The sequence below is a fragment of the Boleophthalmus pectinirostris genome, unplaced genomic scaffold, assembly GCF_026225935.1.
Source record: "Boleophthalmus pectinirostris isolate CB_2022bp ecotype Guang Dong unplaced genomic scaffold, ASM2622593v1 HiC_scaffold_23, whole genome shotgun sequence".
Taxonomy (NCBI): domain Eukaryota; kingdom Metazoa; phylum Chordata; class Actinopteri; order Gobiiformes; family Gobiidae; genus Boleophthalmus; species Boleophthalmus pectinirostris.
This window is the reverse complement of record NW_026571207.1, coordinates 22,213,533-22,354,795: the sequence shown is the minus strand read 5'-3', so window position 1 is coordinate 22,354,795 and position 141,263 is coordinate 22,213,533. Positions and strand designations below refer to the sequence as shown.

The window sequence follows — 141,263 nt, the reverse complement described above, 5'->3', positions numbered from 1 at the left end:
GTAACAGCAACCCCAGTATCGGCAGCTTCCCCTGCCTCCAGCTACCCATCCCCGATCACCTCATACCCTTCGCCAGTGTCCTCATACCCCTCCCCTGTTACCTCCTGCTACTCCTCTCCTGTGCACTCCTACCCCTCGCCCTCAGTGGCCACGACCTACCCCACAGTCTCCATGTCCAACACATTTCAGTCGCAGGTAGCCTCGTCTTTCCCCACATCAGTAGCCTCAAACATCTACAGCTCCCCTGTGCCCACCCCTCTGTCAGACATGCAGACCACACTTTCCCCTCGGACAATTGAAATATGCTAAAACTGTTCTTACAAACTCTTTTTCAAGTCTTTGAATCCAGCATTGATAAGACTTTGTTTAGCCTCCAAAAGCACTTGTGTGTATGCGCCCTGTACAGTGTTAGGTGAATCGCAGATTTACATGTAAGACGTGTCAAGGACTGGGCACAGACAATATGAAATGAAATGGGACTTTTTTCCACCTCCGAAAAGCAAATGCAGCACTTCACATGCAGAAGGGGCTGAACAAACAGGAGTTGAAGCCAGCACTGACGAATCTTTTCGGTACAAATCACAGACTCAGACAATGCCAGCAGTGGCCGTGCTCGATGCCTGCGCAGGCACAAGAGACACTGAATCATATACATAAGCTACAGTATATGTATATTGTACATGTGCCATGTTTTGTTTCATCATTCTTTGGTACCATTGATGTGAAATTATTGGCATATTTGCATTGTATTATTTGAAGTGACAGGGCCATATTTTCTACATTCTTTCTCTATTATATAGTGATGCTGTGATAACGTTTTGTTTGATAAAAGCACTTAGTATTTAAGCATGAGTAAGAGTGATGTTACTTTCTGTTGTAAATATCATCCACTGGTACTACCACATGTAACATATCGCCTGGGTAAATGGAAATAGAGAAAAGAAAAACCTTTTCAAAAACAAATGCTCCCGTTATTTGGTGCCTTTGTGAAGCCTTGCTGTTGTAACGCGGCTGTACACGAGAGAAGATGCTCGGCATCTGGCCTTAAGGGTTAAGGGAATATTTTTGTTACAGAATGTAGTCGTACTCAGAGGGAGAGAAGGGAAGAGCGCTGAGGGCACCGCTTCATTTCATTTGAATGTAAGCAAAAAAGGACAAAAGTTCTAAAATATATTTTTGTAAAACCTAAGTGTAAATATCCATATCTTCAAGAGCTGGAATGTTGAAGTTACCTACTGAGTAGGCATGGGATTTTTGTATGTTATTAACATGCAGTTCATTATTTTGTTGTTATCTTTATTTTGTATTTGTGTTTGTTAAAACAAGTGACTGTTTCTGGCTTCTAAACACATTGAATGCGCTTAACTGCCAATGGGATATTTGGTGTACAAGATATCCTCCCAGAAATGAAATATAAATAAAAATATGAATATATGTACATTTGTTTTCATACTTGTGTGTGTGTTTCTAGTTATCCATGCCATCTTATACACATGTAGATTTACACATCCCTACATCATGTGAGCACAGTTTCAGACATATTCCCATCATCTCATTCTCTGTTCATAACAGGAATAACGCATGACTCCCATGCCTATAACAGTGTGATGACAGAAGCTTATCTCCTCCAACAGGCTCTTGAAGATAGCACACTAATCAGATTCTTCATTTCATTTAAGATCCCAGATACCTATTGGCCCTTGATTCCTTTTTAATCAGTTTTAATGCAAGTTGATCTCTGAGTTAGACAGAAATATTGTGCCACTATTTCATGGGGTTTATGTCTTTTCTTGACAGCCATTTTAATCTGCTCATACATGCACCAGTTTATTCTAATAATGTGCAGGTAGGTGTATAGTGGTTGGACACAGTTGCCCAATATTCACAACAGCCTGGGCCCAGAGGTTTTACACTGTTTGTGGCATATAATAACAGCTTTGTTGCTCCATCATTATTCATCGGTGCTATTCCTCAGGCAATACTACAATGTTTGAATATAAAAATAAAACAGTTGTGGGTTCTTAGCAGTTGTGTACACTCCTGAATTTCGCTTTCAACACATTTAGCCATATGCAAACAGGGCTAAAATAGAATGCAGAAAAACAAGTGGAAATGTGTAATTGAAGGAAAGAGAGAATAATGAAGATAATTGGTCTCTTGATCCCAAATTGGCTTTCTAAACTGGGTCTGATGGTGTGTGTGTTGTTGCGTCTTGTATGTTACATAAACACTGCTTTCGTCTATAGATTGCTTCTTCCTGTCTCTCTGTTATGCTAAAGTATCCATAAGTGAGTAATATGTGTAAATCTTGCTAAGTTAGCAGACACTATCTTCTCTAAATGCTCCCTCGAAACACATCTATCTGGACCCTCCCATTCCATCTGCCGTCAGCATTGTGAACCTAAATCTTCCCAAGTGACAAAAACTGCATTATTAGCAGTTTGAACAGTCCACATATGCACTGATCAGACATAATATTATGACAGTCTATTTTTGGTGGTTATGTTATCAGCACTTCTCTGTTTTTGACCTAAACACAGCTCTGATGTGTTGTATTCAGTCTGAACCACATTAACACCATTGCACTCTTACTTTTGTTAAATCAGACATTAGACCCTTATTTGTATTAGTCACCAGTTATCACTTCTCTTAGTCTATTGCAGCCTGGTAGCAGCTTTCACAAATCCTTCAAATGAATCAACTTTCTACAAAAAGTGGACAAAATGTTTACCTGTAGGCCTATGCACCTTTTTGAGCATGATCTATACTTTAACAAACTCCTTTGCATAATCTCTATTGCAAATCAGAATTAGAATTTTTAGACCATATGACTGTTTCACTTTCTTCTGTAGACTGCAGCTGCACTGAGGAACTATAGGTCCAGTTCATGCAGATAAGGAAATAGGTTTTCATGGCCTCTTGTGTAAATGCTGTAGACAGTCAGACAGTGGCTTTAAAGTACAGGGGAAAGTGTCGCCGCTTATGTCCTCTGCTCTGATTCCAGGCCTGTGCTGGCACATCAAAGCTCTCAGACTCTGCTCTTTGTGGAGAAGGGCTCCTCACTGGTCTGACCCACAGCTGTGCCACCTCAGGCCCCTGATGTCTCCTTCATGAGCCTGGCTTTTGTTTAAAAATGTATTTGTTCTCTCATTCTTTTTGGGTGCAGCATAAACCAATAACGGCTCTGTGTCATGGCTGGATCGTTGCTGTGCTTGTGCATATTTTGCAGGGGATGCTAATGATCCCCCCCTCTGTATTCTGATGCAAGGTCTGTCTACACTTTTCCCTTTCATCCACATACAAATGTGCTCTTATTGCCTCTTCGCCCTCGGGCCTTTTAAGATGCCTTTTTGAAATATGCCGTTTGATAAGCACATCATTGGCCAAGTCCCCGCAGTGATTAGAACTTTCTTTAATGTAAGTTACAGAGTGAACAAGGGCCTCTGGAGCGGGCAGCGATCCCTTCCTCTCTGCCCTCCCCTAACACGTCCCGGGACACAGTAGCACCTCATGATGGGACCATGAGATCCTTTCACCAGTGTAGTGGTCCTCTCCCCTGGCTCTGGGACACAGGAGGCATGTAGAGTGAGCTGAGGCCTGATCCACTCTCTATCACAGGACTGTGACAGGAGCTCCTCTAATGTCTTTTGAATATGCTCCACTGATCTCATGTTCTGAGGGCTGTGGCTCGCTGGGACACTGCTTTATCTCACCACAGAGAACACTGCCTCTTGCTCCTGACACCTGTGGAGTCTTTGGGGAAAACAAGGATATATTTAAACTGCTCGTCTCACTCCTCAGGTTGGTACATTTCACTCAGATTGCACCATTCAGCTCCAAAATGAGGTTGAGGAAACGTGATTGGCATTTCTCTAGGTTAACGACTTCCAGCGCTTTGCGACATAAACCTAATGTAAGAGAGACTGTGTGAGGTTAGAGGAAAGATGACAGATGTTTCATGGAGCACATCAGTCACTTGAGCAAACAAAAGTTTGTAATAATCAGGTTGTGTCACAGCTTTGTAAAACCTCCCAGTGTGTAAGCTGTTCAGAGCACTAGAGATGCAACAGCAATATGATCTTTGAAATTATTTGTGGCTCAAAAGAGATTTTGACACTTCACATCTACCATAATCTACAGGTGGCAACTTTAGCTCAACTTAATAAGCCCTGCTTGTTTGAAGTATATTGCTTTGAACACACAACAAAACAATACAGCTCTAAGTGGCTCCAAATATGACATCTCTTAAACTCAGTATCCAGCACACTAGAGACTGCACACACCTGGTGGCTCTGAAATGCAAACAGGTCCTCATAAGTCTTTGTGCCAAGGCACAAGTGGGCTTCAGTTATTTATTCTTTTGTGTGACGGATGCCCTGTGAGCAGGATACAAGACTGAAATAAATGCAGTCATCTTTTTTATGACACTTATGTTTTACTACTGTACAGCATCGTGAGTAGTCCCTTATAGAAATGGTCACAATATTAAAACCAGAAACAGATAAGAAGGTATTGTTGCACCCTGTTGTGGTTCTGGTTCCTCTTCATGTTGGCATACAGCAGTGGGTTTCATTCATGGGTCGCTGGTCGTTCTGAAGTTCAGAAGTTCAGCCACGTTGTCACAATCATTAAAATCATCCCCTAGATACTCGCTGCATGTTTGTTTGTCCTGAAGCCTTGAACTAAAATCTCCAAATTCAGCATCATTTTAAAATGCTGTGGTGTTTGTGTGAAAGCATGTATGTGCCTGTGTGTGCCTTTCTTTTCCAGGTGCATCTAAAGCTCAGAGAGAGTGGAGCCTAATGAAAGGCCTGTCAGATGTGCCCTCTGTCAGAAGGCCCTGAGCAGGTGTCCAGCAGTACACACCTGCACAGGGTAAACTCTCTGTCCTAGACAAAAACACATATTGAGAAAATCTGCTAACTTATAGATTACATATAGAGATGATCTATTTTAATACCCCACTCCTGTAGCCACAGCCACTCTGGGGTGACAGAAGCAAGGCTGCCAATGTGTGTCATAAGCCCTTCTGACCACCACCAACACAGACACCCTCACCACACAGTTTTTTGCCACTATTTTATAGATATAATAATTTTTAATCATGCAATATTTTCTTATCTAAATAACACATTTTATGTGTAGTTTTTTTTTTTTTTTTAAGTTTCACCTGTTCTGTAAATATGCATGTACAGTACTTAGAACATTTAGGAATTTGGAAACATTAAAAAGTCTTGCTTAAATCTCTTGCTTAATTTTCTTGGCATATACAAACATATTTTTGGATATCTTATTTAGTATTTGAGCAAATTATCTTAATGAAAACTGGCGTACAAATGAAAATTTTGCATAATTTCTAAAAAAGTTTAAAAGTTTCAAAACTTAAATCAATCGGGCTTATAATTAGCATCAAATACTTCTGTACAATCTGTACAGCTCTTACTTGGCCTTGAGGAGAACCTCCTTTTGCTTGTTTCCATGGGAATATTGTACCATTACACTACAATCTTCCATGGAGAATATTCCAAAATATTTTTAAATTTCTATTTCCATGGAATCATGCAGGTGATGTTCCACCTCCGGAAAGTTACATACTGTATCTTTAATTGAGCTTATTCAAATGATGCTAAATCTAAATGACCTCTTGCAGAACAATGCAGATATGTTGTTAGCTTCCCTGGGGCCGCTGTGTTCCTAGTCCTGACAGCGTGATGCGAGGGAGTGGGAGACAGAGAATCTGGGAGGAGGCGCTCAGTGAATGCAGTGTATCATCATCTTCTTCTTCATGGCCAGGTTTCCTCTGCCGCCCCCTCACTACAGCTGTCCTCCGCGTCTGATCAAAGTCCCGTGCTGCTATATTTGTCCCACAGTGATGAGGTGGAACTAATGGCCACTTTCACACTAGTTGATGTCATCAGTGTGACTCGCCTGGGGAGCAGAGGGAGGGAGAGGCCGAGGTACCTGCTGAGAGCTTCTGCTATGCCCACCGCACACACATGTCGTAATGGGTTTTCTCAAATCATTAAGTTTTTCCTGATCCCAAGGGAAGCTCTCCGATTAACATCTGTTTTTGAGGAAACAGTCTCATTTCCTGCTGATTTACTGAATATTGTTAAAACTATCTAATCCATCCTCTTCTCTATCTTTACACGTGTGTCTGTGGCTTCCTAACAGGCTGCATTAAGTGTAAGCAGGGTGCTCGGTGGGTGTCATCTCCTCACGGTGCGCTCCTCATTTAGGGGAGTGCATGCCGCAGCGTGTCACCCTCTGTCGGCTCTGTCAACTGTCGGTGTGGGCTTTTTACAGCGCCTAATACCAACCAGGTGACAGGTTATTACTGCCACAGTCAAGTCAGGAGTCTTGACCACAGCTAACCCAACTTAAACCCAGGCAGACACATTTTAGACTCTGCTTTTTCAATTAATTTTTACTTAAAGGGACACTATGTAACTTTTCTAATGGAGGATTTGCCATGGAGATGGTATTGCATTGCCTGAATTGTTCCACAATGTGGTAGATGTTCTTGTTTGAAAATACATTGAAAAATATGCACCCTTACTGTAAGCTGATGCACCTCACTATAGATATGGTATGTAATTGGCTCGGTGCGTGGCCATGGTTTATTACATTCCTTGCAGAACAATAACATCTCCATGAAACCAAGCAGGTGGTGGACACTCCATAAGTATTACATAATGGACCTTTAAAGCTACATTGGTATATATAAATAAAGTTTACCTATACGTAGTTTACCTACCTATACTATAACCCAGCTGTAATGTTAGTGTTCCCTATAAAGGACCATTAAACATCATCATCATTTATTTTATTGATTAATACATAGTTTTTGGACGAGTCACTCTTTTGTCTAATCATCTTTGTGTTATTTTAACTGAATTGTGCCTTAACAACTATGGGCCTAAGATAAAACATCAGGGGCAGTTTGTCACTGTGTAAACTCAAGATTATGTTCACTTATGGTCAGACAAAGTGTTTGCGTCAGCTATATATGAAAGTGAAAGGAAGCAACTTTTTTATCGTATTAAAATGCACACATATGAAAAGGTTCATACAGTCACAGCTGCCCAGGGAAAGACAGACTGAAACTGTCAGTCAGCGGCTAACACATCTGCAACCTGCACCACCTAACTTACAGACCACATTCTTACAAAGGCAAGGTGGGCGAAGTATCTTGCCTAAGGGCGCAACGACAAGATATATGTACTAGTCTAAAAGACAACTTTTGGGGTTGTCTGGTGTTCTGATGTAGTGACACATTTCCTTTTATATTGTCATGAATATGAACTAAAATATTGTTCTGAACTAAAGTACAATAACAGATTTGGAATTGGCAGGATAAGAATATTTCTTACAGCATGTCCTTCACCAGTTCTTCTCTATGGCCTTAGGCTTCTCCATGTGTGCATAAACTATTCTAGAGAAGTCATAGTGCAAAAGCGCCTATGTGTTTTAACAGCAGAGATGTTTTTTTCAGTGAATGCACTGGGCTATGCTTCTAACTTGTGTTTCCTGTCTCCTCTCAACTTCTCTAGCACTGTCACTGTGTGTTTAGCTTATGTACACTGCAGATACATAGACTTTTTCCCATTTGGGTGACAGCGCTTTGTTCTGTCCAGATGACTGGGCCAAATGGAACAAGTAACAAAATGTTATGGATTTCACTATGACAATAAAACACTGTTAATTACAAGTTAATTATTTCCCTATGTGACCTGTGAAAAGTAGGATTTTTATATGACGTCTTTTGTAGTCTCTTCTAAATATAAGCACTTTGCTAAATAAATTAGAGCAAAGTGATAGAAAATAGAGACCAAGTCTTCAAGGCTGGCCTTGAGAGGAAGCACAGACGGAGCAGAAAAAACACAAGCAGAAACAGAGGAGTTAAAAGAGAAGCATAAAGAATGGTTGAGAGGCCCACCCCAGACCCGGCCCTCCAGCCCAGACCCGGCCCTCCACCCCTGCAAGTCTCCCTGAAGCCTGCATCTGATCCCTTCTGCACAAGCCAGCCAGTGGAGGAAATGTCAGTCTTCCCGTGAGCCAGGAAACCTCCATGCCCAAACATGGAGCTTCCTGGCCTGACACAGCTCTTCCTGTAGGCTATGTAAGGACTTTCCTGCCCTGTCTTCCCCAGTCCTCTCTCTCTGCCTGTGTGTGCCTGTACTGTTCGCTCCCACTCTTTTGGCAGGCTGCCCTTCGGCGAGCTGCCTCAGAGCATGGCTTCTTTCCCTCTCTCATGCACTGTGTTATTCTTCACAAAAAAGCATGTAGCAACAGTCAAAGGTCTACATTACGACCAATGCTTTCACTTCTTATATCTGTGTGAACCTGTGAATTGAGGACTGTCAGAAAAGTCCAACTGTGAGTCCAATATGTTTGGACTCAAAACCAAGAGAGGAGAGACCAAATCTAACGCAACAACAAGACAGCAGGATGTAAACTCAGGTGCACTGATCCTGATTTACAGGTAACTGGATAATTTCACAACCGGAAAGTAAGGTAGATAATTGAATAGTTAACTATAAGTACAAATGTGCTTATACAATTTTTATTTTTTTAAAGCCAGTACCTTGAAGATTTGCTTACAGTGCATAAAACTGAACTACCAGGGGATATCCAGCCACAAACTACCTTTGTGCTGACAGGTGTGCAAACTACTAGGCCACTGTGCCTGTAGTGAAATTACAACAGGAAACACAAAACGCCTGATAATTCAGTTAAAGGCAACAACTTGTACAAAGGGACTTTTTGTCATCTTTGAAGTGACTTCTGCTCTCAAAGCATCAGCAAGCCCCACTGACCTCCAAACTTTTATGAGCACAAGTCAGAGAGTAAACAGGCCATAGTCGTCTCCTCTTCAAACCACAGCGATGGCGCTTTGTGAAAATAAACACATTAATTGAATTCCAAAGGGAGAGGTTTTCTTTTGATCTGTGCAAATTGATTTTAACAACGTGGTAAGAAGTCATTTTACAACTGTGGTGTTTGCATTTTCAGACCTGTTGCGTCTCTGGTTTTAAAGTGTGATAGTTTGACAGAACATAACTTGATGCTGTTAACACACCTTAGAAACATCCCCATCATGTGTAGCTCCACAGTGACAGTCTCGCACACCTCGCTGAGCATACAGCTTATAGCATACAGTAGCAGCTCCTCTCTCAGGCCTGCCTGTCTTGCAGCAATTACATGATGTGCAGTAATTGCCAGTCTCTGAAGCAGCCTCTTCAGACACACTTCAAAGCGAGTGGAGCGCATCCACGGACGCAATTAACAAGATCAACGGAGCCCAGATGAGCTGGCGGCCCCGCACTCTCTCCCCATTGTTCTCATTTTCACTCTCATTAGTGCGGGGCAGGGAGCGGCGAGGGGACACCTGCAGAGGGCGCCGCTCTGTACTGGGACACAGGGACACAGGAGCAGTGTAGTGCGGGACAGCAGTGTTAATGATGGCTGTCTGCAGCAGAGTGTGTTGTGGCACGTGGAAATGCAGTGACAGAGGCAGAGGTGAGAGAGAGAGAGAGCAAGGCACCTGAGAGAGAGATCACCACGGCAACTGGCCCCAACTCAGCACAACTGAGCCTTAAATACAGCGGTCCTCAGACTGTGGACAAAGCAGGGACACTTAGAGGACACTGTCCCCTGATTCCTGTTCCACACTAATGTCATTAACAAAGTGAAACCAGAAGAATCTTATCATTGTATTTCCCTGATGAACAGATGTCGGCCTGTTAGTGAGCTGATGCTGAGTGTTGCAGACAGGTTAAACTTGTGCCAATACATCTTCCATCATCAAAGCCTCTCTCATCCGTCTTTGTGGCCAAGGAGCCACTGAGCTGCAGCCCCATAAGATCTGGATATTGCATTTGTGTGCCACCAACTCAATTTAAACCCGCAGTAAAACAAATGAGTGCATACACTGTGTATGGTACACTACAATGCATTCACCACTGAGAAGAGTTAGGCATTTAACTGGATTTTTTTTTTTTTAAATACTGAGATTTCCTACTGTCTAGACCACTTTAGTCCTGGTTTTTACTCGATTGCAGCCTGGTACGCTTGTAAAATTACATTGGTTAGAGCTTTTAAAAGCGCCTTTCATTTGTTTCTTCTGAATGTTTAATGCTGTGAGGTCCAAAGGCGCATAGGAACACTTGGAAAAGCATGTAACAGCAGCTGGTCAACTTTTATCATGTCCAAGTGCATTAAAATACATTACTGCTGTTCTCGTGGAGAGTACATCTGAGATAAATGGACTAGGGAGATGAAGGACCAAAAATCGGACTAACCTGATGCTTTTGAGCTATTTTCCTCTATTATCACAGCAGCATAAATCATCAAACACTTTCCTCCAATATGAAGTAAAACAGCGATTGTATTCAAATACTGACGAGTGAAAATCATATTCCACTGGTGCCCTCTGTCCTGACTACATTCCCCTTCCAACCAAACCAGGCGACAGGAGCCTGAGGAGGGTGGAGGAACACAATCGCGACAAGTTTACACCAAAAACAACACTGAGCATTTAATTGTTAATGTTGTTTGGCGCTGGTGAAAACTGCTCAAGTGAAAACAAGGTATTAAAGCGGTTGGATGTGTTTCTTGCCTTGGCAGTCAGCCTGTTGGTGGGAAAAGATGGAGCTAGCTATAGTCGCTGGCTGTGATTTGTGCAGCAAGAGAAAGAGATTTAGTACAAATTGTTCCATGCAGAGAGTGTATGTAAAAAACTGCAGCGATATCCCAAACGCTTTAAGCAATGTGTAAGAAAGGAAGTCTTGGCAGATGTAGATGCTAGGACACATTTTGCATAGACACAGGTGCAGAGCTACACGCAGGCACACACTGGTGGAGTCTTGGCTGGTACAGATCTGCGACATACAGCACAGTTTGGTAAATGTCTGTCTCGGCAGCTTAGCGAGAAAGAGAACACTGTGTGAATGTGTGTTTACATCTCAACTGCAATGCTGTGAACCGGGTTTTCACAGCAGCCAGATGGAGATTTAGCATGCACCAGTGAGATGAAAATACACATAAGAAAACGGGACTAAAAACAGAGTGCTACCTGACAGTGGAAATAGTGCACGATCTGGGAGACTCAAATGTCATGTGAGGCTGTGGCAGGACAAAATGCTCAGAGATGGAACAAGCTATTGCTAATGTTGCTAATTTGTGTAAACTACTTGTACTGCTAAATGATTTTACTCCGCACAATTATCACTTGTGTGATAAAAGAAAAGAGAGAATAATCATGATTACTTTCATACATTATATAACTATTATTAGTGCTCTGTGATAGGCTATAACAAAACCTGATGCAGATTCTAGTAACCTACCTGCATTCCTTCTAATGTTAGTACAAACAATAATAAGGATGATGTCTTACCTCACCAGCTTACTTAGCACTTATCTCACCAGGCTAGCAGTTATAGGAGCGAATTTGGAGTCAAGTTCCATAACAGGAATTTATTTACAGACAAAATAGAAAAATAAAAGCATCAGGATCATATAACATAAACATTTTAAGACCAAATTGACCACAGTAGTTACAGAAAGAGATGGAGCTACTTCTACTTGATATTTGGAACATGTTTGCTAGTGGGATAGCTATGTCCATTTATATGTACAGTCTTACACTTGTAATGCCATTTACAGACTCTTAAAGGGGTACACTGTCATTATTCATTATTACTACTATTGTAGCCACAGCGGCCCTGGGGTAGAGTGGTGAAAAGCAAGGCTGCTAATCTACCAACACCAGTCCCTCCTGCAGGGGCACCTACAACCAAGAGGGTGCACTTTTTTTTTTCTTCTAAGCACTCATGCCACCCCTCACAAAATGGTGCTCCACGCAGCTGCCCTGTTGGCCTGTGCCTAGGACCGCCCCTGACCAACACCAATTTCATACTAGGCAATGTAGGTGAAGGTTCTTGTCTATAAGGACACAACAGAAATTGAAATCAGTCCTCTGACCTTTGAGTTAGTGGACAAGTGCTGAGCCACTGTTGCGTCAACTAGATCAATAAATTTAAATGTGTTTTTAACCAAAATCTCAATTGGGGTGAAAATGCAACTTGTATTAAAATATGTAGTTAAAAGATAGGATAATTGATTACAAAAAATATGCAAAACTGTAAAAGGGCAGCAATACTTGAGACAGTTAACCAATATGTTAATATTCAATATAGAGGATTAAATAATGTAATTCGCCTGATTTGGCTTCTCTGTCTGTTATGCAGTGCAGAATCAATTCCTATTATGTTCTCAAGCCAGACAACAAAACTTTTGACCCACATCCATCTGAAAGTGTTCCTGAGTAAAAACATGTGTGTGGAGGGTTGGGAGTGGCAATGACTGGCACATACAGTGAGACAGACAGACAGAGAGCGCGCCTTGACTTTAACCAAGTCTGTATAATTATGGTCAACCACACTCCACACCACCTTTATTTATAGGGTTACAAACACACTGGGCTCCACAGCTTTTACCCAGCATTCCACTGCACCGGGACTTTTTGTAGGGGGTGTAAACAAATGATATTTTAAGCACAGTGTGATTGGCTTGAATTCATCAGAGGCCATGTTACTGAACTGCATCCACAAGAGGTCAGTAGTTTTTATTATCGTGAAAACTGTCACAGCTTCTCCATACACAATGCCCTGATTACACAACATGTGTTGACTGATTTTCATATTGACAGTAATGATAAAAAATCAGCAGTTGTATTCTGTCATTTATCACCATGTAGTAGTAGAAGTAGTAGTAGTTGTAGTAGTAGCAGTAGTAGTAGTAGTAATATACAAGACATTGGATGTGGGGGTTCTTCCTCAGATTTTTATTTTATGCTTAAATGCTGAATTGGCTTAGAAGAACATTTTTCATCATTTGCCTTGTAATTTATTCATTCTTGGGACTAAGCGCCTGCTTAACCCACTTATTTGGTACGGCTGGCCCTAAGAGAACATGATGGTTTTGCGGAGCTATTTTGTGGCACTCACAAAAGTGATTTTTTTGTGGATGTCTTTGATCAGTGCAGATTGGCATACACTAACTGATGTAGACAGAAGTCATTAAAGAGTCATATTCCTGCCACCAGGGGGCCAGGGTCAAGTCTGGGGTGGGTACAGCTGCCTCTGGCCACAGACCTCTCAGGACACTGGGCCAAAATGTGCTCAGCCTTTGGGCATGTGCCACTGTAGTCAGTGCATCCATCATGTCCCATACGCACCCAAGCAGAAACAAACAGCATCTGCGCTAACATGAAGAGAAGGCAGGAGACGGAAATACATGCAGTCCACTGTCGAGTGATTTTTGTATTTATTGGTTAACTGGGAACAATTCCAACATCACCTTTTTAATTTTCAGTTTGCCAGTCAAATACATCTGCAGCACAAGTGAGGGAAATGTAAAATGTAGCGGACATCCTGTGGTATAATGATGTCCAGGGTGAATGAAAGGCAGCCGGGTGGAGGAGGAGGTGGCATGGGAGGGGGAGGTCATGTGTAATGCCTTTTGGTAGAAGTATGACAAAGAGCTGTGACAGCAGCAGGTTGTGCGTACAGTGTGTGTGTGGTGTGTGTGTTTGTTGGGGGTACTCATATTGACTGCAGGTGCGCTGTCAGAGTTCACAGGGGGGAGGGGTGGAGCTGAGAAAATGAGGGCTTTGATGCAAACTCGGGACATGTGTGATTACAGGGGAGTGTGTGGTCAAATGGAGCTATAAGGAGAACTCAGGTGTGCTGGTATGTTTTGATCTAGCAGAACTAAAGGAAGGGAAGAAAAATGCATATGGAAAATGACCTTCCTTATGAATTCATAATAAATAAGAACATTAAAATAAGTTATCTGGCATGTGCCTACAATTTTGAATCATCTGTTTGTTATTTCATAAAGGGGGAATTCTTAGTTTTAAAAAAAATGTAAACATTTATTTCTGTAATATATAAACATATGAGCAAAGATCCAGGCATACATAATACATACTAAATTACACAGATAGATAAGAAAGGGATTAGGGATTGCTTTTTTCTATCTGCAGTTGCATGTGGCTTAGAGCTTCAGTTACGGTTAACATGGTAGACAATATTCACACTTTCTTTCCCTAAGAAATATTCAAAGCTTCAGATTCTCTAAAAGCATGTGATTGGATGATGGTGGTAAACCAAAGAATGTGGACTGGACCCAGTACATTGCATTTTTCTCACTTTGTCATCAGCTCCTTCAAACTCTGGCCAAGAGAGGACTCTATCCAGACCACAGCCCCTGTTCAGAGGGCAGTGGCAGAGATGGAGATGTGGTGTCATAAATAAATCATCTTGTATATTGGACATATCTACATGGGAAGGATCACGCCATCACATCTGAGCCAATGGATTTTTACCTGATTTGAGTTTGAAAATATTTTTGCTGTTCTGACATTCCCACACTTTTTCACATGCACCTGGTCTTTGCCTCCTGTAGTTATTTCTTCTGTGATGCACAAATGGCAAAGCTTTTAGGGATTACATTTTGTAAGATTCACATGTAGCGTGGCTTTATGCTTAGAGGACTTTGTACAGCAAATGCATGAGTCTGCACTGACTACAGGAGCCAGATGGTTGACAAATATGGGATAACACAAGCCACAGATGAAAAGAACACTGAAGTGAATGAAGATTTTTACAATAACAAGTGTTACATTGAGGCTCTGTTATATTTACCCATACCAGTCCTCTGGGATAATTCGGAGAGAGGAGAGAGTCAGCGAGACCAAACTAGCAAATAACTGTCACGAGGCAGGCTGTCTACTTCATTGCTAGGTGCTTGTGCTTACAAACATACAAAGGCATATCAACTCAATGGTAAATCAGTGCACGCAACCTCCTTTTCTAAACTCCTCTGTCTTTCTCATACCAAACCTCAGAAGATATGCCAAGCCTTTAAACCATAGACAGAGCTGGCGACTGTCTTGTCAGCACGGCATTGTAGAAAGAAGTGCTGAACAATGTCCCTTCAAACTTACGTGAAAATATCTCACAAGCCTCCATGAAACACAGGTGAATGGTGAAATGAGAGAGGAGATGTGTGTCCTAAACCAACAGGAGAATGAGAAAATACTGGGTCAGATCTCAGGTCAGACCGGAGTCACTCTGCCAGCTCAGTCTTGTCTGTGATAGAGCGAAGGTGACAGAGAGACAACTCGAGGTGATACAGTGGTTCTGATTTCCACACTCACAGGGAAACAGGGTCCGGGCCAGGGGCAATATTGACTGTCAACCGTCTGAGAGCTTGGCTTGTTGGCAGAACACTGCTTGACTTTTGGGACTCCGGTTCTTTCTAGTAACACTTCAGAAGACTCTGGCACTACAGGGGTTTTCACGCTGTGGGTATCTTTTTCAGTTCGTAGTGCTTCTTTTAGTACCAGTCCTAATATGACGCACATTAACAATGAGTAGAAACTAGGGACTACAGGGGTACTTTCCAATCACACCAGGAACCTTTTAGTAACACAAGTATGTACTTACTTGCCTTTTTTGTGAAACACATTTCAGTCATTAGCACACTCAAACAGACTTTACACATTTATAAGAGAAATTATTTCAACACAGAAACTCCTAATATAAAATTCTGACTCATGAGCCTACAGTTTGGTTCAAATCAAATGAACATGCAGAATAATGCCCTTGAGTCACAGCAGCAGAAAAAAAAGGAGTTTTTTACATCTCTGTCTTATGCTTGATTTAGAAGACATGCTGAGTCTATGTTATCTGTAAGTGTATCTGGAGTTGTTCAACTTTGACCAGAGTCCCCTTCACTTGAACCTTTCCCAAGCCCACCCTACTATGAGATATGAACCCTCAAATACAACATGAAAACAAACGAGGCTCCACCGCAGACCAGCGCCACTCAAGAGGAACTATGCTGGCTGCAGTGGGACATAGTTGTCTAGATTGGGGCTTTTCTTTAAACATGAACAGTGTCTGGGCAGGCCAAAAATAAAAATGGACGTGCTGACTGGACATTCCCATCTCCGATTGGCAGAAAGTGGGCAAGTCTCTCTCAACAAGAGGAGCTCAAAGTAAACAAATGCCCTGTCTGCGACCTCATGAGAACAGGGGCACTCCGGAACAAAGACTGGCAGCAGATGAAAGATTCAGGACATGTCTGGATGGCCACAACCCTAGCCTCCTGAAATGTCTTTTACAACTATATGCGTTTGGAGCTAGTTGGCAAGGATGGTGGCAGATGAGGCTTGGGGGACACCTCTTTGCATGGTTTCACATCAAGTTTTATAAATTACTACAGAGTGCGAACTGTATTTTAAATTTGTTTTGAAAAGAGAACCATACATGGAAGGGGGCACTCTAGTCTACCCCCATTAAAAATACCCCTGCCCTGGATATCCTTGATTAATGACAAACTTACACTTGTAATGACAAAAAAAGATTGAGAATTGACTGTTGCTCTGTAAATTGAAACCTGTTGAAATATTATTATTGGCATCCATTATATGAGAGTTGCATGTGGCAAGATTCAAGCAGATGCGGTCTGGAAAAACGGGTTTGGGGTTTTAGCTGCTGAATAGAATGTGTCACTATAACAACATTTTCACATTAACTTAGTGATATCTCTGAAGCCTTTCTATGTAGACCTCATCTGCATACTTCGGCTGTTTGTTTGGGAGTTTATAATGTAGAATTGGAAAAACAAAGTGTATATTTTCCAGTAAAGCAAAACATTTACACAACTTCAAAATTCAGAGTGTGCTGGTGATGGAAGTGTAGGGTGGCGAACTTGAAGTGCAGTGCTTATACTGAAGTGACTGCGCCTTTGTTCTGTGGCATTAATCTGCATCGTTCCCCGTCCCCCCTCTCCTCTTTTGATCCGCTCTTGGATCATCCTCCTGATGATTCACTAACAGCAAAAGAAATTAAATACAAGGGATTGACGACCCGTCCCCTCCTCTCCTCTCCTCTCTCCTTCTCCACTGCTCACTGCCTGTTTCTCCCCGAGGCCTCCATTTTTTGTACAGATAAGAAGCCGATCTATTTTATCGCCTCATTCTCCATCTCTATCCTCTTCTTTTCCTTCCTCTTTTTTCTCTCTTGGAAGTGTTTAATCCCAGCCTTGCGGTGGATGCATGTCAGAGATGTAATTCCATTGTTTAACATGCTCTTTGGAGTCCCCACCCCAAACTCAGTTACTCCTGGGGCCAAATGCATATTCAGTAGCGCTCAAAAACAAAAAAAAATCACATCATTGTTTGTCATGTTCTGCTACTAGAGCCATTCTACTCTGCTTTAGTCTTGGCCACTTCGAGCGGATTACTCCATGTTAAACATATCTCAGACACACAAATCCTAAATACATACATATTCAGGCATTCAATCAGTGAAAGGAGTCTGCAGTTTGCACACAGCCACAAGCTACTTAAAGCTATGCTGGGATGATGTTTGATTGTTTGAGGGCACAAGTGACAAAAGCAGCAGAATCACAAAAACAAGTGGTTTGTCTTTGCTTCTTTTCCACCAAGTCACTTCATGGCTTGGTTTAGAGAATGAATTTTCATGTAGGTTTATTTTGGGCATAGAAAAAGCACCTACCCGCATACAAACTACTGAATGATTTAAGGCCAAATCTTGAGCTGGTATGGCTCTATTGGCTCCACCCATGTGAAATATTGACCACTTAGTGAATCTATTTAACTGAAAACCCACACCAAAAGGTCATGATCATTTTGACAGAGGCACTGTCTTTACACAAGAAGGAACGTAAAGGACTACAAACACTTTTTAGTCCAAAAAAGCCCAATACTTGACTTCTGTTCCTGTGCAGTCATTAGTAGTGTTACTACACAATGTAATTCAAGGTTAGCTTCTTAAACTGATGTGCTGAAGGCTGTATTTTAACAAACAGCAGCACTGATGTGCCTGCTCCGAGCCCAGATAAAGGTGAAGACCACTAGAAAAAGACATGACAGTTAGACATCTGATGTAAACCTATACTTCAAAAATTGTATGCTGATACTGAATGGAGAGGGTTAAGATAAATATTCCTCTGCAAATCAAACAAAGAATCACTTCTAAGGCCCACATAGTAATAATCAGTCTGATAGTAAAACCCTGCATATTCTTGACAATGAGTTTCTTAGGTTGAGCTCTGGTCTTCTGGGTGCTGTCCAGGGTGCAGTGGCGCGCAGCTCAGACACATGTAAACAGACCTGACCGCATGATGGGACGCCCTGCCAGTCTGCCCCCTGCCACCCTTCACCTCTTCTCAAATAAACAACCAGGAGGCCACACCAGGGGACAGAAGATGGACAGTGCTCAACAAGTCAAAGAGGAAAGAAAGCACCATGGATTTTTGCTTGTTACAGCTATAGCAACAAAGCTGTTCTGTATTGTTATTTGGCGTTCCTAATTGCGGTTCATGCCACCAGCAGCGCTTCAGATATTTTCCACAATGCCCTGTCTTGATAGATCTGCCAGCCCCTCAGCGTCTGTTTGATTTATGCGTCAGGACAAATATGGGTCAAAATGAAACATCCAACACGGTGGCTTCTTGGTGCTTGTTCTTCTTTCTTCTTTTCCATTCCCTTTACACTTTCTTCTTTTCAAAGCGCAGCTCAGTGGGACTCTGTGTGTAGCTACATCAGGTTGTGCGAGCGTGTGCGTGCGCGTGTGTAACGTTTGCGCGATGAGACGTGACAAGCGCCTTCATCCTCCCCTCAGACGCCGCATTTCCCGAACGCTCCGCCACTTCGCTCTGTGTGCAGCACGTTTCATCTTCCTCTAAACTCGCTCCCTCCTTCCTCACTTCCGTACTTTTTTCCTCTTCTCCTCTGTGCGCTCTCGTCTTCCCCGCGCGCTCTCACAGGTGAAAGAACAACACGCGGAGGAATGAAAGGGACAAGATTTTAATTAGAGGGGGAGGCTGAGACCAAAGCAAAGGGGATAACGAAGGCGAGCTACGATAACACATGTAAAACACAAAGCCTTAATCTTAGAGAGCATTTGGAGGGATCGCTCAGTTGTGCGGTTGTGCGGAGAAGCGCGGTAGGGATAGAAGTGATTATGAGCGCAGCACTGACAGACATGTGGCATGTGTGTTTTCCCCAAAGACACCAGATCCCTCTGTTCATAAGGACTAACATTAGAAGAAAACAATGCTGACTTTTTGTTTATTTACTTAATTTGAGTCAAAGTCAAATACTTTCTTTGAATATTGGCTTTAGATTGGAATCATTTAAAATTGCGCCTAATGCTTTAATTGTGCACTATTGTTCTTGTATTTCGATCTTCTACCAAAACTTTGACCAGTTTCAAGTTTTCAACCCTTTGGCTCAAATCCTGACTGTGGCATTTTGAAACTGCCACTAAGCTCAGTCACTTGCAGCATTGCACTGTATCTAATAATTGTTGAGGCTAAAATGCCCGATCTCGTCTGATTTCAGAAGCGAAGAAGGATTGTGCCTGGTTAATGGGTATGCAGACTGTTGCTACTGTGGGGCATCATGCATACTTTTGTTGTGTCCTTGAGCAAGACACTATTCACCTTGCCTCTAGTGTCAAAATACATTCGTGTATGTTGGCGAATGTGTTTGTGAGAGCCATAATATATGTTTAGGCTATAACATGTAGACTTGTTAACATGATATTAACATGCACAGTCTCAACCAAATAAACCAATAATAGCAATTATCACATTTTTGTTTCAAAATGTATTTTCTCCATGCGTCTTACCAGTGGTTGCAGTTACATTCATACTAAAATCTGATAATAATCTGATTTCCTGACCTTCAAAATTATCTAAATTAAATGCAAACTGCAAAATCTGATGTGAGTAATGAGAGAAATCATGATCAGAAAGAAGAGTTTGCTGTTTATATTTGTCATAGATTATAACTCCATAATTCAGATAATATTCTGATTTTGAGTGTGCATGTAACTGCAGCCATCGTCACTCAGGTAACCTCAAAGACATAGAGCCCTCTTTAGGAAGGTGTGTCTGGAGCACTTGCAGGCAACTCTGAGCATGAAACTCAATTATTTGATCATAGTTAAATGTATGCGCGTAGTTCATTCAATGCCTAACAGCACTCTTCTTCTTCGTCAATACTCCAAAAGTGTATGTTTGTTTAATGTGGCACCTTTGACATACTGCGGCACCTCCACAGTTTGGGGGCAGAGCCACAGAGTTTGTCACTGCAGTGAAACTCTGATGATGAAACTGTGCACTGGTGAATCTGCTGCTCTCACTGATGAAAGTGTGTGTAAAAGTGGAGATTTAGCCTCATACAGCCATCCTGCCACTATCAAGACATTGTGTCACACTGTGCAAGCACTTTTCACTTTAGCCCACATTAATAATTATTTTATTGAAAATCACAAATGCAAATGATCTTTGGTTTGGTAGCAGTGTAGTTCAGAAAGTTATTTTGACGGTCCACATGTAACAGTACCTCTTCTTGAGTTGAAAATTTAGTTTTTTGGGCAAAAAATCCACCATAGACTTTGGAATGTGACTCACCAGTGGAGTGAAAATAACAACAGAAGATAACCTGGCAAAGCACATTTTCACTGAGTCTTCCCTCAGGTGATGCAAGACTTTAGACAAATGTCTTGTTTGTTCACCTCTGAGTGGCCATCTTTCAAAAGGTGGCATGCAGCACAAACACACAGATATATGCGCTCAGAAGCCCGTCATTTGTCTCTCTCATGAAGTAGGTAGTGAGAATATTACAAACCAAAATCATAACACATCGCCTTAGGGCTCAGGTTGGACGAGGAGAGAAGAGGCAGCTGTGTAATTGAATTACAGTCTGACAGGGTGGGAATAGAAGGAGGAATGGCACATGTGAGGGAGATAGAAGACAGAGGTGCGCTTTAAAGTTGGGGTCATTTGGTGATCTGGGCCGAGGTGGGAGATGAGTGGATAATGTCTCTGGATGGATGAGACAGTTTGTGCTGTGTATGAGAGCGTGCAGTAAACAGCCTTATCCTCCATTAATAACACCACTAATCCCCCTGATGTGATTACCTCTCTATGCCTGCATCCCTCAACTCTCTGCTCCCATTCAGCAGTGCCAGCCTTCTTCACGGTGCGCCTCAGCTGGTCCCAAACCCTCAGCTCCGCCAGACTTGACTGTGTTCCGCTGCCAAAACAACGATCTTCGAATGAGGCATCTTCGACGAGAACTCGCCTCTGGGCAGGTGTATGAAACAAGCAAGTGAGTGGTGCTATAGCGGCAAGAGGAAATCAAATTTAACCAGATTAAAACCTCAACCTCTCTGCACAGCTCTGACTCTTAATGCTGCCTGAATGAAAGATGACACGTGATACAAATCGTACAAGATAGGGTTTTGGATGTTCAAACATTTATGGAAATATCCGCAAGCAATAAAGATTATGGGTGTGCAAAAGGAAGGCAACAGGCATGTCAGTATGGCTATTTCTGTCCTCAATGACTGGCTGCCAAATGCATTTTTTCCAGCATTTGATAAACTCAGTACATCAATATATGGTCTTGTGTTTCTATGGAAACTTGGACCTGGGAGAGTGTTAAATTTTACCACTTAGCTCAAGATCTGCTCAATAATAACATGCCATGATAAATCTTCAAAATGTGTTCAGTTTATGAGAGAGATATGTTTCACAGTGATAAAAATATCTCCACACTCAAGCATCACACCACAGTAATAATGCTGCACTCAAGTCAATTCGATCTCTCCATCAATTACAGTGAAACTATTTTGTGTGATCTTGCATTAGAAGTAAAGCATATTAAAACATTCACTTTTGAAATTTGAAGATTGTGGTCAGTGGCTATTCTCTTGTTCATCCATGTACTTTTGCTCTGCGTATTTTAGGAGTGCATAAAGTCTGTGTGTAAAGTGACAGTAAAGCACCATACATGTCTCGTGGTGGACTTGGGCATGTCTCCATGGTAACTGTTATGTCTGACCTTCAGATCGGCTCTGTCTTCGTCGGGCTCAGGTTGGCTCATCAAATCACATCAGTGCACACAAACGCACCTTCAGCTCCCATCACAGACACAGAAGAAGAAGTCTGCAACTTAAGGTTTGTCACAAAGTCTTTATTAAATAGGAACACACAGTTCACACCATGTATTCAAGTTATCTTTTAAAGCTGCACTGCAGAACGTTTCTGATGGTTCGTTCACCATGCATGTTTTCAAAGATGCTATTGCTTTGCCTGAAATGTTCCACGGTATGGCATTAAACTGATCAATCTTGAATTTTCTTAATTAGGTGTTTTTATTGTACAAAAATGCCACATGTATTCTTATTGTGAGCACGGTTGCCTCTCCACAGATCTGGCTTGCACCTCTTTGTCTTCATGGAAATAAATTAATTTACTACCATACTATTGTGACCAGTAGAGGGCATAGATACAATTAATTAGGCTTGTCTACAGAAATTCCATTATAACTCAACAACACGATCCCAAGCAGGGAAATCGAACCAAATTTACTCTGCACTATACCCACAGGCACAAGTCTGTATGACTGAAATGGAGGAAACATGAGATTTTAAGTTTGAATTTATTAATAAGTTATTGTTAAGTACACTTGGTTCTGAGGTATAATCCAGAGTTTGTGTACATTTCACTGACAGCTCTCATTCATTTGCTCTAACAACTAAAATATACAATGCAGAGCTACAGTTAACAGTTAATTGCACAACTTAAGGAGCTTTGACAACAACTTGGCTCTCTGCAGCTTTAGTGTACCTAATCACTTCATGTCTCCAGTTCCCGCGTACCATCCACTGTGCCCGGCTCCTGTACAGCGTCTGACGTAGGGGTGGGAGGGCAGGTAGGGGGGCTGACATGGCCATCATCTAACCCACACTTCCACACTAAGAAACATTTCATCAAAGCAATAATATTTCCCAGGAAACATGCATGGTCTTTCATTTTGAGAAGTTACATAGTGCATCTTTACCTGAGAATGTCTCATTTTCTTCTAACAAGTACAAGAACCAATATAGGCCAAGCAGCTAAGTAATGCTAGTCAAATTACACAAACTTATTCAGATTTTGAGTCATTTTAAGTCCTTTGGTCCTTTTTGCAATACAATAGCCTATAGTTCTACTTCAAACCCAGTATGTTCTGTTTGTGAATTGAATGCTCTCCTTTTTGTGGTGTTCACAAGTTCATCCTGCTCCAGAAGGGCCCACATCTGGCGGCTGGTGGCCTAGGGCTGTGCATCCGCTGTGGAGCGGCGAGGCCTGGAGACCAGTCCCTCCTGCAGAGCTCCGTCTTTGGTGCATGTGTGGCACCATCACATCTCCACTTCCTGAGGCCGACTGCCTTGATGTGGCTACAGTAGTGTTTGATTTATTACTCTGCTAAGTGTGTCCACGCGGCTAATACTGCCATTATTGTGACTCCCTCCTTTGTGCACTTTTCCTCTTGCATCTGACTTTATTGCCTTTACTGCACACAGCTGACACATATCTGAATGCCTATGAACACAAAGCCTTAGATGTTTAAACAAAGAGGAAGTTATGAGGAAGTAGCAAAATATGTGGTGGATTGATGTTATAAATACTTTGATAGTTTCCGTTCTGTGTCTATCTGTCACAGCCTTGTATGGACTACGGTCTGTGTAGTGGTTGACTGGTGGCGCTCACTTCCACAAGGAACAAACACACAAGCCTGGTGGTACCAGAAAGGTAAATAATATTCCACACTGTGAAACCAATCAAAGCAGCCTCATCAAAGGTCTCAAACCACTGCTTCCTTCAGCCACTGTTCATATATTTACATAAGGTAATCAGCGGGGCCCAACTGTTGACAAGAGACACGGAGATGCAGTTAGAAGCAGGGGTACAGCCGGGGAGAGGACAGCACCAGTGAAACAAACAAGAGCAATCTCCACACAAAGTGAAATATCCTACCTACCTACAGGCCAAATCAGTGGTCTGTTGTCAGCTGCCAGACAAGACTGCAGACAGTAAGACGATCTGTGCCTGTGAGAGCTGGTCTTAAAAGTCAGATTTTTGGCAGTCCTAAGATGTCTGTCCAAACATTTATTGTATTCATATGCACTATAACTGGGACTACCTGATCCTATAGGCTATCCCCTGGAGACCCCGCTCCTAACTGGAGATCGAACGAAGGCAGCTGCCACAAAGCTCATTTTGGGCGATCACATCTCCCTCCTCTGTGCTTCTCATTAGGACAATTAAGACGTTTACGGGACAGATGGATGGGAATCCAGCTGGCTGAAGAGCGAAACCCAGAGGAGAGCGCTCAGGAGAGTACAGGAGTTAAAAAGTGGAGCTCTGGCGCACTCTGGTGGTGAAAAAAGGGGGCCACCATCGCCGCGCGCGGCTTAAATTCTTAGTTTAGTCCTGGTTTAGACCTGGTTTTGGTCAAAAATAGGGACACCTAAGAAATTTCTTCTATAAAATTGTGACAAATTACTGCTTTTGTGTAAATCTGCTGCAACAGGGGACAGAGGACTTAAAACTGAGGAACATCTGGTCACACAAGGTTGACCTATCCTAGGTTTAGTTTATGGGTAGCCTATGCCACATACATTTAAAATCTAGGAACATTTCTTTCTTTTGTTATGGCATTAAATGCTTTTGTATGTTGGATAAATGTGTGTCTGCTACCAAAAGGGATCAATTGGTCAAGTACAATGTGTAGGTAACACTATGATCTATCAATTTCTTGACAGACATATGGACAACAGGAAAACATGTAATCTTTATTGAGCATACACAGGCTACATGGTGTATAACCTGCCACAGTTGACAACAGAATTATTGCTGAACACTGGGTGGTGTAGCACTTACACTCCACACAAAACATAATAATCTCTCTGTAGCATAGCATTTGAGTTTACTTTCAGGTTAGACACACTGTACAAAAATGTTAATAGTTTTTTTTTAAATTATATATTTCATTCTAACTTGCTCTTTGGTGTTTTATAAAGACTCCTGGAGTGACCCAGCTCCTCTGTAACGCAGTGCACCACTGTCAAGCCACCTTCAAAGACATGGTCAGTTAACAGTGTTAATGTTACAGACAATATCCATGTGTAACCTGTGTAGTAGGCCTACACTGGTGAACTGCAAATATACTCACATGCTCAGAGTGCCTTTTTTCTGTCTAATCCCTGTAAGCAATAAACATAACAGGTGTTATTGTAAATGTTATTATTTTGACCTAAGCAGATAACTTTTTTTTTATAATGATATGCTCACGTCTAATTTGCCATGTTCCTAATACAGCCACAATTATCAGCACCATCAGCAATGGAATCAAAATGGCGGCAAGGTGACCACTGCGATTGTCCTCAGCGCTCTGCAACACCAAAAGTTTACAGGTTTGTTAATGTTTTGTTTGTTTTGTTTTTTTCCAAATTTGATGTGCTTTGAAATCACTTACAATTGCACGTGTGTCTGGGGACAAAGTAGAGGCTGACAAATCCTTTTGTCGACCTTAACAAATTTAAAGAGGAAGTTTTAGTTTTAGTGAGACAATGTGTGCTTTTTAAAATAGAAAAAGACAACTGAAACTAAAGAAATGGGTAGAGTAGTGGTCTCGTGCAGTGTATGTTTTGTGTATGTGTTAGAATAAAAGTGTGACATGACTTTATTTAGGTTTGTCCTGCTGAGTGTGACTTGGATTCACACCTGCCATATTGCAAAAAGTGAGAATGAGACATTATTTTTGACTTGTGTCCACCTAAAACTTCTGATAACACATAACATGAAAACTCAAAAGGCAGAAACACATTTTAAATCCAAAATATATCACCTTTTTCCTCCACCGTGAGTGTGAGGACATTGCTGGCTTTGCTTTTGCCAACAATATTTCTAGCAAACATTCGGATGTTGTACGTGGAGGGTTTTATCTCTATGATGGTAGCCTCTGTTTGATTGGGACTGAAACCCACTGTCTTCCTATAATCCCATGAGGCTACAAACAGGATTAAGTATAATTATACATGTATTACAATTTGTTAGTTAAATGTGTTAAATGATTTGTGAACTCATACCATTGAGAGTTTTATACTCCAAGTAAAAGCCAATAATGGGGCTAGAACCTTGTGACCCAGGTCTCCATAAGAGAGAAATTACACCTTCTTTCACACTTTTTAGTTGAATTACAGGAGGTTCAGGTGAGTCTAGGATAACAAACAGCATTTAGTTCAGATGTATATAAAAACACAGCAGATCAAAAAAAAATCTTTGATATAAATACTATTGTAATATTTTTTCTTACATATTGTGCAGGATTAAACTCTAGAAACATCAGTAAGTGTAGTGAGATGCTTTATAATATTGGTCATACCTAAGTTGAAAGTTGTAGAAACTGAGGCCCACACTGTGGCACTTTCACTGGTGGTCCTAGGAATCTCCATTGTTGTCGCTGTTGTTTTTATTGTTGTTGTTGTTGTTATTGTTGTTGTTTTATCTGCTAGATACACAGTTTTACTTCCTTATTTCATTTTATTCAACGGCTACATGCATTCAGAGAATAAATATGACTACCTGAAGTGTCACTAGTCAACTTGGTCATACTCGGAGAAATTGTCCCAACAGTTGGTGCTGTTGTAGTCTGGACTGTAATAGAACAAGGACACATGCTAAACTCCTTTGTAAGAAATAATAAACCTTTTGATAATGTTAATTTATATATGTACCTTCCTCTAGTGTGGCACATAAGGATGTCGTGTAGGCCGGTCCTATCCCTGCGCTGGTCCTGGCCTGAACCAAAAACCCATATCTGGTGGCTGATTTGAGGTTGGTCAGGATGTAGGACTGGGACTCCCCTGTAGCAATGACACTTGCGTACTGCCACTGTCTGTACTGTCTGTCCACTGGATCATACTCTCTGTAGCTGATCCTGTAGCTTCTAATGATGCCATTTCGTACATCCGGACTTGGCGCCTGAACCAAAATGCTAGTATTTACCCTTGAGCAAATTCCCCAAACACTTGTGATTGTTTTATATTTTGGCTCATACCTTCCATGTGACTTTGATACTGCTAGAGGAGAGGGCCTCAAGCTTCACCTCTAGTGGAGAACCTTGAGGGGCTGTGGGGAGATGCAAGTGTTTTTAGTTCAGAAAAACATGTATTGGAAGATGCAAAAAGTAGTTTTAAAAAACAAACAAACAAATAAATAAACATGGAGAACCTGGTCACAGCTAGAATGCATGTTTTCAAGGCATGTTTGAGAGATCAAAAGAAATAGTAATATTAATGGAATAGTAAATGATAGATCCTGTGGAACATTCAAGGCAAAGTAAGCTCCATAAAATGTACATAGAGCACCTTTAAATTGAACTGTTGCCAGTATACTTAACAACCGATACATTTTTTTCATCATTCATTAAAACATTTTAAAGTCAAGAATATCACATATCAGGCAACAACTGCATTTAAATGTGAGTACCAGCTTCTTTGGTTGTCACGGAGAGCACATTGCTGGATTCACTGATGCCCACACTGTTGATGGCAAACATCCGCAGGTTGTAGGTTTTGGCTGGACGCAGATCCACCAGAGTGACCTGGGTCAAGCTATGGTCATCCAGCTCTGTTTTGATGGCAGTGTCCCAAGGAGCTTTGCAAAAATAAAGTAGACAAAATGTTAGAATTTGTATCTTTAACACTTTGCAGAATAACTAAAATCAGGGGTGTAGTTTGTTCATGCCTTGCTTGTTTTTCAGATCAATCCTGTAAAATAATACTGGCCGACCGCCATCAAACACAGGGGTCCAGCGAACAGTGATGGCCTCCTCCTTCACCTCCCGAGGCTCCAGTTTGGGGGGATTTGGACGAGCTGAATATGGGTGAAATATGCAGTAAGTATAGGTTATTTTGGGTTTCCATGCTTTTTTGTGACATTATTGATTTACTTTCATTTCCTGCAACCAAACCAAACCTAAACCCTATATATAAAAAAAAAACATTAAAACAATAGTAATAATAATTATAATACAGCTTACTAAATAAATACATACATAAAATTTAAATGTTAATTGTCGTAGTAGTATTATGAGCCATAAATCATAATACAACTTATATCTACCTGGTACTACATTCAGAAGAGTCTCATGCTTGTGGTCATTGAACCATCCTGGGATATCCACGCGGCATCCGTATGTCCCAGAGTCCGTCTCCTGTAGATTCCTAATAGTGAGAGACACATCACCCTCCCCAAGATTCCCAAACATGGTGTATCTTTCGGATGCCCTGCTGGTCACTCCTGCCCCATCTGTCCTGATCACCTCATTGGCACAACCCCTGTTTGGGATGGGACCTCTGCCCCAGCAAACTGCCAGCTTCCCATAATATTTAATGTCGTAGTTACATGCTATTGTTACATCTTGTCCAACGAAGGCCTCAAGGCTATCTGCACACACAGAACCTAAAAACAAATATCGTTTAACTAGATACTCCTTAAAGTCAATTTGAACAATGTTGTTGTTTTACCTAGAAAGAGGCAGAGGAGAAAACAGCAGTTCAGTTCAGTCATTTTGAATCTTGATAGACATGTGGTACCTAGATGACCTGCTGAAAGATACTGAAGTAAAGCACGGTGTGGTTTGTGCTTTGAAACTTTTCCAAATCACATGACGCTGACCCTGATACTGCCCACACAAACAACTTCTGCAGTTTAGAGGAGGAATGTCAAAAAGTGTTGTTTCCTTCTCTGTGGTTTTGGTTCCTTATCGTACAAGTGGCAAAGTATCTGTTTGATGACTAGACAGAGGCAAGGTCAGGGACTGAGATGTGATAGATGTATTTAGGTCATTTAAATGCTGCTTATCAGGATTAAAAACAAAGGTAATGTAACACTCAATTCACATTTTGTACTAGTTTCGATTGTAATCACAGTACATATACAATTATGTATTTATAGTGCATTAAAAAAAAGAATGTCAATTGTTGCACATCCCTTGTAAGATGCTGACATATCATCTTTACAGAAGGTAATATGGAGAATTTGTTTTATTTATTCAAGTTTATTTGAATATATAATTCTGTAGTTCTTCTTTTACTTTTTAGCATGTCCTCTAAATATCTGGCAAAGCACAGACAAAGTGCTAATGTCCTTTAGGAGCCACATTTCATTATTTGGATTTTAGAAGAAAGTTTTATCTTATTTAATTTAAGCTGGGTAAAAAAATAAGGAATAACATTACCCAGACACCCAGAGTCTTTAAGTAAAAAAAACAAAACACACTTTTTACACACATAATACAATACTCCTTTGTCCCTTTATTAATCTGTGCCAACCCTATCTCACAATATTAATAATAATACATTCTACACCATTAATACTCAGTGTGGGGTTTTTCATTTGCTGGTATTTAGAATACAGTTACTTTTCCAAAATCAAAGGAATACATTATGATATTTGATTATGTAATTCAGGCTTCAAACTGCACACAATTTGAGAAAAATAGAAATCTTTGCTCTTGTGGTAAGTGCTTGTGTGATTTTAACATCTTTTAGATCATGTAACAGAGTATGTTACAAAATACATTTTAATTCAGGTATTCAGTATCCTGGAACTAAATACATTATCAAAGTATTCTTCCCATCACTGTTAATAAAATAAATTAGTGAATAATTACACATTCAAGCTATTCATATCTAAAGGACATAAAATAATACAAACACTGCAGGAGTGTTGTATAAATGAGAAAATATATTGTTATGTAAAAGTGACTACTCCAGTTCGATAGGGTCAGACAATGTTAAAAGTTTAAATTAAGGTTTACTTTGAGTCATGGAGTTGAGTCAGTGCTGACTTTACAAAATATTTTGTAAGCGGTGGAAAACTTCCTCTTCATCCCTCCTACAGTCAGTTAATAAATCCAGTCAGCATCCAAACTCTAACAATGCTCCAATGTTTGGCATCAAATAATATCCAGTCCAGAAGAAAAAAAAAACACACATAGGCCTGTCATGATAATTATTTACTTACTATACTTATACTATACTATATACTATATACTATATACTTATAGTTCAATACATCATAGATGGAACAATATACTTCTGATGACAGTATTTATCATGTGTACTTTTTCTTTGCTCTAGTGGGAAATGTTTAGTTAGTTTTGGTAGAGCTGGGAATCACAGGATCCCTCACGATTCCATACGATACAAGATACATAGCTCTTGATACAGTATCACAATATGGCAATACATATGATGATCGATATATTGTACATAATATCTTGTTGTTTTTTAAGAACCGAACACATTTTAGCAACAGTATTTTTGTTAAACCACTACTTGTGCAAATTTAATATGAAATACATCTATTTTACTGATCAAAACAGTGAATGTGTCAAGTGTTTTGCATCAACAAGTTTCCTTCCATTAAATAAGCAACAAGATAGTAGTGAGACACAAAAAATAGCTAAAAGATACCAAAAAATTGTGTCCACGACTCTCTGGTTAATGGACTGATTTTTTTTTCTTCTATAATTTCAAGTGTTATTGGCAAGAAAGTTCACTCAATCCTTTGAGTGCTTTATTTGAAGGTTTTGTAGGGCTACCTTCCTTTTCCAACTCTGAGAATACTCTCTAGCTTTTATGACCCTTTTTGCAAGGACGGTAATCTTACTAAAATGGAAGTCAGTACAGCCTCTATCATTCACACAGTGGCTTAGGGATGTTTTATATTTTCTTAAACTTGAGAAGATCAAAATGACACTTTGTGGCTCTTCTGATGGATTTACACAAATATGGCATCCATTGTTCCACTTAGTCCAACAAATGAGCCCCCCCTCTATTCCCGATTAACTCTTTTCAGGAGGTCCGTTCGTTCCTTACTTTTACTTATTTCCATATTACTTATATCCATATTTCAATATTTTTGCACAACCTTAATTTTTGACTTTATGATTTGAGCTGTAGAAGATACTGTTAATAACTTCTATCACTCATTATAGATATAAAATACATACTATATATGTGTGTGTTGCATTCTTCTGTTTATTTATTGCAGTTCATTTAAAAAAAAATGGTACATTTTAGTTTTATGGAGGGATAATCCTGCTTTAAAGTTATTGTGTTAGTCGCATGAAATAGTTGCATTATCATTTAACATCTGTAGTTTCTTTGGCAATACATTGTAATACAATAATTTGTTATCATGACAAGCCTAGTCATGTATGTATTTTGGGGATTACACTATTTAGACAGTTTTAAATGTATTTCTTGATAACATTTTGAGGCAGTTTGAACGTATTTGTGTTATATGCCTTATTGTTTTTTTGTTTTTTTTGTTTTGTTTTTTTGTCAGTACAAATGTATAAAGTTAAAGTAAAAGAAAATGTTAAAAACACACTTTACAAGAGAAAATCCACATATATTTGCACATTTTTAATTAATTAGTTTTCTGTTCTTAAAGAGCAGTTTAAATTCTGTCCAGTAGATGGCAATGGTCCCTCATCGACCCTTCGATGAGCTCTGGCCAATCTATTATTATTTTGCCGCATCACAATAATTGAATTTGCCTGTATGAATCGCATAGACTAAGTACATTTATCTCTTGCACTCTTCAAAGGAGCCTTTATAACAGCTTGAGAAAAGTATGCACCTCTCTTTATTGAAATGCAATGTCAAAACTGCTTATTTAAATTCTCCTCAGATGTGTGCCTTGTCTGAAAGTGTCCTCTCATTATTTTTACTTATCACTAATGCATTGGTATGCTCTCATAGAGGTTCTCCGGTGCTGACGTCTCAACCTGCTGTATAGTTTTTGTAGGCAGCAGTCTTTTCCCTGAAAGAAGTCACAAAATTAACAACTCAAATGATATTCAAAGACAGGGCCACTTTCAGCTGTGACAAACTACAAATGAAAAAGATCAGCAATGCCATGAATCACAAACTATAATCCATTTCACACTTACAGAAAATAAAGACAAGGATTAGGATTATGGTGACGAGCAAAACCGCTGCCAATCTGCCAATGTTTTCCACTCCCAGAAAACTGAGGAAATTAAATTCCTGGAATGTATAAATATAGAAGAAGATTGTCAACATGTACACGTGGGTAAATTACTACTTTATTACTTCAGCAAAATTATCCATCACTGCACTTTAATTGTCTTAGATTTTTGAATGAGGTTTTGGCAAAGCAAATGCTTATTTTGTAAATCCTCAGCCAAGATGTTGTACACAGCATTTTAAACCCATTACAAAGTTTTATTGGCTTCATTCTGCCCCGTATTCTGCCGTACAAAGGAAAAATGCAGTATCTGCACAGTTAAACTGAGAAAAATGACTTTTTTGAAAAAATGACTAGGTGTTGTCCTTTTGTTTATGTCAGAGGTACACACATAACAGTGTTTATGTGTTACCATATGAGTTCATATATCAATATATATCAAATGAGGTGGTCTGAGACAACAAATTTGGGGAGATGTTTTACCATCAAAAACATTAATTATTTTAATGTGTGTGTTGAATAAGTAATTGTGAAAGTTTTGAGTCTGTATTTTGTGCCATTTCAGAATTAGAGAACAAAACATGTTTCAGTATGTGTAAAATTCTCCAGTAAAACAACAGAAAAGAATGATATCTGTGTTTGTACATTTAGAAAAGTTAGAATATTTCGAGCAGCAGTTTTTGCGCTTTTCCGTTGAATCACTGAGGAGACTGTATTTACTGCAAATTTTTTATCAACAAAATTTTGTTATCAAATAAAAACTAATTATGAAGCAGTTTTTTGGTCTTAACTCAGTTTTGACAAAATACGGACTTTCTGCGTTTTTCCTTTGTTGTGCAGTATTGATTGTGAACAGAGGGTCACCATTCAGAGAGCTCTGTAACCTTTAAGTGTTGAATTATAAGGAATATTGGATAAAAAGCATACCTCTCTGGTGAAAGTTCTTAAAATATGTGCTCCTTGTGTACTCTCAAATGGAGAAGTTGTGATCATCCCTACCAATAATAAGACCACATATTATCAGGTCAGGTCAAGTCAAAATGCATTTGTAGTTCAATACCTGAAATGTTTAAGAATATATTTATAACGTCTGAAATGTTTTGTGCTGATAAAAATAATTAATAAATAACAATCAGAATACTTATTTGAATAATAGTGTAGGACGAACAGTGTGTACCTTCTGTCGTTTGCTCATTGTAGCTCTGACTCACTGTTGGGTCTTCCTCTGGAGCTAAACACACCACAGTTACAGTAACTTATTAATTAACATACTTTAATATTTTTTTTCCCCTTAGCTGCATACCTTGCTCTAAGAACAGGTTCATATTGACTTTTAGATCATTGAATGGTCCTGGGATCTCCACCCTGCAGCCGTAAATCCCTGCATCACTCCACTTTGCGTTCATGATGGTCAGTGCCACATCACCATCTTCCAGAGCCCCACTCAGCTGGTACCGGGGCCCCCACCAGTTCTGCACCATTCCATCCCTCCATGACAGTATGGTATTTGAGCATTTAAATATCGGCACATTATCTTTGCCCCAACAAAAACTCAAAGATCCATAGGCAAGGGCATCATAGCTGCATGGAAGTGTCACATTGTGGCCAATGATGCCTACCACTCTCACAGTACTGCCATAAACTGTGCAAGAACAATGATATTATTATCATTATTTTACACACTTTAAAAAGATCCAGCCTCTCCACCCACACTACAATAAAGCACAAAAATATTGACTTACCTTGGGAGAGAATAGGCAGGATCAAGTAACAAAGTCCACGCATGTGTGTAGGCTATTGGATAACCCTGCCTGGAGTGAGGATAAGATGAATCTCCCCACACAGACACACACCAGAGAGACAGTTACTCACAAGTTTCAGCTTCTGTTTTTTTTTTTTTTTTTTTTAAGGAAGGAAATCAATAAAGATACATATAGACACCAACTAACGTGCTCACCGGAAAATGTATCAGATCACACAAGCTATCAATAACCAACAACAGATATCAACTGTAAAATCTGAACAGTGATTATATACGACTTGATGCTTACAGTGAAATACACTGAAGAATTAAGATGAATATGAAGTAGTAATAAACATGAGTTTACAAAGCAGGAAACTAGGTTCGTGTCACATAACATGATATTTGGAGGATGTGTGCTCTAAACACTTCCTGTGGCAAAATAGCTTTTAGAAAGCATTGTCAAAGGTATAACCTTTCACAGCAAAGCAAAATTTAGTCTGAAGCTGGTTCTGCAAACTCAGGCTGCATTAGAATTTTAAAGTGGTGAAGACTTAAGCAAGTGTTGAGAGACACTATTTTTGTCATCTTGTTGACTGACTAAAAAAATATAACAGTAGGTTATAGACAGAGGTGTGGGCTTGGAAATAGTTTCTTTAGTCACTTTTTTGATCACTTATCGGATGCAGGATACTATGGCATTGCATTAAGCGCCTAATTTATGTAAACAGGCTGTTTAGGACACTGTAGCCCACAGAGCTCCAGGCTTGGTTGGTGTCTCCCCCTCTACCCTCGAGACACTAACTCCTGTCTTCACAGACATTTTTAATGCCTCCTTGGAGTCATGCCAAGTCCTTGCCTTTTTCAAGTTGTCCATCATCCTTTCTGTCTCCTAGAGAACCCGGGTCACTGGACTTAGTGACTACAGACACACACCCCCAGACACCTGATTTGCCTACAGAGCCTGTACATAATGCCACCAATGCCTTAGCTTCACTCTGCAGCAACTGGACTCCCCCAAGAACCTACCTCAGGACCTTGCTTGGCTTGGTAATGGTGCATTTCTACACCTCTCACCTCCACTCTGCCTCCTGCAGCCCTCTCATCCCTCAGGAACTGTATATCTCCAGGAGTCATGAGCACATCATAACACTAAGGTCAAACTTCAACATACCCTGTATTTGCACTGCTGGTTCTGCATTGTTACTCTAATCCAGGCATGTCCAAACTATGGCCCGGGGGCAAAATGCGGCCCTTGGACAAATTTTTCTTGGCCCTCAGGCTTCCAAGTGAATTGGCCCAAATTACCTTACATCAACTAAAAAAAAATTTTATTGCAAGTTTTTTTTATTTTTTTTATTTACCTTGATAAAGCTAATAATTAATATTTAGTGTGTGGTTTTAAGGATCTTAGCATGAATAAAGTCTGACAGCTCACTCTAATATGTTAAACATGCAAATATTTCAATTATTCACTGCATTAAGCATCAGTCTATGGCCCTCGATCGGCCCTCTGTGTCATCTGTGTTTAGATATGTGGCCCGTGATGAAAAAAGTTTGGACACCCCTGCTCTAATCTGTTGGGTCCAATTTAGATTTTGTCTGCATATCTGTCTGGTTTTAAGGTTATACAAATATGGAAGTCTATTTTTGGATTGTCAGATTGTGCTCTTTCTAATTCAGATTTTAGTGTAAGAAACACAATAGCCAAAGCACTCAATAGATTATTCTAATGTCAAAGTTATTTTGAGGTAAACTCTATGTCTTGAGAGAAAGACATTTTTTGTAAAACTTTGAAACTACTTTTTTCTTGTAGCTCAATGAGGGCATTTCTCTTCTGAAATATGGAGGAGGAAGACCTGCTTTAAGTTCAAAATCATTGTAAACATAATACCCCCTCTGTAATTAATTAATACTTTGAACATACTGTCTGTGTTGAAATCACATTTAGCTTCAAGCAGACCCTGTACTCATCACGACTAATGGCCTGCAAATGATAGCAATTTCAAACACATTCAAAGGTTTTTATGATAATTGCCTCTTAAAATTATTTCTGTCTGTATTCCATTTCTCTCTTAGATAACTGTTTTCTTAATGGCACCATTTGATTTTCAAGTGTTGGTCTGTTTAACAGATTGCACTGATCATTCAAAAAATGATGGTGTACATATATTTGTCAGTACTTTTGATTAGTCTGAAGATCTGTATAAATGCAATTCATTTTTCTCTTTTTACTTTTTGTCTTGTCCTCTTCCCTTGAGTCAGAAAAAAATCAACACTGAATTCATGGATCATATTGATTTAGATCAGGTGCTTTTCCGTATTCAAACTTTGGCTCTTATCCAGGCTTGGGAGTGGCTTAGAGAGTAAAATGCATTGGCCATGTTATATCAATAGATTGCTATAATACCAACATCACTGTAGTACTTTATAAATGGTCGTGCAATTCTTTATACTTCAGGTTCTCTGTTGGGCCTGATGTTTTGCTGTCAGCGCTGTCAGCCATCTTTGATTTCTTCACAAGCTCCTAGTAAATCGCTGTCCTCCCCCTTTGAGCTGCAGTGTGAGCGCCTAATAAATCAGAGTCCACCCACATACAGTTTTGTCATTTATCTGTGCTCAAATTCACCCCTCTGCCCATCTGACTAAGGACTTCTGAAAAGGTACAGTCTGTCATCCCAAGAAACCATTGTTTATTGTACCAGATTGTTAGCTTTTGTAAAAGGAGGATCTCGTTTACTTTGCTTTCCTGTTTGGGTTCATGTCAAAGTCACTGTAAATCCAAAGCATAGATAAAGATTTAAAACTGCATTAGGAGCAGAAAATACAGCTTTGGTCTGAAGCTTAAGAGACAAGCATTGACAAATGTTGTTTTGATGTCTAAGAAAATGAGGAACCATCTGAAAGGAAGTAATGGCCAAAGTCTGTCATTGTGTAATCTCTGTTCAAATCCATACCTGAAATAACACAGTGAATATGCCTGGTGCCTATAATTTAAAAAGGAGTAATTTTTTGTCAGATTTACTCAAGTGGATTGCCAACTTGTTGTAATGGACATTGATTTGCAATATTGCTGATGCCAGTGGAGCCAAAGCAAAGATGCTGAGCTGTCAAATCACTCCATATAGTCCACTGGATGACCTCTAGCTTCCTTTTCAGTTACAAAATCATGTCCTTTAGGGGAAAACGTATCTGTCAGTGCATCCAGACTAATGGTCACCATCCCTGTGTGCTGAGATAACACATCTTCCAGGGGTCAGAGGTTGTGAGTTGGTGTCAGCTGTTTGAGGTATGATGCAGGGTTCACCTAGAAACATGCTGTAAACCAGCAGCTATTACCTCATGGGAATTTGAGTCTTACCTAAAGTGAACAAAGATGGAGTAGCAAGTGTACAGAAGCACATTACACAAAGATAATTTTTGTGCATCACAGTAATGAGACATTGGGGTCATGTATGTTTGCTGTCCTTCCTTCAAACATCTTGACCACCTGGACTGGCTTGTGAAGTTTGACAGTATACTTACTACTTTTTAGGTCTGATCTAACACACTCCCATGCTTTGTGACTCAAATAAATCTGCACTTTAAAGTTAGTTTGAACTTAGCTTTTATGGGCAGACTCAAAACTTGTGCCCCAACATACATAATACTAGAATCTGCAAACTTGTCAATCACAGGTCTTGTTTCACATGTTCTGACAGTTTTAACTGCAGCTAAATGTTTAGTCTTATATTTAGACACTAGACTGTGGTTTCCTAAAGCCACCTCACTCCGTCTCATGTTTTTATGCATCTCAACATCTCTGTGTCCCAACAGTGACCCCTTCATTTCACAGTTTAGACAAGTGTTTCTTTGTGCATCTTGTTCCTTACCTGAAATGACAGCTTATTTTTTATTGTTGCCATTGTAATAGGTATAATAAATGCACCACACGCATAAAGGCATAAACTCTTGAGATGAAATATAATCTGTGAATTAAGTTTTGTTAATTGAGCCACAAATGTGTTAAATGTTTAATGATGCTGTGCTGGTGGGATGACAGTGGCTGGTGGGACAACAGTGGTTCAGTGACTTCTGCCTCCAACCGCCAACTGAAACCTCACATATGGCCTGTAGTTGTACTGGGGCAAGATACTTCACCCATGAAGCCACTCATGTTACAGCATGGGGTTGATTGAGACAGGAAGGGCAAGTGTGTCACTGCTGTTGGAATAAAAAAAATTACATTAAAAAACTGGAATAGGAAAGACAAAATGGGAAATAAGATCATTTATAATTTTATTGATCCCATAGGACTGGTTTAGCAATGGCTGTAACCATGATATTCATTCTTTCTTGGCCTATTTCTAACCCTCCCTGCAAAACAAACTAAATACTGAAAATGCATTTACATGCAGATTAGATTTAGATTTGATTACCATGATGTTCTACATTTGAGTCCTCTGGGTGGGCTGCCTGGTCCATATTTCATCTCCAAGTGCCTCCTCTAGTCTGTACATACTATTCACATTTGAATGATGATTCTGCAGCTGCCGGTTCTTTCCCCTTTCTGCACTTCCCACCCTCATAGTCCTGAAAGTGTTCCTCTGTGTGCCCCCTCCTACTCCCTGTCCAGGCTCTTTTCCCTATTTATATCCCACTGGGGAGAGTGCAGCTCCTGGGGAATTTGGGAGCGGAAACCTTGAGACACTGGGAGCTGGGTGAAGATATTAATTTATTTAATATTAAGAATTAAGAAGTTAGCCTTAAGTGTGAAAGGGGATTACACAAACATGCTTTTTTAATATATTATTTAATGTATTTTGTGTGTTTGGTTGTAATGGCTGTACCTTTGTATATAGAAATTATTAGTATAGAATAGTACAGCATACCTCATTATGATGTCTTTGTAAAGTCCATGCCCAGTGTGCAACTAACAATTATTTGTTTGATCTGGCATTTTTTCCTTATTAATCAACTAGTTTGTCAAAATTAATCATTTACTATATCTTGCTTGAGAACAGATGTAAAAGGTTTTTCATCAAAATCACAAAATGCTCTTTGTCATTTTGATATATGTGCTTTGTCTGACTAATTCTTTGCTTTGGAGTCTGTGTATAAACAATTACTAAACTAGTAGCTGATAATTTCAATAACTATTATGTTGCAATTAATAATTTTATTAGTTTCAGCCCAACTGCCATGCTTTATTTGGTTACATTTTTTGTTCAGTCTTTTCTCTTACCTAGAATTAGAACAATTATTATCATGAAATGTAAAAATTGGCCATAACTCTGTACATTGGTGTGGATGCTGAGGTCTGTTGGAAGTCAGGAAAAGGGTGTATGGAGGTATGAGGGAGGACCAAGCCAGTAGGTGTGAGAGGAGACAATGCAGAGGATGACACCATCTCTAAAATAGAAAAGCTCCACTCCCTGAGCATGCTCTACCTTGAGATTCACAATAATAGAACTATTGTCAGAGTTGTATTTTTGTAAACATTGTGTATTATTATTAAAACTCTGTCAGTCTGCCAAACAACCATTTCTTAATTTGAAAAGCAGGAACAAAGAGAGAATAAAAACGAGTTGAGGAACTTGGAACAGGAGGCAAAATGATCGGCCCTGTAAAAAACATCTATTCATTGCTTCCACTAGAAGTTTTTATTGAACCTTATATTAGCTCTTGTGTGTGAGGGTGTATTGTATTGTCTGTCATTTCCTCCTCCCACTTTGCACTGGCATCGAGTCACTGTTCCTCACATGAGCATCCTTCACATTTTATCTGTAATGATTTCTGTCTAATACCAAGCTTTACTTATCAATGCTCGTCTGCACTGCATACACTTGATCAGATTACTGTTTTAATCTGACATTCAATGTAATGGGTTTGCAGTGACAAGTTGCTGACTCTTGATCAGCAGCAATTCTCATAACTTCAGTCTCTGTCTGCATAATCAGGCAGGGAAAAGTGCTAACATAAACAGGGCCCCAGATGATTAGGGATGAACTGCGGACCCCAATGCTGATCTCCATCCAACTTCTGGTCCCTCCACTGGGAAATAGTCCTCTTTGCATTTCTCACATGGCCTGACCACCAACAACCCGGACAGATGCTGAGAAACCATTGGAGAGTATGACCAATATGGGAAATTATGATGAGCATAAATCCCTCTAGTGGTTAATAGAGGCATTTTGATTACTTTGTATTTGTTGTTAAATATAAGAATAAAACTTTATCTATTGGTCAGCTAAAATTAAGCATACAAATAATTTTTTTTTTCAGACACACCGGTGCGTCTATCACAGTGTTTTTTCCTGGCTGTGTTCGAGCAGACGGGGACCTGACTCAACCACAATGCTATGAATCAAGCCAAGGCCACGAGTCTGCAGCTCTAAACACAGCAAGAGTCAAGGATCATGAGAAAAAATGTGTCCTATTTGTATACAAGTGTCCAGCACATGCACTACGGACTTCGTAGTTTGGAGACCACAAATAACCTGGCAAGTATTGGATAGAGGAAAAGGAGTTCTGTAAAGTGCTGTTTACATGATGATATCTTTACAATGTCAAACCAGAGCACAAATGTAAGATTGAGGATCCCAAAATTGAATCAAAGAAACAATTTAATCCATCTTTTGGTCTCTGTGGCTTATTATTGCTGCTCTACAGTTAGAAACCACTGCTGCTAACACCTGCCAGGAACATTCATCAGTGTGCGCTCAAGGGTAATGCCCATTTACCAGAGCCTAATTGGTGGCCATGTTTGAATTAAGTCAAACAAACTGGGGAATCTAGTCCAAGTGCTGCTGACATACTGCGCAAGAATTATATAAATGATGAAACCATTGTAAAACAGTTATTCTGTATTTTTAGCTAAAATAATTTACCATTTAATGTAAGCAAATGAGATGTAAATATAACATTTATTTATAAAGCATATTTAAAATATTGACAGTTGACCAAAGTGCTGTACAGGCAATAAAGTAGAGAAAACAAGGTGAAAATATTTAAAATACAGAACAATAAAACATTAAAATTCTAGGTGTGATAAAGAAAACAAAAATTTAAATGCAAAGCAAATAGATGTATTTTTAACTTAATTTTAAATGGTCCACAGACTGAGCAGAGCGAGAGTCTGTGGACCAGGGAGTTTCCTTTTCACAGTTTAGGTGGAGCTGATCTAAATAAACAGTCTTAATAATTATGTTTATGTTTAAGATTTACCATAAAATTATAACAAGTGATATGACAAATATAAAATAAATTATTAAGTAATTATATAGTTTTTGGAAACATACTGAAAAGGTTGAGAGTTCGTAGCGTTCGTTAAGTTTGGCAAAACAAAAACCTTTATGTGCTTTCTATATTCTAAGCTCAGATCACCGGCTATACAGCTTTGTGTTATTAGTGTTTTTTTTTGTTTTTTTTTCAGACCAGTTTTTGTTGTCACACCTGACAGTTTCGACTTTTCACTAGCGGTCTTCCTCAGAGTGGTCACATGATGGGTCAGCTGATTTATACAGGTTTTGGTGCAGTCTTTCTACCCGTGGAGGCAGGACGACAGCGCCATCTGCAGTCCAACTTCCTCAGGACAGTGTCCTAGGTGTGTGAGAGTAAAAAAGCCCCCTTCTATTTTATATTTTGGGTGGATGAGTAATTGCCTATGTTTTCTGTATGGTTTCACTTATGTGTTCATATTGTGTTTTCTTATTGCCCTCTGCACTTTTACAGTTATGACCCTGATGCACGGTAATGTTACCATGCCTGTGCTCTTTTTCAGTTTTATTTTTGTTTTTCTGGTTCTGTTTTGAGAATTCCCGCTATTTTGTTCCTGAGTTCCACTTTCTCTTCCTGGTCTTTTATTGATTGGCACACTAGTTTGGTTGCAAGTGCGTACTATTCATCTGGGATTTTATCTGACTTTAGTACATGGTTTAATCCATGGGTTAATACATTTAGTTCTGTCTGTGAAAGAGGGTGCTTTTAAATTTTTCACCCATTTATTTGTTATCTGACCGTCTATCACTGCATTGTTTTTATTCTTCCACATAGCGAGTCAAATTTTTTAACATGTCCAGGTTTTGTTTCTTTAAATGTCCTTTCGTGTTTTCATAGTAGTTGTTGTGTTGCTCACTAGCGGTCCTCCTCAGAGTGGTCGTGACCTCTCTGAGGAAGGCCGCTAGTGAGCAGTCGAAAAAGGTATGAAAACAAACACTGGGTCTGAAAAAAGAACTTAAAAAGAATAACAAATTATCAGAAGACCAAATGAATCTCAGCCCATACAGCTTTGCTTCTCCTTTATCTTTTTCTGTACACTCCAAACACTCAAAAATGTCCCTCATTGTAAACAAAAGGAGGAAGTGGTGATGTACAGATAGTTGACTCTTATAGGAACATGTTGTCACAGGTTGTTTCAAAGGCATTTCCTATTGGTTGTGTTTACATTTGTGACATTATACATATACAAAACAAACTATTTTAATTTTTACACACGGGGAGACTTTAAGCTGTCAACAAAAATGTTCCTCTTTGAGTCCTCTGAATTTAATAGATCCAATAAAGTTTTTCTGTTATTTAGAGTCATTGCTGTACAATAATTTGTCACTTGTCCTTTCGCAGACAGCGTTCCTTGCTGGCTGGGTCATAAATGGAATCTGTACTTGAACCAAATCACCCTCTGAAGGTATTTGAGGAATTTCACTTTCAAACTTGAGGTAAGAGCACCATCCATCTTCCCGCGATGAGCCCGGTTTAATAGATTCATAAAGAAACTAAACAAAGAGGGGAAGGAAGCCAAGTGTCCTTTCACCAAGACACAATAGAGATCTGCCAAGGGGCCAGAGGAGCAAGATTCAACTGGGGCCATGTTACCTGACAGTTCAGATATCACATTCCACCCTTTAGGATGTCTAGAGAAGTTTAGTTCTGTACCAAACAGGAAGAATAGCTACTATACTGACTGATGTCAAATAAAGGATAAAGCGAGTCTCTATGTTGTAGTGGACTTTAACTGAATGGCCAGTCACTAAAATTATCTAATGTTATATAATGCCCCTGCCCCGTTGCATTGTACAGGGCATATCTGCACCAACACATGGGGGTCTCCATGGAGACACAGGAGCTCTTCTGGGACGTCCTGAGTTTCTCACACACACCAGCTGAATGACAATGAGGCAAAACAGGATGCGGTGAGCCCAATCAAAAAACTCTAATGTCTTTAGATGTAGTTCCGCTAATTTGAAAGCTTCTGTTATTGTGCTCAGTATTTCTGGAATATAACGACTCTGCTCTTCTCTGGGGTTGACATGATTAATCGTGAGCACTCAGCCACACCACTTTTATGTTTATGACTTTGGATATTAAAAACTACTTTAAAAAAGGTATTTAGAAAACTACTGGTAACTCAATAAAAAACAGTTTCTCTGTATGTGTCCTAAACTAGACGTTTCTCTGATCATGATGTATTTTAATGCTTCTCAAAAATCAGAGCATCCAATCAGAGAGGAGCATTGTCCTGGTGTTTATTCTGGCTCAGGTCTGTGGGTGTGGACTGGAGGTTTATGTGTAATCCTTTCATCAAAACACAAACGTGACCCCAATTGTTTAATGCTGCTCCTTCTCTGGATGCTTTAGGCTGCACTCTGTAACATTTTTACAAGCTCTGTCGGGGAACTATAAATTTGTGCTTCCATGCTCTGATTTTTTGGCTTTCTACTGCACATTAGCCCTACTATTTGATTGTTTCTTGTAAAGGATTTGACAAGCCTATAATTTCTATGTTAAAAAAAAAAAGAAAAGAAAAAAGAAAGAAAGAATAAAGAAAGATACAGTAGGTACATAGTCATAGTTTCACACTTGAGCGAGTATCATTATTGAAAATAATTCCATCACAGGACAAAGTGTTTTCTGCACAGCTTTAGAAAGGTTTTGGTAAATAGATCCAAGTGTGATCTTAGTATCATTGTGGTATCAAAATCTTTACAGAGTGTTGAGCATTTTCCTTAGAATTGAAATCAAGTTTGAAATTTTGTCTTTTATAGAATCAAATCTCAAAGTTACACATGTTTTAGTGTGATAAGAATGAAAACACTACTGATAATTAGAATTTATGTTACAGTGGAGACGGCAATTTTTACAAATGTTTTAATCGGCCATGGTTTAACAAATCAACACCACAATCCCACAAAAGCACTAACCAAAAAATATGGTTCATTTTAGGTCTTCAGTGTCATTAATAACTTTACTTGGAGGTACTTGAACTGCACAGCATTATGGGAAATGACAAAATGTAAAATATGGGGACATATTTCTCTCGCTGACATGGTTTTTAAAGCAGATATCGTCAGATTGTGATAAGGTAATGCTTTAAATCTGGAGCCACTTTGTTGTCATAGCGTCTGATTTAAAACGTGATTTAGTACAGTGTCTGGGAACAGCTCTACTCCTGAACACAGTGTCTAACAGAAACGGCCACGTGAGAGAAAACAACACAGCCCCAGTGTGTGCTATTGGCTGTAATGATACTATTAAAACGAGGAGAGAGAGACACTTGAAATGGCTCAGTGTGTGTCAGCGAGGAGTTAACTGAAGTGTGAGGAGAGGGAGCTCTGTCAGACGCTTGAAGCGCTTTTTGTCAATATTTCACCCTCTTGTGCTGGTGCCAAAGATGATGTCATGAATATGCAGCTGCTCATTGCTCACGCCAGTTATTTCAAAGATACTCATATTTCTTTTAAGCACTTTACAATGCTCTGTTATTTAGCACAGTAATGCTGTACTTAGATGCAACAAGGCGATTCCCCAGTTGAAATTCAAGAGATAACAATAAAAATAGATTAATATAAGTGGGTCCACTGGTGCTGATCGCATCTAGTTCAGTGTTTCTCAGTGTTGAAACAATTCATCTCATTTTGTCTCTTTATTCTCTGTGGACATGTCTAATTCCTGCATTTATAATTCAAACAACTCAGAGGCATATCATTAATTACATCAATATTTGTCTCGCATTCATTAACAACAATAAGTACTCAGTTGAAACATCCTTCGTCTTATTTAACCAGTCCCCAGTAGTCTATCGTCACAGTCCTACATTTTCATTGGCACTTACACTTTCCCAGTGCATTCATGTAGACCTGTCACGATAATAAATTTTGAAGCCTGGTATATTGCTACAGAGATTTACTGTGTTAAACAATAATAATGAAACTATTTTATGCCACTGATGCAAAGCAGGATAAGCAATTTTTAAATAGACAGTATCACAATTATGTAGTAAAAGTCTAAACTGCAACAAATAAATGGCAGAATGAACCATTCATTATCCATAGCAGTTATTTTTTTCTACCCTTTACAGCTCAAGTCTTATCATATTACATAAAAATGGAAAAAAAATCTCCCCACTGTTGCAAAGAACAAGTAACCAGGACAAATATTGTTCCAGCTTTCATATATTGAATGATAAGTGGATATTGTAATTATCATGACAGGCCTACGTCCACACTCTGTACTTCATTTGTCAGCGCTTATTCCTCTTGATGGATGTTTGGCATTGTCTGAGTATTTATAGACTGCTGCTTTAAGGTGGCAAGTGTCACATGAATGGGGGGTAATTTAAACAGGAACAAGTACCGTTTCCTGAAACCACTAGTGTTTTTGAGCTGTTTACTTTCAAAAATGTTTCCAGTGTGAAATGCAAAACATCTACAAACTCCAACAATAGCCTTTATTTGTGCCCATAGCACAATGTTCATACAATGTCAGCACTGCTTTAGCACTTACTGAAGAAGTGTAGATCTGAGGCTTTTGTTGATTTAATCTGTGTTTTCTCTTATAAATAAATCGGGTTGCTCGGTTTCTGCAATAATCTGTAAACTAAGACAAATAAATGGTTTTATAATGAAAGGGAATCACGAATGTCTGAATGCACAAAGGCACATGTGGACATTCACATCAAAAAGTTGCTTCCTGCATGTTTTAATGCAGTACTTTGATTATATACTCTCATGGTATGAGATGTTTCTCTGCCTCCAGGCCAAATCAATCTTGGAACTCTGTCTTGGATGACCTCTCATGCCATGCATCCACAGAAAGTTTAGAGGGGCACCATTGAGCACTGTGAGATACTGCCTATAATAAGACCCTAGAGTTTGAATGCGATATTGATTGGGTGTTTTGTGACTCTCGTTTCATATTTTGCTTGCTGCTGAGGAGGCCTGTGACCTTTACATTCACATTTGACATTTAATTTGTTACTTGCTGTCATAAAAGTAATGTTTGTGAGGGCAGAATGCATTTGACACTACATAAAAGTCAACAAATTATATTTAATACACAAAATAAAAGATTAAGGTTAGATGGGGGTTCATCAGACCAGTCTGGGAGACCAAATGTTCCCACACAAAAATGCTGGATGGTATTCAAAAATAGGTCTATGCTTCCATTTTTAAAACATTTTATATTCTGTGATTATTTGTATTCAGTTTTGTCAGTACCAGAAGTTCCAAAGGATCATCTTAAATATTTCAGTAGACTCTCATATTGACTTAATGTTGTGGAAGTGTAAGGGCTGTAAGAACTCATAAATAAATAAGAATACTTGTGGAGATTTACCAAATATAGATGCACAATTAAAAAACCTTTGGATCGAAAGTTATGAGGTTGTGCTTTGTTCAGCTGAACTGCAGTGAAAGAACATCTTGCAGCACAAAACTACTTTAGCTATAAAGTGCTATCCTTCTGTAAATGTGAAGAGAGGCTGCTAAAACAAGCTTTGCACCAAAGGAAATGGTGGATTGAGTTTGTGAGGACAGGACCTCGGTTAAAGCTACAGAAAGATCCAAACAGTTTGCAAAACATGACACACTGCTAGAAAAGACTTCTGATTATATCCAATATTTTATTAAATGTCCATGTAAAGCTGATCACATTATGTAAGCTTTGGGTGAATTTCCCAGAGTGTCTGGGAGCTCCAAGTATTTCAAGCATTTTTTATTTGAAGTTGTGGTTTTTGTAGACAACACAGACTTGCTCTCCTGTGACTTAAGATACAGGACCTTCTTGGGGTAATCATGGTTTTGGGAATGTTTAATGAATGACTGTATACCCACTCATACCTTGTTTACTGGGGTAATTTTAACTCAGTTTGAAAGCTGAAAATACGACATTTACAATAAAACACTGATTTGTGAAGGCCAAGTCGGTTAAGTCTTCATTTCCTTCACATATAGTACATTATTTAATGGTGACTTCATATATGAAAAGGCTTTAAATGTATATTCAACCAATAACATGTCAGAAACATCAGCGAATATCAGTCTCAGAAACACTTGAAAAAGTTTTTCATCTTCATTAGTTTACTCAGCATGTTTGAGTAATCCTGTATTGTCCTCGTTTCAAGACCCTGGTACTTCAAAAATGTATGTCACCTACCCGCTATCTCCCCACTGCTCTGTACTTTTTAGTGATTTAGTGATGGGGCACACTATGAAGAGGCAGGGCCAGCACCAAAGAATCAGTTCTGCAGTTTTGAACAGGAAGTCAATGGCACCATTTCTATTATTAAAATGTGAACAATATGCTTATGGTCCTGTTTAGGTGATTTTCAGCAGAAAAGTGAGAGTGATTGACTGAAACTGACTGCTTGTGATTTTATGAGAGACTTCTTTACCAGTATAAATCAGATCACCTGCTGTAGTTCCAGCTAAATCACCAATTTCTGATCAGACTGTGTTATAATAAAATTCAGATTAATTCTAATTTGAGTAACAGAGCTTCAGACAGAGTGGAGCCTCCAGTTTGCTTCACACCACCAGGGAAAGTTTATGACATAAGCTGCCAAGTATCAATACATTATGCATCAGATTTTCAGTCCATGTTAATCTACAGATTGTTGAGTGGAGAGAGCCATAGGCAGGGCTGCTACGCAGGGAACTGGTGTGGGTTCAGGACATAAAAGTATGAGAGGAGTTTATGAGCAGATCTAAATCCTGAGATTCTGCTGCCTTTGCTCTGCAGTGCCCATCGCCCCAAACACTGAAGGAGAAAGCACCACTCTAAATGTATTTAACAGGTTTTCGGTGTGAAATTGCTATTGGGGCAATTTGGCAGTGTAATAGTTATAGATTCCCCATTGAAGTGTCTAAAACAAATTTCAACTGTGTCTAAATTCTTTGGTTGGATGGGTCATAGCTGCTGATGTTTGTGAGGTTATATGAGGCCACTGAATTTCCATGCAGCATTGTGTATCTGATTTAATGACATCTATAGCCCTTAAACCTTATGAATACAACTTTTACTGTAATTAACATCACTCAAAAAGCCCTAGGGGTTCTTATGGTTACAGTTGGTGCTATTTTGACAACTTATCCTTGATCTAAAGACAACATTTCAAGTAAACACTATGATATTAGAATAGTGGAAAGTAGATGACTGGAGACCTCTGCCAAGGCGTTTGGGCAAGACCATTCAGAAGGTCTTTTCTTTTCTTTCTTTTTAGAGTCTTTTCTTCTCAGTTCTCTCTGATTGTTGATTGATTGTTCATATAATTGATGACTGAGGATAAAATGATGGTATCTTATTTATACAGTAACAAACAAACTGTCAAAAGCTAAGACAAATTCCCTTTGTCTGATGTAATTTATGATGTTACTATAATGTTGTGGTACAGTAATGGTGCCAGACCTTATAAGTAGCTTCAGTTGTATCTGGATAAACAGATGGGGTTCATGAGGAGTGCAGGTCAGTATCTCTACAGGACAGTGCTGCTGGACTTTTGGCAAATGCAGTGGGTTTTCACATGGGAAGCTGGTGACTGCAGTTTGTGATGGGAGGAGTGGGATAGACAGGAAACCATAAATGAGACCAGAAGCTGTGTTTGGGACCTTGGACATCAACTGCCCATGTCCAAGGCCGATTTAGTCCCAGGGCAAACAGTCATGACCCCTGGAGTTGTCAACAAACTCAGCAGTGCCAAACAGGTGGAATTATTTATTTATTTTTATTTTTGCCTTGGATTTTGGGTTTATTTTTGCTTGCATAGTGTAGCTTTTTTTCCTTTTATCAGTGAGTACAGTGCAAAAACTTAAATTTTGCCAAGTAAAAATTACTTGAATTAAGAAATTGTTACCTTGATTTGAGTAAATTTCACATGACAAGTAAAATGCTAAATGGAACAAGACTTTTTGTCCTTAAAATAGGAAAATATATCTTGTTAATCAAAAGCTAGGAAAAATAAAAGCTCCTGAAAATGTAAAAAAAAGGACAGTTTGGTAGTGTTTGGTGTAAACTGGGACATTTCAGCTTCCCGAGGAACTTTTGGTCGCATTTTGTGCAAGAAATGCAGTTAAGATGAAGGTTAAGACTGACTGACTGCTCGCTGTGGCTGTAGCCGAGAATGTTTTAATCTAAACATGCAGAAAATGCCGATATTTGCTAATTAGCCTTGGGATAACATTACGATTGATGTTAGCCAACTGGCTCCACTATGTTATCTACTGAGATATAGCTGCAATTTCCCGTTCAGAGGAGGTACATAGCAGCGTTCAATTCCCGAATTCAATGTGGCAAGACAAGACATACAATAAATTTTAATTAACCCACCTTTAGGTCAGTTGTTGTAGCTCCTTGTTGTGCCATTACTCCGTTTTTACCCTCTGCTACAAACTGAAGCATGCGCAGTCTTGATCTTCATCGATGTTTCTTTTGACTGTAAAGTCCCGTCTGTGAATTCGTATTCGTACTGATGAAACGTAATTGTAAATTTTCATTTCGTGATTGTAATTCTTGATGTTGTAACGTTTCAATTCGTATTCTGATGGATAAAATACACACAGCTAGGAGCTAGGAGCCCACGGATGGTCCGGCCCAGCCGCGGAGGCTCAGACAGGTTTCATCTGACATGGTCAGAAAAAAGTTTTAACTGTGTAAAGAAAAGACGTCACACTAAAGGAAACGCTCGCAGTGGACTTTTTCACAACAAAATCCAGTGAGCAACAGATGTTTACAAAAATAAATAAATAAATAAACAAAACGGCATTAACGGTGTTAAAATAATTGTAATAATTGTTAATTAGTTAACGCAAAATTAATTCATTAATTCATTCAATTCGATGATAATGAATTAATAAAAAATTTATGCAAATTAATGTGCCTGGCCCTGATATATATATGTGTGTGTGTGTGTGTGTGTGTGTGTGTGTGTGTGTGTGTGTGTGTGTGTGTGTGTGTGTGTGTGTGTGTGTGTAGGTGTGGGGATGTTTTTTTTTTTGTTTGTTTGTTCTCAGAAGGAGCGAGCAGACACAAACATTCGGTCAGTATGCAACATGCTGAAGCGCAAATGCGCATTTAACAATGATTTGTACAAGAAATTCTCAATTTTCCATCCCAGTCGGGACAAGTGGGAGGCCATTTGCACAGGTTGCGAGGTGACAGTACAGTGATCCCTCGTTTATTGCGAGGGTTACGTTCTAAAAAAATAACGCGAGGTGAAATCCGCATAGTCAACTTTATATTTTACAATTATTATATCTGTTTTAAGTCTGTGAAACCCACCACACACTATATACACTTTTTCAGACAGGACAGGTGCAACCCTTTTTGCATCCTTCTTAAAACTTATTGCTGCTGTCATCCTTATTGTTATTTTCCTCCTTCTTTATGTAACGAACCGAAGATTAATTTATTCCATAATGGAGCCTACAGCGCAGAGTCGTACATGGGTCCATTTTTGGAGACCCGCAGTACAACACCTCACCCACCTGTTCACCCGAGATTATATCAAACTGTTGCGCTGCATATGCCATGGACTGAACTAAGACTAACCCAGGACTAACCTAGGACTGATTCCAGGACTGAAGAGGAGGACTAAACCAGGACTGAACTAGGACTAAAACAGGAGTAAAACAGAACTGAAACAGGACTCACTGTTGGGACGGGCTCGGAGGTGACCACAGGAGAAAGGACCGACTCAGCTCCGCACCTCACGAAGGTAAACACGGCAATTGCCCGATCGCGCTTTCCGGACACTCTGCTCACCGTTCTCTGTCTTAAGTCTAAGATTAGACCTGGTTTAGACCTGGTTTAGACCTGGTTTAGACCTGGTTTAGTCTTGACCCACCAATTACTACCCACCTGTAATACACAATACTCGTCCATACGCTTAAAAAAAAAAAAAAAGTCTGCGAAACTGCGAGAACGAGAAAGGTGAACTGTGATATAGCGAGGGATGACTGTAGTTCAATGTCAAGGCCCTACCTCCACCCCTGGTAAGGTGTCTGGGTTTTCACAAATGGAAATAACAGACCATTGTACTTGTCAAGTAAAATCTACAGAAATCATGTTAAATGTTCTTAATTTGAGTAATATGGATTTATCTAGGTATTTGTAGTGTACAGATTTTTAAAGGAATACTACTCATTTGATGCACTATTCCTTGTCAAATTAAATTAACTTTATAAAGTGAACAAAATGTCTAAAGGTTGGAGACATTTTGGACTGGTCAGCAGCTGGGTTAAGGGTTGAACAAGCACAGCTCTTATCCTGTCAGCCATCGTCTAGAGAAAACACAGGGGTGACTCTGGGAGCACTCTCTAATGTCCCTCAAGTATTAGACTTATCATTAATTTTATAAACTATTGTAAACATGTATGGATTATTTATTATTATGCCTTGTTTAATGTGCTAATTCAGTGCTTTTCATGCCGCGCTTGAACCCCCCCTTACAGTTAACAGTGAAATCCTGTCCAAAACTCAGCCCACAAGCTTACATGACCCAGGCTTCTGCACAATTTTCCATAAATATACAAAAGCATGACACAAAAAATAAACTACAGCTTCACAATCCTGATGCAATGTGCAGTAGTGGAATATATGCAGATGGTGTGGCGATAGTACTCCGAAAGGGGATTGAACGGGACATCACAGCGTCAAAACTGAAACTGAAAATTTGAGTACGTTGTTTTCAGATAATAGTATTTTCAAAAGAATAAATGGTAATATGGGAATCTAAATATTATGAGTTAGTAACTAATACCACATATAAGTGTAATACACTGACTTTAACATTTTCTAGAGCTTCAGACATTTTAGTATCCTCTTGAGGCCAGCCATGCAGACACATCCCCAGGGTACGCATTTCATATTTTGGGCTAATGCCAAATAGGTTTAAGATGAAGAATTTCAAATAACTGATTAAGATTATTTGACACCTTTAACCTTAAGCACTTTGCTTAGAGTGATATCAAGATCTTAAATGGAAAAGCCCATATATACAGGAAGCAATAGTAACTCCAGTCTGGCAGCTATTAACTCTACTTAATAGTGAAAGTACACCTATTACAGCAGTTTACTCTGAATTAGATTAGCCTTAGGGAGCAGTGTAAGAGACAATTAGTTGTAATTCAGAAATATCTGTGTTACACACTGGCATCTCTATAGTAAATAAAGCTACAAATAAAGCTAGGGGGTGGTCCTAGTCTTAACGTCTCAGTTTGACTATTGTTCACTGCATAAATCAAAATGATTGTTTGTGGATGCCCTTCAAAGCCAAAATAATATACATTTATTGATTGTCTGTTGGCGTGAGCTGTCTGTCAGGCTCTGTGTTCATTTGACTAAATATTGATTTTACAATGACTTGCATCTCTTGTTATGAGCACATCTGAGGAATACCAGGATGGTTTCACTTATTATAATGTGCTTTTGACTCAGAATTAGCACGTTATAAATGAAAATGAGTTAGCGTGTAGTCAGACTCATGCTGCTACTCTCCTGAAGCCAGTGTTCCTTGAAATTAGCTCGAAACGTCACTTTCATGGGCACTGATCCATTACCTGGGTTGACAATGAGCAGCTCCTTCTCCGGCTAATTAAGAAAAGAACTACGTTTGCATCCACACAGAGTTGGAACGAAAACAACAGGAAGTTTAGACCCAGAGCCAAACTACAGTGGTAAGAAAAGTGCGTTCATCTGTATTTCACGTATACAAATTACAGGTCAGAGCTATGTTAATCTGCACAAATAATCCCAATATGTACTGTTGCTGTAGTAAAAGTATTCAACAAAACTTGATTAAAAGAAAACATTTAGGAGCTGCTATTCATGGGTTTAGGAATGATGAAAAATAAGGACCGTTGCCATTGCAATTAATAATTTAAGCGAGATATTATCCAACTTTTGAATGGTACAAAAATCGTCAGAATGTCACCTATAACAGGAAATGGAAATGAAAGGGCAGAAAGTCCTCACCACTAATCTGGAAGGAATTCTCCAGTTGTTTGAACATTGTCTCCGTTGTTTATGGTACCAGTTTACTGTTATTATAACTGTGATAGTGTGTTTGATGAACACAGTGTGGCTGCCTAGTCTTTGTCAGTCTGTCACAGGGCAGATGTGTTTAGTATAATCCAATAATTCCAATGAGCAACTGCTGCTGTTGTATACTACGACCACTAATATGCACATTACACCAATCTGCAAATTGAATTTTATACACTGAAGTAAAAGATTATAGGAGCATTCATCTTGTCTGCTTAGTGAAATTAAGTATTTGTTTGTCTATATCAGGCAATAAAAAAGAGATTCAATGCAATAAAGCATCATTTATGTTGTCTGATGTAGATGGGCAGATCACTTTGAGTAACTTTTACATATTATTCTCATTGACATAGGTATATTTCATAATAAACTGCATGCCTACCTAAAGTAAAAGTAAATCAACTTTTAAATAAACTCGCCACTGATAATAACAAAATCCATGTATATTTACATATATATATTTGAAAGACACTGGTAGAATTGGTTTGTTACGTAATTGCCATAAGGTTAACTGCTGGAAGACATTAGCATTGTTCAATCAATCCGACCTCATTAAACTCTGGTGTCTTGAGTCTGTCCAGTCTCACAGTGCGGTACACTCACAGACTTACCCAAACACACACAGAAACATAGAGCATACAAACACATCTATCACTGCTCATGTTTACTACATCAAGGCGATAATTACAATCACATGTGTCCGAATAGGAGGAATGAGCTCTGACAACATTTAAAAGTGTTTTCATTGGGTAAGATCGATGTTTCAATGTCTCTTATATAAATATCTAAGTGACGAATGACTGGACATAGAAGTGAAGCACCTGACAGTCGTTCCCAGTGGAAATTTTCAAAACTGCTTCGGCTCTCAGACCTATTTTTCAATCATCTTCAGAAAAGTCCCTAATCCAAATAGATCCTCGGCTCGCTCAACTATTCTCAGGATGAAAATATCTTATCTTCACCAAGCTTTGGCCATCCTCACTGTCTAGAGAGCCATCTTTTATGCCTAATTTAAGATTTATTTATGGACCCCCATGTGAAGTGTGTGCAGTATTTTTCCTCTCTGCCTGGCAAATGTGTCCCTGTGTCTGGCTCTGGTATTCTTTAATATTATAGAGAGTATATCTGAGCCGAGTGCTTTTACACTGTCTACTTTAGCTGCTATAAATCCTTCACATCTTACCAACCTTTGATTACTCACTACAGTAAAGTGGCATTATCAGCTGCCAGTCATCGACTTTGCAGGCACCTGATGTCCAGTGATCCTTTGGACTGAAATTTATCACAGCAAATGTCTATAAATGTAGTGACTAAGAGTTATGTCTTATATCCCACTTGTAGGATACACTGTGGTGTGCTTAGTGTTGTTTCGCCATGGGCCTAAAACAGAAAACCTGAATAGCAACTTCAAATAGTGTTCTCCCAATACTGAAATGTCAATGGCAGTTTTGATACTAAGGCTCAGTGAAAAATGTGTAGTTTCTTCAATATAATGCTGTGCCCTTATGTTAGTTCTGATTGATCAAGAAGACCATTTGAAAGGTCAAAAACAACTCACTTTTTCTATATTGATACTTGTACAGGAGTATTAGGAGTATCTGAGTACTTTTTGACAACCCTAATGGCAAATTCATTTCAATGTACCTTTTTTCAATTGTGTTTTTAGTGTTAGGCTTTTATTATGTTTTGATGTTGGTGCATTCAAATACTTTACAACTGCAGAAATTATAGAGAAATTAGGCAAATCATCTTTATATTCTTTTATGTTACATTTTTTTATGTTTGACATTCTGTTCTGCCATTTCATTACTTAAGTCGGGTTATTGTAACTAGCTCTGGAGACCAAAACTTACTGACTAAAGGCAGTTACGAAAACCATCCTAAATGTAACTGACATCACGTAACGCTAAACTAATTCCCACATCTGATGCCCGCTCACTCACTGCCCTCACATTTACATTCAGAGCCATGTCCAAAGCTACAGTTTGAATCAAAGTCAGTTTAACAGAATTACTGCCCGTGTCACTCTTTACATACACCAAGTCAGAATCCATGTATTGACCCATGTGCAAGTTGCTTTTAGTTTTTTAGTACTGGATGGTTATTTTTAGAAGTGACCATCACAGATCATGTAACTGACAAACTGGTTAGCTCACACTAATGTCATCTGCACTGGCTAATTTGTCCTCCCATGGGTGAAGACACTTTGTAATTTATTTTGCTTCACCATAGCACAATGCACAATGTCTATGTGAAGATGGAAAAACTTATATTGTTATGTCAAATTACTCAAAGTCTGTTTAGAAAACATTAGAAAGTTTATGATAGCAATTTTTTATATAAATAGAGATTACAATGACAGGGCATAGGTTGTAGTAAAGATATAGACAAAGTACTCAAATTCTTGTAGGTAAGAGGTAAGACATTTGGCATTATTGCAACTATTCCCACCCTCAAAATAAAATACAGATGAACATTATTAAATTAACAAATTCTACCTTGATTTACATCTGAAGAATTATGAAATATTTCATACTGACTGATTTTGACACATGTAATCAAGCACAGAACAGTTTACATGATGTTGTATGTTATATATAGACAGTCATACACATGTCTCAGAACGTAAAGCGTGTTTATAGTCATGTATGTTTTCTCTCATGTTATGGAAACTGCTTCAGGGGCAAGAACCGTGAACACAAATAAACCAAACTCTCCACAGCTGGATTCAACATGTTTCTTTCTGTTTTTAGCCAAGACGGACGTGAGTTTACAAAAGCATAGGGACCTCTCTCTATAGGGGGCACCGTGCAGCCTAGACCCACTGTGCCAGAGTCGGAGGCCATGCTCATATACTGCTGCTTTCAAAGGCCTATCGAACGTAAGATGTTTAAAGGCTAACAAAACAGACTGCAGAGCAACTGTATCTTCCCACTAAAAGATCCATGTTTTCATATTTGTGTCATAGTAAACATATTCACTTTATATTTTCCACATAGACAACTGCACTATACAATTGTGCAGTCAGAAAGTGCATCAATGTACATAAAATATGAAGATGATACAAAGGTAATATTTTTATTTCATTTTTAGGGGGGTGGGGGATGCACAATATAAGAAGCACTCTTATAGGTTCACATTAAAATGCACTGTGTGGGTCAAAACTGACCCTAGACCTTTGATTAATCGTGGAAGCTGAAAAGGCTTGTGTCAGACTCACAAAGGGATGAGACGGGGCGAGCTCTGGACACCTGGACTTGAGGACGAGGTGTCCTTTTCCTTAATGAAGGTGAATCAATGAGAAGGGCCGTTGTCCATCCCTCTCCTTAGCCCTAACCACTTTAGCCTCTCCACATGGCCACTTGTGGCTTGGGTTAGTGCAGATACACTGGTCTGAACCTAACACTTTCCACAAGGTTTTCTGGGAAAGTGGGGCCATTGACGCAGACCTCAGTACCATCAGCTCAGGCAAACTCAATAGGATCTCATTATAGCTTTTGGGTTGAAGTCAGGTGACCTCTCCTTAGCATTTTCCCTTTTTTGGATCAATGAACTAAATGATGGTCAGGGCTTACTTTAGTAAATGAATGTGAGAGTAGCCACTTCCAGCTGACAAAACGATATGAGGAGGTGCGAGGAGTTGGCAGCGATTCATAAAAAAAGAATAAAAGAAGGGTTCAAAACCAATTCCTTAAACTAATATTACCTTAACCTTAACCTTTAATCTGATGTTAGAGTCATCAGATAGATGTCATAAAAGAAGTAAAGTATTGCCTCATTGACTTTGAGCTTGTGCCAACACCATTTATAATACCATGACTAAGGATTGTGAATGATATTCACATATTGCTGTCTGTCTGATTTGCATGGACATTTTTCCCAAAATGTCAAAGTCAGACACTCTCAGTAATGAAATACCTGGGTCACTTGTGGTAGGTTTTACAGATGAAGAAGAGGTGAATTGGCCTGAAGGTCAAAGAACATAACACATTTCCTGCAGTGTGCACCTAATGCAAATGTCTTCTTTTGGTGACACTTTTCTACTGTATCTTTCATGGCTCAGTGCCATCCTTGAATTTGCATCATAATATTTATTATACATGCCGTGATTATTATTCAAGGTTTGGTACAATGGTTCCATTCATTTGCTCCTTTTCATTTCCTTGATGGGTTCCGAGAAGGACCACAGCCAAATCCACCAAGCTTCTTCACAGATTTAAATTCACGATAGTCACGGCTTTTATCGCATTTATAAAAGGTTTGGTGTCAAACAGACAAAGAATGCTCAAACACTATAATTCATATGATGTTTCCTTTGACAAATAAGTTTGTCATCTCCATTTAGTTTATTGTACCTCTGTCACAAGTGCACAATGCACCCTTTTAGACTTCATTTTAATTCTTTACACTCTTTAGACTTCAATAAATCAGTCTAAAAGGAACCAAAGCAAACTTGTTTTTACATAATTTACTTGCTGTTGGTTAAATTAGAAGGCACTTACAGTGTTAGAATAAATCAACCTTTTATGGTAAAATTTACTGTCAATATTCCCAAGGCCTAAGTCTTTTACAGCTCTGGTCTCGTCACTCCAAAAATGGAGTACATTACTGTATTCCACATGCTTGTGTGGAGTTCAGTGTAAACCTGAAACATATTCAGAGCGACTCAGGAGCTCAAGTCCAGTCTCTGACTGTTGGCCAAATGTCTGTCTCCTCTTTCCTATTTCCTGCTGTGGTCTGGTCTGCTAGTACAAGAAAAGTTAATTTACATAACTGTACACTGACTTAACCACCAGAATACCATCTGTAATATTTCTCACATTTCATTAATATTAACTCATTCGTTTGTAGGTCCTTCAGAGTTGTGGTGTAGACGAGTGTGTAGTTCAGAGCTCTCGTGATTATAGTCCCACAGGAGAGACATGAAGACATAAAATATTTTGCTCTCCTCACCAAACCTAAGCTAATCATCTAATGGTGTGTTCTGGCCACAATGTGCAAGTGTCTACTCAGCACTGGGCTTCTGCCAAAACATTACAGAGTCTCAAACATCAGCAGCCAAGAGCCTCTCTTTGAGCACACCTATATTCTCCTAACACAGTCCATCATCTGTCCCCTCTGTCTCCATCACAGTGCCCGTGGCCCAGCTCTGACCCCAAAGGGCCACATAGGGTCAGCCAAAACCTATACTCTTAATCAAGTTAAAGTGACATCACTCGGCCTCCATTTGGCCATTGTAAAGTATAATTTTTAGAAAGTGCTGACGTTTCAGTTTTCCCGGAGAGAAAGTGAGGTTGTCTGATGCCAGCCAGTGATTTCAGGTGGAGGTTGATTTGCTAACTGCCCAAATTGCACAGTATGTGAAAGTGTGATGTTGTGGAAAGGTAAGATAAAATGCACATGACCAGGGACAAAACAAGATTGTAGGGAGAGTTCAAGCGTGCACTAAATACAAGATGTTGAAGTGTATCCTAGCAGATAAGCTCAATTATGCACTCTCGTGTGTTTTTTATTATTTTGTGTAAGGAAAACATTTGGTTTATTGACAAAATACTCTTTCCCCTCTTCTCAGTCATGATACTCACTGAGTCGCTGGATGTGCTGCCGGAAATTTGTAGTCCTAAAATTAAATAACATCCACATCCAATAGTCATTTCACCAACAAGCCAACTTGAAACCATTTCGATTCAAATTAGACAGTAACAATGATCTGGGCAGACAGATAGCCGGCGCTGTTTCAGCATTGTAGACTTCAGAGTGCTGTAACTGCCAATAATAACTAAATAATTAGCAGAGGAATCATGTGTTTCTATGCGACATCAAGCAACAACACATCAACACATTATTGTAGTCATCCTTATTTGGTCATAACTACAGTATAGGAGAATGCAATAGAGTGAACTATGAAACAACAACAATAACCGTGCTTTGAAAGAAATCTGTGTGAATTGCATGAGAGAAGTTGGTTCCATGCCATATGAAGTACATTTGTCCAGCACAACTGTTTTCACTACATTAAGCCAATAGTAGATAAGCAGTGTGAAATGAAAGATGCTGTTCATGCTCAAATCATATTAAATAGAGTTTGAAAGTCCATTTGGTCATGTCCGAGTCACCTCTGGTCCATGAGCTTTCTGGCTGCAAAAAAATGCAGCTTTCTGGATATTGGCTGCAGCACTGATTTTTGGAGTCATAAGATTATTAAAATGTAAACAGCAATATTATCATTTCATTCAACTAATGGTCCCTCTGATTAATGAAATTTTGTGTTTGCATGTCATTTCTCTTATCTGTTAGAATGTTGTTTCCTCATTACAAACATATAGTTCGTTGTGTTGTGTTTTATGTTCAGAGTTCTTCTCTCGAACAGAAAAAAACTCCACTGTGATCACAACTGTGATGTCATGTGGTAATACAGGAAGTGCTCCACTGTGTTTTTAATACATACACTCTTAATAGAATCATTTGGATTATTTTAGAGCTGGATTTGCCAATCTCTACTCAACTAAAGGTAAAATGCAGCCATTATCTTAAAAAATACCACTATATGATGGAACAGAGCATTTTGACTTTTGAGATGTAGACAGACTAATAAAGGGTTACTCAAATGTGTGTGAATGAAGCACAATTCCAGGTATGTTTTTGAGGAGGTAACAATATTATAACATGGTCTGAAGCTTACTTTAAATCATCTTTAAGGTGTAGAAATCAGTATCATGTCACTGCAGCCACTGAACTTGAATCTAGTCATCTAGGATTTAGTAAAATGTAAAGTGGCACATTTTTTAATTCAACTTGAACAAGCTTGAATGGTTCCAAAGTACAGTTAATATGGTACAGAATAATTTATTCCACATCAGTCTAATGATATAAAATTTTGTTTAATCAACAGGGTCACATTCCTGCTGTCTTTCCAATACCCTTTGCATAGTGTACAGGATATTTTGTCTGTGCTTTCTTTTTAACCACTGCCTGGCCAAAAAAAAGTCACCCCCACTGTGTGTTACTGGAAAACTATGGATTGTGGATAATGTCAAATTGTGATTTAGATAATTCAGTGTTATTTTCAATATTTCAATGTTCACTATGTTTCGAGGTTGTACAAATATTAGCGTTTCTTAGGGGGGTAATGTCTATATTTGTGATGGCAGTTTATGCTGGATCCAGGTGAACTATTATGACCACAAACCTGGCATGAACTGTTGTTTTAAAAGGAACAGACAGGACCTCCCAAAGATATGTCTTTTTTCTTTTTTCTTGATGTCAGTCCGGAGTTTAACTGAAAATTTTGTAATATTTTAGCAAAATTTAAGATTCTTGTGATTTAAATTACTTTTCCCTTCCCTTGATCTTCTATCTTCAGGTGTTGCCACACCATCTCTCACTTTGCGCATTGATTTAATTTGTTGGATCTCTGTAAAAAAGAGTATTGAGGTCAACAGCTGGTCGGTATTTTATTGTAGGCTAATAAACCAATATATCTGTTTTAGTCCTTTAATTCATATTGTTGTAATTTCCCTTAACATTTTTCCATTTGTTCAGGTTCTGTGCACAGCCGAAGATGCCATATGAGCTTGACCCCTGGTGTAGAGGGTCTTCTGATCTTCCTGATGTATTTCTTTGACCTTGGTGACTTGGCGAAGAAAAAGACTGTTCCTCTTGAGTGTGACAGCTAATGAGCGCTACACTTCTCAGACCGTAAAACAACTCCTCAACGTGATTTCTCAAACGGTGTAATAAACTTTATGGCTACTTTATGTTTCGTAGAGATTGATTTTACAATGGACATAATTTTTAGGTGAAAATCAATCACTTACTCAAATACTCAGCTAGGTCTGGGAATCACAGGATCCCTCACGATTCAATACGACAGACGATACATGACTCACAACACAATATCACAATATGGCGAAAGATGTGATAATCGATATATTGCACATAATACTCTGTGATAAATTGCTGTTTTTTGAGAACCAAACACATTTTAGTAACAATGTTTCTTTGTGAACCACTTCTTGTGGAAAGTTAATATGAAATACATTTTAATCATCAAAATAAAGATTATGCCAATTGTATCGTGTGTAAAGTGTAAATTTCTGCTAAACTGTAGTGTCGTCACACACAAAAAAAGCTAAAAGATACAAAAAATACTCTTTTTTAATATGTCGATGCAGCAGCCCATGATGATACAGTATCACCAACTTTAGTATCAAATTTACTAGTATATATATATAGATATTTTGATATTTTTGCACACGCCTATACACAATTTTCACTGACCAAAATGTTAAATACATGAACTACAACCACAACAAAACTTTGCCAACCATGTTTTTACGAACTAGAAAAGTACATATTACACAACCAATATCTATTATTATTGTGCAATTTTCAAAGAAGAGAATCCAGGTGGGCTGTGTGTAGGTTTAACTTGTCATAAAACTGCTGAGTGAGGAGTTTCACAGTAAGCATAAATACTTTCACTTTATATTTGTTTTTTCAGAGCTGTTGTATAGCTGCTTTTCCAGGTGTGTCTGTAGCTGCTGGTGAGATAGACACTGTTTGTGTTGGTAATGGTGAACATGTGTGTGCCTCAACAGGAGCACTGACCATTGACCCCCGAGTCTAAAGGGGCCAGGCTTTGAACACAAGCAGAGGTTCACAAAGAAAAGCGAACTTCTCACCTTTTCACTGACAAAAGGAAAAAACCATGTCCTCTCATATTTTTAACCTTTTGCTTTTTTTACACTAACATACTGCTCTGGTTGCCATAGTAAACAGAATTCTAATTTGAATTTAGATAATACCTCAAATAAAGATAAGATTTTTTTTTTTTAAAGTGCTTTTATAACTGACAGCAGGCACAGTTCTTCTTTACTGTAAACCCTACTCCAATAACATGCTCAGAAAGGCAGAAAAATCACTTGATGAAGAAGGATTTTAAGAATGAGATATGAAAGTTTTCTTCACCTGCAGCAGTTGGCAGGGGGCCTGAGCAGCTTCCGTGTTATTTGAAAGTTCAGCCCATTCAGCCAAATGAGACAGACAGTGTAATGTACCTGATCGCCGCACTAAAAACTCCAGCTGGAGGTGAGGTGATGTGAGTGGGGTTGATTCATCTTAACAGAGGCCTGTAATACGTGAGCCCTCAGCAGTCTGTTTAAGAGATGTGTGGGCGCAGGACTGCTAATCCATCCTGAAGGAGCTCGAAGGATTCAAAGGAGCATTTATTATCTGTGAATGAGCAGATCAGACAGTTTGCCCTGGGTTTATGAAATGAATCTAAGCAAAACTAAAGTGATAACATGTGCTTACACTTGATAAAATAGTGATGTGGATACAAGCATAGCTTCAATAAAGTTATAAACCTTTTTATTTTTTTTCTAATTAAAATATTTATTTATTGTCATAAGTTAAAGGTACACTATGTAGCCTTTTGGTTATATGTCCATCACCTTGTTTCTGTGGATATGTCATTGCTCTGCTTTGAATGTTCCTCAGTATGACATTAAACAGATACACCTTGCATTTATTATTGCATTAATTTAAATGTTGCCTTTATTCAAACTTTATATTAACATGACAAAAATAGCATGACATAAAATACAAAATAAAAATACATCAGTGAGGACTCAAAAGACAAAAACTCAAAAGCAAAGGTTTTAACAAAAACTTTTGTTGACATTTACACAATGCTGTCAAAGTATTACACTTCAAAAACACAGGCCCCACTCTACTCCACCCAATTTACTTTTTTTTTTTTTTTTTCAAACCACTTAAATTTTCACACAAGATTTATCTTTAAAATGATTGCATGCTGCACCAGGTTTCTATCACAAACAACCCTGGTATCTGGGCTTGGGACTGTTCCATTGATTTTGTTTGTTTGTTTGTTTGTTCAGAAAAAGAACTAACGTGGGAATAGTAAAGCTCAACAAATCATATTTTATGAATGCAATAAATTAAAAGCAAGTGAGAACACAGCTCCTTGAAATGGCAAGTTAACAATGAATTTATAGTGACTCAAAATTATGCAGCCTACAGATCTACAATATTTTTGCCAAATTTTATGACTAAAATACTTGATGACTGAATGAAAGTATCAAAATATCCATAAAAGCAACAGTGCAAATAAAACATCACAGAAGCTCTGACAAATGGGAGAAAAAATTTCTTTAAAAGTTTTCACTGGAATGTTATAGGCTGCTATAGGATGTTTGTGACAGATTCAGAGTTGAACTCAACACTATGTCATCCAAAAAAACTCCTCAGGTTTAGCCAGAAAGCACTTAAAACATGAGGGACCACTGCTCCAGGAATGTCCAGTGTCTGAAATGAACCCATTAAATCAGTCACTCCTCACTAACTGAGCCCTGTATCCAAAATGAGATTACTCCAATGGGACTGGTGCACATGACCAAAATAGGAGTGTGTTTTACCAGAAACACAAGTCATAAAAGCATGGACTCCAATTGTTTCATACTGAACTTAATAAATTTGACCTTTTGAGCTGCTGGAACTGCTTATTTCTGCCAAACATCACCCAAGAAATCCGAAGTACCCCGCTGGTTTATTTTCTCTGGTGCAAGTGCTCAGCATGACAGCAGTTTTGTTCTACAGTGTTGGAGGTCTCATGTTGAATGAAGTGAATATGATTTGACCCTAAACTTCTCCTCTGTGTCTTATTCATAAATAACTGTTTGGTAATGAAGACAAGCCACAAGAGTCCTCTCCTGTCTGCACTATCTCTTCCCGATTAATCCAAACGCGCCTGAGTTGAGGGGCTGTGCGTCATGCGCGCGCTGCTCCGGTTTGTGTGTTTGGTCAGTGTCTGTCGGGGCTGTGCGCGCGGAGAGGAGACCCCCACTTCTCTGTGAGCCTCTCGAGAGGAGCACTGCGCTCTGACAATGCAGTGACCACGCAGACTTAGTGACAGCTTTGTGTTTTGGTAATTTTCTGTCATTGGGTTCAAACCGCTTTAAAGACTGATATGGAGGATCTCTTGAGGCAAAATGAGTGGAAGCACTGACAATGTCACAAACTTGTGGGAAAACGCTTCCTCGAGGTTGGATGCGGTCGCGGACGTGTCCCCGAATAGCTCCGGGGGGAACCACACAGCGGTGGTCCTCAGCCGGGCTATCCCGCTGGGCTTGGTACTGGGGGCGTTCATCGTGTTTGCCATCGCGGGGAATATCTTGGTCATCCTGTCAGTGGTGTGCAACAGGCACCTGCGCACGCCGACCAACTATTTCATCATCAACCTGGCCATCGCGGACCTGCTCCTGGGCACCATGGTTCTGCCTGTGTCTGCTACTCTGGAGATCCTGGACTACTGGGTCTTTGGGCGCGTGTTCTGTGACATTTGGGCAGCTTTGGATGTCTTGTGCTGCACCGCGTCCATCATGAGCCTGTGCGTCATCTCCATTGACCGTTACATAGGAGTGAGCCACCCGTTGCAGTACCCGGGCATCGTGACGGAGAAGCGCGCGCTGCTGGCCATGCTGGGCGTTTGGGTGCTGTCCATAGTCATATCTATCGGACCGTTGCTCGGCTGGAAGCAGCCGCCGTCTCCGGACGACACCGTGTGCAAAATCACAGAGGAGCCTTTCTATGCGCTTTTCTCGTCCCTGGGCTCCTTCTACATCCCGCTCGTGGTCATACTGGCCATGTACTGCCGTGTCTATATAGTAGCCAAACGGACTACTAAGAACCTGGAGGCCGGAGTGATGCGCGAGAGAATGAACTCTAGTGAGCTCACGTTAAGGATACACAAAGGCTCGCAGGTCAACGATGAGACGAGCGCGTCCACAGCCGGGAAGGGGCGCGCGCACCAAGCCAGAAGTTCACTTACTGTCAAACTTCTCAAGTTTTCCCGCGAGAAGAAAGCGGCAAAAACGTTGGGAGTTGTAGTGGGCATGTTTACGCTTTGCTGGCTGCCTTTCTTCGTCGCTTTGCCAATAGGTGAGTTCAAGAGGTCAGACACTCTCAGTCTGAATGGGCTACTCCCATTGTCCTTCACACTTGGACAGACCATATTTTCTGTTATCTGCTCCCCCCATCGACTGTGATCTGCTCTGTGTTTACACATTCGGGTCATACCCTTTGAAGTCATGTAGTCACAAAAAGTCCCATGCTTTGATTGAATGAGCCACTATACTCACCACTATCATTCATTTACATGGTCACAATATGGCTTTTTAATTTTGAATTGAAAATGTTGGTGTGCATGGCATACTAGTTTCAGAATGCCATTTCCACCTCTATTACTAAAACTCAGTCAAATGGTCTATATAAATATTATGAATTATTTTAAAATTCTGTTAGAGTTTAGGAAGATCTGAGCACATTTTGTGTCCCTATTATTTTATATGAAAACTTGGACAGTTTAAGGGTCACAAATCTAGCCATAACAGGCAAAACTATACCCAACTAAATGGAATTTTATCAAACTACCATAATGTAATGACTCAGTGTTGTGCCAGGCTAAGTGTAGTCTTCTTCAATAAATGTAGTTGCCCCAGTGGACACTAAGGATAAACAATATGATCTCCAGGGGCTAATCTCTACATCCATACAGCCCTACTTAAACACTTGTCTGTGTCTATCTAAACTGCTCTTATATTAAAATATTTCCTCCCAGGGTTTCTCGAGGTTAAAGAGTTTTGCAGTAAAAGTGTTTTCATTCAAATGTGTCTACACAAACTTCCAGCTAGACATTTAGAGGCTATAGCCTTCGTAAATCACGGCCTGGAATCCTGAGTAACATTTATTAGTCCAAATAGTCAACCATAGTGTGGGCTCTGATACAGTGTGGCTGTTATATACTGTACTGGTGAAAATAGAAGCCATATATTTTGTATTCAGCCAAGCCAAACCATAGCTTCTGTTGATTTCATAAAATTTTTATTGTTTTATGAGTCTGCGTAACATAACAAAACAGTCACATCGTATTATTTATTTCGGGATGGGCATAGTGGTTAACATGCAATATTTAAGAGGTTTTTAAAGGGATTTTTACAAGCTTTCCCAAATATTACTAGCCATCGTTCCAGTCTGCTACATTCTATCTGATGCAACCGGTCCATATGAGGAGCCTGCCAAGTGAAGGGTAGGTGGCCTCCCCTGCACTCTAGCCCAGTTAATCTCAGGGCCTCTGGGTCCTCAGAGACTATGCTCCATGCTGCTTTACAAACTCTAAAGGAAATTAACTCACATATTGCTGCTGTCGGTCAGATATTTATGCTGGGAGGATGGGCACTGCCAGAAGAGCTAAGAATAGACCCCATTTAGTAAAAGAAGAAGGCATTCAAAAACATAGAAAGCACAAGTCATTTACATTTTATTGGCTGGGCTGTTTTTGTTGTTGAAGTTCAGAAGTAATATTTCCATCAGGGCAAAAAAGGAATCCTATAAAGTCATTGGTTTTGTAAACATATTCAAGCAATTGTAACTGGGTAAAGTACTAGTATAGTTCAGGGGTAAACCTGTTCCTGTTTTGAGTCCTGTTTAAGTCCTGGTGTAGACTTGGATTGGTCCTGTTCTAGTCTTAGTTTAGTCCTGGTATGGCTTAGTCCCAGTTTAGTCTCAGTTTAATGTGATCTATGTGCAAGAGTGAATGCAGACTAAGTTATGGGTAAGGTACATTTTATTGTCCCTGTAGGCAAATATGTCTTCTGGAACCTATCTCCCAGTCTTGAGCTATATGTCGGGTCAGGACTATCGTGGCTGGAGGATTTATAGTGTGCATGTTTTGGACTGAACTATGACAGACTACATAGCATTGGAGAAATTAGGGGCTGTAAACATTAGAGACCTCCATCAAGTCATTGGCTCATCTCGTAATGGCTAACACATTGTGCTCATTGTGCTTAAAGTGAATATTCATAGGGCAGTGTTTTCTACTGATTATTTTATAGTTTATACTGAGAGGTTGGGAACTCCAGTGATGTCTATTGTTTATTTAGCCGGACAAGAAAGCATGCCCAACAAATCAAACCCTACGAACACATCTGTTTGATTATGCATCTCACTTTCCTCACTTACTTCTTGGGTTCAAATACTGTTTTGAATTGGCACGCAGCTAGCGGCATATATTTCCCGTGGTCAAAGAGGAATTTGTTTATGCTTGGGGCTGTTAGCTTCAGCTCATTACTCCTGACCAGGGGCAGGATCACTATGCCGTGTCAGAGTGGAGAGGGTGTAGCTGCAGGGCTTTAACAGATACACACCACAACAGTCTGGAGTGAGGGGAGGCGTGCGGATATAATTATGCATGTTTGGTTTTATAGCCAATCACTGTCCAAAGATGTCCTCTGCATACTAACAGGTTTGGGACCTGCTTCTTTTAAATGTTTTTGATTCATCCATACAATCCATTAAATTGTATTGGTCTTTTCACTAATCAAAAGATAAAGAAATAGCCTGAGCTGTGAATTGCTGTCTGAATGTGGTATGTGGTCTAATGGTCAAATTTAACAGCATTTAAAAAGATATTTACTTTATAAATTCTAGTAAATATATTTTCTCCTTCTTCTGAGGGGCATCAAAGTGTAGACAAGTGGCAGCAATAGGACTACTTTGTTAGCAGATGTCAACTTTTGTTATAATGTAGATTGAACAGCCTTACTCTTCTAGGCAAATTGAAGAACAAAGACTAACAACAAAAAAGGTATATCTGGACATGGTCTTCAATAAGACGCTATTTGAACAGGCTTGGAGAGGAACATGGTAGAACTCAAAACAGACCCCAAAATACTGCCTCACTTTGCTTCCAAAGATGACTGGAAGCTAATTTGTTTTCTGTCAGCAAAATATTTTACCTTTCACCTGGAAATTTGGTAGCTCTATGATACTGGAGGGAAAACATTTGAGAGAAAAAATATGACAGGTAAAGTTGTCAACATGACATGAAACAGAGCTCACTTTGGGCCCAAATTATTTGTGTCAAAAAGTTTCCTTCACTGTAAGATTTCATTTGAAAGAGAATACTAGGACTCTGAAAGGTTATCTTTCCATAATAACAAGCAGCAAACGTGACTGGCCATTCCTGCTTATTTTTGCTGCTTGCAATGTGAGAAAAACTAATCAATATCAATAATTATTGCAGTAACAGTAGTAACAATATTAGTGCAGGGTATAGTGGTAATAGTTGTTATAATCGTCATAAAGAAATAAAATCAACCTACTAAAGCACGTTGCAAAAGACATAATAGTATAACCAGTATAGAAATTTTGTTTGTTTCTTATTATTTAGTCTATTCAGTTGTGTTTTCTGACCCCAGTGCAGACACCAAAGTGTTGTTTGTAAATGCTAAACTGGCAGAGTCGTAATGGAGCAGGGATGTCCCACCCACAGGCTGGGATTTCCTGTTTAACACTGGTTATTACCCTTCTTTTTCCTCTGCAGTTAGTCCTTCACATGTGGAGTGTGGGGGACTGTGTGACACTGGGGACTGCACATGTGTCTTTAAAACAAAGCGTAACACAGAGCCACATTTATAAGTATAGGTACCATCAAACATACAATTGGAGATATTGTATGTTATTTTGTTCCTTTTAAATGTTATTAAACAGGATTGCATTGCATATATTGGTGTATTTGATTACTAGATTATTGTTGTAACTCTTTACTTCATCAACAAGATTAAAAATGTTAGTCCAGCAGAAAAGCAGTGTTATGATGTTAGAACTTTATCGCATGAATAAAATCATTAAAAATACATTTTGTGTAATATGGGAGTTTAAATGGTAATATCATTCAAGTATCAAGCAGTCTAGTGTTGTTCACAGCTGCGGTGTGCTCAAGCATGAAATAGTTTTTCCTAAATGTCTGTTCAGAAATATTTTATGAGTTGATAATGATCACGCTGTTGATTACATGATAACACTTGATTTAGAAAGAATTGTTTCAGTGATGTTTTTTTTTTCAATCGATGAAGCAGTAATCAGGATGACAATAAAAAATATAATTCTTTTGCAGCAGATATGCTGCTCGTCTGTTTAAATGATTGCCCCTACATAATAATCACAGTTCATTTAGAAGAGACACATAATAATTTATAATAATCAATTTGGCTTAAACATTGAAACTGTAACAGTTTAGTACATGGGGCTTTTGTGCATGAAAATGAGAATAGAATTTGTAATGTTAATTTTTCACTTTTTGCTTTTTCAGTGTTTTATATTGATAAAAGCTAAATTAAAGAAAAAATGTACCAAGGATAATGGAAAATAACAAAAGGGAGGTGTTTTGTGGCTGTGTGGTAAAAACAGTTACTCTTGAACCTGATGTGGGCCTGGACACTGTTGTGTTTGCACATCAGCCCAGTGACTCTGCTCAATGGCTCAAGCTCAGTGGCTCGGCCTGGTACTGAAATGTGTACTATTTACAAAGATTAAGATTATTCTGAACGGTTTTAAAATCAAATAGTGCCTCAACTGTTTTATCAGACACATTTTCGCATTTGCAGCCCGCACAGACACCATGTATTGCACAATGGCGCTGACAGCGAAAGAGAGATGTGAGAGGAGGGCACACTTGGAGGTGTTAAGCAATGGTTTCCGGGTGGATGTGTTTGGGAACTGATACCAGGCCTGTGTCTGCGCATTGCCAGTGGGCCTCTTTAACATGGCTGCTCCGCTCGCTCCGGGGGTAATTGAGAGGCGCTTCAGAGGTTGAAACAATAATGAAAGATCCAAGTGTGAGCGTGATGGGGGAGAATAGTGGTGACAGTGGCAGGACAGTGGGCCAGAGGGCAGCAGAGAGGTTAAAGTGCCAGTCTGTCATACCAGCTCACCCAAAATAGATCCTCGCTATGGTTTCCAGGTTACCAATTAACAAAGCCTAATAACGCTGCTGTCCTTTTGAAACCCAGACAGATTCATCATTATGAAAGTGTGGGTTGCGAGAGGCCACACGTCTCCCAATTAGAATAACAGGATATATTGTTTTGTTAAGATGTTCCTGTTAATAAGGTGTGCACCGTGACAGGAAGGAGGTGCAAAAGCCCCTATGCAGAAGGTTTCAGAGTGTCAGCCTTCACTGTAGCTATGGGCTATTGTTCAGGCTATATCCTTTCAATATAAATGTCTTAAAGAGCCACAAATATGGAGCGTGTTCACACAAAACCTTAAACATACAAATAAGTCTGTCTACAGAAAGTCTAAGAGTGGTTTCCTGCTCTTTTATCGTGGACTAGTGTGGAAAAGTCCCCACAGAGACTCATAGTTAAGTTACAGCGGGGGCTTCCAGACATAAAGAGGCCCCATATACCCAGAGAAGGTACAATGTCCCTAAAATAACAGTCTTTTATTAAAAATACTGATTGTGACCCTTATAATAATATGACATTATAGATATGTTGTCCCACAATGTTCTTAAAATAATCTTTATCAAATGAAACTAAATAAACATAGGGAGATTTTTTTTTTAGTTTGGGGCCTGTTCTCAAGGCTGCATTGAAATAAATCAGGACTGAATCAAGACTGAAATCACATAAAGTCACTCCCTGTTAGTATGTGTTTTGAACTTAAACTTTTAAACATTTTGACTTGACTCTTAATTATAAAACAGAGAATCTTTCTTAGCATCCTAATTAGTGTGGGCTGTGGAGTTATGCAACAACACCGGAGACTAGTTAATGTTGTGAATTTACCAACTGCTAAAAAAGAGCATTCATTTGAGTGGACAGATGACTGAGCAGCTCTCACAGTCTGTCACTGTTTCCTATTTTTTTGTGCAAGCTGCAAGTGGACATCTGATCACTGAAGTCAGACTTGCAAGTGCCTGATGCCATTTAATATCTTAAGAACACATTTGTATCAGTATTTGTATTCATTTTGCTCTTCATATTTTTATAGTGATCTTTTGTGTTTCGTTGGTGAAAAAAAACTGAAAACTACACTAATCACTTGTTTTGTTTTGTAGGTTTGGCTTTTGGCTTAAATGTAGTCCAGTTTTCTTGCTAATAAGAGAGCAGGCCTGTGGTGCATGTGCTTTGTTCACAACAGTTGAGTGTGGGAGTTTGAATCAATTCATTTGTTCCTCAATTCAGTGACTGTTAAAACCAAGAGAAATAAAGAGTAAAAACTGTGTTTCCAAGATTCTTCAGTACTAATGTTTTACTTGCAGGGATTATTATTTATTTATTCATTAATTTTTTAAATATGATGTTCAAAACTTGAACGACCAAGAATGTATGGTAAATTCTTTGTGTCGACTAAGGTCCAGTCGAAGTGGCATATTTTCACAAGTAATTGGTGCCCCCTGCTGGTGTAAATATGACAGAGGTTTAGACAAGGTTTATATAGAGTTATCACTGGTATGTTTGTACTATGTTCTAATGCATAGGCAGTTAATTAGCTATCTTGCAAACTTGAAGCATGTATTGTAAACTTTGGTTGCATACATGTGCATTGGATTTCACTTGCTGTTGGTAAGAAGGACAGGTGTAAAATGAAACACACACAGTTAAACAACAGTAAAATGCATTTCTTCTTATATGCTGACCCGTCTCTTTGTTGTTTAGTTTCTTTTAAACCGGAGCTGCGCCCTCCTGAGGTCCTCTTCAAAGTCATCTTTTGGCTGGGCTACTTCAACAGTTGCTTGAACCCCATCATCTACCCGTGCTACAACCGCGAGTTTAAGCTTGCCTTTATCCGCATCCTCCGCTGTCAGTGGCATCAGAGGAAGCGCCCAGGGTGGAAGGCCTACAACTACCGTTCATCCAACTTTAGCTCCTCCGGAAACTCTCGAAAAGGATCTAACGACCACAACTCCAGCTGTTTGAACGGTAGCCAGCGCACCCTGTCCTCCGCCAGCCCCAGTCCCAGCTACTTAAGTAAAGGTCTGGCCCCGTGTCCCGAAGGGGAAGCCCTCTTCCTGTGGGGGCCTAGCACCCCGACCCCATCCACTCCCAACCTACTCCCCGGGACCCCCACAGACTGTGAGCCTGCGTTGATAAAACCAGAGGTAATCCGAGGAAAAACAGACAATGTGACTGCAAATGTGTTTTCATTTTCCTTTGGGAAATTTCGAGACAAGACTGTGGACAAAGTCTGAGCTTAGCTGTGTTTGTTGATCAGGTATAAAACTATTGAACCAGCGGTCAGAGATTTGTGTTGTAAATGGTGACCACTTGTGTAATATTCAACCAGCCTATACCGGTCATTCATCATCTGAACCCTGTTCTCCACTGTCCTTCAAAGGACGTTTGAGCCCTTTACAATGGGAACACTTTATAAAAGTAACACTTTGGGGAAAAAATGGTTCTTTGACTGACTAATGTGTCCTGTTCTCTGTGCTGTGACTATGGGATGATCTGGTCATGTCACCTGTCAGTTGTCATGATGCCTACCTGATGTCACTTGTCACATGGTGGTCAGTGGTCTATTTCTGGTCAGTATTTGATAAAGATGTTTAAGTATAATTATGCTGCTGTCAACGTATGTTCTATTTTACTGAATGTTTGGCAAAGGTTAAAGACCTTTCTGTTAAGGGAATGCATGACATTTTATGAACGATAAAAGGTGAATGGATCATCATATGCACAGCACATTATATATGTACTTTGAGCTGAAGAAGTCCTTATAACTAATTTAATTAAATTGTCACAAATTCACTTGATTTATGTGGTATATATTAAGTAAAACTTTCTCTACAGTGCGCACAATAAAGATATACATAAGTTTGATGTCCAGTGTTGAAGAATCATTGCTGTCTGTACCAGAATGTGATTGAGACATGAATAAAATCGTGTTGAAAGGCATTTTATTTTATTTTTTCAATTTCCATTTCCCTTGCCAATGCTTAATATAGAAACGTCTGACTTCTGAAGGTTATATCCATCCGTCATCATTAAGTAAAAATAGTGAAATAAAATAAGATAATGTCAGTGGAAAAGTCTATAAGCTTTGATTTCGAATCAAGCAAATGTCTTCTTGGCATCTGAAATCGACCTATTACCTAAAATGTGATCTTGCTGCTTTTAAAGGACATGACCCAAACATTCCAGGTCACACTCCAATTATCCTTGTGCCCTCTTCTTTAAATGAGTATACTTACACATTGCATTTGCAAGTGCCAGACCCATCAAAAGAAATTTCGGGGCCCTGGGCAAGAAGACTCACATAGAAATCCCCCTTTAATAGAAATGAAAAGGAAGAGGGTCCAATTCTGGGGCTTGGAACAACAACAACAAAGCTGTCATTGACAAGGTTAATCAAAATTATGGGAATATGTAAACTTAATATAATGTAAGGTCAAATGTGTACCATTTGTCCTGTTAGCTTACATAGATTGGAAACAGTTCTCTCCTTCAGCCCATATTGTCATCTTCTTTTCACTGTTCAGCATCTTTACCATTGCACAGATCCACATCTCTGGGACTTCTGATAAGGTAAAATTTGAAGTCCTCATAGGACAGCTGGCGTTTAAGACATACATCTCCTGCCGAGTCCATTTTCTACTGGCTGTCTGTTATCTGGGGGCTGCATGTTGTCCATTATAATCTGAGCTGTTTATATGTGTCCGACCCTCTCCTCCATCTCACCAGAATGTCCACCAGACGGTTTGGCATGTTGCTAGCTTTCTTTGCTTGATTTTGCCTCTGGTTATGTTTGCCCAGTTGTCGTTCATGTTTTTTGGGCAAGAACATATCAAATCTCAATCTGTTGATGCTTAAAGCTGTCTGGAGTCTGGCCCGGACCTGTTAGCCGCTGCATCTTCTAGCAGATCTTTCATTCTTCAACTCAGGTTTATCTTATTTGCTTAGTATGGGAAAACAGATGAACTAGATCATGATTCTGGATTCAGCCACCAGCATATTTAACAAGTGAATATGTGGGTGTGCTTTTACTTTTTAACAGCAGTATTGGTAGCCTTATCCAGTATTAATGTGTTACATTTTTAAGTGTAACATACAAAACTGTACTTATAGATGTAAGCCAAAAATAACCCAAATTTTAAAATGTGTGTGTTTTTTTTTTTTTTTTTTTAATTGCATATTATCAACTGTAAGTGTGGAATATATGCATTAGCATTGTAACAATATAATACAGGTCAACTCTCCAGAACTCACTAGACCAGTGTCTCAAACAAACACATCGGATACACTGCAGTTGGCTGGAAGTTAGAAAATGTTGGTGGAGGAGACTTCACATTGCAATCAACAAAGATCAGAAATTTTGTGTTTGCATTTTGCAATTTTTGTTCAATGGACGAGAGACTTTCATAGCATTATAGTAAGTTCAACAATTTCCTGGCAAAATATACAGTACATGACATTCTCCTCTCATCTTTCTAGATTAATTTGTGATGTTATTATATGCATGTCTACTGTCTCATTTGGACATTTCAAATTACATTCAGCATTAAGTTTATAGTATTCTGTTTATAGTATAGTATTCATCCAATGTTTTCCCCTCTCATATTCCTCACTATTGCCTATTGTCACATGCTCTGACTTGCAGCCCATTCACATCTCACTAAACAAACCTGATAATGACAGCAGGACAAATTCTTGAGATTATTTCCAAGTTACTAAGTTATTGCAACAGTGACAAAAAGTTGTTGTGTGACTTTAATTTAGTGGTTGGTTAATGTGCTGATAAAGGACTAAGATTTGGAGGAAAGGAGGAAGCGGTTTGATCACATGTGGCCTCGCCCCCTTTTTAATGTGTCATGAAGTTGAGCCCGGTTTCTTTCCATTTGTCTTTTCCATCATGACTACTTTCACAGGGAAATATGAGCTGGAGTGTCAAGAAAATTATGTGGAGTTTCTAGAAGCAATAGGTAAATAAAAATGCAATTATACAAATTATGCTTTTATCATTTTGGAGTTAGACTGTGCTGTTTGCAGGACTCCTCAAAGCAAAGACTGACCATAAAGTGATCACAGAGGTGCATCAAGATGGGAACAACTTTACTTGGACTCAAACCGTTCCAAACTGGACCTGGTCGAATTCTTTTACTGCAGGCCAAGAGTGTGAGCTGTCCACAATGACGGGGAAAAAATTCAAGGTGGGTTAATTTGATTTATAAACATATCATTTATAGATAGATACTGAATATCAATACTCTAATATTTTGCCCTTGACCTATAGGCTCCAGTCATAATGGAGAATGGCAAAATTTCAATACAATTCCCTCAGTACCATTTAACAACTGAGATTGTGGATGATAAACTGATCATGGTAAGAAGGCACATCTCACGCATGTCAGCTGGATTTTTAGAGGATCTGCTGATGTTTTAAAGTGATATTTATTTGTACTATTATAAATATATATATATATATAATATTTATATATATTAATATGTATTAAATGTGTGTATTTGTTGAGTAAAATTACATTATTTTTACTTTTCTTGGGGTCTCTAGACTTGTGTAACTGAAGGAGAGAAGGGTGTGACGTTCAAGCGGGTGAGCAAGAGGATCTGAGACTGCATGACTGAACATGCCATGAGAAAACTAAACAAGGAGCTCTGAAAAATCTGCAGGCAATTATGTGTTCTCAATCCATGTGTCCTGATATTATAAAATCATGTTTTTGTGATTGTTGTTATTAAAAAAGTTTATCAGAAGGTATTTGCAGCATATGCCAGTAACTGTATGTCTATTAAAAATCAGTTGTCACTTGTTGAATGACATCCATCACTTTATTATTAACCAACTGGATAAATGAATTAACCTATAGTATCTTAAAATTATTTTGTATGGTTTTCACACGAAGTAGCAACTATAGGAAAAATATCTGGCCTAAATACTACAGGTTTGAAGTATGAAAATCAAGTCTAAAATGTTTACCTGCCATAGTAGTTCTAACAACACAAATACTCAGAGGTTTAATATGTGGAAAAAATAGACTCAAACTGAAGCAAAGAACTGAGAAGCTGCCTACGAGCTTGTGAACCACCAGTTGTACATTTGTCACAGTTTGAGAACAACTGATCTAGTGACAGGCACACAACAGTCAAGAGACACACTGCTGTGAGTTGGCCTGTATTATAATGCATTTATTCAAGTCTGAAATCAGTAATTGGGACATCATACTGCTGTTGGAAATTACACTTATGGCCTCAATGGCCAGGTGAGCTCTGTAGAGAACTACAGCCCACTGTGCCAGTTCAGTGAGAAACACATAGTATAATGGACTTAAACGTGCCTCATTAACATGTGGGTAAAGGCCTCTATGCTGTATTTGTTGCTTAAGGACATCTTGGGGTTGGTGAACAATGTGGTACAACAGGCTTTAATTACAGTCCTTGATTACCCTTTCTAATTATTAACTAAAATTAGTCAACATCAACAGGTCAAATTAAGGTTTCTATGCGATATGTTTATGTAGTATAGTAAAAAGCTAACACCACAGATCAAGCAAATGCCACTGTGCATGACCATTTTATTAAGTTAAATGATGATAGTTTGACTTGAATATTTTAGCAGAAATAAATATGTGAATGTAGTGGATACTTTTAAGATTTAACTTCAGTAGAAGAACATTCTATTTATAACACTTACATTACATTACACTTACATTATGAGATTTGAGTTTCAGGTGGTAGAAATTGTGAAATGCATTGTCATATGGTCACCACTAGATGGAGCTTTAATCATAAAAGATAAATTGGAATAGTTAAATAATTAACCATAGAATACACTACAATGTGCCAATCTTATTTTTCTTATTATTTTTTCTGTCAAATAGATCCACCTCAGGCCGTAACGTTTAAATAAACACATTTTAGCCTGTAGTTGTTTGCATGTCTCTGTGCAGAATTTGCATATGAGGGCTTGTCAGGCTGACTGGATATACTACAGACTGCTACAGACTTTCATTACTGTGTTAAAACAGGTTAGAAATACAAAAAAACAAAACAAAAAACGTCTTATGTGTTTGTTATGAAAATATAACTTTATTATCCAAAGGCCAACTCCAGCTTTGAAATACTGTGTAAGGGCATTAAACATTCTACTTTACATCTAGCTTACTCAGTCATTGGTGTTTTTTTAATGAAAAGTAATATTTTGAAAACGGATCATTTTAATGCCATAGTGTGGATTGCAAGAGAAGCAATACTATGTCCATGGAGAAAAGCAGGTGGCGGACCCTCATCAGAAAAGTGATAGTGCACTTTAACTGAATGTCAGGATTCTCAGCCTTCATTTGTGCAAAGATGTTATGACAACCACAACTGCCATATGTTAAGGATTAGGCCTAGTTGTTATCTATCAGTTGCTATATGATAAAACCATGTGGTTTTGGCTTAAACTAAAGGAAGTTCACTGAGAGAAAGAAGCTGATATGTTCCGTGCACCCCCACCTACCCCCCTCTCCCACTTCCTCCTCCAGGACACATGACAGGCCTGACTGGGAAACAATAGCTTACAAGAGAATGAACAATTAGCTCATTAACAGCCTCCAACACAGCATTCTACTCCCCCAGAGCTCCACCCTCTACAGATGGCCAAATGAACTACAGAGGCAAGTGTACAGGAAGATTACAATTATCACCAACTCTTTACACTGGATAAGCTACTTCAGTTTGGCAAACAAGACCTCTTTACTTGTGTCTGGTAACTAAGGAAACTGAAAAACAATTTAACAACACTCATGTGCTTGAAAGGATAATGTAGAAGCTCCTGTGTTTAATCCTGGCTTTTTAATGTATGTGGGTCTAATGTCTGATGAGTGTGGGAGGGTATTTATCACTCAGTGGGGACTACAATCTGTAACTTAAATCAGGTCCTCATGATCCTTTATCCTTTACAGAGCCACCACAGTGGTCAGGCAATTGCCGAGGGCCCCAAACTACAGAGGGCCCTCATGGACATAGTTTTTCGTGACCAAGATGAGTGTAAAAGTAAAGATTATGAAAAATAATGTTTCCTTCCATATATGAATTGACAAAGTAAAATCATCAACACATAAAAATGTCCAGCCAAACATGTCAGAGACAGCTCTGTTATTAGATCAACAACATGATTTAAAGTTCAGATGTGGGTATAAGCTAAAGATGCACTACGCAACTTTTTTGGTGGAGGGTTCACTATCTATTTGTATCCATGGAGATAATATTGCGTTGACTGGAATGTTCCATGGTATGACATTAAACATATCCATCTAGCATTTATTCATTACATGCCTTTCTATTGCTCAAAAATACAGTAATTCCTTCTGTGAAAAGGGGTGATTCTCCACAAATCAGGTGGCAGACTTCTACTAGAACTGTTAGGCAGTGCACCTTTAAGGTTAAGGTTAAGGTCAGACAAGTTGTAACTACGATTAAAGTTGGGATCAGTGTCTAGGAAATGCATATGAGTCAATGTAATGTCCTCAAGAAGTATGGAAATCAGTTTCCTGAAATTCATTCAAATTGCTATGAGTTGCGTTCACAAGTGAGTAGGCTGCAGTGATGACTACAAAAGGCATGTTTCTGTAATGTTAAATATCTTTTCAAGCAACAACAAGCTTCATCTGTGTATTCACTCAAAACATGGATTCATTATTACATACAGAGCATTTTGTTTGGTCACTAAACAAGGGTCACAGTGTTTCTTGAATGGTGAATGTGAAAGCTGAATTATCTCTTTGTCATCTGTGTTTCTTGTTGTTATATGTTCTAGGCTCTGTAGTTTTTTAACCTTTAAAAGAGTTGCATTAAGTTTAAAGGAACCATCAATCGAAGACAGTTGGAACATAAACTTACAATAAAGCTTAATTCATATTAATTCATATTTTTCATTATTAAGTGTGTTTTATTTGCATCTAGTAATTTAATAACATTAGATTTAACTTAAAACATTGTACTGCTTTAATTCTGTTACCATAAGGTTTAAAATAAGAACAGTCTACTTTAATATTTTGTTAAGACACAAATAACATTATTTACAGCCTTAATAATGCACAAAAATTCTCCATAATGAACAAATACTTACTAATCCTGAATACTTAATACACTATATATTCATTGTAGTTTGTGCCACAAGAGTGTTACCAATAGATTGCAAAATTGCTTGTAATAATTGTAATAATTGTAGTAGTGGTGTAGGTAGCAGCACTAAAAATTGCAGTAGTTTTTCCTGTATTTGTAATGAGCAATACTTAAGTAATGTTACCTTGCATTAGTGGTAAAAGCCCCAAAACACAATATAAGGGTAACTCCTTCTTTCTCTGAAGCTGCTCTGTTCCCAGGAGAGCCATCTGTCATGCTTAACAGAAAGACAAGAAGATCCAGTTTGGTTCAAATGTGTGTTTATTTTTTCATGGCACATCTGATAATGATCTTTTTATCAACCAGTGTCATTTAAACCAACACTACAGTTTGTTACAAAAGGATATAAAAATATAAGCTGAATATTCATGTTTTATGCATTACTATTGCCAGTGTTGTGTTGAGAACAAAATGCGAAACTAGCTAGAGATAAAATCATTGAGTTTGTCTATCACTGGAGGTGGCTACAATATGCAACATAATCACCAGCAACAGTAGCCCAGGCAACAGCAAGTCAAATCACACATTAAGAAATAACTTAAAAATTTGAACCAGAGGTGTGCACCAAACTGTGATGGCAGTTTTAACAGAACATTATCTATTGCACTTTTGACACCTCAATGAGAATTTGTCCATGAGTTCAGAGTAACAAAAATCCAGTTATATAAAAGGTACACTATGTAACTTTTTGGTTAAGGGTCTGTCACCTGCTTGTTTCTATGGATATGTCACCGCTCTGCTTGGAATGTTCCACAGTATGACATTAAACAGCTCTACCTAACATTTATTACATTATAGATGATTTAATAGCTCAAAAATACCTAGAAAAAACAGGGATGCTGACTGTGAGCAGGGTTGCCTTTCCACAGATCTGACCTGTAACTTAGTCTGGAATATTTCACAGTATGGTATTAAACATTTCTATCTTCATGGAGACCAAACCAGACCAAGCAAAAACATCTTCATGGATAAAAGAATGTGACGGCCCTCAACCACAAAACTTACACAATGCACTTTTAAACAACTAAAAATGGGGGAAAGGAATGTAAAAACTCAACTGTACAATAGCATTCATGAATGTGCTTATCAGTAACTATTTAGTATATCTTATGAGCTGGTGTTATTGGGAAAGGCACTGATGCAGAGATGTCCAGTGTCCAAAAAGACTAAACCAATGAAATTAGCATCAGTAAAGGAACTCCTACAGTATCTATTTGTTGTCAGTCAGTAGCAGGTGTAATGGTCCAGTGATGAAAAGGGGGAGCCGAGAGCCCCCAAAGATGCATTATAATAGCATCCTCTTAAAGCATAACAGCGAGTAATAGAAAGGTTTTTACCCTTATAACCTGAGCTGGAAAATACAGAGGTACAAACAAAACAAACTAGTGAAACTGGGGTGTTCCACGTGGTATAAAATCTACACTAAATAAAAAAAGAGAAGTCAGACGTTATAAATAAAAGCTATGGTGTGGTTCAATGGCATCGTATTCAAGTAATCGTATTTTAGTCCCTGATACTTAGTGGTTCATGTAAACATCATCAACACAGACAGAACCAACAGTTCATAAAAGGCAGCAGCAATTCATCTGTACAACACACAATTAAACACAAGTCTTCTTCACTGAGGGGTCCAGTCACATCCAAGTAGCTTCAAATCTTTGAACTAAGCTGAAGACATTGGGATCACAAAAGCTGTGAATTTAGAAACACCAAATTCTCAGTTTAACTTTGGAAAGTAAAACTTTAGAAGAGGGAAGAAACATATGAATGATCCCTCTTGTGGGACTGATCAGGTGTGATCAATAACCTCAATCGCCATTAGGTCGATTACAGTCACAAGTAACTAGTTCAATTTCAAACTGCTCTGAATAGCTCTATTTTTTGTCTCAAAAAAATTTTGCAGGTGAGAAAATAAAAACAGCAGCAAAACATGCTGAAAGATTTCCTGGAGTAAAATGAACTCAGTTTCACAAACTGAGTGAGGCACTGAATGAGGAGGGTTAGTCAGAGTTCATCTCATTCACAGTGATGGCAGATTGACAAACAGTGAGATATGGCCTTTACAGTGAGTTTCATTCCCACAGTGGAGCCACAGTCACGTCAGAGTGATGACTTCCACTGGATCAGTTTTGCCTTTGGCCCTTTGTTTACGTTTGAGACGTCTCTGGGACATAGAGGAGGGCGCGGGGGCTGAAGGTGCAGAACTGCTGACGGAGAGAGAGAGGAGTTCTGGAAAAGGATTTTTGGCTGGAACTTGGGACGGAAGCATGGCGGTGCACTCCCTCTCCGTCTCCTGGCGTCACCTGTCGAAGCAGCCTGCTGTGAATGTGTGGTGGGCTCCCAGGTACCCTCCACTATAGGCCATGCTCAGACAGTGTCGTGGCTCTGTAGCCAGGGCCATCTGCATGGAGAGGGGCCCCTGCAGAGGGAGGCCCCTGGAGCTGGCCTGAAGACCTGAGCTCAGGGCGGAGAATGAAGGAAAGGCGGGCGAGGGGGGCACCACTGGAGCGGCTGTTAACAGACCCATTCTGTGGTTTTGGAGGAAGTCCTGAGAAACACTGACCACAGGAGTCAGGGCCTGCAACTGCGACAGTGAGGGGGAATGCTGTGAAATATGTGGGAAGGCATCAGGCTGAAAAAGCAGCTGTGGAGTTGAGACAGTGGATGAGGAGGAGGGTCTCTGAACAGCAGACACAGGCGACAGATGAGAGGACGACTGAGGCTGCAGCGACGACGGCCTGTGGGGAGGTGTGGACTTGCTTTTATTGGCCTCCTTTACATCGTTGTCATGGGCTCTGTACAAAAGAACACAGCTCTCAGTTTGATCAGAAGGAATACAGGATCAAACCAACAGTGAGACCCAGGTGGTCATTACTAAAGCACAGGTGCTCATGAGCTACTGAAACACTGGAAATCTGTTGTTAACCATTTGCATCAACATTATTTTCACCTGTTTGCACCTTGTGTAATTTGATAGGATGGATTTGGATGGATCATTAATGATGGCAGTACTTACAGCAGCATGAGCTCGATGCACTGAGTGAGGTGGTCCCAGGTGTAGCCCGTGAGGAGGTGCAGAGCTGTGGTCCAGCTCGGGCTGATCTGAAGACAAATACGAGATGCAGCAATGCAGGCAGCAGCAACCTGAGACGGACGGAAACTCAGGAAGGCATGGTCTATAAAGAGCCAGAAATTAGTTATGTTAAACACCACATTTAATCACTTCAAGAACATTGACAAAGAAAGATTCTGGACTTACCCTGCAGTGAGACTTCCAGGAAGTAGTGTGTGTACTTGTCCATAAAGGCCTTGGTCTTGGAGAAGGAGGAGAGGGGCCAGCCGTTATACAGGTCTCCCTCCTGCACTGCAGCGTGGAGATAGTAGTCGATGAAGTGGGCCGGGGTGGGCATGCACAGGTTCCAGCCGAACGTCTCAAGCAGCAGCAGCTCCATTTTGATCAGATCCCGTTTGTTGAGCACCAGGTTCAGGCTGCACATGAAGCCCAGAGAGTTCAGCTGCTCTAGTTTGGGCACACGGTCCTCCTTCTCCTCAAACTTACCTGAAAACAGAAACAAGTACTGCTAATTAGCTTTGAGCAACAAAGGGCTTAATGAGTGAGGTGCTACTTCGGAGCAAAAAACAGCTCTTCAAAACTCCTCAACTGCAGCCCAAATAGGAATTAAGTTTTCTAATTATTGTAAACAAGAGAAATGTGCAAGAATCTATAAAACACTAAAAAGTTAATATTTATTTAAAACTCCCTCTCACATCTCTCATTAGCTGCAGGAGGCACATGAGTGAAAGAAGATGGCCTTGCATTAAGATAGTTAAACTTTCTACAAAATTCTCACGTTTTTTGCTCCCAAAATCAAGACATAAGCATTTTAACAAGTGGCTCACAGAAAAGATGAACAGTGAACATCTAGATTAAAAGATCAGTCATTAAGCTAATGAGCTCTATGTGTGGTGCTGGGTTAGACATGTTACACTTTTTATGAAACTAGAGCAGCCTGGGCCATGTTCATTCAAACACGCAAACAAATATTAAACACACACCAGGTCAAAGTGCTCCCTGCTATCCTGAGACCTCCTCCTCCCATGGCATCAGCCCTTAAACCTTCTCCTCCCATAGCAAAAGCCCAGACACCTCCTCCCATGGCAACAACCCCCAAGACCTTCCTTTCCTGGTTCTGGTTCATTAGACTTAGACAAACTTCACTGGTCCATAAGGGAAATTACCTGGATATAGTAGCTCTCAGATTACAATATAATAAAATATTAAAATAATGTAAGTTGCAAATGTAGCCAAAGACCGTCAAAACTGAATGAACAATGACAACAGTCTCCTCTCATAACAACAGCCCCAGATCTCCTCCCATAGCAACAGCCCAAGGCCTGGGGCAGTGGCCAATGAAGGGGAGTCACTCTGCCTTTAATCCCAGCCTCCACTGGGCCTCTACTCCACAAAGTTAAGAATGAGGGAGAGGGGTGTCAGGTTACTGTGATACTGTGACCTGCTCTAACTTAAACCCGACATTAGAGAGATCCAGAGTGAGATATAAAGGTCTGCTCAGGCACTGAAATGCATACCAATGAAAAAGTGGTATTTACATTTTAAGAACTGTTAAGATCCTATAGCCTAATTTCTCTTCATATTAAAAAACAGAACCCTAAAGAGAAAATAAGCAATATTTTTCAAAACAATGGTATTCCACAATATGATTAAAAAAAAGGAAGTGTGTGCCAAAGTTTGCCATAGAATTCTGCTGAGACAAAATTGGGTGTGCACTGCAGAAAGTAATATTTAGTCAAGTAAAAATGACTTAAGAATATTTTATCTCGATTTAACTAGTTTTGACTTAACCTATGACTGAAACAAGACTTTCTGTACCAAAATCTTTGCACTTAAAAGAGATTGTTATGTTTCTTTTATCAGACAAGTCAAATCTACTTGTATATCCTTTATTCAAATAAATTCAACTTGCCTATATATTGCTTTTTGCAGTGTGTAGACTATTCCTTCAGATTTTATCCTTTTTTAATTTGTTTGTTATTTGTTTGTTTTTCATTTGTTTATTTTGTTGGAAGACATTTGTATCCATATGAGCCAGAGCAAAAGAGCATACCACCTTCTCTGAGTGTATGTTTTATCACTAGAGCTGGGAGCCTTCTTTGAGCCGACAGGAGCAGGAGGGGGAGAGGGGAGGGGTGTCGTGGGAGCAGGCCTGAGGGGTAATTAGCGCAGAGGCAGTAATGGCGTCTGCAGCAGAACAGGAAGTACTGCGGAATAGGCCCCTTCTCTCACCCTCACATCCTCCTAGGGTCTTGGACCTGCTGTTTGTGTCCACATAGACCCCCATAAAACACTCACACTACGGTCCAGACCCTCCCAGAGTGACAGGGTGACAAAGTGGAAGTCTATCTGCTCATTGTTCCTGTGATACTAGTGCAGGTTTACTATCTACTAGAGGGGGTGATGGAGCAGAGCACAAGAGGCTTTAAAAGACTTCAAAGGAGAAATATAAGATTGTAAGCACTGTACCATGCTACCTCCCCGGGGTGTAAGGCAAAACTGTGTGCGTTCATTTGAGTCAGCTGCACAGCCCGGCCCCACAGAACTGCAATAAAAGCAATGAGTGGCAACTGTTTAACAGTGCTGAGGAAAATCTGAAGTCAGTGGTTAAAAGGCTGTTTCATTAGGCAACTGGAGACAATTTTCTTTTCATTTTCATAACAGGTCCAACTGTCTGTCTGCATTCCTGTGCAGTGACTGGACTCTACCTGGGATGCATCATCAGTGAGACTCAGTCACTGACACAAGCTCACAATTCTGACTCCGCGAAACCCAATACATTAGATAAAGAGACGTTAAATGCTGTGTAAAGGTGCAGAGAAGTGAAATGAATGCAGAAAGGGCTGACCATAAACCGGTAGAAGTTTTGTCCTTTATGAAAATGTAGCCTTGTTTCACAGCACCACAAACTTTTAATTATTAAAAGTCTTTTTGTGAATCACTAAGATTAGACTTAGAAGAGTATAATTCAATTATGGCTTTGATTTTATTTATTAAGAAAACATTAGTAATGGAAACGTAGGCAAGAGGGAGCCAAATATCAAACAGTCCCACTCCAAGGTGGCCCAATGCCACCTTGCCATGCCAGTGGGAAAGAGTCTATTATTTTAACTATTCATGCTTTTTAAAATTAATATCTAATGGGATAAGAGTTTTAGCATAAATCTGGAAATATACCTTTGATGACCCTAGAAGAGAATGGTGCATGTATGGAGGAAGGGTGAGGAGTCAGGGGAGAGGCGGAGGGGATGCAGGCTCTTCCCAGGTGTGTAGAAGGTGGGGCTTTAAAGATGGGGGCAGCTGAGAAACTTGAGACCAACTGACAGAACAAACAAAGCATATCAGCACATCTCTCCGTGGCTTTCCTTTTCAGTTGCTTACTTCCACTCACTGCGCACATTAATTATAAATTGGGGGGTTACAGTCTTTGTTACGGCTGCCTCCTAGAAAGCTGTCGGAGTTTGAAACTGCTTTCATTTGTGCACCATCTTTCATTGGGTTGTGAAGTTTGTATACATTTCATCACAGGCTCTAGTTGCCCTGGCGGCTTACACATTGTTGTCCTGGGTCACCTCTGACCCCCCATGCAAATGCCTGTGTGACCAAGGGGAGTCCAGCCTTATGTATGTATATGAGCATGCATCACAAGGATGTTATGTGCCTTGTCAGGGGGAGGCACTAGGGGAATATGGGCACACCAAACCTTTGGACCATGAAAGAGCTCAGGAAATATTTAGAAGCACTTCTATTGAAGATTTTCACATTCATTTTTAACAAGCTAAAGGTGCACATCAACAAAAATGGCAACATTGTGTCTCTGAGGAGTGGAATGTGTATTTTGTGTAGGTCTAGAGCACCCTGCTGAGAGGCTCAGTTCTAACATGTCCTGTTGAAGCTGCCACCACGCCACCCTCTGCTCTCCTGCTCCACATCAGCCCTTTGAAGTGCCTCTGCTCTCACACCAGCCCCCAGGACGTAGGACTTTCCTCTGCTGCTCTCCCCGGACAGAGCGATAGTGAAGTACTGCAGCTCAAGGTGAAAAAACAGACCAGAGCCCAGTGTTTCTAGGTCAGAAAAGCTGAGGGACTGTGTGAGTTCCGAAGGTCTAGAAGCAGACTGTAGTCCTAATCTCACCCATGTTCCACTGAGAACAGCGTCCTGCCTGCTCGCCCCTCCCCCTCCCCTCGCACTGACAGGCTTTTGTTTGAGGCCTGACTGGAGGAGCATATGGCAGGTGCCCCTCAGCACACAGCTCCTCCCCCGGCTTCAGGACCTCTCAGGGAGCACCCTGGACTCACTCTGAGTGTGCTCTGACTGTGTCACAGCACAGGGAGCACCCATTCAGCTTCACTGAGCATCACGAACCAAGCTGCAACAAAGACACATGGATGTGCTGCCAGTCTGTCCCCAACCACCATCAGACCCTCCATTTCAGTCACCCAAAGTTTTAATTCAGTATCAGCAAGTTTGGAGAAGTGCAGCATTTTTTGATAAAAGAGCTCTTCTCAGGTGCACACTTAATCCTTGTATCATTTGAAAAGTTTGTGTAATCTTCCTGCTGCCACTGAAGAGCAGCTCCTCATGCACCACATGAATGCTCCAGCACACACAGCAGCCTAACAGGATTAAACAGACACTGCTGAGAGATACAAAAGAGGCAGCCATTAATTAAGTAGGCAGAGAAACCCCAAGATTTTTAAAAACAGACAATGTAAGAGTGTCAAAGGCAGAGCCTGGGGAAGCACTTCAATAACTAGGCCAGAATCCAAAGAACCTCAGGAGAGATAAAAACCAAGACAACTCTGAATGAAACACCCTTTCAAGCCCTCATCAATCATGACGAGTCCCACAGGAGCCAGAGCTGAGCCCAAAGACTGAGAGCCACAAATAAAAGATTCAATAAAATCTGATTCATCAGGAGCAGAACTGATGAAGATCTTCTGACCTCAGAGTGCTGCTGTATTAGACCAGGAGAAACTCAAAGCTATTCTGAGCCTCTCCAGAGATTAGGTTTGAATAAAACCTCTTTCAAGTCTCATTCAAATGTTCCCTTCCACAGATTGCTCTGATTACAGAGACGCACACACACATGTAAACCATGTGCGCACAGGGCCCTCCAGAGTGAACGGGGCTTGCTTCCAGACTCCCACTTCGATGGCATCATTAGTCTAATTACCCATGATGCTGAGGGCCACATTAATGTACAGAAAACCTCAGCCTGTTAATCACCACACAGAGACATGCTAATAACAGCCACACAGATCAGCCAGGCATCGCTGGCACATTTGCATCAAAATAACAGGAAGATGGTCCGGGCTGGATTCTACTGAAATATTGTACCAAGTGAATATCAAGACAGGCCTCAAGAGATTAGAGACCTGATCACACTTTACAGTATAAGACTACAAATATAAGACAATATCAAAAACAGAGGAAGAAGGTACAGTACATCATGTTAGCTAAAGTCACGGTTTATGGTTTTACAAATACAAAGATGTTTTGTTTTTTCTTTCATGTTTGAGAGGAAAACACACTCTAGCTCATGCCCAAATCAAATTAGATTTGCTTCAGGAAGTACTTCACCCTGTACCCTACGTGCAAAAACCACATTCACAGCTTCTATTCTGAGCTCACCAGAAATACAAAGTACATATTGTGCAGAGGCTGGTTTAGTCTAAGGTCCCTGTAAAAAGTTCTGTCAATATATTTACTAAAACACTTTCAAACTAATTTTTTTCACGTGTTTAATGATTGGTATAATTTTGGAGTGGGTCTGTACATTTGTACTTACTGGCCAGGAGCAGACAGGAGAGGGCGATGACATAGAGCTGCTTCACTGCCACATCGTAGTGGTCCATAAAGAGGTCGAGCAGGTACACGGCAAGGTGGCGCGCTGTGGGGCACAGCTGGTAGCGATTACTCAGAATGGCCAACAGGTCAGCGAAGTACCGCCGCATGCCAATCTGCGGAGAGTGGGCCCGGTACACAGGTAACTTCAGCTCCTATGAAGAAGAGGAATGAGGGTGATGTAAACAGCTCAGAACAGTAGGAGACTCAAGGAGTTAATATGCTGCATGAGAATATCGACGATAAACTAATAAACATCTAAAAATATCACTCGTAATGTTGTCATGAATCAATAGTTGATAGTTAAAAGTATAGTAATAGTCATAATATTTGATACAGATTTCCATACCACAAGTTTTAAAAAATGACAATAGACTTTTCAACACAAAATACTAGTACTTTGTTTATGCTGGCATGGGGTCTTATATTAGTTCTTATAAAGCTCAAGATCGTTATGTGATTGATTTTAATAACTAGTATCTAAATGAGTATCTAGATTTAATACTAGTTTTAGTATTATTAGCACTATCTGATTTTTGATACTTTTATCTCTTGTTATCAGAAATACTTTACAGCTGCTGTCTGATTGAATATACATACACAGCAGGGAGCATAAGCTAATTTGGGTGGTGGCAGGGGTCTGGGTACAGGGGTGTGTGATGGAGGCTGAGGGGCACATCGCTCATTCATGTTCAATTAACTGCATCAGATTCAAAGTGGAAGAAGACAATTTGGCACATTAGCATTGAATCAGCCCGCGGTGCACACAAAATGCTTAAAGTAGCTCTGCCAACAACGTCAAATCATTTTAGTTTAACTATTCAAAATGTTGGCTAAAACGGTTTTTGTCTCTGGGCAAAAACAAGAGCCTTTATTTTGATACTCCAAATGAGGATCAGAAATTAATCTACTTAGTCTCCAACAGCGAGAGGTCTATAAGAACAGAAAACATGTCTGAGCTCTTTTTTCAAGAAAATGCTTGTATAAAACAGCAACCCAAAACTCCAGCTTTGATATAATCCTTTAAATGCAGTATAACGCAATACTGGAAGTGAGAACCTTCTTCAAATTACACAGAAATGAAAATATTTATTTAGGGTGCAATTAAAATGAAGTAAGACTTTCAGACAGACACTCAATGTGATTCCCAACCATGCAGCTCCACCCCGGCACCACCAGGCCCAGCACCAGCCAGTCGTCCCAAACTCAGATCTCCCCCACTGCCTGCCCCCATCTGTCTGTCTGGGTGCACGGACGAGAGCGCAGGGCATCAAGGGGGGAGCACGGGGGCGGAGAGAGGTGCTTTTGTGGGGGACCCGCATCATAATTAAGGATTCCACAGCTGCTTGGCCCTGATTTGCATGTCTGATCATTTTCTACAAGCGACACATCAGGGCTCTCCCGCAGCAAACGTCATTAAAAGAGAGGACCACAGGGAGGCACAAAGAAACCTGAGTCCAGTGTGGAGTCTTTACCAGCACTCTGTTACTGTTCAAACATGACTCCACAGATCATTTAGGAAAACATTGACTCACTGCTTAAGATCTGATGGATCTAAGATACACAAAACAGGAGAAAAATACAATTTGGGATTAATACAATGTTAGAAAGTAAATATATAAACATATTTTGTGTATCTGTATGGCAGAACAGTCATTTAAAATCAAAGGACCACAGTGTGGTGATCAATTTAGGCTTTGAACTGCCCAGTGCTACTGAGAAAAGAAAAGTCCTTATGGTGCATTTTTCCTACTCTAATTTGTGATAAACAAATCTGAAAAGATTTGCAACTGTTTATTAATAAAGCAGTAAGTGCAGTGCTCCTGATATTAACAATGCACTTTGCTGAGTAAGCTAGTTGTTCTTAATGAGTAAACAAGTGAGGTAATAGTTGACCAAATGTATGGTGCACCCAAGACAACATGAGGCCCATGTTGTGTTTCTTTGAAGGGAACATGAAGACTTACAGGCTCTGACAGATCTTTGATTCAGACATTGTCCTGGAGTGTAAACCGATTCACTGTGGGAGACAATGACTCATTATGGAGGCTCACAGCCTTCTGATTTACAGCGTTATAAACGCCAGTGTCACTGTCACTGCATTCTGTATAATGGTATAGTGTTTACAGTTTTGAGCAGCAGCTCATATCTAAAACTGAATCTGCCTTCGCCCTCTGAGTGCCGCGCAGGAGGGACCAGCTCTGCTCCAGCCTGGAGATGCCACTCATGTGACAGATGTCTTCATTAAAGACACACATGGGAAGAAATATGATCACGCTTCGAGGTTAATTAAGACATTCACAATTAATGAGACCTAACTAACATGTAATGCAATTTAGATCCTGTTTAAATAGATAAGAGGTGGCATGATTACATTTAGTGATATAGGTTATTTATATATATTTGAAATGTAGGTTAATTTTTGTAACTCCAAACTGAATGCTCTATTACAACATAATATGAATGTATAACAGGCTATTATTTAACACATTTCCACCAAGCTTTTGTTTACATAACATCATCAATTATAAACATAAATAAAGTTAGCATTGACAGTGACACATGAAATGCCTGCATATTGTGTTTGCTGTAGCCTAACAAAGTCACACTCACCTTGATGCGGAGGGACTGATGAATATCTGCAGCCAGCTGTCCTTTCCACCATTGCAGCTCCCTCTCCATCTTTCCCATCCAGAAGAGGCGAAAATTCAAGTTTTACCTGCCAGCACATGTTTCCAAAACAAGAGTTAAAGGGCTGAAGGCAGCGAGACCACAACAGAACAGTCTACACAGTTATCTGATCCAGCCAGATAAGAAACTGGAAAATATGACATTAATTAAATCACATTTCCCTCACAGAATAGACGATATGAAAACAATCAACAACATAATCAGTCTGAACTCGGTTTTGGTTAAACTTAGTGGACGCCTGATTCTGGAGCAGGGGTTTGCTTTCTGCGGGGGAATTTAAATGGCTCTGTTAAATATCCCCTCAGCCACACCGCGGATTGTGAAAAAAATACAACCAGTCAAAAAAATTAGAATTGACATAGGGTCATGTCAGGGACCGAGCCATTTTCTAGAATTAAACAACATCGACTTTTACATCTTCTACAAATTGTATTTTTAGCATTTAGTCAAAACACCACGAGACAGCGGTCAGAACACAAGTTAAGAGGCGAGCACAGAGCTTAAATGTGTGACTTGTTTAAAAGCATGTTCGTGCTGAAAACGGCAAACAAGTGATGGAGAGTATGTTATTTTAGTAAAAACCAAAACACCGGGAGAAGTTTAGATTCTGGGGTTGTATACATGTGGCACTTACCACTCCGACGGGAATGCCCCCCAGACCCCTTTGTCTCAGTCCGACATCCTCACTGAACTCCTCTTCGGTGCAACTTTGCAAAACCCTCTTTAATCGCCGAGGAAATTATGGTGATTTTTAATGTCAATGAATAAAACAGCTGCCACGACCGAACCACAGCAATACACGTTGAACCGTGTCGTTTTGCCCCTTTCCCAGGTACTTTTTACGGTTTATCTGGAGCCGTTTTCTCCACGGCAGCTCCGCTGTAACAAAGTCGCTTCCTCGGCTACCCAGCTGCTGCTGTTGCGGTGCGAGGCTCGTGCGCTCAACGCGCAGCTTCCGTTCTGGGAGTTGTAGTTCTTTGAGGAGTCACAAGACTACAATGCAAATGCAGTCCGCAGGCTCTAAATTTGAGCTAAAGCAGTTGTGGTTTTAGGTGGGCTACAACTATATAATATGCCTAAAAAATAATAATAACAACTTTTTTTTTTATTAAAAGTATTTTTTTGCTGTAGGCCTACACAGACAGGCTACGTGTAGGGCCACACCATAGACTCTATATATGCCTACAAATGATTCTGGAAATAACCCTAGTGTATGTAACCCATGCTTTTGATGCATGTTTTTCCCTTGTTTGTTTCTTCATTCCATAAATACCCAACATTAGCCAAAAACTGTATTTTTTATTTTTTTTCCTGCTCGTGCGCCACCTTGTGTTTCTTTCTGATAACTTAGAAATGCAAGTCTGAAAGTCACAAATTCATTATGAGCACACCATTTCATCCAATAAAAAGATTGAATGAAAATTATTAATTAAGCTTTTATGCCCTGTTATCTTTGGCATTAGCCTCACTGAGATAGTCCTGGTCAGCATAGATGAGGAAGCCAGTAAAAGTGCTGTCTGTCCAAAATGGGTCAAAGAACAGGCCATTGTGTCCAGAGTTGTATATCTGCAGCCACACCTGGTCTGAGCTCTGTAAGCGAAGAATGACAGAACCAGAAGCAACATCATGATTCCCTGAGTTTGTATCTAATGTTCTGATTTTGTACTGGCCATTATGAACCAACCCAATGGCCAGATTCCTTTTACTTATAGTAATGTCATATGAAAAATAATACACTCCAGGAATAACACAGACAAACTTTCCAGCACTGGCATTGTAATGATGTCCTTCATTCAGCAAAATGCGTCTGAAGTGAATGGGTCGATGCTCCTTAGGGGAGTTTTTTGTCACTGCCACAGAGAAGGCAGACCGGGCAGGGCTGCCACAGTTACAACCTCCTGGAGCCCCTGGTTCCCCCCTATCACCCAGCTCTCCCTTTGTTCCTTGTTTTCCTATTTGTCCTGGTGCTCCACGCAGCCCCCCCAATCCAAGAGGTCCAGTCTTTCCAATAGCACTTTTGCGCCCTTTGACACCAGGCTCCCCCTGATTCCCAGGTCTTCCAGATTCACCTAAAATAATAAAAGGTTTTAAGTGTGGAGATATTAACTGTTTGAAATTTTATTATACACCATGTAAGTACCTCTGCTCCCCTTATCTCCTCTGCTCCCATCCCTCCCATCAGGACCATCTTCTCCTGGAGGGCCCATTGAGCCCATGGCTCCTGGTGATCCAGGAGCTCCAGGAACACCTCCAGCTCCCACCGGTCCAGGCTGACTGCACACCAGCTGTGGAGAGTCAATAGTGATGCTGCCACCATTGTTTGTAGTGGGGAATGTTGACTGGGAGAAAATGACTGAAAACAATATTGTAGCCCATGTCCACAGTATGATAGTAACTGCAGAGAAAAAGATAATGATAAGTCAGCACTCGCAAGGTCCTTTCAAAGTCTCGACTTATAAAGGTCAATAAAAATATGAAAACCGCAACAAATAGTAACAGACGAGGCTGGACCACAAACTCCCTCTTCCCTTGTATTGTTTTTAAATGTTTTTTTTTTTTTTATGTACGAGTTGTGTGAAAATTGGGCTGACCTTGTTGACATTTGTCATCACCTTCTGAGACAGATATGATATAGTTTAATCCATTAAAAACATTTGAAAGAAAAGCTCCACAACAAACTATTCACTGTTAATGGATTAATAAATGCTAAGAACAGTACAATACATGCATGCAAACAATAGATAAGAAAACTCACCGGTTAAAAATAACTTGCAGATGGACATTTTATTCAGTATGCAAGGTTTTTTCCCTGTCACCAGAATAAATCTATAAAATGCTGGTAAAATGCCCTCCAAAAGAATATCTGCAGTTATTTCGTAGCACCTGCCCTGTTTGAGCGTGTTCTCTGCCACAAATACTTTTACAGTGAGGTCACCTGAATCAGTGAAATGGTGTTGCACAACCAATCCTACATGACTGATGCAGACCTGCAAGAGTAACGTCACAATATTTACAAATCCAAATAATATTCTATGCCACTTGACATTATCTTAAAAATAAGTCACACTTAAAACTAGTACCAGCACTAAATATTATGCAATCCTTGTACTACATTAGTTGGCAAATTAAGAAGCAACTGCCCAATACCACCAACACAGAACAGAACACTTTAAGAGCAAAAGGCTTTATGGGGCATTTTATTAAAAATACTGTACATGAAACACAGTAGTTGCATGAGTGAGTCCCACAAAAAAGAAACATTTTTCTTTTCAGCTGATAAAATTAAGACAAACTTAACATCATTTACATTTCAGTGACGTGATCTGAAGGCATGTACAAGCTTAAGACTCCACAGATGAAAATGGGTCATTTTAAACCATTATAGCCTTGTGTATGTTCTAGTAAAGTCTTTTAGAATGTATCTGTAGAAACAGGTCACTGTCCAAGGAAAGATGCCATTGGATCATCTGGTCGGCAGCGTTTCATTCGGAAGGCCTCCATCTCCTCCTCTGTGGGCGCCTTCACCTCCAGCAGACTGTTGTACGGTCTCTTCCTCTCATCCAGCTGCATTATGGCCTCAACATGCTTCACTCGCTTGTCCTCTGCTTCAAGAGCCTAGAGAAAGTACAAGCAACAAGAAATAATGAGAAAACTGCTAGTCATTAACAGACACATATAATGCAACATCATCTTTAATGAGCTTTAACCTTGTTTTAATTGTGTTCCCTCAAGATTAACCAACTCAAAAGTTATATTTTTGATTGAGTTTATTATCAAGGCTTGAGCGCTCATAAAAGTCCTGTGTTCACCCAGTCCATGTCTCCACCCATACAACTCTGTACATAAAAAATATGTGGGGGAAAATCTACTGCTTGCTATGGTGAAATGCTGGTATGAAGAAGCAGTTCTGCAGTTTTGAACTGGTGGTCAGTGGACCTGTTTCCCTTATTAATCTATTTTGGATAAAAATTGCAATTTACAATGAATAAAATGCAAAACAACAATATGAAATAGGTCAAAGTCTTCCTTAAATTATTAGGGCCCTATCTTGTCCCAGATTTTAGCACTAGTGCAACTGTAGGGAGTGGAGATCTAAACAAGGACTGAGCAGACTGAGGACGTGTGGCACATTCAGTGAATTGTCAGAATCGTAAAAATAAATATCAAACTAGTCCACTGAAAAACCGAATGTAACATGCTCAAGCTTCTTTTATTTGGAAATACATTAGGATGATGAATGCTTAACATTCATAACATGTTCGTGTGCTGTGTGGGATGTTCGTTGCTGTCCAGAAGCCCTGCCGCAGCAGAGCACAGCCCCTCACGCGTTTCCTGCGTCGGCTTAGCACAGTTCTATAGTTTGGTTTGATCTGGATCTGTACAAAAGCTGCTCATTCACATGAGGCCGTTGACAGCGCTGTCCTAAAGTGTGTTTTCTTACTCTGTGTGCAGTCCTAATCCTGGGATGTCAGATTTCATCACATCCTCGGGTCCTTACCGTCATTAACTTCAAATTAAATTTCGTGACCAAATTATTCCCACTGTGCCGCTTTGGTTAGTTTATAAAGTTAGTCGCCAGTAGGTAGGCTACCACCAGAACCGTAGAAAACTGTGCATGGAGTCTTGGATCAGCCAGAGTCTAAATGAGTCTGTGCATTCCATTGACAGCTTGGGCCTGTGACAGCGCAACAGACACACGTCTCGTATGTGCTGCTCTCCTGGGTACAGCAGCTTAAGAGAGATACAGTGCACATGAGAACTCTCTGTACAGACACCTGCACATCCTGCTCTTTGGGCACATGGCACATATCAGTCACTTATGCAAAGCAAATGCAGGTCGCGCATCCTCCTCGTGTGTTAATGGTTTAATCCGTCTCTGTGCGCAAAGTGGTTAAATCAGAAACATGTATATGACAATAAACGTTTTCCATAATCTGCGAGCCATCCATCTGTGTGGGACCAAATGCAATGGACACCCGTGAGAGGAGAATGTGAGTGGTCAGCAGTAGCAGCAGTGGACACTCGTACCTCAGGTGAGAGACATGAGAGCGGACTACCAGGATAGGCGGGAGTGGGTGCGACCGGGGGACAGCAGAGGTCAGCGGGTCTGCTGTGGGATGGGAGGCAAACAAATGGAGGAATGTGGAGAAAACTAAAAAGGATGACGTGTGTGTTCGTGTGCAAGAGGGGTGCAAGTGCGCAGCGAGTGTTCAGAACACAAACCCAGCCACTTCTGTAAAGGCCCATCCAAAATTCCATATTCCTGCTGCCTCTACTGGTATGTTCTTGTATCATGGGACTCCGGAACTGTTTTATTGTACCCATTCATAATTTTTCCCTCACCCCTCTTTGGCGCCTGGTAATGAGGCAAAGCTTGCAAACGTTACCCACATTGGCAGTGCTTTTAAATGCCACAGTGGTCACAGATTGGTTGAGATGTCATCGTCATATATGTACTTGTACCATCCCACTCCAGCCTCCAGCAGTGAAGTAGTGAAGCAGTGAAGCCCGACCTTAACGCTAGCAGTAGTGCTAAGATCGGAGGCAAGATGGGGTGATTTTGATTATTAATACCTTCTTTAGTTTCTCCTTTTTCTTTTCTTCATCCTCAGAGTCACTGCTGTCAGAGGCATGCTTCTTGTTTTTCTTCTTCTTTTTCTTCTTTTTCTCCTTCTCCATTTTATCGCGATGCATCTGAATATTTCATTTGTATGTGTTAAAATAAAGTTCTTGATCTTTTCTGTTACCATTAAATGCAAGCATCACCTCAAGGAGAGACTTTGGCTGCTCCTCTTCCTGAGGCTCAGTTAGACCTTCTTCAAATGGGGTGCAATCTGAATTCTGTATGTAAAGAAAGAGAAAACACATTCACAAATAAAACAATTACATTAAAAAGAATATAAAAAAATAAATAAAAATAATTTATATGCACCACTGTAATTCCAGCATCTCCTGTGCAGTAGCTCTGTTTGACCATAGAGTGGCAACATTTGTATCCCCAGAAACCATCCTTCCAGTAAGAACCCCAAATGCACTGAGGGAAAAAAAAACAGAATTATTATAAACAAATATATTATACACATGTTATTCTTTTTAAAATGTTTTTTCCTTACAGTATGGTTGTTAATGAGCACATCCTCCTCATACTTGGAGCGAGCAACAGCCTTCTCTTGTCCCTTCAGCACAGCACCATGACGGGAATACTCCACATAATCTTCAGTTTGGGCCAAAAGTAGTTCCCTGGGTGGGGCATCCAAGTGCTCCTGGCCACCATACTGTTGGCAACAGATAGAAGACAAAGACATAAGTTAAATATTTTATTATTTTTCTATATTGCAATAAAGACGCAATGTTTTTTTTTCAGTGTACCTTGTCCAGGATGCTCTCCTTTTGCTGGTCTTTGAAAGCTTCCTTTTTAACTTTGAAAGATTTATGAAGCAGCTCCAGTTTTGTGGGATCTGCCTGAAGATGGACCTCTGAGCCTCGCTCATAGGCCTCCCACGCAAACACTGAATTAAAACACACAAAAGATGAATACATAATAATCAATCAGAGCTCACTGCATTGCCAAGAATTAGATTATCAAGCAAAAATAAAATATGTGTGTCTTCTGATATCAGCAACACCCACAGAAATTGTAACTTACTCTGTGTTTGAGCCATAGTTATTGTGTCGCCACTATAACGGGCAAAGTTGTCGCCTGCATATCCAACTCTATTAAGCAAATATTAATTACATTTAAGTTCTGGATTTTTTAGGATCCATAATATAAGAGATCAAATTCTATCTTACTCGTCTGGGTTCATGCCTGTGTTGGAGTAAGGATTTTCCCTCATAGATCGAGTCTTAGGATCATAGTAGGCAGAGTTTGGATCCAGATTTCTCAAGTACTAGAGAGACAAAAAAAAAAGCATTATAATATCTGTGTGATATAATTTTTTACCTCAGCAGTATTTCACTCAAGCACAATTCTTACTTTAGCTGTGTCTTCTCTGATACGCAGATTCCTGACAGTAATTCTGCGCTTTGAGTCAAAGTTTTGACCAGGCATATCAATGTCATCTGCATATTTGTCTTCATCCTCCCCTTCACTGTCATGTTCACGTTCCTAAAAGAAAAAAACATGTGTTTTGTTGCTCTTGAAGACAACAGATCTTTTATCTTTTATCAAGGCAACTTACATTTTGATCAAGTTTTCCTGATGCAAGCTCATCTTGGAGCTTATGGGCTTTAAGTGTTCTTTTGGCCTAGAATAAAAAAACAAACAAAAACATTACACTATAAATTAAGGCAAGAAAACTGAGAAAATTTAAGTGTGTAGCACAATCAGTAAAGATCTGACTTATACCAGATCAACTTTGGCATATTCTTCAACAATACGCTGGTGCTCTTCAGGATCATAGCCATTCCAGCGATCTCGTTTTCCATCGTAATCCAAGTCCAGATTTACTTGACCGTGTTCATCTGGAGCAATGTCTGTTCCTGTGAACTTTGCACCAACTTTTCTTGGACGCTATACAAAACAGAAGTTAACAGGCATCGGAAAACCAAGGAAAATTAATAATCATGTTTTGTCCTCTTACCTCCATACAGTCTTTTTTCTTGTGAGTCATTGCACCACAGTTTTCACATGCTCCTTTTCTGAATTTGGTGACAACATAATTCTAAAATCAACACAGAGCTGTGTTATAGAGGGTAGAATGACAGCCACACACTTTCAAACTTTGATGTTTAGTGCTTTAATCTATTTGCACACCTCTTGTACACCTCTCTTGTACCACTCTCCAATGGTAGAAAATTGTTGTTGTTTCTCAGCCTGCGGCCTCTGATGTTTCAGTGTTGGTCTTTTTGATGGATCAATGTACCATGGCACTGATGAAATGTACTGTGGGATGTGAGGGTTTATATCCCTAAAATGTAAATGGATATAATTTATATTCACATTATACGATATTTCGAACTGCATTGTTTCTTTGGGCTGTAGCTTACTTTCCCTCTTCATCCACTTCAGCAGGAGCGTTTCCTAGTTTTCTCTGCTCTTCGAGTTCCTTCTTCTTTCTCCAGTCTTCTCGGGTCATTTTCTTGGGCTCGTCCAAGCCCACGATGCCCTCAGAATTTGTATTAGTTTCTTCAGTCATGTTTGCCCCTTGATCCATCACAAACGTTGAGGTTAAAAACTTGGATAAAAGAAAATTGTTAAGAGTAGAATTAAACGCACCGCGTTTAACTATATGTTGATTCGCTTTACCAAGTGAAGCTTATTCCTTCAAAACCTATAGATTCAATATTTAACTACTTTTCAGGTGAAGGCAAAATACGTATTCAATAACTACCTTCTTCCAGCGTAGAGAAGAAATAACAGTTTAAAACGTAAAATCTTGGGTTGTTTTTAACATCCAGTGCGTCATATTGTTTAAGTCGCCATTTTACTTTCGTAGCAGAACGTCACGTCCGGTTCATCTTCTGTCGTATATATCCAAGTGCGCCCTCTATAGTCGGGGAGCCAAAGTCTCAAAAATGGGTTGAACCCGACATTGCCTGCCATACTTTTTATTTGTGTTTTTTTTTTTTTTTTTTTGTTAACTGTGACCCTGAGGACCAATAATTGGAGGGTCTGCTCTTCCAGAAATATCGCGAAAAAAAATTGTGGACATTTTAGTGTAGGTAACCTTCATTTTGTGATAGAAAATTTTGAAAAATGAAAAATTTCCTCAAATCCTCAGTGGATTGGGTAAGCTGTCTACAAATACATTCCAGATGCAAAGAACACATGTGGTGACAACATTCAGTGAAAAAAATATTCATTAAACACATTTCTACATGATTTTGGCTCAATTTAATGCCAAAAGATAAGGTATTTTTTCACTTTTTTCCAATATTTTCATCTTTACCTCATTGGCAATCAACTATTCCCCCAAGTTTTGACATCAGCCAATATGCCATTCTTTTCTTCAAACAGTATAGTCATTCCACAGAAAAAAAAATATAAAAATCCAACCAAAATCAATGGATCTGTGATGATTTCTTTACCATCAACCAGAACCTCAATAGAATGTTAGGCTACTTTCAACATTCCATAAGGCACACTGGATATTTAGCATGGTTGTTAATGTCCACATTATTAAACATCATGGCCTAGGCATCTTTTAAATAAAAAATAATAATAATAATAATAATAATAATAATAATAATAATAATAATAATAATAATAAATACAGCCGCAAGCGGCAATGACCGGCCCTCGTTCGAGCCTATGCCACGCCCATGCCACGCCGCACCCCGGCCACGTTGAGGTCTGCACATGCCCCACGAATGCACCTTACTCATTGATCTAACTTCTAAATTAACACTAACCCCTAAACCTATGACTGAAGTCATAGTGTTTGGTCCACAGAAACAAAGAGACAGTGTCAGCAGTCACCTCCAGTCTCTCTCTCTAAAACCTTCAAATCAGGCAAGAAATCTAGGGGTAATAATGGACTCAGACTTGAACTTTAACAGCCAATCAAATCAATAACATCTGCAGCCTTTTACCATCTAAAAAACATAGCAAAAATCAAAGGTTTACTGTCTAAAGCAGACTTGGAGAAACTTATCCATGTGTTTGTCTCCAGTAGATTAGACTACTGTAATGGTCTCCTCACTGGTCTCTCCAAACGAGCTGTGAGACAGCTGCAGAACATCCAGAACACTGCAACTCGGGTCCTTACTCGAACTAGGAAGTACAAGCACATAAGTCCTGTGCTCAGGTCTCTGCACTGGCTTCCTGTGGCTCAGAGAATAGACTTTAAAGCAGCTCTGCTTGTGTACAAGTCTCTCCATGGTCGAGCACCAAAGTCCATCTGTGACATGTTAGTGTCATATGAACCATCTCGCACTCTGAGGAGCTCAGGGACCGGCCTCCTGCTGGTGCCCAGAGTCAGAACTAAACAAGGGGAGTCAGCGTTTCAGGTTCATGCAGCTAAAACCTGGAACAGTCTGAACATGTGAGACAGGCTCTTCTGTGACGCGGTTTAAATCCAGGCTCAAAACATTTCTGTTTGACTGTGCATATAACTGAAAGGTTTTCATTCCGCACTCTTCTCTCCAATTTATGTCTCTCTTTTTTAAGTTTAATATTCATGATTATTTATGATTTGATTTGTTTTTATTATGATTTTAATGTATTTCTTATTCTGTAAAGCACTTTGAATTACTGTGTACCAATTGTGCTATACAAATAAACTTGCCTTGCCTTGCCTAAACCTATGTGAACTTCTAACCATAGCCCTAACCCTAGCCTAACCTTACCCCTAACCTAACCCTAACCCCTGATCTTAACCGAACCCTACTATTTTTCTCAATTTCTGTATGTGTTGATTTTTATTTTTTTTTTAATCCAAGATGGTGGACTTCCGGTTTGGGAGAGAGCGTGGTCACAATATACTCTATTGTTCCTATTCCCATGATACATCTGTGTACTAAATTTGGTTTGAGTACATCAAAGTTTTTGTTGGGACGTCCCTTTGGTGAAGACAGATTTTTGGCCAGTTGCCATGGCAACACGATGGGAGATGGAGTGTGGGCGTCATTGACTTTTTTCTTTAAAACCAGGCCACGAATGTGTGTACCAAATTTTACATGCCTACGACAAAGTAATATTTTATTGTTCCATACAACCTCCCTAGGGGGCGCTATTGCGTCCAGTTTAGATTTTCTTATATATCTGTTCAGGGTCGGAGTGTCCACCAACAATTAAAGTTTGAGTGAACTTGGCCAAAGTTTGTGCGAATTATCACGCATCGAAGTTTGATGGCGAGCTGCAAAAACGAACCCGAAATTTGCACAGTTGCCACAGCAACACTGTTTTAAAAAGCTTTAAACAACTTTTAATGTCTCACTCGTCTAGATGATACAGAATGATTCTAGTGAGTCTGGGTCAAATGCCTTAGGACGAGTTCATTCAAATATCAGGACAAGAAAATGCGCCTTTGGCGCCGAGTCGCACGATCAGTCCGATATGGCCGACTTCCTGTTAATATAATTTTTTTGTCCCTATTCCCATGGTGCATCTGTGTACCAAATTTGGTTTGGCTACGCCAAAGTTTTTGTTGGGCGTCCTATAGATGCATCAAGAATCTCAGACTTCCGGTCATTGTGCAATCCATACTGGGAAGGATTTTCCAAAAAAGTGAGCATCAAATCTCCATGTTTGTTTTCCCAGTGGGATGTGTCTATTGTCAAAGTGGATCTTTTCAAGTCTTTTGAACCATATCACTTTTATTTCTGGTTCTGATATTGTCATATTTTAGTTTTGTGATTCAGTATCGTTAATTGTGTGGTTGTTGGATCCTAACAGCGGAAAACGACTCGAGAAATTTGTTTGCGAACTCCATAAATGCAAAAGTGAATCAGATGTGTGTGACTCAAACCTCTGTTCAAACTGTTTCTCTTCCCTGTTGATGGTAAAGAAATCATCACAGATCCATTGATTTTGGTTGGATTTTTATATTTTATTCTGTGGAATGACTATACTGTTTGAAGAAAAGAATGGCATATTGGCCGATGTCAAAACTTGGGGGAATAGTTGATTGCCAATGAGGTAAAGATGAAAATATTGGAAAAAAGTGGAAAAAATGCCTTATTTTTTGGCATTAAATTGAGCCAAAATCATGTAGAAATGTGTTTTATGAATATTTTTTTCACTGAATGTTGTCACCACATGTGTTCTTTGCATCTGGAATGTATTTGTAGACAGCTTACCCAATCCGCTGAGGATTTGAGGAAATTTTTCATTTTTCAAAATTTTCTATCACAAAATGAAGGTTACCTACGAAAGAGCATTGTGTAGTTACCTACACTAAAATGGCTACAATTTTTTTTCCGCGATATTTCCGGAAGAGCAGACCCTCCAATTATTGGTCCTCAGGGTCACAGTTAACAAAAAAAACACAAATAAAAAGTATGGCAGGCGATGTCAGGTTCAACCCATTTTCTAGAGCTTTTGAGACTTTGGCTCCCTGACTACTAATGCAGAATATGTCTTCAACTAGCTTTTTGAGTACTCTGAATTGACATTTCCGCTAGTTTTTCTGTCTGTTTCAACATTTTTAAGTGTTTCTCCAACCTCCAGCATTTTTGCATGGCTTATTTGGTATAGCTGTATATATCAAACCATTAATAAAAATAACATTATGAGGAGAACAAAAACATGAGACACAAAGACACGAGAGTTCGATCTGAACAAACTTTTAAACTTTTTATACTCAATTTAAAAAGCTAAAAAATGTAAACAATATTGTGAGAAAGAGCAGTAAACATAACAGCACAAAACACAAATAAACACGTTTACACAAGTACAAAGAGACGATTAGCACCAGAATACAACCCCAGTGTGAGTCCTGCAGCATTGGGTTGAGAAGGCAGTGAGATTGTGAAGTCAAGATGAGGAGCACCCAAATATGAAGTTCTTTTTATTATACAACATTGCTCTGTCAGAGATGGAACAAGAAATTACTCATGCTCCAATACAGTCAATCTTTGAGGTAATTTGAATGTTTTTAATTTTTTTTTTTTTTTTGTAATTGAGAATAATTTATGGAAAATCTATTAGGCTAACTGTTGACTCTAAACCTTTAGAATTACAATTATAGAGTCAGCTGCATTAAACATTGCCAGATTTAACAGTATGCTTATCAGTTTTAGTGTTATATCTGATTCTCTGTCTTGTCTCTGGGCTGTCCCCAATAATTATTTATTATTTAGTTTTTTTGTTTTTTAAGAATAGTGCATTGTTTCACAATTTGTAACAGTACACATTTGCCATTTCCACCAGTCCTTACTCTCTACACCTGTCAACTATCAGCTTCTTCGTTTGACTCCCAGACCTCCATCTCTTCATCCTCCTCAACATTAACATCATCATCATCATCATCATCATGATCATTATCTTCATCCTTTTCATCTTCCTCATCCTCAATAGCCCAAGTGTGGAACGCTCCTTCACTCTGTTCCAAGTCACTTCCAAATACTGGCTCATCCCCTTCTTCCACTACAATCTCCATCTCCTCCTCCTCTGAGTCATCTTCATCTTCATCATCATCATCTTCATCATCATCATCATCATCATCCTCAATCTCCCCAACTTCAATACTACACACCTCTCCATCTTCCACCTCTCCGTCTTCTTTGTCTCTCGAGGAGGATGAGCTAGAAAATCCCTCAGTCCTGTCTGTGAGGTAGGTCCTACTGCTGGGAACAAAGCTGGAGGTAGCTGTTTTTGTGTTGATGTAAAGCCGCGGTGGAGGTTCGTGCTTTGCTTGGACAGATAAGATGGGGGTAGAGCATGTTGCTTTTTTCAAGTTTGGAACAGCTGAGGACTTGTGGGGTGCATTTATAGACCTGGGTTTCTGAGAGTTTGTGTTTGGGGAGTACTCGCGTATTTCCCCTGGCTCGAGTGGATCGGGCCCACAGGGGTCGTGTTCACTGCAGGACAGCTTCCCGTCCAGTTTGGAGATGAAGAGCATCCCTTCACAGTGCTGTTTACAGTATGAGGTGGGGCACATTTCACAGTATGAGGAGGCTTCTTTGCCACAGATGTCACACTGATGCCAAGGACATTCCCAGCGCCCTAAAACAAGATATAGTTTTAATGTATTTATATTGTTGTTAGATATTTTTAACTAGAGCAAATGGATGGAATTGATATAAGCTTAAACAGTGCACTATGTTTCTGGTGCAGGGTCTGCCACCTGCTTATCTTTGTGGAAATGATATTGCTTTCCCTTGAGTGTTCCACACCGTGGCATTAAACTTATTGATCTTACATTCTCAAATTTAAAAAGTATTTTATTGCTTAAAAATACCAAGGAAAAACTTGCATTCTTAATGTGAGCTGGGTCACCGTTTCACAGACTTGAAACTTTCATATACTATACATATGTACATACTAGTAAATAATATATATATTACATATATACAGTGTGCACTTGCCTGCAGGTCTCTTGGCCAGGTTGAGACAGTCTGCATGGTAGACTTTGGGACAGCCTGGTTTCTTACAGGACACGAGCTGCCCTCCATCGCCACAGCTGAAGCAGTCATCTTCTCTCTCTTTCTTCACTTCCTGCTTCTTCTTCTTCTTCTTCATGTACACCCTCTTTTTCCCTTCTTTTAGTTTGACTTTCTCAGCTGATGGCTGGTTCTATGCATGAATAATAACACAATATTAATATATTGTAAGTCATTCAAATAACTATTAAAAATGAAATTTCATTTACCTTCGGTCGAACGCCTAAGAAACCACTGCAGTTTGGTGCTCCACATTTACAGACAGTTTTTCCATTGCCAAGACATTCCAAGTTGTAGTTAAAAGTCAATTCCACACCTGTAATACACACAGCACACTGTTTTCATGAATAAACTGAATCAGTTCAGTTTTCTTGCACAAGTAGTACGTTTACATGCACTGGGCCCCACCAGCCACTAGGGGGAGCACCCAAAATTGGATGCCAATAATTTATATTGATAGCCATTCTTTATACTGATTAATTACACATGCATAACAAAGCTTGTGAAATTAAACTATACTTAAATCAGAAATTCCCAAAATGTCTTGTCCCAATTCTGTCCTTACTACAGAGAACCTATATTCGAATACTTGATTCCAAATTTCTTTTAAATGTGAAATCATTCCCAGTCCCTGAATTCCTTTTTGAGAAACATGGCTTTAAACAACTATCACTCTGCTTTACTGAAGAGAGATATTACATATGAAATGCATATTTTCCACATAATAACCTACATAAGCATTACTACCTGGCTCGTCTCACAGTTGCTAAAGAAATTGACTGTGGAATACAAATCTCTCCGTTTTATGAAATAAGCTCAAACACACAACTTGTATTGAGCCTCCACAAAAGTAGAAACATCCCCTGTATTGAAACAATGATTCTGTGCAATAAACATAAAGCCGTACCTTTTGGAACATCTTGAAGTGCAAACAATCCGACCCTTGTGTCCCCATTCACAGTCCATTTCTGAGTCTCACAGTTTGGCTGACAGCTGTGGTTCATGAAACGAGCCTCATTTCCTTTAGGCCCTGCATCAATGATTCGATCCTGGCAACAAAAAGGTAATTTGCATCAGTTACTAGTATTTTCAGTTGCATACAGTCACATGCCATTCAGGAACATCAAAATTGCCTTGTCCAGTGTAAGCATGTAAAAATTGCAGATGTCATTCTCTTGGGCGTGCCTGATCCGCGCCCGGCACTCTTCTTCATCTATCATCTCTCCAACGTATTCACTCACAAAAGCGCCCTATCATAGAATAAAAAGATTGAACTACTACAGCTTAAAATATGATATAAACAAACGTCTTTTGCACATTTTAACATACCTTTTTAATGTCTGACACAGCACGCAAACCCCAGCCACGAGAAAGTGTCCTGAATATTTCCACTTGTGTGTATTCACGTTTAGTGAAAGCCTGATTTTGGCACTTTTCTCCTGCAGCACAGACCTGAGGGTGGCATTCATACAACAGCATCCGGTTGATACACTCCGAGTCTGGCCCGCACGGATTCTCATCTGAAGCTTTGCAATTACAGCGCGGTATTTCTGACAGATCTGCTGTGATGATTTGGACTTTACCAATTGGCTTGTTAACCTAAGCAATGAACATAAAACATAATATTATTGATTCACTAATGATATTGTTAATAATACAAAAATAAATAAATAATAAAAAAAAAAAAAAAAAAAAATATATATATATATATATATATATATATATATATATATATATATATATATATATATATATATACCTTTATTAGCTTATACGGTGGTGGTTTCTTGTCATTCTTTCTGTCCTCCTGTAGCTGTTTCATTTCTTTTTCAGTTTGAAGTTCTCTGAATCTTTCGGCTGCTTCTGTAAGGGCTGAAAACAGATGCATTTTTTTTTTCTATTCCCAACAGAAATACAAAATAACAGATCAATAGACTGAGAAACATACCAGATTTGTAAACAGCATCAGCCCCCTTGGCCATTTTCTCAATGTTATGAGTGTCCCCCTCCATGTAAGGGAAAACCCGTGCCTGATATGTCCACACATAGTCTCTTGAGCCAAAGAACTGCACTGGGAACTCTCCAACATCATGCTTCATTCTTACTATGTTGTTTGGAACGTCTTTTGTGACTTCAGCGGGCCACCATCTAAAAGTTATAAAATTAGGTTTCTGACTGGAGATTTGAGATCTCAGTGAATGTAAGAACAAGGAGCCCAATTGCTCTTACCTGTAGCGTCCCCATTTCACCCACAGTATGTCTTTTATTCTGGGTCTTTTTCCTGCTTTACAGTCATTGCAGAACCAGCTGCCTTGGGGCATTTCAATATTCAAACACTCTTGGTGAAAAGCAGCAGGACAGGATTCACAGCACAGAAGACTGCCTCCTACAGAACCACAGCCAATGCGCTCAAATTAGAGATACTTTTAAAAACTAATACTACATGTGAAATTATGTAACTAAACTGAAACCAACATATTTCTGAAAACTGACCTTCAGAGCAGACAAAACACCAGCTCACGTTGATGTGTTCATGGTTCTTGTAGCCTTTTCGAGGAGTGAAATGGTTTGGACAGAGGAAGCTGTTGTTTGCCAACATTAAGCTGCCAGCAGCCATACAGTTGTCATTGGCGTGATAGGCCACAGGGCAACGAACGCATTTTAGTAATCGACCTGGAAGACAAAAAGTGCAATAAAAATATCACTATGCATAAGTACAAGCCTTATACTATAAAACACAGTATTAACAATGTTTTTAAAGTTCAGTTCAATTGATATAATATAGTCATTTCTTGACCTAATGAATTTGCTGTTTTAATTTCCAAGGTTTGTTTATGTAATAAAAATGTAAGGGTCCTATAATATACAAAATTTACTATTGAGTTTAAACTGTGTTATAATGCTGTGTTTAAAACATGTTATAAGGCTGTTCCCTCATCAAAAACATGCCTGGAGTTTTATTTTGTTTCATTTATATGTTTGAGTAACAATTTATTATTAGTCTGTGTACATCTTCAAATCTAAATATGCTCTGTTCCACCTTGTGATGTCATGAAGCTGAAGTTTTCAAGTTAACAGCCACATTTTGTTCAGTAGAGATTGGAAACTCCAGGGCTGAAATCAGCCAAATGATTCTAATGAAGGTCTGTGGAGTTCAAAAACACAGTGAACCACAACCCATACTTCCACATGACATTAGAAGGTTCTGTTTGAGAGAAGAACTAAATATGCAGGGTTTGTGTGTTACATGTTTGAATGAAACAAAACACAACCCTAGGTATGGTTTTGATGATTGAACAACATTATAACATAGATCAGAAAACAATGAGAATGCCTACCTTTAGAGTTGCAGAGGTTGAGGGGGTTGGTGATGTGGCAGGACAGACAGACATGAAGAGGGCAGCGGATGCCTTTGTTATTGGGCTGTGTTGCGGAGAAGGCCATTATACAGTCCGAGTGGTAGAACTTCCCACACAGCGGTATCATGCACCTTTTTACCCCATCACCGGACTTTTTACATGCAAAGCAAGTGTGGGCTCCTGATAGAGGTGAAAATTGCATTACTTAAAAAATTTCACATACTTTTTGTATTTTTCTTTTTGACATATATTACACTACTTACCAGTTTTGCATTCCCCACAAACAAATGTATCTTTGGGTGCAGCTGACAGCCCAATACATTGGAGATGAAAGCCTCCGTAACAGTGGGCATCACAATACAGCAGGTCTCCAGGCTTCTCACAAATCTGCAAAAGCATAAATTATTAAATACAGTTGTAACTAGTAAATGAACAAGTAATGATCTAATAGCAAAATACCTGCTTACCTGACACACATTTTCTTTTAAAGCTGCACCTCCTACTTTTCCTTTTCCATCTACCTGAGAGGACGGACTGTCGTTCAACACCTGTCAAAATTCATTCATTTTCAACATGAACACTCACTAAACAGTAATATCTGTCCAGCATAGTCAGAGTACAAGGCAAACCTCATCTTTGGGGTTTGAATCAGAGGTAATAGTTATTCTTTCTTCAGTGCTGGCTGTCTCTGTCTCTGACTTCAGTTTCAGAGGTTTTGATCTGGGGCTGGAGGGACGGTCCTGTACAGTGCTCTTCTCCTCAGTCTTTGATTTTTGGGGTGTTTTAGGCAAAGACGCTTCCCTTTTCACAGTCCTAACCTACAGACAAAATAGGATATGTTTTATGTATATACAATTATACAAGGCATCATATTTCATTATAAAATAAATATCGTTATAGATATAGGTATTTATTTTACATGCGCTATATAAATAATAAATAACTAGAAAAGCACTCAGAGAGCGCAGACCTCCGCCAAGGATTACCCCCATTTTTTATATAAATTGCGATAAAATCAGTCTTCTGGATCAGATCCGGATCAGCCTTTGGAATATGAAAGAGGATCCCATTGTCCATCCCTGAGTCAAATTTCATGGGGTTTGGTCAATAATTAACCGAGATATTGAGAAACAAAATTTTTGGCCCCATTTACCACAATGTTAACTAAAATTTCAAAGTGATCCAGAATCCAGGATTTCTTCTGGATCACCCCCAAAATGAAGTCAGTTCTTCCTTTTCACATTTCCAACAAATCCTGAAAATTTCATCAAAATCGGTCCATAACATTTTGAGTTATGTTGCTAAACAAACAAACAAACAAACAGACAAACGCCGGCAAAAACATAACCTCCTTGGCAGAGGTAATAATAGGATAAACACACTACGTTTACAAGAAGCACCCTTTGGTTACACCTTTGACATACTAATTATCTCTATGATTTTGTCTTTTTCAACTGTGAGGTGACATTGATACATTTTTGTCAGTTTCTTAAGAAAAGAACCTAAGATCATATCTTATGCATCACTAATTTTAAAATAGTCTGAAGCCTGAACATACCAGTCTTTTTGCTGAAGCAAGAGACACTTCTTCTATGGTACATTCAAGCACCTGGTGTGAAACTTTCCTCGGCCTCTTTCTCTGTAGCAGTGCAGACCCTGTGTCAAAACATAAATTGAAAGCTTAGAAAAAAATTATCTCTGCTCTATAGCATTAAAGGTACGCTATGCAACATTTTAGGTGGAGGTCCATCACCTGCTTGTTTCTATAGACACGTCATTGCTCTGCCTGGAATGCTCCACAGTATGACATTTAACAGTTTTACCTTACATTTATTAAATTACAGGTGGTTTTACGGCTCCAAAATACCTAGAAAAACGCATTCTGACTGTGAGTGGGATTGCCTCTCCACAGACCTGTAACTTGGTCTGGTTTGGTTTCCATGAAGATAGAAAGGTTCAATGCCATACAGTGAAACACTCAAGACAAAGCAATAACAAATCTCATTGAGAAAAGCATTTCATGGACCCTCTACAAGAAAAGTTACACAATGTACCTTTAATATATTCGTCATTACCAGATTCAGGAGGTAGATCGTTTTCAGCTGCCATCTTTGTATCAACAGAGGGTTGTGTTTTAACTGAGAGCCCACACTTTTTTGTGTAGGGAGGTTCTTCCTGAAGTTGTTTTTATCTCGCACAGGAGCAGAAGGCATGGAGATTTTTGAGTTCTAAAACAGAGATTTATATATTTTAATATTGTTTTAAATCTATACTTATTAGGACTGGGAAAAGACTTGGAGCCACAAGATCTTGCAAGATAAAGTTCCCACTGGATTGTGCACACATATGGAAAATGATTGAGACTATCTATAATGACAGAAAAATATTAAATTGAATATGTCAAAAGTTATAAGGACAAGATTAGGAACTGAATCACAAATTACATATCACAAATTCAAATTCATCAACTCATTCTTATTGACCCAGTCTCTTCTATTGTTTCATCTTTAATACTTTTACCTATTTATCATAGTGTCAAACTGACTGGGTTACCTCTAATAATTTCCTTCTTGATTTCTTTTTTGATTCATTCATTTGTTTGCACTCTTCAGGAGATACCATTAGCCTTTTCGTGGGTTTTCTCTGGTGCTTGTTTGATGGTCCTGGAAAAACATAAAAAATCTATTAAATGCTTCTTCATTTAGTCAATTCAGTTTATCTGTTTTTCAGTTTACCAGATAGTCTTGTGTCCAAGCATTTTGTGTCTATCAGGGCACTATTTTCTACATCCAAATCGGTACATGACCCATTTACTTTAGGCTGTCCTGTGACCTCTTCGTGACTATTGCCCTTTGACCTTTCCTCTTCTGGCACTGATGTTTTGCACTGAATACCTGATGTCTCTTCTCTAAATTGTGATGGACTCTTGTTCAACCGTATCCCATACGCCAAGTTTGTAAGATGCGAGGACAGACGAGGTATGCTGACTTTCAGCTTAGCAGGCAGCCTTTGTTTTCTGCGCTGTTTTTCTGTAACTTCTGAATGAATGGGAACATCTTCACTCATACCTGCATCAGTTTTCACAATACAGTTATTCTTATTTGATGAAGACTGGTCATTTTCTGTTTTGATTCCAGTAGTAAATGCATTTTGTGTGGAAATTTCGCAGGGACTTTTCACTGGAGTTGTGGGTATTGTCATGGGTTCTTCTTTGATGAGAACTGGAGATGTTGGGAGATATAGTGGCTTCCCCTCCTTTTCCCTGGTGTCATGCATGTCTTTAAGAAGCATTAGGAAAGTACTGAACTGGTAATTGGGTTCTGGTCGAAACGCGCTCTCATCTGAATCCTTTTCTTCTTCCTTTGTAATGGATTTAAACTTAAGCTCCTTGACATTTTGAAATGCCTCCATTGGTGACTGTGGTGGAGATGCGGATATATCTGAGGAAATGTTTTCGGCCTTAACTTCGACATTGGCAATCGATTCATTAGTGCAATCGTAAGTCTTTGATTCTTTGCATAAACCATTGTGAACATTTTTCTTGTCTGGCTTTCTTGCCCTCCTTTTTACGGGGTTAGTAGTATTGGAATAGGATATGTTAACAGGAGAAGTTTCACTGGTGATTGAAGCATCAGTAGTTGATTCATTTGCGTGATGTTCAGTGTGGACTTCTGCTGAGGTGAATTTGGTTGTCAGTGAACCAAGATCTGTGTCTCCTTCTGCCTTCAATGCCTTTGTCATTAAACGGCTACTAGCTGGAAAACTGCGCAGATGTTTTGATGTAGAGGTTACATCCAAACTGCCAGGTGTCTGTTCAGCGTGTGCCATTAGCAAAGAACTTGAAATATTTGAGGAGTCAATAGAATTTTTGGAGTTTTTCTCTGTATTTTTTGCTGGGGCATTCTGATTAACCAAAGAGAGTTCTTCCTCGTGCTCTTGGGACAGCGCTGTACGTTTTGGACGGTGCAGAATTGGGACAGAATCCAGGTCAGCGTATGGGGAGTCCTCATCTTTCAGTGCACAAGCTGTTAAAAATTGCTGGTCCTTCAACCCACCAACAATATGCCCAAAAATATCTGACAGGCATTTCTTTTTCCTTTTAACAACATTGGTTTTTATTCCATTTTGTAAAGGATACTTATTGTGATGCCTTTTATTTTCTCTATATTCAGCAAGGCCAGGTGAGAGTGTATGGTCATGGGATAAGCGCTGCTCAACTGATTGTAGTTCAGGACTGGGAGAGGAGGTTTCACCATTTGGAGATGTTGGTCGGACACTTTCAATGTGTTGTTTTCCACCATGAAACAGTTCCTCAGCTTTAGACACACTGGTTTCCCAAGCACTTTGATAGATTTTGGGTATCTGCAATGGCCAAATAAAACACAGTAAGATTCAGTAGTTTCTTTAAATTATAAGACTGTGTTAAATCTACCTTATACTTGTAGTCTTTCTCTTTTTGCTTTCCTCTTCTTTTGACAACCAGATTGTCTTCAACTGATGACCACTTTCAAAAGGAATAACAACAGTCTCCGGGATCCACGCACATTCTACAACTTCTCCAATTGTCTGTAGATAGTACATTCTACAAGGACGAGGACTGGGAACTGTTAACAGTTAAGAAACACGTATTTGTAAATATGTATGTTTTAATAGTTCACAAATACAGCAAACAGAATCTGCATATCTCTTAGTTTTTAAAGAGTAGACATACCCTTCATCTTGGTGTGGACTCTCTGGATGGGATGACAGATTATTTGGCTGGGCCACCAGGGCCTTTTATTGAACTTTGCCCACACGACATCTCCCTCCAATAACTTGCTTGAAGGAAATAACTCTTTTTGGAGGCTGTTGGGCTGATCAAAGGATAAAAAAACAATTAAATATAATTTCTATTACATGCTACTATTAAGATTGATAATTAAAATTTCTGTCAAAATAAAACAAACAATAAAATTCAATGTTTGATTACATTTGAATTTGTTCTTGATAAAGACGCCTGGCTATCCAGTGGCGGAGAGCTTTCTTCTCCTGTGGCAGACTCTTTCCCCACACTCCATTCATCTCTGATGATGATTTCAGGCAATGCACTGGGGCTTAATGTGGGGTTCAGTTCAGATATAGTTTTGGACATGAGGTTAAAAATAGGTTTGAATGTTCGTTTATCAGCACCAGAGTTGCATGCGTTCCTTGAGTCACTAACAGGACGCTCCTCAGACAACTTTGGAGAAAACCTGAAAGGTATGAAGTCCTCATTACTGCTGTGTTCTCCCAACTCATCTTCCTTAAAGTCACTGCTGTCAAAGAGTGTAGACTCAAAATGTAGGAATCCACTGGAGATGGGAGAGCAACGCTCCAAGCTGTGGGGACTGTCTGAAAAAACATTTCTCTGTACATCCTGTAGGCTCTCAAAGGATTCGAGGTCCTGGATGTCTGGAGATGGAGGCAGCTGTACAGAGGGTGCCTCAAACTCATCGCCGTCACTGATGGGGCTGGCACAGTGCAGTTTGTTTTTGTGTTGCAGGTCTGTCCTGGTGACCACAGGGTTCAGATCTGGCAGCCTCAGAGGACTGTAGCAGTGGGAACTGCTGAACTGATTGTAGCCCAGTACAGATGGATGCTTGAGGCTTGAAGAGGGCAGTTGTCCTGTCTGTTGGTCAGACCCACGCTTCACAATGTTGTACTGGTTTCCATAGGAAGTGCTCATTAGCCCATTGTGGGGCCTCAACTCGGGCTGGCCAGGGCCAAAGACCGAGCCTGCCCTAAAAGCCGGTCTGTAAGACTGATTCATGTTGTCATGTTTCTGTCCTATAAAGAGAAGAAAAGGCACATTACATCATGAAATACTTAGTTACAGGTTTATTACTAACTGACCATAAAGGTAACCTATGGCCTGAGAGTGGATATGACGCAGTGATTATTTCCTGTTAATAAACTACAAGAAAAAAACCGGCGTAGCATTACTTGCGTCATACACAAATAAGCCGACATTGTATGGCTGGCCTTCCTACAATAGGCCAGTAGGCACAAAACACAACAGAGCCGGTGCGCCAGGCTTGGACTCATTTCAGTGAGAAAGTGTCAGAAATTGTCCCTCTTTGTCTTCTGATTGTGGGTCATGGCGATCACTGTCCACTAGAACACACCAGAGGAGTGCTGGGCTTTGGTGGAGGAGGTGACACTGGCCATCACACAAACACAGAGGCTTACACACATCGACATAGGAAGCTACACTTAACTCACAAAAGGTTCACCCAGCACCAACACGTGGAAACAGCGATAAACTTACCATTCTTACGCCGGCCACTATGAACTCAGCGCGGCTTTCTAATACTATAGCACAAAGCGAGTGTTTTTCTCGATTTGTGAAAGCCGATATGTACAATCCCAGTTGCAGCAGCAGCTCTAGTAGGCCAAGGCACAGCTCTCATTCTCTGCGGCCCTCTGAAAAACTGTCACCTTAAATAGCAAATAAGCAGTAGAAAATCCATTTTGCTGGCATATCAAACAGCGACAAAATTCAGTGTGTCATAACCGATCTTCTGACAGTCTAGCAGCTTATTTACTTCATTATTTTGGTTTCTATCGAGGTGCCCCCGGTTATGTTAAAACAAGCCCAGACTGACTGTGTTGGTGAGCAGCAACCAATCGGCACAGCTACCCAACCCCCCGTCTGCAGAGGGCCGTGACACTAACCCTCCTCTCACGCGCACAGGCACGCGCATGAGCACGCACGCAAACACACAGGACCGTTCATACAAGGACAGGCACGTCCAGGTGAAGTTTCTAATCACCATAATAATACACAATAATAGCCAATGGTCTGTAACACTGTAATAATACATGAATAAGTGCGTCGTTGTGACGTTCTTTTATCCCAGCCGTGGGAGTTTAGGCCATCAGTAAGACCGGAGAGATTACACAGAAAACGAGGAAACAAAGTGAGTGATAAACGCACGACCGCTTCGGACTCACTCCGTGCGCCATATTGATTCTTCCTAGCTCTATTTTGACACGAGTGAAAAGGCACGCAGTGCCAAATGGAGCCCAGCTCTGTGGCAGGCCAGCAGATTTTTATCACTATCGATGTTTCAACCGATAGGCCTCTTGTAAGCTGCACCCTGGCTTAAGCTAGGATGTTCAGTATTTGGCGTGACCCAAAGAGGACAATAGCTCACTGACAAGGACCGCAGAAGTATTTAAAAACAACAGACGTATCGCTTTAGAACAAAATGAGCAGTTACTGTTTAATGACGCTTCCAAGGCATAGGCCTATCTGGTTTAGGGTTCGATTAGACCCGTGGATTTAAGAGATAAAACACCAACATATTCTCCACTAGTAAGCATCATTTGATACCAAAATATAATTTGTCACACGAGAGAAATCCAGGAAAACGACACATCGCAAACATCTATTGATATGTGGAAGAAACTCCGCCTTAACTATAGTTAGCACGTGTGTTACTACAGGCCTTATTGACAAAGTGCTCAACCCCTCTAGTGGCCATAGAAAGGCCTGGATTTTCCCTAACAGTTCTTTTAGCATAGGCCTACTTCAGTCCTTTTTGTATGTCTCCCTATATTACTTATACATTGGCTTGAATAGTCCTTAAATACCTCTGAATTTCAGTGCACCTTCTGATCACACCAAAAAATGTATAAATATTTAAAGTATGTATGTACAATCAAAAAGGCATTTAACACACATACATGTAACATATACACTGTATGTAGCACACATTATTAAAGCTCGCAGTATACTAATGCTCACAGCATTAGCACTTTTGGCAACTTTGCTAACAAAATCACCTCTCCACAGATCTGACCAGTAAAATGAGTACTTCATTTCACTTCACTTCATGGGGATAGATGAGTTTAGTGCCATACTGTGGAACATTCAGAGTAAATCAGTAAAGGGTACTCTCCACCAGAAAGGTCTTGTGGCACCTTTAAAATGATCAACCTTTTTCATAATGCAAACAAGTCTACAAATGTGATAAAGTTAATGACAATAAGGAGTTCCATTTTTTGTATTATTTATTAACATCCATATGATTTTATACAGATACATTGTACTCAAATGCTTACTTTAACAGGAAGCAATATCACGGTGGCCATCCTCAACTTTGTAAATTAAAATACCCAAAAGGAATTATGTTTCCCGGATGAGTTTTGTCAACTTCTGAATCTTTGTTTTAGTGGACATGTCCACATACTTGTCTCCGATACTGACAATCATGCCCCCAAGGATTGCAGGATCAGACTGAAAAAGAAAATATTGAAAGATTACATCAAGAATGCATTTTAAAGAGACATTGACACAAACTTTTGCAAGATAATCAAGACTGATTAAACACCTTTGTTTCTAGCTTGATGGTTTCACCTTTCTGAAGAAACCCTTTCAGGGCAACTGTCAGTTCAGCGAGATTTGCTTCATCCAAGGGCTGTAAACAGAATATGACAACATTTTAAACATGCATAATAAACAATACTGAAGATAATCTATAAGCCTTTTCTAATATACCTTAGCAGTTGTGACAGAGCAGATGACCTCTCCACGGTGTGCACTCATCATTTTACCAAAAGCAGTGATGACATCCTCAGTCAGAGTCAGACGGCCATTTTCAGCCAGGACATCTTAAAAAAGTGCAAGAGTTTTAGTCTATAGTAATGTGATTATGTACCTTATAAACCATAGTACACATAACATTGTTTAACATTTAGAAGTCACAGGAATGTGTGAAGAAATAATGAGCAAAACCACAGGTTTCATGGCATTATTAAAGGGCCATGTGAGTCAACTTTCTTACATTAGACTGTTAAAAATGAACAATAAGCAAGATTTTAATTTCAAATTTCATAAACAGAAGTCATGGCCCATTTCTGTCTCCAGATACAGGGTAAATTGCATTTAGGGATAATAAGTCAGCATTATATTTGTTAGTTACTTTAAAACATTGAACATGATGGGCAAGTTATTCATGTTATAATTTAGGCTCTCAAGAGCAGAAAACAGAATGAGCCTTACACGAGTTTCTCATTTGTATTTCGAGTTTCAAAGTTCAAAAAGGTTAAACCTAAGAGAGCTCTCTGTTCTGAATCATCACTACCTAAACCCCAGCACCTGCAGCCAATCATTCATCCGTGCCAGTATCAGAGATCAGAATTACTTTTATTCATTCCCAAGAGGGAATTCTTTTTGTTACAGGCATGCAGCTGACCAGCAAAATAGAGCTATCAAAAAACAGCCTCAGCCTCTATGTTGTTATTTGTGGGTTAAGTCACTGGCAACATGGGTTCAGTAGTGATTATAGAACCTTTTAAAAAACAAAACAGTAAGGGCACAGGCTTCATACAGTTTATTTGAATCTTGGCGATGATCAAAAGCAATCACATGCAACTTACTGATGAGGTTCAATGTGATTGGTGACACTTTTGCCTTTGCTAGGGCATCATTAAAGGTCTTCAGTTTAAGGCTGCGCTTCACATGAGGGTTCATTACCACACTGGAAAGTTTTGGGTCCTTAATCAAGGCCTATAAGAAAAATGTTTTTTTGCCAAGTAATTAAAATCATAAAGAAATTAAACTTTTCGGTCATTATAACTTACATGCACTTTTCCAAGCTCCTGCTCTACTTGGTCCAGTTTCTTCTGCTTGCTGGCAGCTGAGAACAGAGCAGTGGCATAGCGCCCTTCCACACCATAGACTTGGATGGGTGGCTAAAAGTTAAGATATTGGTAAGACATTGGTTGCCATCTATTGAAGTTCACTAATGACACACAAAAAAAAAAAAAAACAAAAAAAAACCTACCTTGACCAGCTTCGCAACTGGTCTGACTGCGGATGTACTTAACTGGCGAACCTGCAAAAGAAAGGGCGTGAATATCAATGAAGAAAACACCGACCATGGGTCAAGGCCCGGGACCAAATGCGGCCCTCGGGCTTCCTGCTGAGCAGACCCAAAACTGAAATAAATTTGACATTATACTGCAACTAAAAAGCTTGAATAAAAACGAACAGACAACAAAGCTGACATGTCAAATGGATCCATTTGAAGGATTCAGAACAGTAACCTTTGAGAGATAAATGGTTGTCAAAACTGACTTCGATAAGATCAGCCAGATTGCGTTATCTTCAGTCTGTGGCCCTCCACTTTGTGGATGTTTTTATGAATTAATTCAGGCATCTCTATACCAATCTCATAAATGCAGTCACACAATGTTCTGCAAGGTTGAGGACAGCTAATCGGAGAGCTAACACGTTAGCTGTCATTCAACAGCCTCGTGTATATTACGAACCTTACTATTTCATTCCTTCAAAATAACCTAACATTAGTGGAAACCCTCAGTATTAAATGTTCTTTACACAATGTATTGAAGACATAAAGTAAACAACGAAAAATAAAAGTCAAACCTGCTGTCCTAGCATGAGCGCTGCCATTTTCTCCTACAGCCGACCGACAGAAACTGGCGCGTGCGCATTAATCACAACCACTTAAACCAATAGGAAACGCACTTTTTTATTTAGCAGGATAATCATAACAATATGCATTTGTTTGTTTTAAGGTAGATTATTTGCTCTTTCCCATTTATGTATTTGTTTAAATAAGAACAAGCAAAAGTCGGAAATGCCAGAAGATTCAAACCCAATCTAAAGTAAAATATATTTTTTTTTGTTTGTTTGTTTTTTTGTGTGTTTTTTTTTTTTTAGAATGAAAAGAGTATAAATGTTTATTTTCTGTTTCCTTATTTTTAATTTACTTATGTACTAGGTGATAAAAACTAAAATCCAAAAAAGACAACAAGACGCGTGTGTGACGCAGTCTTTTTGTGGCGCACATACGCATAGCCTACACACAGCTGCGAATGTACTGCCATAGGACGTAGCGGATCCAGACTATTACCGCTACTAAGTATTTACTTTGGGTTTATTAGCAGCTGGTTGTTGAGTTAAGCATGGACGACAAGACATTTAACAAGGAATTGGACGCCTGGATTGAACAACTGAATGAGTGTAAACAGCTATCTGAAAATCAGGTCAAAGTTCTCTGCGAAAAGGTAGGTTTGTGAAGAAATTAGCTCTGTTTGTCATTACAATGGATCACAATAGGCGTGAGGGTGTCATATTTTTGTCCAAACGTGTTTCTTTTCTTTGGAATAACGTCATGTAGCCTAATTCACGTGTGGCCCTGTTTTGGATAGCATCCCTAAGCGCAGAACCACGCAGCACACTGCTAAGAACTGCTCTCTCCAGAAGATGGAGCCTGCAAATAGATTTTGATTGAGCTACGCCCACTCCAGGCTCTATGCTCTTTCCACAGGAATAGGCTTTTCACATGTTGAACAAGATGTTATATTGGAGCATACGACAGTGCGTACATAACCATGAGCCACACCTGTAATTGTCAAGTCATTGTTTTCTTCCCAGGCAAAAGAAATCCTCACGCAGGAGTCCAACGTGCAGGAGGTGAGATGCCCAGTGACGGTGTGTGGAGATGTCCATGGACAGTTTCATGACCTCATGGAGCTTTTTAAGATCGGAGGCAAATCTCCAGATACTAACTACCTCTTCATGGGAGACTATGTTGATCGAGGCTATTATTCTGTGGAAACTGTTACACTATTGGTTTCTCTTAAGGTACACGCCCATAGATCATACAATACATATTGTATATCTCAGGTTTGTGCAATATCAGTTAGCCTGGATAGAGGATGTGACTAATTTCTTTATATTTAGGTTCGATTTCGGGAACGAATCACTATTCTCAGAGGAAACCATGAAAGCAGGCAGATCACACAAGTGTATGGATTTTATGATGAGTGCTTAAGGAAATATGGCAATGCCAATGTTTGGAAATATTTCACAGATCTATTTGACTACTTGCCCCTTACTGCACTGGTAGACAACCAGGTAAAACAGAATAAGCAGTTGCAATAACCCTAATGAGTTTTTAATGTGAGCTGAATTTTAACCTTGTTTACGCTTCCCTAAGATTTTCTGTCTACACGGAGGCCTTTCTCCATCAATAGACACACTTGAGCACATCAGAGCATTGGATCGCCTGCAGGAGGTTCCTCATGAGGTACACTTCAAATTCAAGATTTAGGATTAATTTGAAGGATTGATATAAAATATATATTAATCATTCAAAGCCATTGCAATAATTTAAATTGGCAATATAAGCATTATCAAAATTATAAAAAATGCTTCCGTAAACTAATCATTTAATATATATATATATATATATATTTTAGGGACCCATGTGTGACCTGTTATGGTCAGATCCTGATGATCGTGGTGGTTGGGGGATTTCACCACGAGGTGCAGGCTACACTTTTGGACAGGACATCTCTGAGACTTTTAACCATGCAAATGGGCTGACACTGGTATCTAGAGCCCACCAGCTTGTAATGGAGGTAAAGTCCCTGATAGCATCGGGATCTGAAGTGGATCCGCCACAAATACTTTTTGCTATCTGGGGTGCTTTTGATTTCAATTTCACATTACAGCAGTGGTTTTCTCAAAGCCTGTTGTTGCTTTGTTGTTACAGGGTTATAACTGGTGCCATGACCGTAATGTTGTTACAATTTTCAGCGCACCCAACTATTGTTACCGCTGTGGGAACCAGGCTGCGATCATGGAACTTGATGATACACTGAAATACTCCTTGTATGCATTTCATAAGTTACTCAACATCAGTATTATTGTCATTATTGTGTCATCAAGTCTCTAAAAGGGAAATGTTTATTTTCAGTCTACAGTTTGACCCGGCACCCCGCAGAGGAGAGCCTCACGTGACGCGAAGAACACCTGACTATTTCTTGTAAGAAGTGGACAGCTTGGTGAGAGATTCTGCAATGCACTCTCAAAGAAGCAGCATTTATCCTCCCATGGAACAGTGCATTTGTGCCATATCAAGGAAACAAACATGATCACTTCAGTGTAAATCTGTATCTTGTCAACTTCTCTGTGCATGAGGTCTTTGATGCAACAGTCAACCACAATTTTAAAGAATCCTGCTGGTTTGTCGGGAAAAGTGTTTAACGACGTAACACATTTTTGTTACCAATGATCAAATACGATTTCCATAATACGATATTGTATAATGAGCTATTTTCATGTGGCATGGCTCCAGGATCGCAAGCATTTTTTAACTGTCTTTTTATTTATTTTTGGCAAGATGAGAGGGCACCTGATGTATCTAATAGCTACAGATGCTGTTATGGATTACCTTTGCCCAGTTTAACCTTTTGTAAAAAAAAAACAAAAAAAAACTAAGCATACAAAAAAATCAAAACACATATTTGTTGCCATTTATGTTGCCTGAAACTGACTAGATGTACCTGAAGTCATAGCTTTCCTGGCCACTCAAACAAATCAGATAATTTAAGGACAGTAACTCTCACCAATGTTATGGACAGCACTGAAGCAAACAAATCTATAATATTATTTATTTATATCTAAAGTATGTATGTGTTTTATATTGTGCACAATGGACACAAAATTGCTTTATAGATGGAAGCTTCTTCCTAATTAATTACTGCTGGGCCAATATGTAGTTGGCAAATATTTTAAATGTAGCCTGTTTGAGCATACACAAGCTCAGCTGCCAGAAATTCATATAGTCTTACATTTTTTCCCGCCCATATTACAGTAAACGCGTGAAAAAACCCTCCAACAAAGTTTCACTAATTATTAATGATTTATAGCCTCTGTATCAAGTTGGAAAAAATGTAAGCGCATTGACGGATGTAGTGCTCAAGCTGCTGATGAAATAAAACTGTGTTAACACTTAAAACTATTAAGATGTTTTTGTCATTTGTTTCTTTGGGGATGTAATGTTGGCATCTTTCATGTTTTGCCATTTTATGTCACAAAGACTACATATTGCAGAAAAACGCGTCCCTTTGTTAAGGGTACATTTATTGTGACGGTGAACCTCCGGTCGCGGTGGGTTGTTCCTCCGTTGGCTGAGAAGAGCTGCTTCTCCTGCGGGTCAAATTAGCTGCTGCAGCGTTTCAGGGAAGCCTTTCGCGGACCACCGGAGCTCACAGTGCAGTAAGTAACTCAACAGTGTGTTTGTATTTGCCTGTATTGGCTATTTGCTTCGAGCGCCTGGAGTTTCTTGTTGCGTAAACTGCAGTGAATGTGTTTTTTTCTTTCTTTTTTTTTTTTTTTTTTTTTTTTTTTGGAGCGCGCACTGGGCTGCATCTGGATGTGTAGATGTGGCAGGTTGATACTAGTTCAGTCTGGGGGAGAAAAACTGGGTATTTGTGAGGCGGGACAGATGTGTTTAACGCTTTTACCGAAAATGTTTTTGATTTCTTCAATTGCTGAATCCGTGCGTCCCAGGAAAGGTCCAGCTGTAACTGGTCTGTGTCGGGTTGAACAATATCCCAATGACAGAACGTTTTTCTTGAACCTCAGAAATGCTTAAATTGTGAATAAAAATTTAGTTTATTTTACATGGTATACAGCAGGGATACGTTTATGCTATATGAGCCATATAATATAGGAGTTGCTGTAAATTACAGGTTAATATACAGCCATGCAGGCCGCCTTTGATTGGCTGAGAGTGAGGGCAGAAGCGTCTGATGCGACTCTGGATCAAAGGCCGCGCCAGACCAAAGTTCACCCTAATACTACTGTCATTAGTGTACAATCTTATCCTTTCTTTTACATACGAAGAATACAGATGTTTTTAAGCCTGATCCATGGACCTACTAAATAAGGCTGCGCAATTAATTGAATTTTGATCGCGATGTGTGTGTCAAACTCGAAATGTATATCATCGAATTGAAACGAGTAAATCTTAACAAAGTTTATTTTATTTTATTTTTTAAATATAGAGATTGTAGAACATCTGGATGTATAGTTTATTTTGGAGACATTTATTTTTTTCTATGCCTTATTTCATGTTCAAAGTATAGTTTATTCATTTTATATTTTATACATATACATATTTGTAGCCTATATTTATTTTCAATTTGAATGTTTGTCGTAAATTATCAGTAACAAAGTGTTTTTGTTTTTTGTTTTTTTGTTTTTTTTCTGAGAGAGAAATGCTGAATAAATGCATTGTGTATCTAAAAAATAATCGTTTGAATAATCGTGATTTAAATATTGACCAAAATAGTTGTGATGATTTTTTCCATAATCGAGCAGCCCTACTACTAAAAGAAAAAGTCATGTTGTTTTCGTCTCGTGAAGACCTCATGCAGTGTAATTGGATTTAAAGGGACAGCGTGCCTTTTTCAGTTTCACTGCCTAGCCTTAACTTATTTCATGAATGAAAGCATTCTCAGACAAATATTGTCACACATCCTAACACACACACACACACTGTCCATATGGGGAGGGTTTAGTTTGACTGTTAGGGTTAGGAGTCGAGACTGTACAATGACTATACATTATAGTAGGCCTAGGCCTGTATGTTATCCACATCCGTGCCAGATCTGTTTGGTGTGAGGTTCATGCATTTGTCTTGTACCCCCAGGCCTGTCCCTGCCAAGCGCCTGCTTTTAGCTACAGTTTGGGGGTTGGTGTGCTACCATAATAGGGCTTTGCAATTTAGCGCTTCACAACCTTTGTGTAAGGTCAGCCATTACCATAGTAACATAATGCTGAATAAGCAGAAGCATGGGGCTGCATTTGTTTTTCACAAATGTTTTTTGACTTGGGGAAGAAGATTTGGAATGCCACTGTTAGTGCCATTAGTGCATAGTATAAATAGGGAAAAGGTCTAAATTAAAAGACAACAGTTGTTATTGTATATGCTTTGGTATCACAGGAATCCTCTTTTGTGTTGCAAAATCTTTTTAAACCTATTTTGACTATTTTATGTTTAATTATGTTTAACCCAGTATGTGCACAGTACATATACTAGTATATTATATCTGTATTACTATCCAGCTGTAAGATTATGATTTTAAATAAATACCATAAAAATACTGTTGTTTTGTATCTCAATAACCCCTAGACCTATATTTATGTCATAATGTTATATTGCCTCAAGTACACTTTGTGTAAACATGGTTCATTGAGCATACTTTTGATACTGATGCTTTATTTTCTTCCCCTCAGATAAACATGGCAGCAGAGCTATCCACTACCATAAATATCAATGAGCCTCGGTGGGACCAAAGCACATTTGTGGGTCGAGCAAAGCATTTTTTCACTGTCACAGACCCCAGAAATGTCCTTCTCACCAACGAACAACTAACCCATGCACATAGGATCATAACTGACTACAGGTAGCTACGCGAGCAGCATATTTCTAGTAAATTAGTTCCATATTTTGACTCAAATCTCGTTTGTCTTGTTCATAGAAAAGGGGTTGTGTCCCCGGGGCTGACAGAGGATGAACTGTGGAGGGCCAAATATATATTTGACTCAGCTTTTCATCCCGACACTGGAGAGAAGATGATCCTGATTGGTCGCATGTCAGCCCAAGTCCCCATGAATATGACGATTACTGGGTGTATGATGACATTTTACAAGTAAGGACGAGTCTGCAGGCACTATAATTGTATTTATAATATATAGTTGCATATGTGTTGATAATTTTGCCAACATCAACTATAGAAAAATGTACATTATTTTCTCAAGAACAGGGCTTTTGCTACTATTTCTTGTAGCTTTTTGTGTGTGTGTGTGTGTTTGTAGAACTACTCCAGCTGTTTTGTTCTGGCAGTGGATTAATCAGTCATTCAATGCTATCGTCAATTACACTAATAGAAGCGGAGATGCTCCAATCACAGTCAAGTAAGCATTCGGCCATGCTATCATCCCCTAATCTTTTAATGTAGTTATGCCTGTTTATATAACTTGACAGTAACCTTGTGTTTGCAGTCAGCTTGGCACGGCTTATGTGTCTGCTACAACTGGGGCTGTCGCCACAGCTCTAGGTCTGAATGCACTAACAAAGGTATTAGTTTATCTAACACACTTAAGTCTTAATAAAATGTCACACTAAACTGCCTGACATGAAATGTCTTACTTTATGTAACTGGTGTAAAACAAATCAAATCAACAACAAAAATACTAATGTTCTTCTTGACACAGCATGTCTCTCCCCTCATCGGACGGTTTGTTCCCTTTGCTGCTGTTGCTGCTGCTAACTGTATAAACATCCCATTGATGAGACAAAGGTAAAAACTCCCTATATTCGAACTCATGTTTCAGTATATTTTTACAACACTAACAATATATACTTTCACAGAGAACTGAAGCATGGTATTCCTATTACAGATGAGAACGACAATAGGTTAGGAGAATCCACAAAAGCTGCACAGCAAGCAATATCTCAGGTAGTGGTCTCCCGAATCCTCATGGCGTCACCAGGAATGGGTATGGACAGCTTTCTACTTAAACTTTAACTCATAAATGAGCAGGAGTTTTTATTTTATTTCTCTTTTTTCAGCAATTCCACCCTTTCTAATGAACCACTTAGAAAAGAAGGCATTCCTGAAGGTTTGTATAATGACTTTTCCTTTAGCCAGAGTAACCTTATCTTTCCAGACTGTAAATGCTTTTATCAGTTGCACATGAGCTCTACAAATGACTTGAGCCCACTGGGCCACTCTAGTATGGGAATTCACCATTGCCTTTGTGCCTGGTCTTTTCAGAAGTTCCCATGGATGAGTGCACCTATTCAAGTCAGCCTGGTGGGATTCTGGTGAGTGGTCACAATGGAGACAGCTGATAAACCTTCCCCCTTTGATGTTTCATGTTTTTGAGATAGAAATGTTTTTTTGTCACATTGCTGTCTGTTCTTCTGTTTTAGCTTGGTGTTTGCCACTCCTCTTTGTTGTGCGCTCTTTCCTCAAAAGAGGTGAGTGGATGCTTCCAGTCATTGAAATTATGCAAAGGTTGCATAATGCAGTTCTGCCAAAGTGGTTGCATAACATGCATGTTTGGTCTTTTTACCCCTAAAATGTCTCACATTCCTGTTTTCTGGCTACAGCTCGATATCAGTGAGCCGCCTTGAGCCTGAACTTCAAGAGAAGATTCGGGCAGAGCACCCTGGAGTAGAGAGAGTCTACTTCAACAAAGGGCTATGAGACTGTAGTGGCCACTGCCCCACTGTACTGCCTCTTCTACCGACTACACCCATTGTCCATTTTATTCAATGTGCCAAAGTTAAGTTTCTCCTTATGTACACATCTCAGATGGATATGTGAAGCCCCATTCTTGTAATTGCATACTTGATTTTATAAATATGTGACTCTTTGAATTTGTATTAACATAAAACTATGACTTTGCCAATGAAATGTATTGCCATAAGTTATCATAACTTATCAGCATATTTATTTAAAGACTCATTGCCAAACTGTTCACAGTGATTTGTTTAACATTACATAAAATGATAAGTAACTAAGATTTCAAAGGTTATTAAGCCAGTTTTGAAATTCAGCAAGCACTTGGGAATTTAGGCATGTAATTTAAACTCAGTCCTTCTTATTGCAGGGTCCTATAGAAATCATAAAGTAAGAGATAAGGTGCTACAGTATTTGATGTCTTAATAAATGTTCATGTGCTACTTACTGTATTTGCGAAACGTCTTAGAACAAACCACTCCTCTCTAAAGTGCTTATATTTTATCAACAGTTTATAGCAAGACACAAAACCAGTATTGAAAACATAAGATTTGCCCAGATGCTATTTTTTACTTCAAATAAGTCAAATACAATGCAGTAGGATATGGAGCCTGTGTTTTGTTTATGTTGTAACACATAACTCAAAAGATATTTCCATTATGGTACAGATTTAAGGGATTTGTAGTTAGGATATGTTTGTGTTGAAATATTGAGAATATTTTGAATTAACTATAAAGCTATTAAATTGAACATGAACTTTACCAAATACAATTTACTACTTACTAATACATACCTAACTGAAAATTCGCAATCACAATAATCACAGAGATTAATTGTATAAAATATAAATGCAGTGAAACCATATCAAAAAATTGTTTACAATTTAAATGTTATTCATTAAATGTTGAAATATTGATTTTGTTGGTGTATATGTTGCTCCTCAGTTTGTGATTTCTCGTGATTAATGTTGAATATAATGTGAATCTGACACTGATCACTGTTGTTAAATTTGATATCAGTGTTTAGAGCAGTTTCCTTTGTGGTATCATTCATTTGCTGTAATTAAGTCATTGAATGTAGTTTTTTTTTTTTTTTTTTCAAACTCTAGTTGTTTTCAGTCAGTCTGAAATAGCACAACGTTTTAACACAATTGTATTGAAGCTCAACTTTTCACATGCTCACGTTTTGGGCCACATTACTTCATATAGCATTAACTCTAAACTGTATTTTTATTGAAACACAAGTATAGCTGCCAAAGTGAAAAAGTGAATAATAAAGTTCCGTTTTCATTAACGGAAATGTTGTATTCTGCTGATCCTCTGAGAATCGTGGTAGATGCATGGATATATTAAAATAATAGACGTAATAAAAAAGCAACGTGCAGGTCTAAGCTATTGCGCTACAGCGCCTGCTGGTGGTTGAAAACATTATACAGCACTGCCTGATTAAAAAGCATTTAATGCCAAGGCACATCAACTTGCACTCCACACAAATCCAAATCCTTTTGAAACAATGCACAGAGACATAGAACTGACAATAATGACAACAATATACATACAAAAAGGCAGCAAAATGCCTTTGATTGCCACAAAGAAATCAAACACTATTTGAGTAAATAGTTTAAGATTTCTGAACAGTTGTCCTAGAGAAGAGAAATAAAGCAACACTGAACAGCAACCACAGCCTTTTAAAAAAAAAAAAAAAAAAAAAAAAAAAGCAGATTTAGACAATCCCAAACCATGATTTCTCATCTCAGTAACTTGTTTGGAAAAGACAGGGGCACATGTGTGTCCATAAAGCTGGTCCCACTGTGTCATCTGAGCTTGAAGGTCTTTTAAGTGCAAAGCTGAAAAAGCTGACAGTGGCAGCAGTGAAAACACACAAACTTAGCATTATCTTACATGTGTCTGACACATCAATATATATTTTTGGCCTTTGTCACCATCTGAAAGTAACTATCTCATATGTTCAATAAATGTGCGACACAGTTTAACATATTTAAAATGGACGGTTCATGTGGCCAAAATGTTGCTTCATATACTTGGTTTTAGTCAACTACCAGCTTTCTTTTGTGTTTTTTGACCTCCAACATGTTTACCTTGAAATCTCAGCTCTGAAAAGCCGACTTTGTTCAGGCGCAACATGTGCTCAGTGCTATCTTTGGAATGTACTGGACTTTGCCAAAGTAGCATTTCAAGTGGCACTTGTGAAGTTTGATATTTACAGTTCTGTCCACTTGTTTCACACAATGTATCCTTCCTTTTTTTAACAAAGTTTACAAGAGCAAAAAAAGATAAATAATATAAATACTGTGAAATTATACATCAATATTTTTCCCATTCAGGAACATTGATTAAAATATGAATCTGTAGTGTCACATCTAAAATGTCTTTGGATTGATGTTAGATACTTCTGGTCTACAGTGATAGACCTGAGCCACACAGTGCATTAGAAATAGACACCTTTGTCATGGTTACCACAACACGATAATGAGTTTATGAAGGAAACTGTTCTGCTGGGTGGGGAAAAAGAAAAACAGTAGGCACACAGGCTTTCCTTCAGTCAATAGTGGAGCACAGTGCACACACCAAGCCTATTGCAGATTACAGTGTGGTCTAAGGCTGCTTGTGATTTCCTTATGTTTACTCAAATTAGTTCATACTTGCTTGAGTCAAATGTTGGCTCAGCAAATCTCCTCCTCAGTTGCCGCATCCCCCACCAACAGCGAATGTTTATCGGGTTCCAGGACTAGGCTGTTGAGCGAGTGTTTGTCTGATCGCAGTGAGTTGATCGAGGCACGACTGTAGTTGACGATGCGATCCAGCAGACTGAGTTTTGGAGAGGATCTTCGCAGTTCACCTATGCCAATGTGAACACTGACATCAGACAGGCTGCCCTGTTGACGGCTCTTTCCAAAGCGAGCCTCCAACTTCTCAGCACTGGGCTTGTTATAGCTTGAAACGGAGTTTCAAATGTTAGAAAAAACATTGTATTTGAAAGGAAAACAAAGCTGGAAAATATGTTACCATTTGAGTAAAAGAGATGACAAGACAACAGAGACAGATGACAATGCCATGGCAGCAGAGCCCATCCAAGGCTGAAGCACCAAACCAATGGGAAGAAACATACCTAACAAAAGAAAGTTACTATTATAATCTCATTGCATTAAACTAATGTCATGACACTCAGTCTCAGAGCTCTTACCAGCAGCAATAGGTATGCCAACCAAGTTGTAAATGAGTGCAAAAACAAAATTAATTCTTATTCTCTTGACAGTCTTTTTAGACAGATCGATGCTGCCAACGACATCCAACAAGTCATTCTGTGAACAACAGAAATATTGGTTAATTCCAAACAGAGATTGGCAAATATATACTTTTTAAAATACAATCAATTCCATAGAACTAAATTAAGTGCATAAAAAACAAGCTTTTGTAGACTCACTCTTATCAACACCACATCTGCTGCCTCTATGGCAACATCTGTCCCTGTTCCTATGGCAATCCCCACATCTGCCATGGCCAAAGCTGGTGAATCATTGACGCCATCTCCCACCATGGCTACCCTCTTTCCTGCCTGCTGCAGCTGCTCCACTTTGGCCACTTTGTGTGATGGAAGAACTTCAGCAAAGACCTTCCTGATGCCCACCTGAAAACAGGGATGAATAATGGAGAAATGAATGATTTGTATGTTTCTCTATAATTGCGCTGTTTGGTGTTTTGATGGTGTATAAGGGTGATGTTTGAGAAGAAGATATTTCTTCTATGAGAGACTAATAAAATTAACTAAATAACTAAATAATAATAGAATGTAAAGTAGTCCACACAAGTACAACCCCAGTATACTTCTATTCAGGTTCTTCAAAAGGGGTGGATGCATTCAGTTTTTAGTAACATCAAATCATTTCACAATGTTAATACTGTGTGGAGTGAATACCTGGGCAGCTATAGCCCGTGCGGTCTTGCTGTTGTCTCCGGTCATAAGGACTACTTCCAGCCCCATGTTGGTCAAAGTGTACACTGCCAGCTCTGCCTCTGGCTTCACCGTGTCAGCAATAGCTATCATCGCACACAAAAGATCTATGCACAAATAAAAATGTTAAACACTGTAAATACTAAAATATTTTGAGTTGAATGATTTACTTACCATCGACAGCGACTAGTACAGCAGTACGTCCTCTGCGCTCATGCTCTGTCATTGCATTGTCCACTTCAGGACTGACTTGCAGACAGTTTCTCCTCATCCACTCTCGGTTTCCAATCAAAACTACGTAAGTGGATGTCTGAATCAGACCTATTAAACATAGGAGGAATTAAATATGCAATGTTTCCTCTTTTTTTTCTCTTTAAACAGAGGCCACATACTGAGAGGCTGAGGGTCCATGATGAGCGGGTGGGAGCAGGATGAGGTCCGGGTGTCACTAATCTGAACCAAGACACTGTTGCGTTGGTTGTTGTCTTCACTGTCGCTGTCCGCCTGCTTCAACAGTGTCTCTGTGTTACTTACTTGACATCGAATGCCGCAGCCTGGCACGGCCTGAAAATCAGTGCAAGTACCAAGAGACTCTGTGCCAAGCTCCTACAGAGACAAAAACAGAGATCTATAAAATATCTTTGTTTAATACTGCATATGAGTAAATCCTGTTGGCATCAAGACACAAAAAACCTGTTTGCAGTATTTAGTGATGGCTGCACCCAGTGGATGTTCACTATTGTTCTCTGCTGTTCCCACAATAGCCAGGAGGCGAGACCTGGGCATCTTGTTTCCTTCAACGACCATTTTCATCTGAATAACTTTAGGAGCACCATATGTAATTGTACCCGTTTTGTCAAATACAACTGACTGAATCTGTGAATATGAATTAAAAGCTGAGTAAAATATTATACACAGGAACAATTTAATGTGTATTTTAAAGATGTAGGTTTACAGTGCAACACTGCATAGCATCAAAGAGGTGTGAGAATCTTCATTAACAAACCTTATGTGCCATCTCAAGTGGCTCTCCTCCCTTTATCAGGATGCCATTTTGAGCTCCAACTCCTGTTCCCACCATAACAGCTGTTGGGGTTGCCAAGCCAAGAGAACAGGGACAAGCAATGCATAACACTGTTATCGAGGCCTGGAAGGCAAAGCGAATTACCGCTTCAGCCCTTGAAATGCTCTTGTCATAACCCTAAATATATAAAAGTTAAGAGTTAAGTTCAGCTTCATACTTTAAAAACAGTATTTTGTGTTGGTAATATATTAAAATATAATAATAATAACTTACAGGAAAGTATTTTTCAACCAGGGAGAAGTTCAAAAACCCAACAATGATCCATGCCACCAGGGTAAGAACTGATATACAAACAATAAATGGCACAAAGTATCCACTAATCTTATCGGCGTACTGCTGAATTGGAGCCTAAAAGCAAATATAGAAGATGTACACAGATCAGAATAAATCATCTTAGGTAGACAAGGTGAATTGCTCATAGTTCATTAACCTTAGATGTCTGAGCCTCCTCCACCAGTTTCACAATTTGAGACAGAGTTGTGTCCATGCCAACATGTGTAGCACTCACAAGCAGAGAGCCATTCTGGTTAATGGACCCTGCAATCACTGTGCTCCCAGGCTTCTTAGTTACTGGCATGGCTTCCCCTGTGCAAAACAACTGTCAGTAAACGCAACTACCAAGAGAAGCAAAAACATTATGCATATACTGTAAAAAAGATGTCATCTATCATGTCTGATAACACTGAAAGTGCAGAAAGCTAAACTATGTGTAAATGTAGAGTACTCTGGCCGCTGTTGAGACAAACCTGTGATGAGAGATTCATCAGCCATGGAGTGACCCTCAATAACTCTGCCATCAACAGGAAATTTTCCTCCAGGCACAACTTTAACTACATCGCCTCTCTGCACTAGTTCAACATCCACCTGCTCTTCACTAAACAGATAAATGAAAAAATGAAAATATGGACTGAAAAAAACAAAAAAACACCAGCAATTTCAGTATGAAGACTGAGTAGTACTTGAGAATGGACATGTCACTGCTGAGAGTAACCACTGTGGCCTCTGTAGCTTGTAGTGACATTAATTTGGACAAAGCTTCAGATGTCTTGCTCTAAAAGTACAATTGCAAAAAGGTTATTTTAAAAGCACTGATATGCAGTTTCTTCAAGTAATTACATAAATTTACTCAAACCTTTGCTATTTGCTCCAACCATCGTCCAAGAGAGATGAAGACAAAGAGCATCGGTGGAGTATCAAAGAAGGTGATGGGGTTGATTTTTGCTTTTTCCACAATGGCTACTATTAAAATGACCACTGAGTAGGTAAAGGCAATGGTGGTGGCCAGAACTATCAGCACGTCCATGTTGGCAGACTTGTGTTTGACAGCTTTATATGCTTGGATATAGAAGTAACGGCCACCAATAAACTGAAAAGGGGAAGAAAGGTTAAAGTTATGTCCCCTGTTCAGCAACATATTAGACAGATGAATATAATTTCCAATTGTTTTTTAAAGCATGTAAAGTTTACCTGGACAGGCACACAGGAGAGGAAGGACAGCAGGTTCATGATGGAGAGTCCTGAAATTAACTGTCTCTCCAGAAACATTGTGGAGTGGTAGCGGTTGCGGTCCTCGGTACTGAAGTTGTGATGGTGAGAAATATTCATCTGGTGATCCATGACAATCATGTAAATCATCATGCCCATGACAGGCACGCAGAAAAACAAACTGACAATAAAGGACTTTCTCCATCTAAAAAAGGCCAAACGATTAGAATAATCACAAAACAGACAAAGCACACATGATGGAAAAGGCAGACTCCTTACTGTTTTATCTCTTTGCTGTGGTCTAAATGACTTGCTGTGCGGTCCTTTTTAACCAAAGATGCTTCAAATCCAAGATTCTGTGAATAAATACATGTTTCCAATGTTTTAACACTTTATGACTAAAAAAAGTCATTTAAAACGATTGTCCAAAATCATAGAAAGCAACATAATCTAACCTCTATATGTTTAATTATGTCCCGTGGACCCATGATTTCAGCATCATATTTAATATGTGCTTTATTTGTTGCCAAGGCAACAGAAGCATATATAATTCCTTTCTCCTTCATGAGGCTGGATTCAATTTTGTGAACACAAGAGGCACACGTCATTCCACGGATCTACAAGACAAGACAAAACCAATCACCAGATAAGATAATCAAAGTGCCATATTTTTTACCCACCCTTAGATAGATGGGTAAAAATAAACATAAATAAAGAGCTATAATATGGGACTCACCACAAGTTCAAGGTTTCCATCAGATCCTTCATAGTTTTCCATGACTGAGGCGGTGAAGCCCAGTTCTTTTATAGACTCAGCAATCTTCATGGGGTCAGTGGCTTCAGAGTTATAGCGTACCTCTGCTTTACTGGCCATAAGCGCCACAAGAACTGAGTGAATGCCTAGGTGAAATCAGACAAGTGGTTTAGTATAGATTTGTATTATAATTTTGTGTACTATTTACATCACATCATCCATTTGATTGAATTTATAGGAGTACATTAATTTTAATTACCAGGCTCATTCTTAAGGTTACGTTCAATGTTTGCTACACACGAAGCACAGGTCATGCCTCCAATTTGGATGTAACATTTGGAATAAGCATCTTTATTATTCTCTGTGTTGGAAGTGTTTTCTCTGAGTATCTCATTGTTTGCATCTTTGAAAAGAGCAAGGCTCTGTGACTTTGAAACTTTCACATTGGATTCCAGCAGCAGTGAGTTTGTTTCTGTGAATTACAAAGAGTATATTTGAATTAGCTTAATATATTCATATTTATTACACAATTACAATGATATAACCAGCTCACCAGGTAAGAAGGCATCAAATCCCATGTCTTCAATGGCGGCCTTGATTTCCTCTGCTGTAGTCACTAGAGGATCATACTCAAAGACACCTTGGTGCTCCGAAAGAGAGACCTTGGCTGAACTGACTCCTTTCCTTTGGCCAATCATGCCTTCAATGGACTGGACACAGGAGTTACAGGTCATACCTTCAATATGAATATTTGCTATAGAAGACAGAGGCTGGCTAAAACATGGCTGGGGCACAGCATATTTGGCGTTGGCTCCCAAACTAGGCATCGTCGATACAGACTGAGGAGGAGGAGAGCTGAGAGCACCAGGAGAGTCCCAAAGTTGAGTCCTAAAGTTACCAGGCGGTAGAGCTTCAATTGCCTGCTGTATTTGAGATACTGATATCTTCAAAGGGTCATGAACTATAGATGCCTTTTCTTTTTCTAGTGAAACCTCCACAGAGGAGATACCAGGCAGCACAGAAATGTTGTCCTGGATATTGACAACACAAGAGTGGCAGTGCATGCCTTTGACCCTGAGTGTGACGAGTGCTGTATCTATGAAGATTTCATTCTCTTCTGTGCTTTCCGAAGGAGAAGACACAGCTGACTTTTGGCAATCAACAAAACGCTCAATTTCACTCAGCAGCTGCAGTGGTTGGGGCTTCGACTTCACAGTCGCCTTAAATCCTGCATGAGAAATCTGCTCCAGGATGGTCTGGATAGAGATGAGGTATGGCAGGTATACAATGGTAGCTTCTTTAGCATCTAAAGCAACTGTGGATAACAAGAGAAACAAGGTATAGTGCTTTCAGAACTATTTACCATCTGGATGACATTTTTTTATTCAAAATAATAAACTACACATACTGTACAAATGCCAAGTAATTAGTTCAAAAAGTCAAGTACAAATAAAGGATTATGACTAAATACCAAATCTGGCTGAGGTATTTACAATTCATAAAATCTAAATAAATACTGAGAGTCACATGAGGTAAAGGGGAAAAAAAGAAAACCTTTAATTTTCTCAACGCCCTTCAGTTTTCCAATCTTCCCTTCAATGGTGGTGGTGCAGGAGTGGCAGGTCATTCCTTCTATGCACAGTTTCAGCAGCGTTGCCTCAGCTCCAGCAAGGTGGGGCAGGGACAAACTGGGGCTGCTGTCTTTGGGAGAGACTGTTGCCGTTACCCTGGCAACTACTTCACTGAGCTGTTGTATAGACGTCAGGCCGGTGACAAAGGTGACCATGAAACCCATCTGTACAGGGCTGTGACTGACCTCTAGCACACCCTGAATGTGTGTGAGTCGGTCTAGAGTCTCCTGTTGGGCAGCAGAAGACAGCCCCGATGCAGGAACAAGCTGAGTGTCTGTGGCCACAGGAGAGGCTTTATTGGACTCTGGGAGATTTGACTCAAAACCCATATCTTCAATGGCCAAGGAAAGAGAATCAGGGCTTTGCTTGTTTTGGTCAAAGATGATGACAGCATTTTTAAACTCCAAAGACACCTAAAAAAGCAATAAGAAAATGTTTATGGCTGTCATGTAATTTTAGATCAAAATCAATTCATGTAATAAGTTGCTCATTGATAAAAATAAATAAATAAAAAATCATATGTTCATGAAGCACTTACTTCCACTTCTCAGTATATTGATTTCAATGGGATGACTTTGTTAAAACTGTGGCAAATAGAGCCTTTGCAACACTATGTCACAGGAAATGTTTTGTCATAGGAATGTTCGAAATTCCTAAATGGGGGCAACTGGGGGCAAAGTGAAGTAGATTATAAAACATTTCAGGTGTTGCTAACTAACATCAGATCAAAATTTCTTCATAACAAAAAGTAAGCAATCATTTTGAGTTTCCAGGGAAGAAACATCAATTAATTGGTTTTATTTTACAAAAGGGTGGCTTAATTTTAATTGAGATTCAGAAAATGTATAATTTTTTGTCACAATCATATTAAATAAAAACAAATGTAAATGTCTTTAAACCGTGCCCTCATATCACATGTATCCAAGTGGTTATAACATTTCCAGTATCTCCTTTGATTTTCCTATTTTTAGTGAAGTTAACCTCAATTTATCGATTGAAATCCTATTATCTTCCCCTTCACTTTTCCCATTCAAAATTTTGGATTTATTAGTTTACTTTTAAAGGGTGGAGAGTGAATCTAATTTTTACAAAAAATGAGAAGTTAGTTGAAGCAGGAAGGAACCATGTGACTCACTAAAGAGATCACTTGACTGAGCACAGATCACAGGGTTAATGCGACATGTGGTGAAAGGGCTTTGTGTTTGAGTGTGCTGGTCTATACATATTAAAGTTATAAAATCCAGGGACATTTTTGCATGACATGATTGACATTTCCTGTAAGCACAGAGAGTTTATTGGCCAATGCTTCCGTTTGCAAATGGCAAAGGTTTATCTACAGTAGTTAGGATTATTACATTATCTCCCCCATCTGAGCTATGCCTTGGGCATAAACACACAAACTGCGAGACAGCAGGCCACATCAGCTGCCAGCTCCTATACAACAATGATGTTATTTACTTTTAATTAAGACAAATCTACCCCCAAGGGAGTTCTAATGATCATCCATTCTTGCAAAATGGACACAAATCCTTTACTAAAAGTATAAAGTAGAGAAACTCATTCTATTCATGTGACCGCAGAAAAAGTGGAACATGTTGTTGCACCATGGAGTAGTTCAAATCATGTCACACATTAGCAAGTGTAAGTTCAGCACCTCTCAAGACTTGTGGGAAAATCATTCACCTTAATATGAATCACTCCTGGAAAGGATCCAATGCGTTGCTCAATGGACTGGACACAGGACCCACAAGTCATGCCTTCCACTCCAATAGAGATGGATGCAATGCTGATTTTCTGTGTCATTGTTGTTTACCATTAGAAAAGTTTCCAAAGTCTGTTCAGAGAACAACAAACATAAAAATCACCACAAGATTTAAGCCTAGACAGATATTTTGGGCCTATTGTATTGAGGCTATTGTAATACGTGGTTTTAGAGACTATTGTAATGTGTAGTTTTAGATACTATTGTAATCGGTGGTTTTAGAGACTATTGTAATAGGAGGTTTTAGAGACTACAGTAATGGATGGCTTTCTCACGGAAACATTAAGACTGGAGTATTAAAAAAAAGACACATTTTTCGTCTTAATCTTGACAGACTTCAAATTCACCTATACGATATATCTTGTCGTGACCATCTTGGCACAATAAACTAACACAAGCTGTGGATAAGTAGCAAAACATGCAAGAACAAAAAGTAATTGATGACTCATGGTAAGGAGGTTTATAGCGATTTTTTTTTAGCACAAACATAGTATGTACAGTTAAACTTTTTACCACTAGAGCTACCTGCATAGGGCATAACATGAAGGATGAACTCAAGCGCGAATCCTGATTATGTTCGTTTTCTTTTAAAATAATTGTTCTTGTAGAATAAACACAAACACTCAAGGGTTCTTACCTGCTGAAAGGGAAGAAACCAGTTAGAAAATCTCTGAGCTTCTGGCGTCGATCAACAGAGACTGTTGTTAAATACAGCTAACAAACTAGCCACATTCTACTTTAAACACTACATTACAGAGAACTAAACGGGAACATTGTGGGATCCTGTGGTCTTCAACGAAGTCTGGAGCATATAAAGATATCGGTTCCCTTCCATTATCATAAATTCTCGTCTTTTTTTTTGCTGTTTGGTTTGGTCTTTGCACGTCGACGTGAAGCCGACGTGACTGACGGGTGCACAATGCTGCGTCACGTAGAGGCGGAGCATCGGAAGGGAAACCATAGCAACCACTTTGGGTAACTGGTGCCCTTTTCTCGATCTCTCAGGCATTGTTTCCCTCAGAAGAGCATAATTACAAGTACCTCTGAAATGATTGTGTTTCTATTCATATAGAAGGGGCATTTTATTCATTTTCGTCCCCCTGACCTTGCAGAAAACAAGTAAATGCCCTGAGTTGTAGGATAACCTATAAAGAGATTAGATCTAGGTCATATACAGCCTACGGCCTATGACCGTAAACGTATGGAACCATACACATATGGAACCATATCCTGTCTAACTCATAAAGTATATATATATATATATATATATATATATATATATATATATATATATATATATATATATATATATATATTAGTGCTGTCATGCGATTGAAAAAATGGAGAGATTAATTAATTATGATCTGTAATTAATTAATCTAATTAATCTCATTTTAATCTCACCTAAAAATTGCTGAGAAAAGCTTTCAATTTGAGGTATTTTCATTTAAATTCATTATTACATTATTGTGGCAGATCAAAAGACTGATATAGATTAAAAAAAGTGACTTTATAAAGTCATTTATTGTTTAACAAATCTCTTCAAATTGGCTGTTTAGCCCAAGTCTCCATGAATAAGAAACTGTTTGCTGTAAAGTAGCAAAGACGAGGAAATCTGAACATAATAACTTTTGTCTACTTAAAGACAATAAAAAGTCCTTTCCTTAACCATATTAAAAATATTATTGATAGAGAAATGCTTTATATATGAGATCACTGGTTTTAGTCCTTAGTCCTGGTTTACACCTGCTTTAGTCCTACTTTAGTCTTAGTTTAGTCCTGGAATGGATTAATCCTGGTTTTAGTCCTGGTGTTAGTTCTGGTTTAGTCCTGGTTTAGTCCTGGTTTAGACCTGGTTTTAGTTCTGTTTTTAGTTCTGGTTTAGTCCTGGTTTAGTCCTGATTTAGACCTGGTTTAGACCTGGTTTTAGTTCTGGTTTTAGTTCTGGTTTAGTCCTGGTTTAGTCCTGGTTTAGTCCTGGACTGGGTTAGTCCCGGTTTTAGTCTTGGTGTTTACGCAGCGTACGCGAGAAAACACGATCCACACGCGGCTCACGGGAGCACGTCGGTGTCCGCGCAGTGTCTACGGAAGGAAACGTGATCCGCGCGTTCTCAGGTTAATGACGATGATGAAGGTGTGTGTGTGTGTGTGTTTGTGTGCGCGTCCCCTCATGTGGCAGGTCACTATAGGACAGTAGTGCAGACATCATGCACTTACTTGTATATATTCATTTATGCCTATCTTTATGTATATTTTATAATACGTTTCCATTTGCATTCACATATAAGGATCTGCCTATTCCCTGGTGCACCGTGATCTCTCTACATTTACAACAGCCATGCAAAGCCATATGTTGTTAAATGTTCATGAGCTCTATAGTATTGTGTTGGCTCTCCTGCCTTATTGAATGCACAGAGTGGATGCTACATGTGCTGCATAAGTGGATTTGATGGCGTGCTTTATGACAAACAGTATGTTAGCTTCTCACAGGGCCCTTCCTCTATAGACGGATGTCTGATGTTCATAGTTAAACCAATTCTCCGCTCTGGTCAGATCACTCGTGTGTCTCTGGCCATCTCATATTGGATTTAGTGGCTTCTTAAGCCTCGGGGGTTCCTTAAGTCAATTGAATTATTTGACTTGGAAGCGGTCAACTTTCTTATATTGAGTTGGCCAGGCCCTCCAGCACTGTCCAGCCAGGCCTGTTTCCCCTGCCTTTGTCAATAGCACTTTGCCTTATTCTCATCTATTAATGCAGGCTTGCACTTGGAGGGTCATTAACTGTGCTGTGTAGATCAGATTATGTAGAAATCTGCTTTATTTTAGTTGTAACAGCTCCCATTCCCTCAGGGTTTGCTACAGTTAATCATTTGTATCCTTCCACGAAGAAACACACTTTCATTTGTTGGGCCTGCTCCGTGCGTCCAGGGATGGGACTAGGATCACCAGTGCATGTTTGACCTGTAGCCAGTGGTCTTATTTTTGGGGAAAGTCATTGATTTGTGGAATAATTTAATCCGTAAACAATATCAAAGTATCCTACAGAAACGTGTGCTAATTTCTTAGCTATGTGCATTTGACCAGTCTCCTGTGATTGGTGAGGTCTGCCTGTCAAGCTGAATGTTCTTAATAGTTTTATTTATCTCCGCTTTTTAATGCAAGAATAACAGTGTACAGGGGTTCCTTTTGAATTATAACTCAAGAAAACTAGCTCATGAATTTGATCACACAACGTGGCTGTATGGTTACGCTCTCCTGACGAGTGACCTACACACTGATTTGCTAATTGATCTTCCGAGACTAAATAACATCAATATATAGCACAGAAACAGGACTGGAGCAGCATCAAACAAGACACACTCCCAAACCTTATCATTAAACATCATTTAACTGTATTTTTCTGTTCTTTTTTCACAGCAACTTGTCAAAGAATCCTCTGAGCACCCTGTCATGGCAGCTCTTCCAGCACCTTCAACTCTCCGAGCTGTAAGTAGCCTCTCATCTCTCTCTCTCACTTTCTCTTTGTTTGCATTTTATTAGAGCAATTTATCATGAGTCCCTCCGCTCCGTCTGGCTCAATACAAATAGTCCTTACCGCGCGCCATTAGAATTCCTGTGTCTGTGGTACAAAACCCCTAATTTGTCTGGGCGTGTGTGAAAGAGTAGACCTATAGGCAGAAGGGACGCTGTGATCTTAGGAGTCATTTGTTGTCATAATTAGCACTCGCAGAGGGAGTTTGGGCGACATGAGAGAGGCTGACCCCATTTTGTGCTTGTGTTATGAATATTTTAGTGATCATTGTGTTTATGGAATGGATTTGCGGTTATGTCGCCAGGGACAGCAGTCAGTACCTCTCTGTAATTTACACATCATTGGGAATGCATGTACATAATCTAAGGTAATTCCATGGATAACAGTCTTGCATTGCAGTTTTATTAGTTTCATGTGAAGATACAGCCGTCCCCAGATATGCACTGTCCGCTGCTACCCAAACAAAAAGCCCTGGATCACCAGCCAGCTGAAGGATCTGCTCAATAAGAAGAAGTGGGTCTTCAGCTCTGGTGACAAGGACGAGGTGACGAGGGTGCAATGGCAACTGAAGGTCCAGCTCAGGCAGGGCCAGGAGACCTGAGGAAGGAAACTCCAATAGAATAAAACCAGGGAAGTGTAGCAGGGGATGAAGGCCATTACAGGTTTCAACACCAAAACAAAGCAGCAGGACAATAACCCAGAAAGGTCAAACCTACTCAATTTGCATTTTAATCATTTCTCATCCCCTGGCACCCCTGTTTCTACACCTCCCAGACGCCCAATCCACACCTCACCAAAGACCACTCAGACAGCCATTCATCAACCCATCACGTATGCTCCCACACCTACCCCCACGGAGGAAGCCAGCCCAGTGCCACCTGTGCAGGTGAGAAGGCAGCTGGAGAAAGTTCCCCAAAACAAGTCTCCTGGACAAGACCAAGACCTTTCTCTTCACA

The 141,263-nt window shown here is 39.4% G+C and overlaps 13 protein-coding genes and 1 long non-coding RNA gene across 20 annotated transcripts in view; 6 read left to right on the top strand and 8 right to left on the bottom strand.

Annotated features, from left to right (window-relative positions):
• Positions 1-1,438, top strand: part of egr1 (early growth response 1) — a 3,646-nt gene extending 2,208 nt beyond the window's left edge. Inside the window, exon 2 of the mRNA XM_020921961.2 lies at positions 1-1,438. This exon is cut by the window's left edge and continues 1,001 nt beyond it. Within this exon, the coding sequence (XP_020777620.1) occupies positions 1-309 (309 nt within the window). The 3' untranslated portion in view covers positions 310-1,438.
• A 22,085-nt stretch (positions 1,439-23,523) lies between these two features.
• LOC129410663 (uncharacterized) lies at positions 23,524-27,823 on the top strand. The gene is made up of 4 exons (XR_008632973.1): positions 23,524-23,691; positions 24,963-25,028; positions 25,261-25,355; positions 27,707-27,823. It is a non-coding gene; the product is annotated as an uncharacterized LOC129410663 (long non-coding RNA).
• On the bottom strand, positions 24,801-28,572 carry LOC110157670 (cell adhesion molecule DSCAML1-like). Of its 2 annotated transcripts, none has more exons than XM_055159355.1 (14): positions 28,473-28,572; positions 28,069-28,407; positions 27,691-27,819; positions 27,433-27,600; positions 27,002-27,072; positions 26,679-26,925; positions 26,527-26,598; positions 26,327-26,452; positions 26,031-26,159; positions 25,790-25,951; positions 25,418-25,470; positions 25,234-25,333; positions 25,115-25,145; positions 24,801-25,015 (listed from the first exon to the last, which is right to left on the bottom strand). In XM_055159355.1, exons 1-14 carry the CDS (start codon positions 28,513-28,515, stop codon positions 24,955-24,957), a joined length of 1,731 nt encoding a protein of 576 aa, XP_055015330.1. In that variant the 5' UTR covers positions 28,516-28,572; the 3' UTR covers positions 24,801-24,954. The 2 variants fall into 2 exon arrangements, with proteins under 2 accessions (XP_055015330.1, XP_055015331.1); XM_055159356.1 differs by having other exon boundaries at positions 26,327-26,449.
• Positions 28,573-30,999: 2,427 nt separating this feature from the next.
• Positions 31,000-33,797, bottom strand: LOC110157611 (T-cell immunoglobulin and mucin domain-containing protein 4-like). Its single transcript, XM_020921956.2, has 6 exons — positions 33,693-33,797; positions 33,254-33,592; positions 33,128-33,181; positions 32,878-32,945; positions 31,913-32,009; positions 31,000-31,782 (listed from the first exon to the last, which is right to left on the bottom strand). The coding sequence occupies exons 1-6, from the start codon at positions 33,733-33,735 to the stop codon at positions 31,697-31,699; spliced, it is 687 nt and encodes a 228-aa protein (XP_020777615.1). The 5' UTR covers positions 33,736-33,797; the 3' UTR covers positions 31,000-31,696.
• A 30,199-nt stretch (positions 33,798-63,996) lies between these two features.
• Positions 63,997-72,164, top strand: LOC110157659 (alpha-1A adrenergic receptor). Its single transcript, XM_020922011.2, has 2 exons — positions 63,997-64,945; positions 71,512-72,164. Exons 1-2 carry the CDS (start codon positions 63,997-63,999, stop codon positions 72,042-72,044), a joined length of 1,482 nt encoding a protein of 493 aa, XP_020777670.1. The 3' UTR covers positions 72,045-72,164.
• A 2,482-nt stretch (positions 72,165-74,646) lies between these two features.
• LOC110157663 (gastrotropin-like) lies at positions 74,647-75,628 on the top strand. The gene is made up of 4 exons (XM_020922016.2): positions 74,647-74,774; positions 74,842-75,002; positions 75,086-75,175; positions 75,362-75,628. The coding sequence occupies exons 1-4, from the start codon at positions 74,657-74,659 to the stop codon at positions 75,419-75,421; spliced, it is 429 nt and encodes a 142-aa protein (XP_020777675.2). The 5' UTR covers positions 74,647-74,656; the 3' UTR covers positions 75,422-75,628.
• Positions 75,629-79,218: 3,590 nt separating this feature from the next.
• ccnjl (cyclin J-like) lies at positions 79,219-91,505 on the bottom strand. Its single transcript, XM_020922000.2, has 6 exons — positions 91,221-91,505; positions 90,509-90,614; positions 87,840-88,050; positions 82,235-82,534; positions 81,992-82,151; positions 79,219-81,770 (listed from the first exon to the last, which is right to left on the bottom strand). The coding sequence occupies exons 2-6, from the start codon at positions 90,584-90,586 to the stop codon at positions 81,275-81,277; spliced, it is 1,245 nt and encodes a 414-aa protein (XP_020777659.1). The 5' UTR covers positions 90,587-90,614; positions 91,221-91,505; the 3' UTR covers positions 79,219-81,274.
• Positions 91,506-92,023: 518 nt separating this feature from the next.
• Positions 92,024-93,195, bottom strand: c1qtnf2 (C1q and TNF related 2). Its single transcript, XM_020921996.2, has 3 exons — positions 93,178-93,195; positions 92,727-92,925; positions 92,024-92,655 (listed from the first exon to the last, which is right to left on the bottom strand). The coding sequence occupies exons 1-3, from the start codon at positions 93,193-93,195 to the stop codon at positions 92,024-92,026; spliced, it is 849 nt and encodes a 282-aa protein (XP_020777655.2).
• Positions 93,196-93,767: 572 nt separating this feature from the next.
• Positions 93,768-99,047, bottom strand: slu7 (SLU7 homolog, splicing factor). 5 transcript variants are annotated; one of them, XM_055159509.1, is made up of 15 exons: positions 98,920-99,047; positions 98,576-98,763; positions 98,343-98,496; positions 98,170-98,250; positions 97,935-98,099; positions 97,768-97,833; positions 97,563-97,694; positions 97,379-97,476; positions 97,233-97,300; positions 96,956-97,095; positions 96,700-96,861; positions 96,519-96,620; positions 96,353-96,427; positions 96,161-96,280; positions 93,768-94,201 (listed from the first exon to the last, which is right to left on the bottom strand). In XM_055159509.1, exons 2-15 carry the CDS (start codon positions 98,740-98,742, stop codon positions 94,022-94,024), a joined length of 1,710 nt encoding a protein of 569 aa, XP_055015484.1. In that variant the 5' UTR covers positions 98,743-98,763; positions 98,920-99,047; the 3' UTR covers positions 93,768-94,021. The 5 variants fall into 5 exon arrangements, with proteins under 5 accessions (XP_055015484.1, XP_055015486.1, XP_055015487.1 ...); XM_055159511.1 differs by having other exon boundaries at positions 98,576-98,732; XM_055159512.1 differs by having other exon boundaries at positions 98,576-98,732; positions 98,805-99,033.
• A 3,751-nt stretch (positions 99,048-102,798) lies between these two features.
• LOC110157647 (histone-lysine N-methyltransferase, H3 lysine-36 specific-like) lies at positions 102,799-115,376 on the bottom strand. The gene is given in 24 exon segments (XM_055159033.1): positions 102,799-104,195; positions 104,558-104,765; positions 104,842-104,948; positions 105,540-105,681; positions 105,766-105,882; positions 105,962-106,231; positions 106,392-106,504; positions 106,581-106,780; positions 106,862-107,018; positions 107,126-107,305; positions 107,971-108,171; positions 108,255-108,378; positions 108,459-108,539; positions 108,621-108,809; positions 109,550-109,647; positions 109,745-109,754; positions 110,067-110,219; positions 110,545-110,654; positions 110,727-112,353; positions 112,424-112,473; positions 112,476-112,595; positions 112,703-112,844; positions 112,961-113,796; positions 114,278-115,376. Coding segments are annotated over 23 exon segments (5,994 nt in total). The 5' UTR covers positions 113,780-113,796; positions 114,278-115,376; the 3' UTR covers positions 102,799-103,419.
• A 631-nt stretch (positions 115,377-116,007) lies between these two features.
• Positions 116,008-118,531, bottom strand: atp5po (ATP synthase peripheral stalk subunit OSCP). The gene is made up of 7 exons (XM_020922004.2): positions 118,403-118,531; positions 117,801-117,851; positions 117,598-117,708; positions 117,394-117,523; positions 116,513-116,625; positions 116,346-116,432; positions 116,008-116,251 (listed from the first exon to the last, which is right to left on the bottom strand). Exons 1-7 carry the CDS (start codon positions 118,427-118,429, stop codon positions 116,141-116,143), a joined length of 630 nt encoding a protein of 209 aa, XP_020777663.1. The 5' UTR covers positions 118,430-118,531; the 3' UTR covers positions 116,008-116,140.
• Positions 118,532-118,819: 288 nt separating this feature from the next.
• On the top strand, positions 118,820-121,790 carry LOC110157661 (serine/threonine-protein phosphatase 2A catalytic subunit alpha isoform). Its single transcript, XM_020922013.2, has 7 exons — positions 118,820-119,046; positions 119,417-119,626; positions 119,726-119,899; positions 119,982-120,071; positions 120,244-120,405; positions 120,540-120,658; positions 120,744-121,790. Exons 1-7 carry the CDS (start codon positions 118,945-118,947, stop codon positions 120,814-120,816), a joined length of 930 nt encoding a protein of 309 aa, XP_020777672.1. The 5' UTR covers positions 118,820-118,944; the 3' UTR covers positions 120,817-121,790.
• A 143-nt stretch (positions 121,791-121,933) lies between these two features.
• sfxn1 (sideroflexin 1) lies at positions 121,934-126,943 on the top strand. Its single transcript, XM_055159282.1, has 11 exons — positions 121,934-122,047; positions 124,073-124,242; positions 124,318-124,488; positions 124,655-124,753; positions 124,841-124,916; positions 125,054-125,139; positions 125,211-125,338; positions 125,412-125,461; positions 125,617-125,666; positions 125,775-125,822; positions 125,955-126,943. The coding sequence occupies exons 2-11, from the start codon at positions 124,079-124,081 to the stop codon at positions 126,049-126,051; spliced, it is 969 nt and encodes a 322-aa protein (XP_055015257.1). The 5' UTR covers positions 121,934-122,047; positions 124,073-124,078; the 3' UTR covers positions 126,052-126,943.
• Positions 126,944-127,527: 584 nt separating this feature from the next.
• On the bottom strand, positions 127,528-137,702 carry atp7a (ATPase copper transporting alpha). 2 transcript variants are annotated; one of them, XM_020921957.2, is made up of 23 exons: positions 137,413-137,702; positions 136,697-136,847; positions 134,937-135,426; positions 133,936-134,697; positions 133,642-133,854; positions 133,365-133,528; positions 133,084-133,245; positions 132,908-132,984; positions 132,611-132,833; positions 132,276-132,509; positions 132,103-132,194; positions 131,890-132,017; positions 131,574-131,728; positions 131,357-131,491; positions 131,066-131,260; positions 130,753-130,935; positions 130,452-130,665; positions 130,234-130,380; positions 130,024-130,166; positions 129,532-129,735; positions 129,292-129,409; positions 129,114-129,216; positions 127,528-129,041 (listed from the first exon to the last, which is right to left on the bottom strand). In XM_020921957.2, exons 2-23 carry the CDS (start codon positions 136,814-136,816, stop codon positions 128,771-128,773), a joined length of 4,533 nt encoding a protein of 1,510 aa, XP_020777616.1. In that variant the 5' UTR covers positions 136,817-136,847; positions 137,413-137,702; the 3' UTR covers positions 127,528-128,770. The 2 variants fall into 2 exon arrangements, with proteins under 2 accessions (XP_020777616.1, XP_055015256.1); XM_055159281.1 differs by lacking the exons at positions 136,697-136,847; positions 137,413-137,702 and adding an exon at positions 135,552-136,541.
• Positions 137,703-141,263: the final 3,561 nt, after the last annotated feature.

Bases quoted from the DNA above. Each gene is read 5' to 3' on its own strand.
- LOC110157611 (XM_020921956.2), bottom strand. From the start codon at position 33,735: ATGCGTGGACTTTGTTACTTGATCCTGCCTATTCTCTCCCAAG. The intron at 33,593-33,692 runs GTAAGTCAATAT...GTTCTTGCACAG, and splicing joins CCTGCCTATTCTCTCCCAAG to TTTATGGCAGTACTGTGAGA. The intron at 33,182-33,253 runs GTATGCAGCTAA...TGGTGTGTTTAG, and splicing joins GAACCTGTTCTTAGAGCAAG to CTCCAGAGGAAGACCCAACA.
- ccnjl (XM_020922000.2), bottom strand. From the start codon at position 90,586: ATGGGAAAGATGGAGAGGGAGCTGCAATGGTGGAAAGGACAGCTGGCT. The intron at 82,535-87,839 runs GTAAGTACAAAT...TTCTGTTTTCAG, and splicing joins CTCCTGTCTGCTCCTGGCCA to GTAAGTTTGAGGAGAAGGAG. The intron at 81,771-81,991 runs GTAAGTACTGCC...TCTTTTGTACAG, and splicing joins TGCATCGAGCTCATGCTGCT to AGCCCATGACAACGATGTAA.
- LOC110157670 (XM_055159355.1), bottom strand. From the start codon at position 28,515: ATGACTGAACTGAACTGCTGTTTTCTCCTCTGCCTCTTTCTAG. The intron at 27,601-27,690 runs GCATGAACAAAC...ATTTTTGCAAAG, and splicing joins TGATCTGAAAAACAAGCAAG to CTCCTTGGGACACTGCCATC. The intron at 27,073-27,432 runs GTACTCACATTT...ATCTCCCCACAG, and splicing joins CGTGACAACCAAAGAAGCTG to CCCCTCAAGGTTCTCCACTA.
- LOC110157661 (XM_020922013.2), top strand. From the start codon at position 118,945: ATGGACGACAAGACATTTAACAAGGAATTGGACGCCTGGATTGAACAA. The intron at 119,047-119,416 runs GTAGGTTTGTGA...TTTTCTTCCCAG, and splicing joins TCAAAGTTCTCTGCGAAAAG to GCAAAAGAAATCCTCACGCA. The intron at 120,406-120,539 runs GTAAAGTCCCTG...TTGTTGTTACAG, and splicing joins CCCACCAGCTTGTAATGGAG to GGTTATAACTGGTGCCATGA.
- sfxn1 (XM_055159282.1), top strand. From the start codon at position 124,079: ATGGCAGCAGAGCTATCCACTACCATAAATATCAATGAGCCTCGGTGG. The intron at 124,243-124,317 runs GTAGCTACGCGA...TCTTGTTCATAG, and splicing joins AGGATCATAACTGACTACAG to AAAAGGGGTTGTGTCCCCGG. The intron at 125,667-125,774 runs GTGAGTGGTCAC...CTTCTGTTTTAG, and splicing joins GTCAGCCTGGTGGGATTCTG to CTTGGTGTTTGCCACTCCTC.
- atp5po (XM_020922004.2), bottom strand. From the start codon at position 118,429: ATGGCAGCGCTCATGCTAGGACAGCAG. The intron at 117,524-117,597 runs GTAAGTTATAAT...TTTTTCTTATAG, and splicing joins AGGAGCTTGGAAAAGTGCAT to GCCTTGATTAAGGACCCAAA. The intron at 116,433-116,512 runs GTATATTAGAAA...TTCTGTTTACAG, and splicing joins GCTCTGTCACAACTGCTAAG to CCCTTGGATGAAGCAAATCT.
- c1qtnf2 (XM_020921996.2), bottom strand. The intron at 92,656-92,726 runs GTACTTACATGG...TTATTATTTTAG, and splicing joins AGGAGATAAGGGGAGCAGAG to GTGAATCTGGAAGACCTGGG.
- LOC110157663 (XM_020922016.2), top strand. From the start codon at position 74,657: ATGTGTCATGAAGTTGAGCCCGGTTTCTTTCCATTTGTCTTTTCCATC. The intron at 74,775-74,841 runs GTAAATAAAAAT...TGCTGTTTGCAG, and splicing joins GGAGTTTCTAGAAGCAATAG to GACTCCTCAAAGCAAAGACT. The intron at 75,003-75,085 runs GTGGGTTAATTT...CTTGACCTATAG, and splicing joins TGACGGGGAAAAAATTCAAG to GCTCCAGTCATAATGGAGAA.
- LOC110157659 (XM_020922011.2), top strand. From the start codon at position 63,997: ATGAGTGGAAGCACTGACAATGTCACAAACTTGTGGGAAAACGCTTCC. The intron at 64,946-71,511 runs GTGAGTTCAAGA...TTTGTTGTTTAG, and splicing joins CTTCGTCGCTTTGCCAATAG to TTTCTTTTAAACCGGAGCTG.
- slu7 (XM_055159509.1), bottom strand. From the start codon at position 98,742: ATGGATCAAGGGGCAAACATGACTGAAGAAACTAATACAAATTCTGAG. The intron at 98,497-98,575 runs GTAAGCTACAGC...TTTACATTTTAG, and splicing joins GAAGTGGATGAAGAGGGAAA to GGATATAAACCCTCACATCC. The intron at 98,251-98,342 runs GTGTGCAAATAG...TGTTGATTTTAG, and splicing joins ACAAGAGAGGTGTACAAGAG to AATTATGTTGTCACCAAATT.
- atp7a (XM_020921957.2), bottom strand. From the start codon at position 136,816: ATGACACAGAAAATCAGCATTGCATCCATCTCTATTGGAGTGGAAGGC. The intron at 135,427-136,696 runs GTGAATGATTTT...TTGCTTTTTTAG, and splicing joins CAGGAGTGATTCATATTAAG to GTGTCTTTGGAGTTTAAAAA. The intron at 134,698-134,936 runs GTTTTCTTTTTT...TGTTATCCACAG, and splicing joins GGGCGTTGAGAAAATTAAAG to TTGCTTTAGATGCTAAAGAA.